The sequence below is a fragment of the Pseudophryne corroboree genome, chromosome 6, assembly GCF_028390025.1.
Source record: "Pseudophryne corroboree isolate aPseCor3 chromosome 6, aPseCor3.hap2, whole genome shotgun sequence".
NCBI classification, from domain to species: Eukaryota; Metazoa; Chordata; class Amphibia; order Anura; family Myobatrachidae; genus Pseudophryne; species Pseudophryne corroboree.
The window spans coordinates 487,293,296-487,437,474 of record NC_086449.1 but is presented as its reverse complement, the minus strand read 5'-3'; the positions used below and the strand labels follow the sequence as shown (position 1 = coordinate 487,437,474).

At 44.8% G+C, this 144,179-nt stretch overlaps 1 long non-coding RNA gene across 1 annotated transcript; it reads left to right on the top strand.

Moving 5' to 3' along the window:
- The first annotated feature begins 64,479 nt into the window (after positions 1–64,479).
- Positions 64,480–110,105, top strand: LOC134935386 (uncharacterized). The gene is made up of 2 exons (XR_010180103.1): positions 64,480–64,701; positions 108,260–110,105. It is a non-coding gene; the product is annotated as an uncharacterized LOC134935386 (long non-coding RNA).
- The last annotated feature ends 34,074 nt before the right edge of the window (positions 110,106–144,179 follow it).

Below are 144,179 nucleotides of genomic sequence, written 5' to 3'. Positions count from 1 at the left end.
AGATGTTACTGGCCCTGGAGTCTGCTCGACGTATCTCCGAATTGGGGTCCTTATGTAAAAGTCCGAACTTGGTCTTTTGCGAGGACAGAGAGGAGCTCCAGACTAGACAGCAGTTCCTGCCGAAGGTTGTCTTGTTTCATCTGAATCAACCTATTATGGTTCCTCCAGAGGCATTGGATGCTGTGCGTGCCTTGAAGATCTCTGTCAATCGCACAGCTCGGGTCAGAAAAATTGATTCCTTGTTCGTGCTCTATGATGTTACCCTGCTTCAAAGCAGTCCATTGCTCGTTGGATTTGGCTTACTATCCAACAGGCCTATGTGTCTGCAGCCTTACCTGTTCTTAAGTCTCTGAAGGCCTACTCTACAAGATCGGTGGGCTCTTCCTGGGTGACTGCCTGTGGAGTCTCGGCCTTGCAACTATGCTGAGCTGCTACCTGGTCTGGGAAGAACACCTTTGAAGTTCTACAAGTTTGATACCCTGGCAAAGAGTATACCTAGTTTGGGCAGGTGGTGCTGCCGCAGTCTCCGCACGTTCCTGCCTGTTCTGTAAGCTTTGGGATGTCTCCACCGTACTAGTTTCCCCAATTTCCCTTATGGATGCCAGAGAAAATAGGATTTTAATACCTACTGGTAAATCCTTTTCTCGTAGTCCATAAAGGATATTGGTCGCCTGCCTCAGGGTGGTGACTTTTTCTGCAGGTTCTTGCTCTATAGTTACCTGTTCAGCTGTTATCAGCCGTTGCTGGTTGCTATGTTTGTGGTGTGCTGGTGTGTAAATCTCACCACCCTTTGTTCTCATATTCCTTCTCTCATATATGTCCTTTCTCCTTCAGGCACATTTTTACCTATAACTGCCTGTGGGAGGGGGCATAGAGGGGAGGAGCCAAGAGGCTCTATTATGGCTCCAGACCTTGTGGCAATGAATGCTACTTAGTGGGGGGAAAAACAAAAAGCACTGAAGACCAATTTGTAAAGAAACATTCTACAATAGAACCTCAAAGTGCATAGCAGTCATCATTCTACAATCATTTGACCCTATTGTCCTCCTACTTCTTTATCCCAGGTTAAGAATTCTGACATACCTCATCTAGTCCCACACCATACCAATTGTAGCTAAACAAGGCTACAACTCTAGACAGGGATGATTTGCCATGCTACCAAATGTTACATTTCTGCTCCTTTCTACAAAGTGTTTATATGGTTCAGCGAGATTGGCTCTGGTGTTCTAGCAATAGACACTTGCTGGTCACCTATGCTTTGTACATTGGGTGGGTTTGTGAAAATGTATTCAATGATTAATGCTCAGACTCCTAAACAAACAAAACAAATATTTAAAATGGTGACAATGTGTTTATGCATTTGTGTCTGCAGACACATGAAATTGTAAGCAAAGGACTATAAAAGGGAGTATGCATAAAATATTGTTCATTTCACAAAACAATGTTACTAGAGCATGTTCTACATTATTAGTAGACTGAAAACTGCAGCCTGAAACCCTACACTTATTTGACAGTTTCCTTTGGTGATTGTGTACAGCTCAGCTGTCGCTGGCACAAGTGGCTTGTGCTTTACTTGGCTACTGATACACCTCACTAGCCCAACATTACTTTAAAGCATATGACTGTATAAGTGAATTGTAACAAGGGTTGACAAAATACTACAAATGTCAGACAACTACATGAGCTAATGAATTTATGGGGGTGTGGTTCAATAGATCTACAGTAAAAAGATAGACAGTAGGTTGACCCCAAATGGTTAATTGGATCAAAAGGTTGACATGGAAAAGGTAGACTTATATAATGGGTCGACATAAAAATTAAAACTTGTGTATTTTGTATATTGCACCATATCGGAGACAAATTAGTGGAAAGTGGAAATGTGTACCTTCTCTCGCCACGATTCGGGCAAGGTTAATATTACCAATCGTAGTCCACATCGATGGTAAATGATGTAACAGTTGAAAAATGCAAAACATTTTTTCTTGGTAATTGTCATGTTGACCTTTTGAACATGTCAACCATTTGGGGTTGACCTATTTACTATCTTTTTAATGTAGATCTTTGAACCGGATACCAAATTTTTGGTATTCATTTACATCAACAGGACTCGAGTAGGGCACCAGTAGTAAATATTTTGGTGCATTGTGATTTCAGGAATTTGCCAAGTTCTCAAGACCATTTGGATGATTTTTTTGGTTCATGATTCTGAGTGCTACTCATTGAACTGTTACTCTCTGGGTTTTTGCTGTGCAATAACGGTCAGATTCTATTAAGACTTAGGTACCTTTTTTGCATAAAATTATGCAGGAACCATAGTTTCTGGATAATCTTGTGTATTCCTGCCATGTACAGATGTAGCCAGACTCATACTGGCTGCATGTATTCGCACCTGCGATCCATAGACATTACATTGTGCGCTAGCTGGTGCAAATAGTTACAGCCCAACGTACAAAGTCGTACCTGTGATGCATGCCTGGCTACATCTGTACTAACAGCCTAATGCAGGAGACTTCACAGAAATTTACTGCAAAAGGCTAATTAGAACTGTAGCCCACAGTCTCAATTATTAATGGGGGCTATGGTTTGGGCCCGTAGGTTCATGCCCTCCTTGGATGGCATAAGCCGCTTTAAACCTATGGAGGCAATTTTAAAGGAGAGGTGGGGTGTGTAAAGCCGCGGCCGGTTCCTGTATCTGACACTGCATATATGTGTCTTTTTATTGTCCTTTAAATAAGTTTGGTGATGCAGGTAATGAAAGATCTCACAGGCCCGTTGTCATGACAACATTGTAGCCTACAGCAGTAATATCTTTTCAGAATTTTCTTCTGAAACCACACTCATGATTTACCAGATTTTTACTTTAACCACGTAGTGTACTAAATGTATTAAAAAACAAAGAGAATTGCTGAAAACTACAAGATAGGACATCACTTTATTTTTTTATTTTTTTAAAGATATTATTGAGGATGGTGCAAAAAACAAAGAGGATAGTTGTACAATCATAGAAACGGCAATATATGATGACGTACAAGAAAACTTAATTGTCATATTTCAAACATGGGTCTTTTTACTAAGCCTTGTACAGAGATAAAGTACCAGCCGATCAGCTTCTAACTAATTTCTCATACGTCCTAGAGGATGCTGGGGACCACATGAAGACCATGGGGTATAGGCGGTGCTGCAGGAGCCATGGGCACTCTTAAGACTTTTCAATGGGTGTGAACTGGCTCCTCCTTCTATGCCCCTCCTCCAGACCTCAGTTTTAGAAATGTGCCCAGGCAGACTGGATGCACTCTGAGGAGCTCTACTGAGTTTCTCTGAAAAGACTTATGTTAGGTTTTTTATTTTCAGGGAGATCTGCTGGCAACAGACTCCCTGCTTCGTGGGACTGAGGGGGCAGAAGCAGAACCAACTTCCTAAAGAGTTTCATGGCTCTGCTTCTGACTGACAGGACACCATTAGCTCCTGAAGGATACTGAACGCTAGCCCTGTCTAGATTCTCACTCCCACAGCACGCCGTCACCCCCCTCGCAGAGCCAGAAGTCAGAAGACAGGTGAGAAGAATGAACTTCTATCAAGTAAGTGACGGCTGAGGTATGGCGCGGCTGGCGGGAACGCAGCGCGCCATTGCTGCCCACACACACAGGCAGTGCAGGGCGCAGGGGGGCGCACTGGGCAGCAAAAATATACCTCAAAACTGGCTAAAAGGGGGCATAAGGTGCCGCTGGCACAGCCCTACCCCCGCCAGTATAAATATTACAATGATTACTGAGTGTAAGGATGCGACATTTGGGGGGGCGGAGCTTCTTCCTCAGGCAGCCAGCACACTGCTCAGCACCATTTTCTCTCTCTCCTCAGGCTGCAGAGAACACGCTGGTCCTCTCCTCCACTTCTGACAAGTACAGGGTGATATTTGGGGGGGCACAAGGCGTTGTGGTGCTTTATAGTATGATTATCTGTATAAAAGCGCTATTTGGCTGTGGGCATTCTGTGTTCACACTCATTACATACTGGCGCTGGGATTGTGAACTGGCTGCTCCTATACTGTGTCCCTCTGACAGATTTTACTGTGGGTCTGTCCGCAAATAAGTCCCAGTGTGTCTGTGAGTGTGCTGTACACGTGTGAGGCATGTCTGAGGCAGGGAGTTCCTCCCCGGAGGAAGCCATTTTAGGGACACAGAGTTCTAATGTGGTGGCGCTGCCGGCACACCAAGAGCCTGCATGGGTGAAAGATATACGTGACAGTATGCATCTGATTAACCAAAGATTAGATAAGTCTGAATCTAAGGCCGCATGCTGGAGAAAATCTGTGGAAGATGTGATTTTTCAGGATTCTGTTATTCCTTATGTAGGCGGCCCCTCTGAGTCACATAAGAGACCATTTGCGAATGTTGTAAACACTGATACCGACACGGACTCTGATTCTTGTGTCGACGATAGTGACTCCATAGAGATAGATCATAAATTGGCGAAAAGTATACAATATATGATTGTGGTTATAAGGGACGTGTTGGAGGTTACAGAAACCACTCCTGTACCTCAGGAGAAGGCTTATTTTTATAAGGAAAAGAAATCCAAAGTCACGTTCCCTCCTTCCCACGAACTAATTGCTCGCTTTGAAGGGATGTGGGTGAATCCTGATAAGAAATTTCGTATTCCCAAAAGGATTCAGATAGCTTACCCTTTCCCGGCTGAGGACAGGAAAAAATGGGAATCACCCCCTGTGTTAGACATTGCACTTTCCAGGTTGACAAAGAAGATAATTATCCCTGCACCTGGCACGGCTTCACTTAAGGAGCCGGCAGACCGTAACATGGAAACGACATTGAAATCCATTTATGTAGCCAATGGTACACTGCTCAGGCCCACTATTGCCTGCACGTGGGTGAGTCGCGCTATTGAAAAATGGTCAGAAAGCGTGTCATCAGAAATTGACACGATTGATAAAGATGAGATACTCCTTAAGCTAGGGAATATCAAGGACGCTGCCGCCTACATGCTGGAAGCAATGAAGGATATTGGACTCTTGAGTTCACAAGCCGCTACCATGGCAGTATCGGCTAGGCGGGCATTTTGGATTCGCCAGTGGAACGTGGATGCAGATTCCAAAAGAAACATGGAGGCTCTCCCATATAAAGGTGAGGCCTTATTTGGCGATGGCCTGGATGCATTAGTCTCGGCAGCTACCGCAGGTAAGTCAACATTTTTGCCTTTCTGCGCCTGCACCGGCAAAAAAGACATATCACCCGCACATGCAGTCCTTTTGGCCCAATAAAAACATAAAGACGAGAAGTTCCCCCTTCTTTGCAGGTAGGGGAAGGGGAAAGGGAAAGAAGTCTGCAGCGGCTTCCGGTTCCCAAGAGCAGAAGTCTACCCCTACTTCTGCCAAATCTTCAGCATGACGCTGGAGCTCCCTTGCGGGAGGCCGCTCGGGTGGGGGCACGTCTCAAACTGTTCAGCCAAGGTTGGATTCTGTCTGGCCTGGATCCCTGGGTATTGCAAATAGTATCCCAGGGATACAAGCTGGAGTTTCAAGACGTTCCCCCATGCCGATTTTTCAAATCGACCTTGCCAGTTTCTCCGCCAGAGAGAGAAGCAGTAACAGCGGCAATCCAAAAATTATGTCAGGACCAGGTCATAGTCCTGGTACCATTGTCACAACAAGGGCAGGGTTTTTATTCAAGCCTCTTTGTTGTTCCGAAGCCGGACGGCTCGGTCAGACCGATCCTAAACCTAAAAGATCTGAATTGCTACCTGAAAAGGTTCAAGTTCAAGATGGAATCACTTCGGGCGGTGATTTCCAGTCTGGAGGAGGGGGACTACTTGGTGTCGGTGGACATAAAGGATGCTTACCTGCATGTTCCCATTTATCCTCCTCACCAGGCTTATATGAGATTCGTGGTTCAGGTTTGCCATTACCAATTCCAGACGTTACCGTTTGGTCTCTCCACAGCTCCGAGGGTATTCACCAAGGTGATGACGGAGATGATGGTCCTCCTTCATCAGAAAGGAGTCAATATAATTCCTTATCTGGACGATCTCCCGATAAAAGTGAGATCCAGGGAGCAGTTGTTACAAAACATCTCACTCTCTCTGTCAATACTCCAACAACACGGGTGGATCATAAATTATCCAAAGTCACAGTTGGAACCGACGACAAGGCTGTCTTTCCTCGGGATGATTCTGGACACAGAAGTTCAGAGAGTATTTTTGCCGTTGGAAAAGGCTTTGGAAATACAGAAAATGGTAAAACAGACACTGAAACCATCCTGTGTGTCGATCCATCAGTGCATTCGGTTGTTGGGGAAGATGGTGGCGGCCTACGAGGCCATACAGTTTGGCAGGTTCCATGCCAGAGTATTCCAGTGGGACCTGTTGGACAAGTGGTTGGAGTCACACCTGCACATGCACCGAAAGATAATCCTGTCGTCAAAAACCAGGATTTCGCTCCTGTGGTGGTTACACAGCTCTCACCTACTAGAGGGACGCAGGTTTGGGATTCAGGACTGGGTCCTGGTAACCACGGATGCAAGTCTCCGAGGCTGGGGAGCAGTCACTCAGGGAGAAAACTTCCAAGGACTTCACATCAGGAAGCCTGCCTTCACATAAACGTGCAGGAGCTCAGAGCCATTTACAACGGCCTTCAACAAGCGGTACATCTTCTTCAAGATCGTCCCGTGCAGATCCAGGCGGACAATGTTACAGCAGTCGCGTACATAAACAGGCAGGGCAGAACGAAAAGCAGAGCGGCAATGGCAGAGGTGACAAAAATCCTCCGCTAGGCAGAAAAACATCTACAAGCTCTGTCGGCAATATTCATTCCGGGAGTAGACAACTGGGAAGCAGACTTCCTCAGCAGACACGATCTCCATCCAGGAGAGTGGGCCTCCACCAAGAAGTCTTCACAGAGGTGACAAGTCATTGGGGAGTTCCTCAAGTAGACATGATGGCATCGCGCCTCAACAAAAAGCTTCAGAGATACTGTTCCAGGTTGAGAGACCCTCAAGCAGTAGCAGTGGATGCGCTAGTGACCCAGTGGGCTTTCCTGTCAGTGTATGTCTTCCCTCCACTTCCGCTGATCCCAAAGGTACTCGGGATCATAAGAAAAACCAGGGTTTGAGCAATCTTCATTGCCCCAGACTGGCCAAGGAGGGCTTGGTACCCAGATCTTCAGCAGTTGCTCATAGAAGATCCTCGGCCTCTTCCTCCTCGCGAGCAGCTGCTGCAGCGGGGGCCGTGCGTGTCAAGACTTACCGTGGCTACGTTTGACGGCATGGCTGTTGAGCGCCAGATCCTAGCCAGGAAGGGTATTCCCAAGGAAGTCATCCCCACTCTTATTCAGGCCAGAAAGGGAGTAACGGCGAAACATTACCACCGTATTTGGAGAAAATATGTGTCTTGGTGTGAATCCAAGAAAGCTCCTACGGAAGAGTTTCACTTAGGACGTTCCCTCCATTTTCTACAGGCTGGTGTGGAAGCAGGCCTCCGATTGGGATCAATCAAGGTCCAGATTTCGGCCTTGTCAGTGTTCTTACAAAAACAATTGGCCTCTCTTCCAGAGGTTCAGACTTTCATGAAAGGGGTTCTGCACATCCAGCATCCATTCGTGCCTCCAGTGGCACCATGTTACCTTAACGTGGTGTTGCAGTTTCTTCAATCGGATTGGTTTGAGCCTCTACAAGAGATAGAGTTGAAGTTTCTCACTTGGAAAGTGGTGATGCTTTTGGCTTTGGCATCGGCAAGACGGGTGTCTGAATTGGGGGCCTTGTCTCACAAGAGCCCTTACCTGATCTTCCATGAAGATAGGGCAGAGTTGAGAACTCGACAACATTTTCTTCCTAAGGTGGTTTTATCTTTCCACATAAACCAACCTATTGTAGTGCCAGTAGTTACTGACACATTCACTGAATCAAAGTCTCTAGATGTGGTTAGAGCTTTGAAAATCTATGTTGCTAGAACAACTCGTATACGGAAAACAGAGGCCCTGTTTGTCCTGTATGCTCACAACAAAATTGGGTGTCCTGCTTCCAAGCAGACTATTGCACGTTGGATCAGAAATACGATTCAGCAAGCTCATACTATGGCTGGATTGCCGTTACCGACATCGGTAAAGGCCCACTCCACTAGGAAGGTGGGCTCATCCTGGGCGGCTGCCCAGGGGGTCTCGGCATTACAACTGTGCCGAGCAGCTACTTGGTCAGGGTCAAACACATTTGCAAAGTTCTACAAGTTTGACACCTTGGCCGATGAGGACCTAAAGTTTGGTCAATCGGTGCTGCAGGGTCATCCGCACTCTCCCGCCTGTACTGGAGCTTTGGTATAAACCCCATGGTCTTGATGTGGTCCCCAGCATCATCTAGGACGTATGAGAAAACAGGATTTTAATACCTACCGGTAAATCCTTTTCTCCTAGTCCATAGAGGATGCTTGGCGCCCCGTCCCAGTGCGTACTTTACCTGCAGTTTAGTTATTAGAATTACACAAGTTGTGTATCTTAGTTCAGCATGTTGCTGCAATTAGTTCATGCCTGTTGGCGTGTGTTATGTTGAATGCCATGTGTTCGGCATGGTTGAGGGTGTTAGTTGGTATGCATCTCACCACTAGTATTAAAGTAAGTCCTTCCCTCGAAATGTCCGTCTCCCTGGGCACAGTTCCTATAACTGAGGTCTGGAGGAGGGGCATAGGGGGAGGAGCCAGTCCACACCCATTGAAAAGTCTTAAGCGTGCCCATGGCTCCTGCGGAACCGCCTATACCCCATCGTCTTGATGTGGTCCCCAGCATCCTCTACGGACTAGGAGAAAAGGATTTACCGGTCAGTATTAAAATCCTGTTTTTTTCCAACACAGCCTTTGACATGGCAGCTAGAAGCTGATTGGCTGATACTTTGTCTCTATCCACTTTATCTCCATCCAAGGCTTAGTATATAGACACCTTAGTCTGTAATATGGCAGTTAGGAGCTGATTGGCTGGTACTTTATCTCTGTTCACTTTATCACTCTAAGGGGGGAATTCAATTAGCCGCAGGCTAATTGATCCCATGGGGATCTTCAGTTAACTCCTGCTGGCAGCACGTATCAGGGAATGTGCTTATACTCATAGGGGTGCCGGTTTTTATGCACATGGCGCCGGAGAAGCACATTAAAGTGGGAAGTATAGACCAGCGGCACCATATAACTGTTCACCTTAAGGCTGCATGGTGCAGCGGGGATTATAGAGAAAGTGATCTAAGGTTACTATTGGCAGCTCTATTTATTATAAGGGCATTTATCACACCAGCTAAGGAAAGAGAGATCTAAGAGTCTCATTTGCAGTATGACATTTATTTATAATACAATGGGATTGTTTACTATAATTCCAAAATATATTTGAAGGTGATATAAATTATAAGTGTTGTCATCAGAATTTATAATAACTAATAAAGTTGAAGACTACACTATATATTTTCTAAGATGGACTCTACAGAAAGAATAATTGATTTATTAGCACTGTAATTTACATACGCTGTGCCAACTACACTATTTCTGTATCCGGAAATAAAAAAGTGTTTCTGTTGGCATGGGGGGGGGGGGGGGGGGGGGGGAATTCTAAATTGATCGCAGCAGGATTTTTTTTTTAGCAATTGGGCAATACCATGTGCACTGCAGGGGAGGCAGATATAACATGTGCAGAAAGAGTTAGATTTGGACGGGTTATTTTGTTTCTGTGCAGGGTAAATACTGGCTGCTTTATTTTTACACTGCAAATTAGATTGCAGATTGAACACACCCCACCCACATCTAACTCTCTCTGCACATGTTATATCTGCCCCCCCTGCAGTGCACATGGGGGTAATTCCAAGTTGATCGCAGCAGGAATTTTTTTTAGCAGTTGGGCAAAACCATGTGCACTGCAGGGGAGGCAGATTTAACATGTGCAGAGAGAGTTAGATTTGGGTGTGGTGTGTTCAATCTGCAATCTAAATTGCAGTGTAAAAATAAAACAGCCAGTATTTACCCTGCACAGAAACAAAATAACCCACCCAAATCTAACTCTCTCTGCACATGTTAAATCTGCCTCTGCTGCAGTGCACATGGTTTTGCCCAACTGCTAAAAAATTTCCTGCTGCGATCAACTTGGAATTACCCCCATGGTTTTGCCAAATTGCTAACAAAAATCCTGCTGCGATCAACTTGGAATTACCCCCAGTATTCCTATTGAGGATCATAAAATTAACATAGAAGACGTTTTTAACAACCTCTGAATAAAGGATAACGAGTGAGGTTATGCGTTTAACATACCGACCGCTGGGATACTGGCTTTCTCAATACTGACACCGGAATCCCGATCGGGGTATAATGCCGCTGCCGAAATACCGGCGACGCAGTTGTTCTCCCTAAGCGGGTGTTCATGACATCCAAAGAAGGAGAATAGAACCTGTGGCAAGTGAAGCATTCCCGCAAGGGGCCTTCATGCGCTCACCCTACTGCCGGCATTCTGACGGACGGGATTATGCTGTCAGTATAGTGACAGCTATATCGTACGCCGGGATCCCATACCGATCCCCTAGTGAGGTGTGAATACTTCAATATTAGAAACAAATGTAACCATGATATAACTGCCTGGCTAAAAATAAGATTGCTACATTTTTGTTGTTACCTAAAGTATCTAAGTCTGATACAACAAATAACAAAGTGAGGAAGAACTACACATATATACATATTTTATTAACAGAAGGCAAGTAATAAGACATTGGTCACGGTGATAACATAAAAATAAGGGGGGGGGGGGTGCTATTAACCTTTATTATACCTTTGAATAATAGGAACAGTTGGCTGCAGTCATTGGTTTGCACAATTTTTAAATACATTTTTTTCTCTTTATTCACGCTATACGTGTTAATATTTCACAGTGTTTCAAAATTGAACAACGATTTTAAAGTATGCCAATAATTTTTTTTTTTTAAGGAGCAGTAAGATCTTTAGTGCACCTATGCAAGTACTTACCTTCATCTTGTGTTTGTGATCTTAGTGGAATAGTGGGTAGCACTTCATAAGGGATGTAGTTACAATGCCGCCAGACGGGATCCCGGTGGTTGAAATGCTGCCGCTGGAATCCCGGATGACTACATAATGCCGGCATCAAAAATCCGATGGACCTCAGGATCCTGACGTCAAAATACCAACGCTCAGAATCCCTGCCCTTCTTCCAGTGGGACGCCCTTGCATCCTGCTGCGGGGGCGGTGAGTTTGGGGGGGTGGTGATGTAGGTTTAGGCCAGGGCCGTTTCTTGGGGCAGGCGAGCAGTGCAACCGCACTGGGCACCCGCCGCGGCACTAACTGTGGCTCCCTGCTTCCCCCTCCTATTTCTCCCAGAGTAACCCGCTCGGGGGGGCGGAGTTTCACGGAATGACGCGGTTGCGTTGTTACGTCACGACGCAACCCCGTCACTCCGCGAAACTCCCCCCCCCCCCCCGAGCGGAGTAAGTTAGGAAGAGGGAAAGGCCGGCGCGAGGAGCGACTGGTGAGGCGGGCCGAAGAGCGGTAATCGCCTCTGTAAGTATTCTCTCTCTCTCTCTCTCTCTCTCTCAATGTGTAAAATGGGGACTCTTGCCTGCCGTAGTGTGGGGATTTAATGTATCAAGGGCCTTGCGGTGTGTGGCATAATATGGTGCAGGGGGCATTACTGTGTGGGGCTTAATATGGTAGAATTTTTTTTTCCTTTGGTGGTCGTGATCTGTTGGAGCAGGGTCAAAAAGTGGATTGTGAGGTAGTCTTTTCAGACGAGGCCATGCCCATTTAAATGATGCCACACCCATTTAGATGAGGCCACACACCCTTGCCGGGTGCGCACGCAAGTTGTTGTTTTTTATCTAGGGGTGTGTGTGTGTGGGGGGGGGGGGGCACATTTTTTTATGTCATGGGGGGCGCATTTTTAAATCTTGCACTGGGAGCCAAATTGGCTAGAAACAGCACTGGTTTAGGCATTAGAATGGGGGGTTAGGTTGCAGGGACAGGAAGGGTATGGTTAACGGGTGGTTTTCAGTATGCCGACTGACAGGATCCCGGTGCACAGTATACTGGTGCCGGAATCCCGACAGCCGGCATACCGACACTTATTCTCCCTCGTGGGGGTCCACGACCCACCTGGAGGGAGAATAAAATAGCGTGGCGTGCGTAGCGTGCCACCGTGCCCGTAGCGTGGCGAGCCCACAAGGGGCTCATTTGCGCTCGCCACACTGTCGGTAAGCCGGCAGTCGGCCTCCCGGCGCCGGTATGCTGGTCGCCGGGAGCCCGACTGCAGGCATACCATACTGAACCCATGGTTAACAACCCGGGAGGGGATTTAGGCACTTGGAAGGGGAGGTTTAGGGTTAAGCACTATCGGGGAGGTTTAGGGTTAGGCACCCACAAGGGAGGGACAGGGTTAGGGTAGGGGCCAGGGTAGAGTTAGGGCACTTTTGAAGGAGCTGTCGGGATTCTGATGGCCGGGATGCCGCTGTCCGGAATCTGACTGCCAACATCCCGTCCATTGGGATATCATACTGAATCCCCTCAGAATCATTTAATAGGGACTTATACAGATGGAGCCGTGCTAATCAACACACACTGTCACACATGCCCACTCACTGCAACAGATTCCCACTCACCCTGCACTGTAACACATTGCCACTCACCCCTCACTGTAACACATGCCCACTCACTGTCACACATTACCACTCACCCCACAGTGTCTCACATACCCACTCACCTTTCACTTGCCCACATACCCATTCACCCCACACTGTCGCACATTCCCACTCATCTTTCACCGTCATACATACCCACTCACCGTAACACATTCCCACTTACCCGCACTGTAACACATACACACTCATTACCAGAGAACCCATTACAACCACACACAAATAAAGTTATGTATATCACTATGTGCCATTAGTATCCCCTCCCCCCTCCCCTCTGCCCGTCTATGCTGCATCCAGGTGTCTGTTCGCCTCCCCTCCAATGTGCAGGCACATATACTCCAACCAGCAGCAGGTATTTACTATAGCTGCTGGCTTTTAGTTTCAGTGATGGGGAGAGGGGGTGGCATGGGTTAAAAGATTCCTCTCACCTTGGCCAGCTGGACAGTACAGCACTTTAAGAGCTCCTCCTTCTCCTGCACTGCAGCCTACTTCCAGACACAGTGAGCGCAGTCCCAGCCCCATCAATGTAACAACAGCGGTGTTTGCGCTGAGTCCCGGCCGGCTCCTCTCTATGTGCATGTGACATCAGGCGCATGTGCGCCATGATGTCACACGCACATGACGGAAGATACAGGAGGAGGAGAAGAACACTGTGACGGGTGAGCGCTGGAGGAGCCAGCACCCGGCAGCTGTCTAATCATTGACAGCTTGCCGGGGCCATTAAAAGCCCAGTGATCATCAATTTTCTGTTTCACCTGCGCCCTCTGCAACTGGCCGGGCCCTAGGCATCTGATTTGGATGCCTTGCGGTAAACCCACGACTGGGACCAATGACAATATTAAACAACAGATGGGTTAGGGGGCAATCTTGTCTCATACCACATATCACGGTGATAGGGGAGCTAAGTTCCCCATCACATTTTTAACTTGAGAAATATAAGAATTTTCCTACATTATGAGAGTTGTCCTTGCAAAAATTGTTTTTCTCTTACGTCCTAGAAGATACTGGGAATCCATTTAGTACCATGGGGTATAGACGGGTCCACTAGGAGTCTTGGGCACTTTAAGAATTTGATAGTGTGCGCTGGCTCCTCCCTCTATGCCCCTCCTACCAGACTCAGTTTAGAAAAAAGAGTTTTCTGCATTTATTTTCTCTATTTGTTATTTTCAGGCAGGACTGAATGGCACCAGCCTGCCTGCTTCATGGGACTTAGGGGGAGGGAACAGCCCAACCTCTTGAAGGGTTAATGGTCCCGTTCCCCACTAACCGGACACTAGCTTCAGAGGGAACTATTCGCACGCCCCACCACGGCAAGCGTACATTCCTGCAGCACACCGCCATCCCTAACAGAGCCAGAAGAAAGAAGAGTGGTGAGTACTAATCCAGCGTCCCGGTTAGTGGGTCGCCGGCCATTATGGCTGCATGATGGTACAGAGACGCACGGCTTCTACAGGGGCGGAGGAGTCTCGAGACTCAGTACACAGTGCGGACCCACCTCTTCTGAGGGAGAGAAATGTGTCTAAGTAAACTACGAGTGTACACAGTACCCAGACTGGCATTACAGACTTAAAAGGCGATTGACTCTATTTTAAGCATAAACATTACCTCAGCCAGTATAAAAAAAGCTGGAAGACCGCTTGCCATTGTAGGGGCGGGGCTTCACTATGAGCGAATCCAGCAGCTCACTAGCGCCATTTTTCTTCTGCAGTGGACACATACGCTGACTGACGGACGCGCAGCTCCTCCAGAGGGACTCCAGATTACCTCAGCGGTACCAGGGAGTTATAGCAGGGGGGGAGTGCTTACTAGTGTACTAAGTTCCCAATCTGGGTACTTAGTCTGAGACCCTGCTAAGCTTGGCATTAGCAGTAAGGGTGCTGTGTGCTGGCTCCAGGCTATCTCTGTGTCGCTCTTGAAGGGCTCTTTGTGGGTTAATTGTGCTTTTAACCTGTTCCTGTGTGTGTGTGCTGTCACTGTCACAGCATGTCAGACAAAGAGTGTTTCTTGTAAGGCACTGTGTTCCTCTTCTCCAGGGGTTTCACTGCAGTGTACTCAATGCAGTGCACCCTCCCAGGCTAGCGGGGCAGAACCAGCTTGGCTGGATTCCATTAGGGGAATGATCTCCAATATTTCCCCTAAATTGTCCCACAATGAGAAAGAGATGCAATACTTAAGACAATCGATGACTGAGTTTCTGAACAGAGACTCAGTACCCAAACCAGCGTCTCAGTCCCCTGCTGTTTGTCCACAAAAGCGTCCTTGGCCCATATCCTGCAGTCTGACTCTGATGATGGAGGGTTGCAATAGGAGAGAAAAGAAGGCTCTGAAAATCTTAATTAGAAGAGGGTATACCCCTTGCAAGGTGAGGGATATATGATATAACAAGAAAATGTGAACAAGTTCTCACAGTATCAGGTAGAGTACAATTCAAAACACCATATGTCAATATAATATATGGGTGATATAGAGTTTTGTGAATGAATTACACAAAGCAGGGTATATAACCATCAGAAGAAACATGAAAAAAACATGAAAAACAGTGTTCACAATATTAACAATTTTTTTACTATAATATGATGCCCTCAATTCTGCCTGTAAATGTGGTATTTATATGTAATTCAGGTGTATAATCCCTAGAGTGGTGACCGCTGATTACCATTCTAGTTACTCATAGTTTAATTATTTGGACCTTCCTAATAAAAACTGTGTTTTGATCAACCCCCGGTTCCATCAATACAGAAACCCTGCACTGGTCAGGGGAAATGGGGGTATGACAATCCAATGTCTACAACCTTTCCAAATATTCTCTGAAATAAAGAGACCAGAACATTTTTAAAAAAATTTCAAATCTTTATTGTTTTCATAGATCTTTGGGAAGGGCAATTTTGTTTTAAAATTATTAATAAAAGTTATGTCTTAAGCATTCTCTATTTTCATACATTATCAACTTTTTTTCTCAAGAGTGCGCCCACACAAGAGCCTTCTTTTCTCTCCTATTGCAAGTCTGCGTACTGTCTGGCTCTGGGTGCACCACCAACTAGGACAGCATACTATAGAAAAAACGGTAATATACGTTTTTTTCTCCCTATTAATAAGGGTAAAACGCTGTCCATTTTTGGTTCTTTTCTCTCAAATTTATGAATTATTATACTTAAATAAATCCTGTGCCAGATCGCCCGTTGTCTTTCTGATGATGGAGGGGTCAGACATGGAGGAGGGGGAGGTGGATGCAGAGGTGGGGGAGGCTACTCTGTCACAGGGAATAGAGGCTCTCATAGAAGCTATTAGAGAAGTTTTGCATATCTCTGATAAGGTAACAGGAGACTGAGGAATCTTTTTTAAATGTAAAAAAGAAATCCTCAGCCACTTTTCCTGTGTCAAAGGAACTAAATACCCTGTTTGAAGAACCGTGGGTTAATCCTGATAGGAAATTTCAAATCCCTAAAAGGTTGATATAATCTTTTCCTTTTCCTCCTGAGGATAGGAAAAAATGGGAAAATCCACCGATAGTGGATGCATCAGTATCCAGGCTGTCACGGAAAATTGTATTGCCTGTTCTTGGTGCAGCCTCCCTAAAAGATACGGCTGATCGTAGAATTGAGAATACACTCAAATCTTTGTATATAGCTGCCGGGGTGGCACAGAGACCCACTATAGCATGTGAGTGAATTACTAAGGCCATCGCAAAATGGTCTGGTTACCTAATTGAGGGGTTAGGTACCTTGCCTAAGGTTGAAATTATTTGACTCCTGCAACATATACAGGACTCTGCAAATTTTATGGTGGAAGCCATAAAAGAAATAGGCTTACTTAATGCACGCACCACTGCTATGGCAGTGTCAGCCCACAAAGTCTTATGGCTACGCCAGTGGACTGCCGACGCAGACTCCAGAAAAGGCATGGAAGGCCTACCCTTCAAAGGAGAGGCCTTATTTGGATGAACTAGACAAATGGATCTCCAAAGCTACTGCGGGTAAGTCCACGTATCTTCCTTTTGCAGCTCCCCAGCCAGTAAGGCTTACTCAGGACTTAATCTACAGTCCTTTCAGACTGCCAAGTTAAAGGGCAAAACCAGATGTTCTTCTACAACCATCAGAGGAGCTAGCAACTGCATCTTCACAAAAACAGAGCTCAAGTTCTGCTCCCTCAAAGCCTTCAGCATGATGGTGGACCGCGATGCCTGGACGACCGGCAGGTGGGAGCCTGGCTAAAAATTTTCAGTCACATCTGGACAACATCATGCCAGGATCCCTTGGTCATAGATCTTATTTCAGGAGCTCCCACCTCACAGATTCTTCTAGTCAGGCTTACCAGTTTCACAGGAAGCAAGAATAACCTTACAGGACACCATTCAAAAACTGGTACAGACTCAGGTCACTGTTCCATTTCCACCTCACCTGCAAAACAGGGAACATTATTCCAACCTGTTTGTAGTATCGAAACCAGATGGTTCGGTAAGACCGATTTTGAACCTCAAGTCGTTGAACCCGTACTTAGGAGTGTTCAAATAAAAGATGGAGTCTCTGAGAGCGGTGATCTCCGGTCTGGAGGAGGGAGAATTCCTAGTGTCTCTGGATATCAAGGATGCGTACCTTCACATTCCGATCTGGCCGCCTCATCAGACTTCTCTACGGTTTGCACTGCAGGACTGTCACTACCAGGCCCTGCCATTTGGTCTCTCCACGGCACTGAGGGTGTTCACCAAGGTGATGGCAGAGATGATGTTTCCACTCCGCAAACAGGGAGTGAACATAATCCCATACCTGGACGATCTTCTGATAAAGGCACCGTCCAGGGAGCGGTTGATGGACAGTATTCGCCTCTCAACTACACTACTCCTGGATCACGGGTGGATTCTGAACTTACCAAAATCTCACTTGGAACCGACGCAGAGACTTTCCTTTCTGGGAATGATACTGGACACGGAATCTCAGAGAGTGTTCCTTCCTGTGGTGATGGCTATGCAAATCTAGTCGATGGTTCGTGCTGTTCTGAAACCAACCCGGATCTCTGTGCATCTGTGGATTCGCCTTCTGGGGAAAATGGTGGCCTCTTACAAGGTGCTTCAGTATGGAAGGTTTGATGCGAGGCCCTTCCAGCTAGATCTATTGGACAAGTGGTCCGGATCACATCTTCACATGCACCAGAGGATCCATCTGTCGCCAGAGCCAGGATCTCCCTTCTGTAGTGGCTACAGATTTCTCACCTCATCGAGTTTCGGAGGTTTGGGATTCAGAATTGGATTCTGCTAACCATGGACGCAAGCCTCAGAGGTTGGGGAGCAGTCACCTAAGGAGTGCAGTTTCAAGGAAAATGATCAAGTCAGGAAGTCGTCCTTCCAAAAAACATCCTGGAACTCAGGGCTATCTTCAACACAGTTTTGCAGGCCTCATCCCTACTTCGGAATCAGGCCATTCAAGTCCAGTCGGACAATGTAACCGCGGTAACGTACATAAACCGACAGGGCGGAACGAATAGCAGAGCAGCAATGTGAGAGGTGTTAAGAATTCTCCTCTGGGTGGAAAAATACGCCGTGGCATTGTGTGCGGTCGTCATTTCGGGAGCAGACAACTGGGAAGCAGACTTCCTCAGCAGACACGACTGGCACCCCGGGTAGTGGAGTCTTCACCTGGAAGTATTCAGGTGCATGACACGTCAGTGGGGATATCCACAAATCAACATGATGGCCTCTCGTTTTAACAAGAAGCTTAGGCGGTATTGTTTCAGGTCGAGAGACCCACAAGCAGAGGCGGTAGACACTCTGAAAACTCTGTTGGTCTACCAGATGGTGTACATGTTTCCTCCACTTCCTCTGATCCCAAGAATTCTAAAAAGAATAAGAAGGGAAAAAGTTCAAGCAATACTCATTGCTCCGGACTGGCCAAGAAGGGCCTGGTACGTGGACCTTCTGGAAATGCTCCTTGAAGATCCGTGGCCTCTGCCTCTTCGCGAGGATCTTCTGCAACAGGGCCTGTTCATCTATCAAAGACTTACCGCGGCTACGTTTAACAGCATGGAGGTTGAATGGCTGATACTAGCCAGGAGAGGGATTCCTGATAAAGTCATCCTGACTATGATTCAAGCCAGGAAATGGGTAATGTCTAAACATTACCACCGTATATGGAAGAAGTATGTTTCTTGGTGTGAGAACAGACAATATTCTGCGGTGGAATTTCATCTGGGACGTCTCCTGCTTTTTCTGCAGTCGCGAGTGGATGTGGGCCTACGCCTAGGTTCCTTTAAAGTCCAGATTTCGGCCTTGTCTTTTTTCTTTCAGAAACAATTGGCTTCTCTCCCTGAGGTCCAAATGTTCTTGAAAGGTGTTCTGCACATCCAGCCTCCCTTTGTGCCTCCTACAGCACCTTGGGACCTCAATTTGGTGCTGCAGTTCCTCCAATCAGACTGGTTTGAACCGTTACAGGAGGTTGACTTAAAGTATCTTACGTGAAAGACCGTCACACTATTGGCCTTGGCCTCAGCGAGACGTGTGTTGGAACTAGCGGCGTTGTCTCACAAGAGTCCCTACTTAATTTTCCATGAGGACAGAGCGGAACTCAGAACTCGTCAGCAATTTCTTCCTAAGGTGGTGTCAGTTTTCACATCAACCAACCTATTGTGGTTCTGGCTGTGACGGCGGATCCTGGGGTCCATCTGGGTCCGGTCGGCTGGCTGTGGCGCTGGGCTGCGGGGAGTGCGGTGCTGTCGGCGGCAGGAGTGACTGCTTCCGGGAGGCAGGAGGGAGGACCTAGTGGCCAAAGCTTCCCTGTGTGTCTGCAGTATGGGGGTGGCCATGTTGGAGACCAAAGTGCAGCACCAATGAGCGTGATGGGTGAGTGACAGCCAATCCTGATCCCCTGCTGCCTATAAGTAGGCTGGGATTTTTGCATTCTGTGCCAGTGCTTTGTTGTAGTTACTCTGTGCCTTAGCTCTGTGCTCCCGTAGCTTGTTCTGTGTATCTCTGGTTAATTGGTCCCATCTGGCTCTCCGAGTCCTCCGCTGACTCTCGTCATACAACGCCTGCCAGCACTTCCGTGTGTGGTCGCAGTCGCCCGCTCTCCCACAGGTGCCTTCGGATTCCCCAGGATCCCCGTGATGGTTCGCCAGTGTCCAGTTTTCACAGTTCTTCATCCACATCTTCAAATCATCCAGCATCCAGTTTTCTCAGTTCTTCATCTTCGCCTTCATACCCTCCAGCAACCAGCCTTCACAGCTCTTCAACCTTGCCATTGCATCATTCTACAAACTCGTTTTCACAATTCTTCAGTCTCGTCCTTATATCAGCCTACGAACATCCTTCACAATTATACAACCTTGGCTTCCTATCACTCAGTGACTCACTTCCCAGCAGTTTCCCAGTCCTGAACTAATTAGCCTCAGCACTCTGCAGTCTCATTCATATCTGTTGTTCTCAATAAATATATATCGTCCTCATTGTTTCCAGCACTCAGGGGCATCTGCTCCTTCGGTTGGACTGAGTCCAACGGATCCACAAACACCACCGGCCCTGACACTTTGAAGGTTTATGTAAAGAGAACAGCTCCTCACAGAAAATCCGACTCGCTGTTTGTTCTCTATGATCCCAATAAAATTGGGTGTCCTGCTTCAAAGCAGTCTATTGCACACTGGATCAAGCTCGCTACCCAGCATGCTTATTCCATGGCAGGATTGCCAGTTCCAAAATCTGTATAGGCCCACTCTACTATGTCGGTGAGTTCTTCTTGGGTGGCTGCCCGGGGTTTCTCGGCTTTACAGCTCTGCCGAGCAGCTACTTGGTCAGGTTCAAACACGGTTGCAAAGTTCTACAAGTTCGATACTTTGGCCTCTGAGGACCTTCAGTTTGGTCAATCAGTTCTGCAGGAACCTCAGCACACTCCCACCCGGTTTGGAAGCTTTGGTACTTCCCCATAGTACTAAATGGATTCCCAGTATCCTCTAGGGCGTAAGAGAAAATAGGATTTTAATTACCTACCTTGAAATCCTTTTCTCGTAGTCCGTAGAGGATACGGGGCGCCCGCCCGGTGCTTCGTTCTTCCTGCACTGTTACTTGGTTAAGTATTCTGGTTTGTTCAGCTGTTGCTGTTCATGTTTCAAGTTTGTTAGCATGGCTTTCCTATTGTTCTGTGTGTGCTGGTTCGTAATCTCACCACTTTTATTATCGATCCTTCTCTCAAAGTATGTCCGTCTCCTCGGGCACAGTTTCCTAGACTGAGTCTGGTAGGAGGGGCATAGAGGGGGAGGAGCCAGTGCACACTATCAAATTCTTAAAGTGCCCAAGGCTCCTAGTGGACCCATCTATACCTCATGGTACTAAATGGATTCCCAGTATCCTCTACGGACTACGAGAAAAGGATTTGCCGGGAGGTAATTAAAATCCTATTTTTATTTTAAATCACATTTTAGTGTTTACCTATTTAATGCTGTTCCCTTAATGGCAATAGATAGGCCAAATCCCTGAGTACTTCCGAGATTAATGATAGATTGTTATTACGTTTTACAGCTGTAATGTTTATATTTGCATGTAAATATATGCTGGTGAAGCAATTATAAGCAATAGACATTGCACAGTTTTTATGCTGCATTACACTGCTGAAAAAACAATAAAGTGTTCTAAGATATTGGGAACAAATTATGTGTATAAAGTAAACTGGCAAAGCATCTGCATTGTACTGTTAATTCCTAGTTACTACATTTCATCACAGACCATTTTATGCCAGCAATGCCGCAGGTGTATTTTATTTATACCTAAAATGGTTTAGTGTCTGTGGCTGACGGCCAGGGTCTGGTTGTAAACCATTATGAAATAACATCTGCCAAACAGAGGATGATTAATCTTCAGTAGCTAGAATACAAATTAGTTTATTGATTTAAATATTCACATGTACATGCCTTCATTTTCTAAGCCTTTACACCCCTGAGCTTGTGACTAGCCAAATGTAGATAAGCTGTGGTTTGCAGTATTTAGAATGAATAGTTACTTAATCAAGGACTAATGCAGACAAAGAAACCTGATTACCTAAGGAACTGTAATTGCTGTTATAAATGTAAGCATATCAAATATTTGCCCAGGAAAAAGCCCCTAAAGTACTTGTATTACATCCAGATATTACTTTCTACTGAGGGTGCAGGAGGGTGGGGGTGGTGGATGGGCAGTAGAAACAGGATGTTTTGACAAGTGCTAAAGTTTGCTGATTTATGGAAAAACAGTACAACATGAATGGTGTTGTCTGTTTCTTTACAGCTATCTTTTAGGTGTCTATTCATGAAGACGTGAAAAGCCCTGTTTTATTGTACACAGAGCTTTTCACTGAACAAAGAAAATAGCAATTACCACATAGGTCACAGGCGCTCCCAATACGTGAGTAGTTTGTTTGTAAATACCCAACTCGATATAACAGTGTTCAGGAGTCACTTACATCACAACATTTAACTCAAACATAGTGTAAAACTGTTATACACAGCAGATATACTGTAGAGAATTATAATGGACTCAGAAAGTGACATGACAAGGGGGATCTTCTGTGCCTATGGCATGCACTCCACAAAAAGTAGGTGTGGCCTTGTAGCAAAGGGCGTAGCCTCAGTGGGAAGAGGGTGACAGGGAGAGGCAGTGGAAGATACCAGGAGAGAGTGACAGGCAAGTGGTGATTGGAGAGGTAGTAAGTGACAGGGAGAGGGTGATGCCTTTGAGAGGCAGAGGGTGACACTAGGGAGAGGGAGACAGTGACAAGGAGAGAATGAAAGGCAGTGGTGACAGGGAGGTATTATTATTATTTATTTATTTATTAACAGTTTCTTATATAGCGCAGCAAATTCCGTTGCGCTTTACAATTTCAAATAACAATAACAAACTGGGTGATAACAAACAGTCATAGAGGAAGGAAGGCCCTGCTCGCAAGCTTACAATCTATAGGGAAATAGGCATGTGTACACAAGGAAAGGTGCTATCTATTGCATAGTTGTTCGCCAGATTGCAAAGGTTCTTGGAGGGCTGTATGATATGGTCATACAGCAATGATGAACCGGGTTTGAGAGGAAGGGAAAGTGAAGAATGAGAAGACATGTGAGGATATGTGTGGACTGTACAGAGTGGATGCAATTTGATAAGAAGGTTTATGAAAGTTATCTGGGCGGTTCTGGAATTTTATATGCTTGCCTAAAGAGGTGAGTTTTCAGGGAACGCTTGAAGGTTTGGAGACTAGAGGAGAGTCTTATTGTGCGTGGTAGGGCATTCCACAGAGAGGGTGCAGCCCGATGAAAGTCCTGCAATCGTGAGTGGGAGCGAGTAATGAGTGTGGATGAGAGACGCAGGTCTTGTGAAGAGCGAAGAGGTCGGGTTGGGAGATATTCTGAGATAAGTGAAGTGATGTACATTGGTGTAGTTTGGGTAATGGCCTTGTGTGTGAGTAAAAGTATTTTATATTGAATGCGGTAGAGTACAGGTAACCAATGGAGGGACTGACAGAGTGGATCTGCAGACGATGAACGTCTAGCGAGGAAGATGAGCCTCGCCGCTGCATTCAGAGTGGATTGTAGTGGTGAGAGTCTCGTTTTGGGAAGACCAGTTAGGAGACTATTGCAATAATCAATGCGGTAGATAATGAGAGCGTGGATTAGAGTTTTAGCAGTGTCTTGTGTAAGGTATGGTCGTATTTTGGATATGTTTTTTAGATGCATGTAACATGATCTTGAGACAGACTGAATGTGGAGAACAAAGGACAGATCAGAGTCAAGGATGACACCTAGGCAGCGAGCTTGTGGGGTAGGGTAGATAGTCGAGTTTTCAACAGTGATAGAGATATCAGGTCGGTACCTACTATTGGCCGGTGGAAATATAATTAACTCTGTCTTTGAAATATTCAGTTTGAGGTGGCGAGATGTCATCCAGGATGAAATGGCAGAAAGGCATTCAGTGACACGGTCCAGTACAGATAGGGACAAGTCAGGGGAGGATAGGTAGATTTGAGTATCATCTGCATACAGATGATACTGAAAACCAAAAGAGCTGATTAGTTTACCAATAGATGAGGTATAGATAGAGAAAAGCAGAGGAAACAAGACTGAGCCTTGCGGTACTCCAACTGAAAGAGGTAGCGAAGAGGAGGTAGATTCAAAGAAGCGAACACTGAAGGAGCGATTAGATAGATAGGATAGGAACCAAGAAAGGGCTGTGTCTTTAAGACCTAGGGATTGTAGTGTTTGTATGAGAAGAGAGTGGTCTACAGTGTCAAATGCAGCAGATAGATCTAGAAGAATAAGTAGTGAGTAGTAGCCTTTAGACTTCGTAGCGACCAAATCATTATCTTTAGTCAGTGCTGTCTCTGTAGAATGTTGGGAACGGAAGCCTGACTGAAGTGGGTCCAACAAAGTGTATGCGTTAAAGTGTGTGAGTCGAGTGTAGGCAAGTCTCTCAAGTAGCTTAGAGAGACAAGGGAGCTGAGAGATCGGGCGGTAGTTTGAGAGAGCATTAGGGTCAGAATTTTGTTTTTTTTAAATGGGAGTAATCACTGCATGCTTGAAGAGTGAAGGAAAAATACCAGTAGAGAGAGAGAGAGAGAGATTACAGATGTTAGTTAAGGTAGAGAGCACCAGAGACAGAGCTTTACTTATTTGTGAGGGTAAAGGATCAAGAGGAGAGGTAGTAGAGAAGCAGGACGAGAAGAGTGATGATACTTCATCACAGGTATGGCACCATGGAGGAAAGTATGGCAGAAAGGGAGAGAAGTACGGCAGCATAGTGGGGACTGGCAGTACGAGGGTGGGGTGGGGTATGGCATAATGGAGGAGAGTATGGCTGTAAGGGGTAGGAGTATGGCAGTAAGGGAAAGAAGTATGGCTGCATGGGAAGTACGGGCAATAAGGGGGAGGTATGGCAGCAAGGGGAGGAAGTATATCAATAAAGGCCAGTACTCACTGGCCGATGCGGGAGAGATGTGTGCTGAGTGGTTCAGCACTCATCTCTCCCGCCGCTCAGCACAGCGCAATGTGTGCTGAGCGTGCGGGGGGAGACGGGGGGGGGGGCACTCATTTCACCCAGCGGGTGAAGTGAGATTGGCACGGCAGGCCAATCTAGCACCTGCGATAGCGATGCGCGGGGCTGCGCATCGCTATCGCTGTGGGGGCTACACACAGAGCTTAGATTTTAAGCAGCGATCGCTCTGTGAGTACCCCCCTTTAGGGAGAGAAGTGTGGCATGGCAGTAGTATGGTTAGCAGCAAGATGGGAGGTGTCTGGAAGCAGGGAAAGGCGGTGTTTGGAAACAAGGAGGGGTACTGTCTGTGGTACTGGTGACAGGAGGGGAAGGATGGTTGTTCTAGAGGCAGGGAAGGAGGGAAGGGGGTGTCTGGAGCCAGGTAGTGGAGGGATGGCTAGTGCCTGGAGGCAGGGTTTGTGGAAGCAGGGGAGAGTTAGGTTGGTGGTGTGGTGTATGTAAGATGGAAGAGGATGGGTTGGAGGCGTGGTGTTCTGTTTGGGGACAGGAGTGGTGAGGAGGTGTCTGTATTGCCAGCCACAAGTCCTTACAGTATATTAGCTAGCACATATGTCATTTAACTGACCTTGTGTATAATGCCTGTGTACTGGTGATGGTACCCTTGGACGAGGGTCCGCACTCTGCTAAGGGGGAGAACTGTGGTTTATGTTGCAGAGCTGGACCTAGAGCTGCAGCTATGGCGGAGACAGAAAGGGTCCTTTGTACTGCTGCTCTGCCTGGTATCATGTGGCTGCAGCAGAATACGGAGACGGGTGGCTCCAGATCCCTGTGCTGGGGAATTTTCCTTGGTGCCGTACAACGCGGTGCATCCCAGTTTGGCATGAGAAGAGAGTTTCACGAGGAGAAGAGTAGACCAATCAGGATCAAGTTCAGCCAGCGAATAAGAAGCTGGAGGACGGAGCTGGGCTGATCATTCATCTATGCCCAGGGGGTGAGCTGACAGGCTGGTGCTAGAGTGTAATGTGCAGCGCACAATAAAATAACACTGCTGAGTGCTGTTACTGACGCCTCCTCTGATTGCAGGAGCAATCCCCTCGGAGACAGGATAGAAGGGGAAAAATGAACAATAAAAATGGTGTCATCCCTTCAGAGGGTGACACCCGGTTGCGGTCCGCACCCCCCACACTCACCTAGTGACGCCACTGAAGTTAGGGGAAAAGGGTTACCATACTCACTTTGCCCCTGTTGGGATTTCAAAGATTGGGATGCTGGGCAAACACACTGAACCCCTAAGAATTTGTGGGTGTTCATGTGTGGTACAAAAAAGAGCAATTTGTGCCAAAAACAAAGGTTATGCCAATTTTCCTATAGCCCCTTTGTCTTCAGCAGTTGTGCTGATCATTGCTCTGTGGGGTAAATTTACTAAGATGGGAGTTCTATTTAACATGGGATGTTGCCCATAGCAAATAATCAGATTCCAGGTATTATCTTCTAGAAGGTGCTAGATGAATGAGAAGTTGAATCTGATTGGTTGCTATGGGCAACATCCCATCTAAAATAATACTCCCATCTTAGTAAATTTACCCCTATGGGTCTGATTCTGATTTGTAAGTAAAGCAAAAAAAAAAAAGGAAGCACAGATGTAGCCATGCTTATCTTTGTTGCGATGCAACATGCTGCGACACAGCTTAATGCAAGACATGCCGCGCTGCGACTATTCACAGCCGCAATCGCTCCATTAATTACTAATGGTATTGATTGAGCAATTGCCGGCTGAGCATAGTCACAGTCTGGCATGCCATGCAGCATGCCGCATTGCAGTAAGATGAGCATGGCTACATCTATAACTTTGTGTATGGGAGAAACCATGTTGCCATGCAAGGAGAGCAAATACATTTATATTTTTCTGTGCAGGGTAAATACCGTCTGCTTTTGCATGTAGCCCACAAATATCAGGTAGCTTTATTTTTACACTGGCATTTAGATTTCAGTTTGGACACACCCCACCCAAATCTAACTCTCTCTGTATATGTTACATCTGCCCTACCTGCAGTGCAATATGGTTTTGCCCGGATGCACAGTTACTTACTTTTTGTTTTTGCTTCCAAATCAGAATCACGCCCTATGTTACTAATGATTATGCAATTGTGTTTCACTGCATGGTAATTTTTTTGTACCAATTCCACATGGTTATCCATTTGTTTGCAACTTATATTCAATCGTAACAGGCATTAAAGCCAATTATCTGAGGGCAAGTTCTTGTTTTCATATTTTTATCCACTGAATTACTGCCCTTCTAGTTGCCCCTCCAATTAATACATGTGGAAAAGGGGTTTGTGTGTCGTTTGAGTTGGGCTGAGGTTTCCCAAAGAAATCTTGGCAGACATTATTAGGAACTATAATCTTGGACAATAGTTCAACAGCTATATATTAACTACACACGTAGGGCGGAATTCAAATGTTTTTATGGCTGGCAGCCACTAGATGGCGTCGAACGGAGCTTATCTAATATAGCAATCGGTTACTGGCGTCTACATTTTAGCTCGCACCCGCGGGGGTGGGCTGGGGTGGCGAGCTGAAATGTGTGAAAAGTGATCCGTTTGGGCGCCCAAATGGCACTTTTCCCAATAGCGCCAATTAGTTTAGTCGGGTTTAGCCAATTTACGTGGCTAAACCCAACACTAATGTGTGCGATCAGCGCAATAGGGGACATCCATTGAATATCGCCCCTTGCAATCCCCAGTCACTTTAGACGGGAGATTGGAGGCGATAACATTTGAATTCTCACCAGAGAATGATGTTTCAGAAATATAATAAAATATGTATATACACATTTTATTAGCTGGCAGGTGATATCCTACCTGTTTTTCCCCACATGCTATGCTACATATTCTCCTGAACTCAGTCATGTTTCAGAAACCACCCAACATACATAGCTGTGACTATTTATCACGATGATCTAAGCTCATGGCTTTACTCATGGTTATTATTCAGGGAGATACTGTAATAAACAGGCAGCATCTAGCCAAATGCCCAGATGGCACTTTCCAAGTGTATATATTTTCCACTGCTTGACATCTCAGACTGAATGCTGATAAAAGCTGCATATATTTCTGATTTGATGAGATTGGAAGAGAACTGCATTCTGGCTCAACTAGAACAAAATATATTAATTGGTAGAAGAGAAGTAAATAGGTAGTGTCACAGCACTTTATTATACAAGACAAGCTATGCACAGGGAGATTATAATCTTATTCCAAGTTATATCAATAACAGTAAATGTGACTTTCTATGATATGTACAGGTATCATGATAAAAATGATCTAAGGCATGGGCCTCAATGAGAGCCTTGAGATCTAGCCAGATCTTGACTGCATGCAGTCAAGATCTGAGCCGGCGATAGCACTGCGCGGGGCCACGCTTCGCTATTGTTAAGGGGTATACACACAGAATGATCAGTGCTTAGTTTGTAAGCAATCTAGACAGATCGCTTAGAAAATAGGCTAATATCACTCCGTGTGCACCCCCCTTTATAATAGTTAATTTTTATATTATCCACACATTGTTTATAAAGATTTCACTTATTTCTAAGACAAATGGCAGAAGGGCTGATGAGCTTGTAGGCCGGTCCTGTCAGGTAGGGAGTCGGGAAGACCGCGTGCAGCGCAGCCTCCGGCTCTCTGCTCTGGCCGCTTCCCTGCCTCCCCTCCCATCTCCATAGAAATGGAGGCGTTCTGCGAGTCCACACGCTCATGACTCACGGCAAGTCCCCGTGTGCTGGTCGTGCACTCCTCCCCCCTGCCCATCTCTATGGAAATGGGGGCGTGCTACAGTCCATGCCCCCTGACTCGTGGCACACCTCCGACTTTAGTGCCTGCGAGCCTTCGTACACGGCACGCATGACCCTGGCATGCACATGCCAGGACCGAATTCGGACCGCAGTCCGTCCCTGGCTCAACCTCTCTCTTTATGGCCCTGTGTATATGTACAGAATGTCTACATGAGTCAGGAGAGATACACATACTTATCCTTTTCTTATAAGATGTTTGTGCTTATTCATACAAAACAGAGGATTATCATTCTAAAGTATGTATCGCTATACACGGTATACTATATAGACTGAGAGTCTTAGGTGCTGGCATTTTGGAGCAATATCTTTTTATGGACTTTACACCAGAAAAAATGTTTGCCATAGTTACTAATGGTGGTATTCGTGTGACTGGCGGGCAGGAGACCGATGGTCACATGACCTCCCCCAGCATCCCGCCCCCTCACTATCCCGACGGTCAGAATGCCGACCAACAGTGACTATTTCCACTCGTGGGTGTCCATGACACCCATAGAGTGGGAATAGAACCCGTGGTGACCGCAGGTCACCACCGAGCCCGCAAGGGGCTTGTGGCACTCGCCCCACCCCGCAAGCCCATTGAGCAGAGTTACAGAGCTTACCGCAATCTATGTGGGTCGCTGGAAGCAAAGTTATCTCTGTGTGAAAACCTCAGGCTATAGTACTCTAGTGCTACACTACAGTATATATAATTGGTGCTATATATATGAGACATTTAGTTTGAAATGCTTAATTAGTGCAATTAGTTAAAAATATATACATCCTGTATTAAGCTGTGTGTATGTGCATGTCACACACTACACAGATGGAGAAGGAGTCTATGTCGGTGTGTGCAGAGCAGCTGCTTCTTCATTGTTTTCTTCTTTTTACAATTTTTATATGTTTTATTATTTATTATTAAATTAGCCCACAAAACATGACTTTATCCTTCAACATACTAATGTATCCTCATGTTTTGAAATGGAATAGGTACAATTTACCACCTGAAATGCTGTCCAACCAGTACGCAATCAAGGTCTCCCTCCCCTTGTAGTAAAAATGGCACTTTGCCACATTCTGATGTTCTGGACAGGAATCACTCTTTAGGACAATGGTGGTCATTCCGAGTTGTTCGATCGCTGCCGATTTTCGCAGTGCAGCGTTTAAGTAAAAAAACAGCAAGCATGTGCATGGTACGCAGCGCGCATGTGCTAAGTAATTTAACACAAAACTTTGTAGATTTGCACAAGCTCGAGCAACGTTTTTTCATCGCTCGAGTGATCGTAGTGTGATTGACAGGAAGTGGGTGTTTCTGGGCGGAAACTGGCCGTTTTCAGGGAGAGTGCTAAAAAACGCAGGCGTGCCAGGTAAAAACGCAGGAGTGGTTGGAGAAACGGGGGAGTGGCTGGCCGAACGCAGGGCGTGTTTGTGACGTCAAACCAGGAACTAAACAGACTGCAGTCATCGCAGTCTAGGAGTAGAATTGGAGCTACTCAGAAACGGCATGACATTTTTCCTGTGCAGTTCTGCTAATCTTTCGGTCGCACTTCTGCTAGGCTAAAATACACTCCCAGAGGGCGGCGGCCTAGCGTTTGCATTGCTGCTAAAAGCAGCTAGCGAACGATCAACTCGGAATGACCACCTATGGACAGATAGGGTTAAGATTCCTGCTTCTTGCTACAGCAAAGGTAATACACACAGCTGCACTACGTGGATATGAGTCATTTATTTATTTATTATCAGTTATTTATATAGCGCACACATATTCCGCAGCGCTTTACAGAGAATATTTGGCCATTCACATCAGTCCCTGCCCCAGTGGAGTTTACAATCTATATTCCCTATCACATGTACATGCACACACATTCACGCTAGGGTTAATTTTGTTGGGAGCCAATTAACCTACCAGTATATTTTTGGATTGTGGGAGGAAGCCAGAGTACCTGGAGGAAACCCACACAAGTACGGGGAGAATATAAAAATTCCACACAGTTAGAGCCATGGTGGGAATTGAACCTATGACCTCAGTGCTGTTAGGCAGTAATGCTAACCATTACATCATCCGTACTGAGTAATGAGTTGTGTGAAGGTACAAAGGTTTGTGGGAACCAGTGGGCAGGACTTCAGATGCCAGTTAAGCTAGGTACACACTAGACAATTATCTGGCAGATAATCTGCCAGATCTAACTGGTTGGAATGAAAATTTGGTACAGGTTGAGTATCCCATATCCAAATATTCCGAAATACAGAATATTCAAAAATACGGATTTTTTTGAGTAAGAGTGAGATAGTGAAACCTTTGTTTTCTGATGGCTCAATGTACACAAACTTTGTTTAATACACAAAGTTATTAAAAATATTGGCTAAAATTACCTTCAGGCTGTGTGTATAAGGTGTATATGAAACATAAATGCATTCTGTGCTTAGACTTGGGTCCCATCGCCATGATATCTTATTATGGTATGCGATTATTCCAAAATACTGAAAAATCTGATATCCAAAATACCTCTGGTCCCAAGCATTTTGGGTAAGAAATACTCAACCTGTAATGGATGAGAGCAAATGACAATTGACCATTTGCTCCCAAACACAGGAAAACAAACAAAACCTGTCGTTCAGACAAATTGGTTAAACACAAATTTCACCAACTTGTATGAAGAACTGTTTTTGTCCGTTTTGCAGTGTTTAGGGTGCAACATGGTATGTGACCACATTGTTGAAATAAAAATCACAGAGGCTCTGCACTCACCATAATAACTAACAATAATAAACAGTAGGGTTTTGGTTCATGTATTGCTCAATGCATTTAAGCTTGCAGCCCCCGACAAGGGAACCCAATTTATTTCAAGACCCCACTCTATTGCTCTTTAGAAGATGTCCAGGGGCAAATTTAAGGGTGAGGGCACCTCTAGGCACAACAGTAACGCCCCTCCCCACACATAATTTTCTAATTTTAATTGATTGGTTATAAGCCCTCTTTTGATGATACATGTTTTTTTTATTATTATGCATACATATTTTACTAAGTGGGACAGCTTACAGGGGCATTATGCGCATGGCTACACTCCATTCACTATGACATATGGTACAGTACAGTGATAATATTTAGCAGTTACTGATACATTTCAGGCATACATGACAGTACCAAAACAAACATCCAAGTGTTGCCCCCCAGTAAGTGCCACCTCTAGGCATGTGCCTCACATGCCTAATAAGAAATTTACTACTAGAGAAGCCTCCTGCATGCATCTGCAATATCCGAGTTCTATGTCTGAGGATGTAACTTCAGATCACCATCTTGACCATCGGTCATGATTTGCAATACTTTCAGACAGCGGTCGTCCTGTGCAAAGCTGAAGCTTACTTAGGCTGGTCATTGGATCCAGACACCCAGGCCTAGTAAGTCTGCGTCGAAGTAGACCCTGGACCCAACACTCCTACAATAATGTGGACAGCATGCATCCATCCTGAAGAATGAAGCCAGTTGCGGCCCCCGCTCTGCTAACCAAATGCGTCTGACAAGGGTCTGCGAGTGATATCAGAAGACCCATTCTCCACATGCTTCACAACCATTGGATTTATATACAAATCATTGAGTTTCTGTATAAATCCGTATTAGGGGGGTAACTCAGAGTGGATCGCAGCAGAAAATTTGTTAGCCGTTGGGTAAAACCATGTGCACTGCAGGGAAGGCAGATATAACATGTGTAGAGAGAGTTAGATTTGGGTGGGGTGTGTTCAAACTGAAATCTAAATTGCAGTGTAAAAATAAAGTAGCCAGTATTTACTCTGCACAGAAACAATATAACTCACCCAAAACTAACTCTCTCTGCAAATGTTATATCTGCCCCCCTGCAGTGCACATGGTTTTGCCCAACTGCTAACAAATTTGCTGCTGCGATCAACTCTGAATTACCCCCAAGGTCCTAAATGTGGCCATTTGCCCATATGCAGCATTGTACACATTATGTAACTAAACCACCTCTATCAGCAGATGTAGGTGGTTATTCAGAGATGAACGCAGATTATTCAGGATGCCCAGCATGTGTGGGGCCGCCTCCTGATGCGTCCGCAATCTAACTGCAGGCACATTGGAACTAGGGTTGAACTCTGGCTGTGCTGCCATGCAGTCGGCGACCATTTTTTTTTCTTGAAGGGGCCACATGTGACATCACACAGCCGCCCCAAAACAGTCCCGTCCAACCCCGTTTTGTACCACCTGCCCAGGCAATGTTTGGTTGCCTCCCCTGCCCGCCCCCCAAATGGCCTGAACTGTCAATCACACTGCGGCTGCATCCTTCAAGGATGTGACCACAGTGTGAAGGGTCGCGCACATTGCCCTGTATAGACTCTATAGCCCACAGTCAGTTTACATTAAGTGCACTCTTTTCCCCACATTAAACATGGATCAATAAAACCAAACTGTATTGGGGGTACTTTAAAATTTAAGGTGTTATAAATAATATATTAGTAAATGTTCTGCTATTTATACTTTCAATTGTAAATATAGTTATAGTTCAATGTATCCTTAAAATTGTTGGCAGAGTGTTGCGGTGTTGGATAGGGATGTTAGTCCACACAGCGGCACTTAACCAGGATGATTGGTTTATTCAGATAACAGATATAACAGCTTGTAGTATATAGAAGATGTTCTGCAGCAGCAGGAACTCACAGTATACATGTGAAGCAGTACAGCGGTAACACAGCGTCTTAGTACACACAGGATCCAGGTGTATACACACAGGGTGTGGCTGCGGGGTAGACAAGGTCACACCCTGAGGAGAGCAGAAGCTGCACATCAGTGCAGTTGTCTCTCCCACGAAGAACTCTCTCAGACTGTGAGGAAGCTAAGCACCTCCTCCTACACTGAGTTGACACTAGGAGGCAAAATACTAGAGCAGTGAAGCTGCCTCTAGTGCTGGGAACAGAGACAGACCACAGAGTGATCCACTGTCAAACACCCCCCCTCGCTCAAGGCTGTCTCCGGTTACATACATTTGCATAACACTTTATCAAAACATTTCTCAATAAAGTTTTCTTCTAACTGAAAACAAATTAATAAAGCATGGTAAGCAAACAGTAAAAGAAATAAACATTTCTCAAAAGTATTCCAGTCCACATTTTGTCATGAACATATTCAGCAAGTGTGATGACAGTCCCTTTGTCAAGATATCAGCAGCATTGCTCTCGCTTGCTAAGTAATCCACATTGACAGAATTGTTCTCCACTAACTCATGGATAAAGTGATGTCTAATGGCAATGTGTTTGGACTGTCCATATTGCTTGGTGCTGGAAGACAAATCAATTTCTCCCTTGTTATCACACGCAATGATGATAGTCTTACTGTGGTGAAGAAGGCTAAGCTCACATAAAGTCTCCTTTATTCATAAAGCTTCTTTTGCAATTTCTCTAAGTGCCATGTACTCTACCTCAGTGATGGATAGGGCAACAGTGGGTTGCTTTCTGCTCACCTAGCTGATGGCTGCGCCTGCCAAAATGAACAAGTATCCCATGTAGGAATGACGGTCATCCTCATCTGATCCCCAGTTGGCATCACAGAATACTTTCAAAGTCATACCTTTTGACTTTGTAAACACCAACTTTAATGAACTTGTACCTTTTAAGTATGTTAAGATTATTTTGACTGCAATCCAGTGTTGCCTCCCAGGGTTAATTGCAAACTGGTTTGCCTGGCTCACTGCATGTGTGATGTCGGGGCGAGTTCCAATACTTGCATACTGTTATGCCAGTATGAACTGTACCTTGTTTTGCTTTCTGTCTTGTGGTTCTGGTGTCTGTCAATGGTTTCTAATTCTAGCATGGACTACACCTGCACCCAGCCCTATTTAACCTGTCAAGATCCAGCATGCTTTTCTGGATCATTAATGTTTCTTGTCAGTCACTAGGATTCTTGTATCTTGTTCTCCTGTTTCCAGTTTGTGTTTGGTGTTCCTGGTTCATGTTGTTCCACAGCCCAGCCTGCAAACCTTGATTACCTGAACAGCCTTACGTTTGGAAGAGATTTTTTCCATTTGCTTAGCTTATTCCAGATATTCTTTTTGTCTACATTCATTTGAAGCATTGGACTCCCTGGCATTTGTACTTTGCATTCTGTACTGTCAAATACCTGCATAATAATTTATCTGCATATCAAGTCTCCTGAACCTTTGCCTTGTTAAGTGTTATTCTGCACCCAAGTTGTCTTCAACACCTTGCCACCTGTATTTTTCAATAAAGCATTTTTTTGGATTCACTTCAAACTTCTGTCACCTGTGATTTTTTTTATACACTCCAGCGAAGTTCCTAACACATACATCAAGCTACCAACAACATTTTGATAAGGAATCTCTCTCATTTACTCTATCTCCTCAATTAACTCTCCATTTAGGAATGCAGAATCAAAGTCTAACTGGTATAACAATAAATCATGAAATGTAGCAATGGCAATGACTAACCTTGAGGTGCTGTACCTTGCGACAGGCGAAAAGATCTCTCCGTAGTCGATCCCTGTTTTTGTGTGTATCCTTTAGCAACAAGGTGGGCTTTATAATGAGCAATAGTCCCATCCAAATTCAGCTTTCTGCAAAAGACCCACTTGTTTTTGATTGTCTTACAGTTATTTGGCCTGTTAACTACAGTTCATGTACTGTTATCATCCAGAGCTGGCAGCTCTGTATCTATTGCTGACTTCCATTCTCTCCAGTCACTATTTGATTTTGCTTCCTGTATATTTTGAGGTTCACAGCAAGCTATATTTGCATGTTCCTCACTGTATCTTTTGGATGAACACCTTTATTGCTCCTCATGGAACTTCTGTTTCCTGATTGGGTATCTGCATTAACTCTTTCAGGTTCAGACACGCTTTCCACTGCCTTTACATCCAGTGATACATATTATTGCTGTGATTCTTGTTGCAGTGATTGGTGCTGTCTCATGGAACACTACATCTCTAAACTGTAGAAGATATTTGTTTGTAATGTCCCAAAGCCTGTATCCTTTGCTTACATCACAGCATAATACATTCCACTGACTTTGGATCTAATTTCCGTCTTTTCTCCTCAGGTATACTGTATGTGAATAAGCTTTACAGCCGAAGACACGGACATGATTGACAGCTGGCTTTTTCCTGGACCACGCCTCCAGTGGGTTTGACCTTTTACAGTTACTGTGGCCATACGGTTTTTAAGGTATACTGCAGTAGACACTGCTTCCGCCCAAAAGCTTTTCTCCAGGCCTGCATCACTCAACATAGTCTGTGCTCTCTCAACAATTGTACGATTTGCACGCTCTTTCACACCATTTTAGCCGTTGGCGTGTAAGCAATTGTTAGTTGATGCTGTATGCCATATTTTTTCAGGAACTACTGTGCTAAAACAGTAAACATGTGAAGCAGTACGGCGGTAAAACAGCGTCTTAGTACACACAAGATCTAGCTGTATACACACAGGGTGCGGGTGGTGGGCAGACAAGGTCACACACTGAGGAGAGCAGAACCTGCAGTTGTCTCTCCCAGGAAGAACTCTCCCAGACTGTGAGGAAGCTAAGCACCTCCTCCTGCACTGAGCTGACACTAGGAGGGAAAACACTAGAGCAGTGAAGCTGCCCCTAGTGCTGGGAACAGAGACAGAACACAGAGTGATCCATTGTCTAACAAAAATGGGGCTACTAAAGCAAAATGTAAAAAAAACTAATAAAGTAAAAATAACAAGAGAAGAAGAAATAATAAAGTGTTCACATAAAAAATAAGTACTGTTATTATTAATAAATAAAAATAGTGTGATGCCCACCAAAGGGGAATCAATAAATCTTCAGTATATATATATATATATATATATATATATATATATATATAGATAAGTAGGTTTGGACTGGCACTCCCACTGTGGAGGAATAGTGGGCCCTGGTGCCCTCTGAAGTAGTTAGGTATATCAAGAAGCAATAAAGCAGTCAGCGGCACTCAGGGTCTTAAAGGATCAAGTGTATTAAAATTCACTCCAAGTTTCCAACGTTTCGGGACGCGCAGGTCCCTTTGTCAAGGTGAGTAACAAAAAAGAAAGAGATAGACATACCTTTATACCCGTGAAGAAGAAAGCCCCAGGTGCTGGTGCGTGCGGCGCCGCCCGATCGTCCCGGCTGTTCCCGGCGTCTTCCGTCGACGTCATCACGCGGCGTCAGTCGGAGCCATGGAGACCGGGTGACGCCGGCGCTCCAGGTGACGTGTAGCAGTAAACAATACTAGAAAAAAGAAGAAAGACCACTCATCAGCAAGTTGGCAAGGCTTGGAGGACATAATTGTCGGGCCCCAGTATTACGGACTAAAACAGTGTAAAAACATGTAGTGTCAGTGTTGCTCCACGGCTGTGTATCAGAATGCATTAAAGCAATATCATAATGGTGCATACGAGCAGTGTAAAGCACGCTGTATATACAGACGTGTAGGTACCTTGATGGTACAGGGTAATGTAGTGACAGGGATAAAATATAGCTCTCATAAGTGTAGATGCAGGGAATAAGGGACGACGTGAGAGGGATGAGGGACAGCTCTGGGGGTAAGGGACTGTGGGCCAAGCCTGCCATGCATGGTGAGTGATGCTAATGGTGAATAGATCGTGAGATGTGGATTAAAGAAGAATAAGTCAAATAAGCAATGACCCAGGGATCAGAGGTAGGGAAATGCCAGGTAGCTGGAAGGGGTCATGCAGAATTAAAGTCACATATGCACCTAAATCTTAAAAGTTAAAAGTTAAGCGGCATGCCACGAGCTAGAGAGGTTAGTGATCCTATGGTAAGCAGAGCTATGAAAGGGGTTCTGGAGCTAGAAGTTCTTGTAAGGATTATTCCACGGTGGATTCTTTCACTTGTGCAGAAACAGATTCCAAGGCATCATTTCATTCAGCCCTTTGGGACTGATGGTGTCAAGTCTGAAAATCCATTTGGCCTCTATGCGCAATAACTTTCTTTCTCTGTCTCCACCCCGCAAGGTTCTAGGCACATGGTCGATCAAGATATGTTTAAAATCATTCATAAAGTGTCCCTTTTCCGCGAAATGCCTCGCGACTGGTTGGTCAGAAGACTTCCCCAGTAATGCCTGTTTTATAGCGGACCGAAGGAGAGCCATCCTTTCTCTGGCTGTCCTAATGGATTTACCAACGTAGTATAGATTGCATGGACATACAATTAAATAGATGATATACGATGACGTGCAAGACAATACATGTTGGATCCTCAGTGTTGTGTCCTTGTGTGGATGTTTAAATGTAGGACCTGTCATCATGTGTCCACACGTGGTACATTTCGGGCACTTATAGCAACCCGGCAATCTAGATAGAAACCCTTTCGGTCGTTGAGTATGTTGTTTGAAACCAGTGACATCGGTGTGGACTATTATGTCCTTAATATTGCGACCCCTGGTGTAACAGGTCATGGGGCGCCGATCCTTGAATACAGGCAGGGACTTGTCAGTGGCAACTATAGGCCACAATGCTCTGGAGGCCCGGGGAATAACGGGACTTACAGTGTTGTACCTAGTCACAAACGGGATGGTATTTTCTTGAGATTTGGTTCTAGTACTCATTAGGCTGTTTCTTGGTAGTTGGAGTACTTCGTTCTTGTGTTGTAGAAGCAGTTTCCGATCATAGCCCCGTTGTACAAATTTGTCAACTAGTTTGTCGAGTTCACCTTCTATGGTTGATCTGTCACTGGTTATCCTGGAAACACGGATCATTTGGGACCTTGGAAGTCCCCTAATGAGGCCCCTTGGATGGTGGCTATTGGCCCTTAAGATGGTGTTTTTGTCCGTTGGTTTAACATACAGACCAGTTGATATTGTAGTGCCAGTAATAGACACACAGACGTCCAAATAGTTGATCCTTTCCTTGCTGGTTTGATAAGTGTACTTGATCGGGGAATCCCGTGCGTTGGCAGTGGTCATCAGGTGTTCGAAGTCGTCTTGCGGTCCTGTCCAAAGGAGAAACAGGTCGTCTATATATCGGGTGTATAGGAGTATATGTTTGGCTATCGTCGGATCCTGAAAGAAGACCGTCTCTTCCTCTTTGAACATGAAAACATTGGCGAACGAAGGGGAGACGTTGCTCCCCATCGCACACCCGGTCCTTTGTCTAAAGAAGTGTCCATCAAACAAGAAATAATTTCTAGTGAGGGTCAATTTGAGTAGTTGAATAAATAGAGAATGATCCAGACCATCCATTTCTTCCGCCTTGAGGAATGCCTCCATCGCTGCCAGGCCCTCTATATGGGGGATGCTCGTGTAAAGGCTATTGACATCTATCACACATAAGAGCGTGTTTGCGGGAACTGATTGGATTGAAGTCAACAGTTGCAGGAAGCTTGTAGTGTCTTTAATAAAGTGTTTCTGTCTCACTATCATAGGTTGGAGAATTTTGTCCAAAAATACTGAGATAGGTTGATAGATAGAGTCTCTAGCCGAGATGATTGGGCGTCCGGGTGGCTGCTCCAAATTCTTGTGTATTTTTGGGACAGTAAAGAACACTGGGACCACCGGAAAGTCCTTGGTGAGAGCTTTCCGCAAGTCCACTCCAATAAGCCCATCGTGGTATGCCTTCCTTAGGATATCATCGAGCTCTTGTTTGTAAATGATGGAGGGGTCGTGAGGTAGTTCCTCATAGACTTCGGTATCCGACAGTTGCCGTTGCGCCTCCGATAGATAGTCGTTCAAGTTGACGATAACAATACCGCCCCCCTTGTCGGCAGGGCGGATAATGATGTCCTTATACGACCCCAGGTCTTTAAGGGCTTTGAATTCTGCTCTGGACAGATTGTAGTTAATCTTGCTGTTGGCTTTCTCATACTTAGAGACAGATTCCTCCATGAGGCATATATAGGTTTTAATGGATGAATTTGTGGATGGAGGATCAAATGATGACATGGATTGAGACCTGATGAACTCTTTTTGTACCGACGGTTGTTGCGAAGGTTGAGGGATGGTAGATTGAGCTTGGAAAAATTCTTGCAATCTGAGTTTTCTAGCAAAGCGATGGGTCTCGATCTGCCACGTGAACTCATCAAATTTAGTGGTGGGTATAAATGAGAGACCCTTTTCCAGTACTGCCACCTCATGTGGCGTTAGGGTCCTGTCCGACAGGTTGTAAATTACCGATTTTTTCTTGTTGAGTACCCTCTGGCGCCTTTTGCATTGCCCGCCCCTACGGGTGGACGTCCTCGCCTGCCTTTTTCTTTTTCGGTTACAGTCGTTGATGGGGTCCCTAAAGGGACTGGAGATGCAACTGAAAGGTCCTCATTTTCTTGTGATATGGTATCATTGTCACTGTTAGACGTGGCGGACTGGAGGCTCTGTGCTTCCCTTCTTTTACGCCAGCTATGCCTGGCTCGTGCATTGTAGGGCTTGTGATCCCCTGGTTCTCCACCCATAAGCCAACGATACACCCGATTCGAATCGTAGTCTTCTTTGACTGTCTGATGTTTATTTCTTTTGAATTTGATGAGGTCCCTGCGGTAAGTCTCGCATTGGACCTGTAGTTTGGTCAACCATTCGTGATGTGTATCGTTCTGCAGGCTGTGCAGGTGTTCTGTTTCCAACAGGTTAATTTTGGCCCGGGTGGTTGCAAGTTCTTTCCCAGCTTCTTCCACCACGAGGAGCATAAGATCCAGACTGCACTTGTTCAGGATCCCTACCCATTTCCTGCAGAAATCTGGGTTGAATCGGCCGATCGTAGGGACGTTGCGGACCCTGAAGCCTCTAGGTATCATCCTCTCCCTGTGATAGTCCGAGAGGGAGATGCCATGCAGGAGGAAGTCGATTTCTCGGCGTTTGAGTTTGAGAAGTTGATGGTAAATGTCCTCGGTCGAGCCTGTTCTCTCAGAATAGTCCAGTTGTTCCTTGAAACGAAGCCGATCAGCATCATCATCTGTAAAGCTATACAGCTCCCCTTGTGTCGAGGGCATGGCTCTGCAACCTAGGTCCCCCTCCAGGTTAGAGCCTGACGACATTTCTGTACCACAGAAAGAGCTCTGATGTTCCTGGTAGGTCAAAGTGCAAAGTGCAAAAGTGAAGGTGCAGCAAGCACGTGAGGATAACTTCACCCTGGCAGTAGGTAAATGTACAGCTGGTCAGCTGAAAGGAAGGGGTGCCACGTCCCAAGATGGCACAGTGTAAAGTACGTTCACACGTCCAAATGTAGACAGATAAGTAGGTTTGGACTGGCACTCCCACTGTGGAGGAATAGTGGGCCCTGGTGCCCTCTGAAGTAGTTAGGTATATCAAGAAGCAATAAAGCAGTCAGCGGCACTCAGGGTCTTAAAGGATCAAGTGTATTAAAATTCACTCCAAGTTTCCAACGTTTCGGGACGCGCAGGTCCCTTTGTCAAGGTGAGTAACAAAAAAGAAAGAGATAGACATACCTTTATACCCGTGAAGAAGAAAGCCCCAGGTGCTGGTGCGTGCGGCGCCGCCCGATCGTCCCGGCTGTTCCCGGCGTCTTCCGTCGACGTCATCACGCGGCGTCAGTCGGAGCCATGGAGACCGGGTGACGCCGGCGCTCCAGGTGACGTGTAGCAGTAAACAATACTAGAAAAAAGAAGAAAGACCACTCATCAGCAAGTTGGCAAGGCTTGGAGGACATAATTGTCGGGCCCCAGTATTACGGACTAAAACAGTGTAAAAACATGTAGTGTCAGTGTTGCTCCACGGCTGTGTATCAGAATGCATTAAAGCAATATCATAATGGTGCATACGAGCAGTGTAAAGCACGCTGTATATACAGACGTGTAGGTACCTTGATGGTACAGGGTAATGTAGTGACAGGGATAAAATATAGCTCTCATAAGTGTAGATGCAGGGAATAAGGGACGACGTGAGAGGGATGAGGGACAGCTCTGGGGGTAAGGGACTGTGGGCCAAGCCTGCCATGCATGGTGAGTGATGCTAATGGTGAATAGATCGTGAGATGTGGATTAAAGAAGAATAAGTCAAATAAGCAATGACCCAGGGATCAGAGGTAGGGAAATGCCAGGTAGCTGGAAGGGGTCATGCAGAATTAAAGTCACATATGCACCTAAATCTTAAAAGTTAAAAGTTAAGCGGCATGCCACGAGCTAGAGAGGTTAGTGATCCTATGGTAAGCAGAGCTATGAAAGGGGTTCTGGAGCTAGAAGTTCTAGTAAGGATTATTCCACGGTGGATTCTTTCACTTGTGCAGAAACAGATTCCAAGGCATCATTTCATTCAGCCCTTTGGGACTGATGGTGTCAAGTCTGAAAATCCATTTGGCCTCTATGCGCAATAACTTTCTTTCTCTGTCTCCACCCCGCAAGGTTCTAGGCACATGGTCGATCAAGATATGTTTAAAATTATTCATAGAGTGTCCCTTTTCCGCGAAATGCCTCGCGACTGGTTGGTCAGAAGACTTCCCCAGTAATGCCTGTTTTATAGCGGACCGATGGAGAGCCATCCTTTCTCTGGCTGTCCTAATGGATTTACCAACGTGGTATAGATTGCATGGACATACAATTAAATAGATGATATACGAGGACGTGCAAGACAATACATGTTGGATCCTCAGTGTTGTGTCCTTGTGTGGATGTTTAAATGTAGGACCTGTCATCATGTGTCCACACGTGGTACATTTCGGGCACTTATAGCAACCCAGCAATCTAGATAGAAACCCTTTCGGTCGTTGAGTATGTTGTTTGAAACCAGTGACATCGGTGTGGACTATTATGTCCTTAATATTGCGACCCCTGGTGTAACAGGTCATGGGGCGCCGATCCTTGAATACAGGCAGGGACTTGTCAGTGGCAACTATAGGCCACAATGCTCTGGAGGCCCGGGGAATAACGGGACTTACAGTGTTGTACCTAGTCACAAACGGGATGGTATTTTCTTGAGATTTGGTTCTAGTACTCATTAGGCTGTTTCTTGGTAGTTGAAGTACTTCGTTCTTGTGTTGTAGAAGCAGTTTCCGATCATAGCCCCGTTGTACAAATTTGTCAACTAGTTTGTCGAGTTCACCTTCTATGGTTGATCTGTCACTGGTTATCCTGGAAACACGGATCATTTGGGACCTTGGAAGTCCCCTAATGAGGCCCCTTGGATGGTGGCTATTGGCACTTAAGATGGTGTTTTGGTCCGTTGGTTTAACATACAGACCAGTTGATATTGTAGTGCCGGTAATAGACACACAGACGTCCAAATAGTTGATCCTTTCCTTGCTGGTTTGATAAGTGTACTTGATCGGGGAATCCCGTGCGTTGGCAGTGGTCATCAGGTGTTCGAAGTCGTCTTGCGGTCCTGTCCAAAGGAGAAACAGGTCGTCTATATATCGGGTGTATAGGAGTATATGTTTGGCTATCGTCGGATCCTGAAAGAAGACCGTCTCTTCCTCTTTGAACATGAAAACATTGGCGAACGAAGGGGAGACGTTGCTCCCCATCGCACACCCGGTCCTTTGTCTAAAGAAGTGTCCATCAAACAAGAAATAATTTCTAGTGAGGGTCAATTTGAGTAGTTGAATAAATAGAGAATGATCTAGACCATCCATTTCTTCCGCCTTGAGGAATGCCTCCATCGCTGCCAGGCCCTCTATATGGGGGATACTCGTGTAAAGGCTATTGACATCTATCACACATAAGAGCGTGTTTGCGGGAACTGATTGGATTGAAGTCAACAGTTGCAGGAAGCTTGTAGTGTCCCGTTTGTGACTAGGTACAACACTGTAAGTCCCGTTATTCCCCGGGCCTCCAGAGCATTGTGGCCTATAGTTGCCACTGACAAGTCCCTGCTTGTATTCAAGGATCGGCGCCCCATGACCTGTTACACCAGGGGTCGCAATATTAAGGACATAATAGTCCACACCAATGTCACTGGTTTCAAACAACATACTCAACGACCGAAAGGGTTTCTATCTAGATTGCCGGGTTGCTATAAGTGCCCGAAATGTACCACGTGTGGACACATGATGACAGGTCCTACATTTAAACATCCACACAAGGACACAACACTGAGGATCCAACATGTATTGTCTTGCACGTCCTCGTATATCATCTATTTAATTGTATGTCCATGCAATCTATACTACGTTGGTAAATCCATTAGGACAGCCAGAGAAAGGATGGCTCTCCATCGGTCCGCTATAAAACAGGCATTACTGGGGAAGTCTTCTGACCAACCAGTCGCGAGGCATTTCGCGGAAAAGGGACACTCTATGAATGATTTTAAACATATCTTGATCGACCATGTGCCTAGAACCTTGCGGGGTGGAGACAGAGAAAGAAAGTTATTGCGCATAGAGGCCAAATGGATTTTCAGACTTGACACATCAGTCCCAAAGGGCTGAATGAAATGATGCCTTGGAATCTGTTTCTGCACAAGTGAAAGGATCCACCGTGGAATAATCCTTACTAGAACTTCTAGCTCCAGAACCCCTTTCATAGCTCTGCTTACCATAGGATCACTAACCTCTCTAGCTCGTGGCATGCCGCTTAACTTTTAACTTTTAAGATTTAGGTGCATATGTGACTTTAATTCTGCATGACCCCTTCCAGCTACCTGGCATTTCCCTACCTCTGATCCCTGGGTCATTGCTTATTTGACTTATTCTTCTTTAATCCACATCTCACGATCTATTCACCATTAGCATCACTCACCATGCATGGCAGGCTTGGCCCACAGTCCCTTACCCCCAGAGCTGTCCCTCATCCCTCTCACGTCGTCCCTTATTCCCTGCATCTACACTTATGAGAGCTATATTTTATCCCTGTCACTACATTACCCTGTACCATCAAGGTACCTACACGTCTGTATATACAGCGTGCTTTACACTGCTCGTATGCACCATTATGATATTGCTTTAATGCATTCTGATACACAGCCGTGGAGCAACACTGACACTACATGTTTTTACACTGTTTTAGTCCATAATACTGGGGCCCGACAATTATGTCCTCCAAGCCTTGCCAACTTGCTGATGAGTGGTCTTTCTTCTTTTTTCTAGTATTGTTTACTGCTACACGTCACCTGGAGCGCCGGCGTCACCCGGTCTCCATGGCTCCGACTGACGCCGCGTGATGACGTCGACGGAAGACGCCGGGAACAGCCGGGACGATCGGGCGGCGCAGCACGCACCAGCACCTGGGGCTTTCTTCTTCACGGGTATAAAGGTATGTCTATCTCTTTCTTTTTTGTTACTCACCTTGACAAAGGGACCTGCGCATCCCGAAACGTTGGAAACTTGGAGTGAATTTTAATACACTTGATCCTTTAAGACCCTGAGTGCCGCTGACTGCTTTATTGCTTCTTGATATATATATATATATAATACTGCTCAAAAAAATAAAGGGAACACTTAAACAACACAATGTAACTCCAAGTCAATCACACTTCTGTGTAATCAAACTGTCCACTTAGGAAGCAACACTGATTGACAATCAATTTCACATGCTGTTGTGCAAATGGAATAGACAACAGGTGGAAATTATAGGCAATTAGCAAGACACCCCCAATAAAAGAGTTGTTCTGCAGGTGGTGACCACAGACCACTTCTCAGCTCCTATGCTTTCTGGCTGATGTTTTGGTCACTTTTGAAAGCTGGCGGTGCTTACACTCTAGTGGTAGCATGAGACGGAGTCTACAACCCACACAAGTGGCTCAGGTAGTGTAGCTCATCCAGGATGGCACTTCAATGCGAGCTGTGGCAAGAAGGTTTGCTGTGTCTGTCAGCGTAGTGTCCAGAGCATGGAGGAGCTACCAGGAGACTGGCCAGTACATCAGGAGACGTGGAGGAGGGCAACAACCCAGCAGCAGGACCGCTACCTCCGCCTTTGTGCAAGGAGGAACAGGAGGAGCACTGCCAGAGCCCTGCAAAATGACCTCCAGCACGCCACAAATGTGCATGTGTCTACTCAAACGATCAGAAACAGACTCCATGAGGGTGGTATGAGGGCCCGACGTCCACAGGTGGGGGTTGTGCTTACAGCCCAACACCGTGCAGGACGTTTGGCATTTGCCAGAGAACACCAAGATTGCCAAATTCGCCACTGGCGCCCTGTGCTCTTCACAGATGAAAACAGGTTCTCACTGAGCACATGTGACAGACGTGACAGAGTCAGGAGACGCCAAGGAGAACGTTCTGCTGCCTGCAACATCCTCCAGCATGACCGGTTTGGCAGTGGGTCAGTAATGGTGTAGGGTGGCATTTCTTTGGGGGCCGCACAGACCTCCATGTACTGGCCAGAGGTAGCCTGACTGCCATTAGGTACCGAGATGAGATCCTCAGACCCCTTGTGAGACCATATGCTGGTGCGGTTGGCCCTGGGTTCCTCCTAATGCAAGACAAAGCTAGACCTCATGTGGCTGGAGTGTGTCAGCAGTTCCTGCAAGACGAAGACATTGATGCTATGGACTGGCCCGCCCGTTCCCCAGACCTGAATCCAATTGAGCACATCTGGGACATCATGTCTCGCTCCATCCACTAACGCCACGTTGCACCACAGACTGTCCAGGAGTTGGCAGATGCTTTAGTCCAGGTCTGGAAGGAGATCCCTCAGGAGACCATCCGCCACCTCATCAGGATCATGTCAAGGCGTTGTAGGGAGGTCATATAGGCACGTGGAGGCCACACACACTACTGAGCCTCATTTTGACTTGTTTTAAGGACATTACATCAAAGTTGGATCACCCTGTAGTGTGTTTTTCCCACTTTAATTTTGAGTGTGACTCCAAATCCAGACCTCCATGGGTTAATAAATTTGATTTCCATTGCTAATGTTTGTGTGATTTTGTAGTCAGCACATTCAACTATGTAAAGATAAAGAACAAAGTATTTAATAAGAATATTTCATTCATTTAGATCTAGGATGTGTTGTTTAAGTGTTCCCTTTATTTTTTTGAGCAGTGTGTATATATAGATAGATAGATAGATAGATAGATAATAGGATTTTGGTACTTACCAGATAAATCCTTTTCTTTGAATCCATAGGGGGCACTGGAGTACTCTTGGGATATGGACGGTTCCACTGGAACTAGGCACTGAACAGTTAAACTTTGACTATACCTCCCCTCCATATCCCAGAGTACCTCATTGTTTTTTACTGAGCCGAACTGGAGCTATAGAGGTTGACAATGGAGAAATACATATAACAAAACTGGACAACAATAAAGTTGACACCAACAAAAAATGACAACTAACAGTTGACACCAACCCGACAGAATTTCTAATTTGAAACAGTCGGTAAGAGTGTGTTACCATAATATTCCCTGCACTTACCACAAGCCAGGTAATAACTGCTCTGGGTGGGCGTCCAGTGCCCCCTATGGATTCAAAGAAAAGGATTTATCTGGTAAGTACCAAAATCCTATTTTCTTTTTCATCCACTAGGGATCACTGGAGTACTCTTGGGACGTACCAAAGTTTCCCCCCGTGGGCGGGAGAGCTATTTGGCACTTGTAACACTAAACGGCCAAAGCTAGATGCTGATGCCGCAAAAGTATCAAACTTATAAAAGCGCACAAACGTGTGCACTGACGACCATGTAGCCACCCGGCAAAGCTGTGTCGTAGAGGCTCCACGACCAACTGCCCATGAAGTTCCAACAGAACATGTGGAATGAGCTGTTACCGATGTAGGCGGCTGTAATCTAGCCTGAAGATAAGCCTGACGTATGGTCAGTTTTATCCATCTGGATAGGGTTTGCTCAGAGGCTGGCCAACCCCTCTTGGCAGCATCATAGAGAACAAACAACGTATCCGTCTTACGAAGTGTAGACGTTCGAGACACAAAAACGCGTAAAGCGCGTACCACATCCAGAGTTTCAGAATGTCCTAATAACACAGGAACTACTATTGGTTGGTTGATGTGAAAAGATGACACTACTTTTGGTAAGAAAGCGGGATTCGTCCGAAGTTCCGCACTGTCATCATGAAACACCAAATATGGTGGCTTGCATGACAAGGCACCCAAATCTGAAACTCGCCTTGCCGAAGCCAAGGCTAGAAGAAAAATTGTTTTCCAAGTGAGAAATTTAATATCCACTTGTTGTAAGGGTTCCAAATGAAAAGACTGTAAGAAATCTAAAACCAGATTCAAGTCCCATGGCGCTGTAGGTGGAATGAATGGAGGCTGTACTCTGAGGACACCCTGCATAAAGGTGTGTACTGATGGCAAAAGAGCCAACCGTCTTTGAAAGTAAATTGACAAAGCAGATATCTGCAATTTTAGTGTGGATAAACGTAGACCTCATCTAATCCCATCTGTAGAAATAACAAAAGACGGGATAACTTGAAAGATGAAGTTGGAAACTTCCTAGCTGCACACCAACCTATATAGGCACGCCAAATTCTATAATAATGAGCTGCCGTAACCGGCTTCCTAGCTCGTAACATGGTTGGAATGACTGATTCTGGAATGCCCTCTCTTCTTAAGAGGGCGGCCTCAACAGCCACCCCGTCAAACGCAGCCGCGCTAAATCGGGGTAAAGAAACGGACCCTGTTGTAACAGGTCCGGACGTAGTGGGAGCGGCCTAGGATCGTCTGCGAGTAATCCGCGAAGATCCGAAAACCAAGCTCTCCGTGGCCAATGAGGCGCCACTAGTATGACTGTGACGAACTCTCTTTTGATCCATTTTAGCAATAGAGGGAGCAGCGGAAACGGTGGAAACAGATATACTAGACTGTATGGCCACCTGACTGTGAGAGCTTCCACCGCCACTGCCTCTGGATCTCTCGTTCTGGATACATACTGGGGCATTTGATGATTGTGGCGAGATGCCATCAAGTACACCTGCGGGTAACCCCACCTCTGGACCAGCATGAGAAATACGTCTGGATTTAGAAAAATCAATAATTGTGGATCCGCTTCCACAAGCCTAGTTGCTCTGTGAGCACCAAAAAGACACTGAGGTACTCTGGGATATGGAGGGGAGGTATAGTCAAAGTTTAACTGTTCAGTGCCTAGTTCCAGTGGAACCGTCCATATCCCAAGAGTACTCCAGTGACCCCTAGTGGATGAAAAAGAAAGATAGATATGGTGGAATCACACTTGTATTAAAATAGGGTCTTAGATGCACTGCCCCATTTCTAAGCAGCCCCCAAAACTGCTCAACAGATCATGAGCAGGTCACATGACTAGTGTCAGGTGATATGTTGGGAGACAGTTACAAGTGGGTGACCAACTGTCAGAGGGAGCTGTGAGGTGACGGTGCTGAAGGAAGGAGCTGTGCTGTCTGTGTGTCTTTGCAGTGCTGATAGGCTACTTTACCATGCAGTGAACGCTTGGACAGTAAAGTAAAGTTATTATCTGCTTCTCTCTATAAAACCTCTGTGGGCCTCTGGTGGCAGTGAGTGATGGAGCAGTGCAGGGCCGGTGAAGCAGTTATGTTCTGGTGACAGTCTGGAGGAGCGGTCCGCTCCAGATTGCATAGAGAGAGACTGAGAGAAGCGGTCCATGTGGTGGAGCCGGACTCACCATATAAGGTGCAAGAGACAAATTACAGCTGTGAGCAACTGGAGAGGTATACTAAGCACACCACTGACACAGTCCCACTGTAACTCAGTGTAGGAGCACTATTAATCCAGCTCAATCACCTTTAACTACCAAGTATCAATAAGTGCACTTATTCCAGAGACTTAAATTAGAACAGCTAGTATAAACACTGCAGTGCATAAAAATAATACGGTGCACCCATGTCATGTCGCAGCACAGGGACAGCGGCAGCCGGCAGTCTTCTTAGGGAGATTATCGCAAACGCTTAGTTTACCACAGTCTGCATTTCTGCCAATAATCATAATTTCAGCAGGAGCTCACTATAACAGCAATTATTCGGTCAATCAGTCTACTGTGTCTTAATAACTTGGATAATTAAGCTATCACTTACGGCCAATAAAAACAGGAGTCTAACGTTAAATTATCTCTTCGTAGATGGCAGAATTAGCAAGAGAGAATATTCCTATGCCACAAAAGGATTACAAATAGTTCTTACAACAGTGTAACTATTAGCTGCAGAAAAGAAAGGAAGGACTTAACGCATTAATAAGTAATAACATTAACAATTATTACTTGAGATATTCTAACTGACATTAGGAAAGGGTACCCAATTGTACTGTATCGCACAGACAGACTTGGGGACAATCGTATAAACTACAGTAAACAGTATAGTATTTGTGCAACACTGAAGTCCATTTTCTGAAGTGATACCATTGTATATATTCACAAAGTTCTACAAATGTTTATATTTATGGTTACATATGGTCAATATGATCTAATGAGTTAAATTTGGGTACCTGCTTATCGATAGAAGAAAGGAGTCAGTAGGAGCAGTTTAATAAAAGAGTTTATTATCTTTTGAGTGAAAAACATTGTCATTATTGGAAACTGATGTATTGTAATCTGTTTTTGTGAACTAATGTTTTGTTCAATTTGCGCAAAAGTTCATTATCATAATTGGTGTTCTAATAAATTGACACTTAGAGGCAAATAAGCAAAAAGAAATAGTTTATTCTGTCACAGTCATCATTCTCACCTCTCTGCAAAGAATTGGACACAGGGAAGTCCTAAGAAAAGGAACAAGGTAACATCAATAATATGTACATGGGTGTCACATTAGTACTGTATGTGCCAGCTATTTCAGCCAAAATATGTATTTATATACAAAGTAACAATTTGCCTAGGTTTGCTGGATATTTATACCCCTTTCAGACATATGCTTAAAACCTGGGGTTTTGCACGTGAACATGTATCGGCCCAGAGGCCTAATTCATACCTGATCACTGTTGTGTGAAATCGCGCAGCGGGCAATTATTGAATGACTGCATATGCATATGAATTGCATTGTGCATGTGCGAGGCCAAACAGCGCTAGAATCATGCAAAAAGTTTTATCGCCAGGCGTACGCAAGTTGATTGACAGGAAGCGGACATTTGGGGGTGGTAACTGCCCGTTTTCTGAGAGTGTCAGGAAAAATGCAGGTGTTCCCAAGCATTTTCAGGGAGGGTGTGTGACGTCAGCTCCGGCCCCAATCAGCCTGTTTGTATCGCACTGTAGGAGTAGGTCCTGGGCTACCCACAGACTGGAAAAATCATTCAATGGTGAGTGAGTTGTGAATGGACTTGCAGATGTCCACTGTCTGTCGAAGTTTTCCTACGGCATACACATGCATTCGCACACTTGCACGTGGGGGGGGGGGGGGGGGTGTTTCACTCTCTATGGGCGGAGGATATTTGATCGCAGCGCTCTGCAAAATTGCAGAGGAGCGATCAGGTCTGAATTAGGCCCTAGGTCCGGCTTATCTCTGACAGTCCCGGGTCCGCAAACCTTACCGCTATTGCAACGCAAACTGGGTCTATGACTCGGCTTATGTTTGAAAGGTGTGAACGGGTCAAGTAACTGTGTACCTGGGCAAAACCATGTTGCACTGCAGGTGGGAACATGTAACGTGCAGAGATTTCAATTTGGGTGGGGCGTAAAAATAAATCCGACATTTGTGGGCTACATGCAAAAGCAGCTAGTATTTAACCTGTACAGAAAAAATAGGATTTTGGTACTTACCAGGTAAATCCTTTTCTTTGAATCCATAGGGGGCACTGGAGTACTCTAGGGATATGGACGGTTCCACAGGAACTAGACACTGAATAAGTTAAAATTTGAGACTACTTCTCCCCTCCATATCCCAGAGTACCTCAGTGTTTTTTTACTGAGCCGAACAGGAGCTATAGAGGTTAATGGAGAATTACATATAACAAACGGACAACAATAAAGTTGACACATAACGTTACTAACAACTATCAGTTGACACCAACCCAATAAACTTGCTAATTTGAACCAGTTGGTGAGAGTGTGTTACCATAAGATCCCCTGAACTTACCACAAGCCAGGAAAACTGCTCTGGGTGGGCGTCCAGTGCCCCCTATGGATTCAAAGAAAAGGATTTACCTGGTAAGTACCAAAATCCTATTTTCTTTTTCATCCACTAGGGGTCACTGGAGTACTCTAGGGATGTACCAAAGTTTCCCCCCTGGGCGGGAGAGCTGTTTGGCACCTGTAACACTAGACGGCCAAAGCTAGATGCTGATGCCACAAAAGTATCAAACTTGTAAAAGCGCACAAACATGTGCACTGAAGACCATGTAGCCGCACTGCAAAAGCTGTGTCGTAGAACTCCACGACCAGCTGCCCATGACATTCCCGGAGAACATGTGGAATGAGCTGTTACTGATGTATGCGGCTGTAACCTAGCATGAAGGTAAGCCTGACGTATGGTCAGTTTTATCCATCTGGATAAGGTCTGCTTAGAAGGTGGCCAACCCATCTTGGCCGCATCATAGAGGATAACAACGTATCTGTCTTAGGAACTGTAGACGTTCGGGATACATAAACGCGTAATGCGCGTACCCCAACCAAAATTCCAGAATCTCCTGTTAACACAGGAACTACTATTGGATGATTGATGTGAAAAGAGGACCCTACTTTTGGTAGGAAAGTGGGATTCATCCAAAGTTCCGCTCTATCATTATGAAACACTAAATACGAGTGCTGGCATGACAAGGCACCCAAATCTGAAACCCGCCCTGCCGAAGCTAAGGCCAGGAGAGAAATTGTTTCCCAAGTGAGAAACTTAATAACCACTTGTTGTAAGGGTTCGAAATAAAAAGACTATAAGCAATCTAAAACCAGATTCAAGTCCCATGGCGCAGTAAGTGGAGTGAAATAAAGGCTGTACTTTGAGGACACCCTGCATAAAGGTGTGTACCGACGGCAATAGAGCCAATCTTCTTTGAAAATAAATTGACAACGCAGATATCTGCACCTTTAGTGTGGATAAACGCCGACCTCCATCTAACTCCATCTGTAGACATAACAAAAAAGATGATGTCGGAACTTCCGAACTTTACACCAACCTATATAGGCACGCCAAATTCTGTAATATTGAGCTGCCGTAACTGGCTTACTGGCATGTAACATGGTTGGTATAACCTATTCTGGAATGCCCTCTCTTTTTAAGAGGGCTGTCTCAACAGCCACTCCGTCAACGCCGCCGCGCTAAATCGGAGAAAAAGAACGGACCCTGTTGTAACAGGTCCGGACGCAGTGGGAGCGGCCAAGGAACGTCCGCGAGTAGACCGCGAAAATACGAAACCAAGCTCTCCGAGGCCAATGAGGCGCCACTAGTATGACTGTGGCGGACTCTCTTTTGATCCGTTTTAGCAACAGAGGGAGCAGCGGAAAACGGTGGAACAGATACACGAGACTGTATGGCCACGTGATTGTGAGAGCATCCACCGCCACTGCCTTTGGATCTCTCGTTCTGGACGCATACTGGGGCGTTTGATAATTGTGGCGAGATGCCATCCGGTCCACTTGCGGGTAACCCCACCTCTGGACCAACATGTGAAACACTTCTGGATTTAATGCACATCCTGGATAAAAAATCCCGACAGCTGAGATAATCCGCCTCCCAGTTGTCCACTCCCGGAATGAATACTGCCGACAAAATCACCTCGGCCCAATTGAGGATTCAAGCTACTTCCCGCATGGCCATGCGGCTTTTCATTCCTCCTTGTTTGTTGATGTATGCGACCGCCGTCGCGTTGTCTGACTGCACCTGAACAGCCTGAGCCTGCAGCATGTGCACTGCTTGTTGTAGCGCATTGTAAATTGGCCGGAGTTCCAGGACATTTATAGACAGCAATCTTTCGTGATCCGCACAGAGACCCTGGAGCTGAAAATTTTGAACTACAGCTCTCCAACCTCTGAGACTCGCGTCCGCCGTGAGAATTATCCAATTCCAGGCGCCGAACCGTTTCCCTGCGGTTAGATTCTGTACCTTGAGCCACCAGAGTAGCGACACTCTGGCCTTTGGAGACAACCTCACCCTGCGGTAAATCTGCAGAAGCGAGCCCGACCATTGTGCGAGCACATCCAGTTAAAAAGGACGTGAGTGAAGTCTTCCGAACTGAAGCGCTTCGAAAGCCGCCACCATTGTGTCTAATAGGCGAATGCACAAATGAACCGAGACTGTGCGTGGCTTAAGCACTAATTGTACCAGATGACGAATGATCTGTTCGGGTAGGTAAATTCTTTGATTTACCGTATCGAGAATCATACCTAGGAATTGAAGTCGATGAGACGGAACCATTCAGGAATTCGCGTAGACCAGTGGTTCTCAAACTCGGTCCTCAGGACCCCACACGGTTCATGTTTTGCAGGTCACCTGTGGATTTTTAAAATGTGACAGTTGGTGATACACAGTGCAGCTGCTGGGTGACATGGAAAACGTGAACCGTGTGGGGTCCTGAGGACCGAGTTTGAGAACCACTGGCGTAGACAATGGTAGGAAAACAGATCCCCCCCCCCCCCCCCCCCACCTGGTCTGTGATCTATTCTCGTCTGGAACGTAGCCAAAGTGGACGTTGTGTGCCACTAGCGAAGCTGAAACGCAAGAACCAACTGCCAACGTCACAGAAGCTGTAGGCAGCAAGAAGTGTAAGGTGGTCTTTATTTAGGGCAAACCTGAACTGGAGTGCCCTGCCACTACAGCCTTGTTACCTCAAACCCTTACCAAAGCAGGGCGAAGCAACAGCCGTACTGCTGTGATAGGTAGTTAAACGCCCAATAATTGCAATTGTCTCTCATTGGAAATTGTTCAGCCTTCGCTGAGAACCTAATGTACTGGCCTGGTGCTATGAGGGCTGGTGGCGAATCGACCGCAACAATTTAGCTGAAAACAGTAAAAAAAAAAAATCCCCCCCCCACAGACAGTACATGCGCCCGCATTTCCCAAAGAGGACCTGTAAGGGTCTGTCTGTGCAGTCGTATTTGTCCGACACACTGTGTGACCGACTCTGCAGCGAATCTGCTTGTTTGATTATGCATTAGACTTAGTGATCATGTACCCCGACCAGTAAGTACACCACGGAAGTAATCTGTGTATAAACCTGCATTACCGTGCATGTGGTTACCAGCAATAGTGAATCTTCCTGTAGAGACATGCTGTCAAAAACAATTAATAAATTAAATTCCTAACAACCCCCCGCTCCCCCAGAGGCTGAGTGTTGTAGGGCAGCAACCTCCTGCAAAGAGCCAGGAAGTAATGTTAAAAATGGTGTCCTACCATGTTTTCTTTTTTTTTAAATATATTACACCTGTTAAACCAGGATCTGAACCAGTGTCCTTGTAATCACAAAGTTCACTGTGGGCGGGAAGCCTAACCACTTGGCTACAGAGCCACCTGTAAAAATAATAAGCAAAGCTGCTGTTTAAACATCAACTCTGGTGATGAAATGGTTGCTGTAGTGACTTGCAATCCAGATGGGACCTGAACCCACAATCCCTGGTTTAGGAGGGCAGTGTCCTATCCATTAGGCCACTGGGGATCTGGGGAGGTGAAGCCTGAACTCACAATGTTTGCAGTGCTCAACAGATACTGTTTAATAAGCACTGTGTGCCGACCAACTGCGTCACTGTAGTCTTGCTTATTGAAAAATAGATTTTTAATGTCAGCATATTATATATATATATATATATATACACACACACACACACACACATATCTATAACAATGTACATACTCAGACCATATAATATATATATATATATATATATATATATATATTTCACATATGCATACATACACATATATATTATATACCCATATACATATATCCAGATATATCCTGATTCAGAGGTATAATAATTTTTAAGAAGTCTGAAACTAAATGTGACCACTCACAGGCTTAAAAAACCTGAGATGTCTGCTGCTTAACCGCAGCTTAGTTAATGGGTCCCGTATCCAGTGTGGTGTGGCTGTAGATTTAAAAGTACCTACAGCACCTTGTATTCCCAGGTGGGTAACCAGGCCCAACACTGCTCAGCTTCCAAGATCAGATGAGATCGGGCGTATCCAATTGTGGAGTGGCTAAGTGAATTAAGCAAAGCTGCTGCAGGTGAGCCTGAACTCACAATGCTTGCAGTGCTCCACAGATACTGTTTTATAATCACCATGTGCTGACCAATTGTATAACACATCTTACTTTACAACAGTGAACAAAGCCAGTATTTGGCTGACCACAGCCATGATTCAGATTTGCAGTCTTTGGGATAATATCATTATAAACAGTTATGATAAGAATAATAGTCTTTGCTGGTGTCTTACTCATTATACAGACAGACAATACAAAAAACAACTTGCGCGAGCAATATGCCTGATTCCAAATTCCCCTTAACACCCCTGCGCCTTCAATGGAGGAGAGATGTAATACAGGAAATTCTGGAAAAACAACAGGAAAAATGGTTAAATATGCAGACTTATAATTATGTAAGCAGATTTAATAAACATACTATGTTGCATTCAAACCTGCACATATATGAGCAGCATGTTTCCTGTTTAACAAAGACTTAATAGCCTATTGTAATACATATGCAGTGCTGCTGTATTCCAGTAAACATACTTTCATTTATCAACAAGAGTTGAATCATGAGATTTTATCCAGTGACCCTGACATTTCTGTGTGCAGGGAACATCACTGTGGCATCAAAGTTACTCACTAGGCTATGGAGCCTGCCTTTTACAAAAACTCTCATTTGTGTGCCCCCTCCCCCCCCCGTGCTCCGTGTATCGTTCTCTATACACGGAGCCGGGCTATGGTGGAAAAGGAGCCGGAAGCGGCATCGAGGGCCGGGGAGCGCACTGCATAGAGCCGTGGAGCGGCCTATGCATAAATCAACGTGGCTGGCGCGGCTCAGAGCGGCAGGGGACACAGCTTAGACAGCGGCGCTGGAAACGGCGGCGGGCCGCTGAAGGCAGTGGCCGGCGGCCAAACACACACAGTATCCCACACAGCGGGGCGGCAGCGTGAGCTGACCGCCCCGTTCAACATACCTGGACCCTGTGGTGAGGGCTATGACGGGCTTCTCTATAAGTTCCGTCCAGCCTTTACTGGAGGTTTTAGACCTGCCCGTGGCAGTGAGGGAGCTCTTTTTAGAGAGGTCCGACACCCACAGCTGCTTCAGCAGCTTCCACTATCCCGAACCCTCGCCTTTCTGGAAGGGGGGAAGGGATGTGGAACATTGAAAAATCAAAAATAAATCCAATAACTGTGGAGAAACTCCACAGGCCTAGTTGCTCGGTGAGCACCGAAAAAACACTGAGGTACTCTGGGATATGGAGGGGAGAAGTAGTCTCAAATTTTAACTTATTCAGTGCCTAGTTCCTGTGGAACCGTCCATATCCCTAGAGTACTCCAGTGACCCCTAGTGGTTGAAAAAGAAAATATAAATGTATTTGCTCCCCTTCCATGGCAATATGGTTGAAAACTCCCCTCTCTGCCGATGCCTGTCTGAGTACACAGTGCATCAGCTTAGTGCTGATGCACTGTGTCTCTCTGCCTGGTCAGCTGCACTGTGCAAGTGCGGGCTCTCGCTACTCATGTGAGACCTCACATGCAGCCCAGAGCTGGCACCCGCCACAGCCAGGGACAGAGCTTTCCCTGCTGAGGACTGGAGATAGGGCATTGACACCTGCAGCTGTCAAAATCTGTAGCTACAGGTATCAAAACAGTCAGTGCTGCTGACCATTCTTACATTACACTTCATATTGCCCCTGTCACTGGGCACACAGCGCCACTGTCATACATTGGGGGCAAGTGGTATTAGCGCTCATAACATGCGCTGATACCACTCCCCCCCCCCCATAACGACCTTTCATACATTTACCTCAATGTAACTTGCTTTTTTTTTTTTTTTTGCTTTACTTCCAAATCAGAATCAATCTCATTGTCAGGTTTATAATTTATTAAAAGTTTTCCTTTAATGCTGTAATACAGTGCTGCTAGTCCTACCCACATACCCACATACTGCAATATGCCTAGGCACTCTAAAAGATATACCATGGGGCCACAATTACAGTTTCCCTATTCACAGCTACAGTATGCGTAGCATTAACTAATGGTGGAATGCTAGCAAATTTCATCATTATGCCTCTAACGAAGCTGTGATAAACAGGGAAACGTGTTAGCTGGACCTCACCCTGAGCTGTTACTTGCATTTGCTGATAACACTCCTGATCATCTGATTCCATTGCCACTGTAAATATATCATCCCGTTTCACAAAAGTCCTATATTTCAACTTATGAAAGAGCTACTGTACCATCTCAGAGGAGCAGCACGGAGCTGCTGGAATTATTCCCCTGGTAAATCATCGCCTTTACAATTTGGACTGTTCATGTAGGCAAGAACTTTGATTTTTTCACTAGTGACTTATACAGTTTTATACAATGTATCTACACGGGATGCAGTTAATATACCGAGCACGGAAAGGGGACTCGCTGCCTCGCAGCTGGGATTCCGGTTGACAGTATGCTGCTGTTGGTATAGTGTCAGCCGGCATCCCATCTACAGGTCTCCCATATGTATTCCATCTACACAACAACCAATCTTATGTCTAAAAATATATGTGCAAACTACTTCAAAGTCTGTCAAAATGACGGATACCAGGGACGGAATATTGAGGGGGGGGGGGGGGGGGGGGGGGTGAGTCGCTGCTCACACAGGAGCTGCAGGGTATCCGGAATTCCTGCTGCTGGGAACCTCAGCTCCTGGCCTGTATGGGGATAGATGAAACCAGCAGCTGGCAGGGGGGATCTGGCCTATGTGGCGTGTGGGAGAAATGAGCACAAGACACCGCCCCTCCAGTATATTTTAAGCAGCTGAGCTGGTTATCTGCCTCCTCCACACCCGCATCATCCCCAGCATCGGCTTCTCCTCCTCCCGGTCACCACACTGCTCCCCTCACACAGGGTCTATTGCCTTCCTGCTGGACTGATTCACCTTCCCCCACCGATAAGTGGATACACGTGTCCCTGGTGCCTCGCTCTGAGCACCGCGGGACCATCTGGTGGTTCCTGCATCTGTTTCATGGTTACTGCTGCTACTTGTTGCTGTGCCCCGGGATGGCAAGTAACCTGGGGTTGCAGCAAACTTGTAAATGGCAGAGGGGGTGCAGAGTATGCAGTATATGGTGTGAGCAACATATGGAGGAGGGGGTTGCCCTGTATATAGGGGACACTATATGGAGAGGTATGGGAGTGCAGTATGTATATAGGGACAGTATATGGTGGGGGGTGCAGAATATGGAAGAGGATGGGAGTGCAGTATATGGTGGGGGGGCAGTGCACATAGTGTGTGTGTGTGTGTGTGTGTGTGTGTGTGTGTGTGTGTGTCCGTGTCCCAAATAGAGCTCCATTGGGTGCCCTCCAGTAGCCGGCAGCACCGCCACAGGTGACTGTATTGAAAAAATCTACATCTCTCTCTCCACTATCCCTATCTGCCCCATCTCTTTCCCCTATCCTTATCTGCCCCAACCTCTCTTTCTCCCCCAGTCCCCATCTGAACCAGTCAGATCAGTATTATTAATATTATCAGCAGCAGGTTAGGAAGCTGTAACATCTCACTGCAGTATCACTTTCAGCTGTGAGTCATTTGGTCCATGTGGTGGACTCTTGTGGCCACCGGTGCAGATAGCAAAGGTGAGAAGCAGCCTTAGCCTTTTATTATATAGGATTGAAGAAGATATGTAAAATTATATTGAAAAAAAATCTGAATCTCTCTCTCTCTCTCTCCACTGTCCTTATCTGCCCCTACCACTCTCTCCCCAGTCCCTATCTACCCCAACCCCTTCCCCATCTCTCTCACCCCAGTCCCTATCTGCTCCAACCCTCCTGCCCTCTCTTTTCTCCCCCAGTCCCTATCTGCCCCTACCCCACACCTGCTGTCCCTATCTACCCCTACCGCTACTCTCACTAGCCCCCTCTCCATATGCAGCAAGTGTGAAACAGTCAGATTAGTATTATTAATATTAGCAGCAGCAGGTTAAGCAGCTGTAACATCTCCCTGCAGTATCACTTTCACCTTCACCTGTGACAGCTTGCTGCACACAAATTAATCATTTGGTCAGTCAGGTGCCCTCTAGTGGCTTCCTGCGCACAAAACAGGTGAGTAGCAGTGTCTGCCTTTTATGATAAATGATGTACAACAATGTTTTGATTTTTTTACTTGTTTTTTAAGCTAGAATCACATGTTTACTATATGCATACATCTATAATACATTATGATTTTGCATCAATAATTTAAAATGTTATGTAATCTCACAGTTTATTTGATTTTTTTTATTACACATCTTGCGCTGTTTCCTTCTTGTTCTGCCCCAAATTATTCAAGCTACGTATAGAAGAATTTTGAGAATAAAATGTAGTTCTAAAATCTATCAATATGGGAAAATATGGTGCTGTGCTTGTTATATTTGGCATTTTGGCAGTCCCCATGGAACATAAGGTGTCTGCTTTGTGATTGAAAATGCCCCTTCAGGGGTGTATTAATGCCCGAGGGGGCCTGTGTTCAGCAGGCTCCCCTCCTTTGAAAAGCACCCCTTGCGATGGCAAGCGTGTCCCTTCTCCTCCGTGGCACCATTTTCCCACTGATATTCAGGCACATGCAAACAAGAGAGCAAACGCTCTGGCACATTGCCATCTTCCCGAATATGTTACTGGGAAGATAGTGTCATGGAGGAGGAGGGACTTGCTTGCTGGCACAAGTTAAGTATGCTTTGGGTGCAGGTGTGTCGAGCAAGGCCTCCCTGGTCCCAGGGTACAGAGTGCACCTCACACCCTGCACCCATTATAAATATGCCTATGTGTCCCCCAAACATACATCCAAGTGGTACTTTATATTTGCAGATAGCCCTCAAAAATTAGTGTTTTTTAAAAAAAGTCTTCACAGAAACCCAGCAAACCGTTAACATATCACTTATCTTTTTTAACTTTCAAGATTCCTTAACAGTGCCAGTGGAATGAATTTTCCATTTGTAACAGAGGGGTCTATTCCTGTAGCCATGTAGCAGTGAAAAGTGTGAGAAGTGAGCCAGTGGAGAAGTTGCCCATGGCAACCAATCAGCTGCTCTGTATAATTTTATAGTATGCAAATTATAAATGTTACTTCAATGCTGATTGGTTGCCATGGTCAACTTCTCTACTGGCTCACTGCTTCATGAATAGACCCCCAAGTAACATTAATGCCTTGAGTTCTATTGGAGTGCTATAAATAAAATTATTATTATTATTATTATTATTACTACTGTACATTAATCACCTCTTCCTCTCAAGCAATCTCAACCATCTGGGAGTAACATAAATATGGCTAACACAGTCAGACCATACCTTTTGTAAGGTTGTCTCCATTTCAACCACACTTCAAGGGCTAGAAGCAGACTAGAAAGTGAGTTGGAATTCTTCTGTCCTCACTTTTGAAGTACAAAGTAACCTGGGTTTAACTTACTCTTGTTATGTCTCACTGTGATCTGGTGTCACCCCAGGTCCCCCCAAAAATGTATTGAACATTTCTCAGTCTGGCTCCCTCATTGCATTGGTTTTACCATAATATATTATTTCTCCGGCAGGATCCACAAGTTATCCACAGGATAACAATGGGATATGATGAAGCGACAGCGAATATGCACCAATCGGTCAAAGCTTTTCCGGCCTCCCAGCATGCAATGGGCCAGTCCATATATCCCCGCCTCTTTGCTCAGGCAAATCAGTTTTTTGTTTGGTGCGGCAGGAGCCAGACCATGGTCAGAGGGCTGCTGGTTCTTAGCAGCCCTAAGCTTTCTTATTTTATTTTTATAGTGTTCCTATTTTTTTTGAGTGATCTTTCTAAACAGCATCTTATACTTACCTTACAAAGAGTTGCTCCAACAACTCTCCGCCGGGTCGCGACAATGCTTACCCATGAGTACAGTGCTGTTTTAATGGGCATCTGTGTCGGATATACTAGCAGGTCCAGCAAACGTTACGAGGCTGTGGCCGGAGCACGGGGAGAAGGTAAGGCATCGATTCCGCTTAGAAGGGGAATATGGACACAGCCGCACTGTTTTGGGAAGGAGACCACCAAACAGTCACTGACGCGGCTGCCACCTCGGGTACACTAGCGCTAGGTCTTAGGGATCAGAGGCTCAAGGATTAGTATGAGGCCGCGATCCCTAGGGTTGATGTCAGCAGTGGGGAGTCAGACGCTCTCCTGGTTGGCCCTCCCCCCAGTTCATGACCAGTTTCCTCCGAGTCTCCCACCATGAACTGTTTCCCGCTTCCGTCTCAGATGCTGTATACGTAGGGGACACAGTCGAAGCATAGGTGGCTGTGGGACTGGTGCGTCCATCCATGTTCACTGAGCATCTGTGTTCACTATAGGTTCATGGAGCGGCAGTATACACTAGTAGCGTCTGGATCCACTCAGCGTTTGCTAATGTATTGATCGGTCCTGGAAGCGAGGTAAGTCTCCTTGTATCCCACTCTACGGAGTACGGGTTATACAGCACTAAAGTTTCTTTCTACCTTTTGAGTCCAAATAGTTAGATAACTGCCTATTGCATATGAGTCTGTATACATTTATTGTTGTTTCTTTCGCATTTGCGTCTGAATACATTAGGTCTGTTTAAACATGATGCAGTAATATGTTCTCCTACATACTTAAAGTGTAGTTGTAGTTGATGATGTGCTCATATTGCTTAATATACTAATGTATAACGTGACTGACTGCTAGTGTGATTGCTGACTTTACTATATTTCTGTCAGTTTGTTTATTCCGATCCTCAATGCTGGTGCTTGGGTAGGGTTGGATTGTATGTCACTTTAAGAAGTTTAAAGTGATTACAGTCACAAATTGTGTAGTACACTGTGGAAGTGTTGATTATTTATCATGTCTAAAAGCGGCAAAGGTGAGGAAGGTACACTCACAGCAACACCAACACTCATATCATGTTTGTCTTGCAAAAATGTGTTATCCTCTCAGGATCTGGTTCAGGATGTTTTATGTGCAAATTGTTTTAGCTTTTATCAGATGCTAATGAAAAATACAAGACAGATTCAGGTACAGATGGATCCACCTTTGGCTATGTTTGCACAGACTTTATCCAGTATAGCTGAACAGATAATTCCTCCAACTCCTCTACCAGGGATAGGCTACACTATTAACCCTTACATACAGCTCCCCACTTATGGTGTATCACTTCCAGCAGCAGCTTCTCAAAAGAAACAAACTGATAAACCAGTGGTAAGTAAATCTTCACCTTCACAGGCTACACATGATTCAGATGAGGATTCATTGGAAGATGAAAGCTCAATTAATTCTACTTCGGCATACGAAGAGGAGGAGGAAGGTCTCAGCTCAGTGGATATAGCTGAGTTAATTAAAGCAATGAAAGCCATTCTATCCTTAGAGGATTCAGCAGAGCCTGTGTTAAAATCCAAGGTTCCTGTTTTTAAACATCCCAAAACAGTTAAGACTGAGTTTCCAGGGTCAGATCAGCTGACAGATATTATGGAAGAGGATTGGGCTATGCCCATTAAGAAGTTTAGAATTCCTAAGAAATTGAATTCCAGTTATCCTCTTCCAACTGGGGATTGTTTAAAAAGGGAGGTGGCTCCTAAAGTAGATATGCATGTAATTCGATTAGTGTGAAAATCTACATTACTTTTGCCTTCAACATCATTAAATAATGTCACGGATAGGAGAGTGGATGGTTTTCTAAAAAACATTTTTTTCCTGTCTGGGGCAGTCATAAGGCCAGCCATGGCTTCAGCTTGGATGGCAAAGGCAGTGGCTGCCTGGGCTGATGCATTGGAGCAGGATTTTTTTATAGCTTCTACAGAGCAAAAATCCCATATAGCTCATATAAAACAGGCTGCAATGTTCCTGGGAGAAGCAGCATTGGATATGGGTACTATTGCCTCCAGGGCATCAGCTTCAACAATAGCTGCTTGCAGAGCAGTTTGGCTACGTATGTGGAAAGCTGATTCAGAATCCAAGAAGGTTTTGGTATCGTTATCTTTTTCTGGAGATATTGTTTTTGGTAAAGAATTGACAGATTTTCTGGAGTCAGAAGAAGACTCCAAGAAGGTAAAGTTTCCTTCCACATACAATTTCAAACCTAACGTTCTGGCTTTTCGGTCCTTTCAGTCTCAAGGAAAAGCTAAAGGAAAAAGTGATGGCAAGCAGGCCCAATACAACAAGTCTGCTAAGACTAAAAAGCATTGGGCTACCAGAGGACCGGTTAGACCAGTGTTTCCCAACCTCGGTCCTCAAGGCACACTAACAGTCCTGGTTTTAGTGATATCCAGGCTTGAACACAGGTGACTTAATTAGTACCTCAGTTATTTTGATTTAACCATCTGTTCTGAAGCCTGGATATCACTAAAACCTACACTGTTGGTGTGCCTTGAGAACCACGGTTGGGAATGCCTGGATTAAACAGATAATAAACCATCAGCCTGATGGTGCAGGCCTCCACCTGGGGGCCCCCAGGGTGGGAGGCCGGCTTCTTCAGTTTGCACAGATCTGGCAGCAGTCTACAACAGATGCCTGGGTGCAGTAAGCGGTATCTCTAGGTTATGCTTTTGCCTTCAAGAAGCACCCCCCTCGAAGGTTTTTTTTGTGCCAGCCCATCTCGGGTAGAGATGAAGGCCAGGGCTTTGTTAGAGGCAGTTCAGAAATTGCTTCACTCAGGAGTAGTCATTCCAGTTCCTCCTGCACAACGGGAACAGTGTTTTTACTCCAACCTGTTTTTAGTTCAGAAGCCAAATGGGTCTTTTCGGCCCATTCTCAATCTCAAAGTACTGAACAACTACATTTGGGTACCTCGGTTTCACATGGAGACGTTATGTTCCATCATTTTGGCCAGAGCCGGCGCTAACCGCTCAGCAGCTCCTGCAAAGCAGGGAGGCGCTGGTCGGAAGAGGCGCTCTCCCTGCTCTGCTGTTGCTGCTGGCTCCTAGTTGCTGCTGCGTCTGTCACACTGTATGACAGACGCAGGCAACGTGAAGTGCGGCTCCGGCTCCCACCCTCCAGCTTCCACCACCTCCTCATGGCCGTGGCTAGGGGGCACGTCACCTGGGCGCCTGATAGGAGAGGGGTCCTTTCCCTATGCAGCAGCCGTCGAGATGAAACTGAACATAAACTACATCTCCCAGCAGCCCTTGCTGTGGGGAGCTGTAGTTTACTTTCAGTTTCATCTTTGCAGTGATCAGCTGAACAGGTTTGAGGGGGCAGAGGTAGGGGACAACAAGTTACCCCAGCCTTTCCCCACCCCCCTCTTCCCCCCACTGCCATTAATCATGCCAGTGCACACTAAACTAAGAAGACACTTAAGGTCCGAAAAGGGGGCGGGGCTAGACGGCACTGTACTACACAGTGCCATGTTGCCAGCAGCATGTGAGAATGGAGGGAATGTGATCAGCAGCATGGCCAAAACAGTGAGTATGACTCAGGGAAGGGCACTGTGTGTGTGTGACTGCTATATGTTTGTACAAATGTTTGCTTGTGTGTGACTGTATGTGAATAGGTGTGTGACTACATAGCTGTATGTGTGCTGGTATGTCACTGTATGTATATGTGTCACTATATATGTACTTACTGTATACAGGTGTGTGATTATATGTATGTGTGCGTGTATGTTTTTAGGTGTGTGACAGCATGTATTTGTATAGGTGTGTGATTTCATGTATGTATCAATGTATGGGTTATTATTGTATACCCCTTTTACACCGCCAGCTAGGAACACGGGTTATTGGACATGAGCGTGCATAACCCATGTTGCTGGTTGATGTAAAAGGGCCCAGTTGGAATAATCCGGGTCGATTGACCTGGTATTCCAACTCCAGGTAGCTTGCAGGGTTGAACACGGCACACTGTGCTGTGCAAACGGGAGCCGGGTCGATGCAACCCGGTTCCTGTTCACAGTGTATGTACAGGCAGCGCTTGGAGATCATGTGATCTCCAAGTGCCGCCCCCGCTGCGTCACAGGCAATGTCACCAACCCGGCAGTATGCCAAGTTGGAATCTGCGGTGGGAAAAGGGCCTGAGGCGGGTCGCACCCGGGAAGCATCCGTGTCAGGCTCCCAGGTACAATCCACCTCAGATGATATAACAGAGGTTTTTTTTTATCTTTATCCGTAGCCCAAATAAATAAAAAATACAAGTAAAAAGAGTGAAAATGCCTAGCTACCCATTTGAACTCGTGGATTTTATACACACATACACACACACACACACACACACACACACACACACACACACACACACACACACACACACACACACACTTAAATGGGGGGGGGGCAACAAGTTAATGGCTTACCCCAGGTGACAATACTCCTGGTTTCGGCCCTGCCCACCTCCCCACTGCACTTTAGGCAGCGGCGCCGGCAGCACTCTCCCGCACAGAGGTGGTGCTCTCCAGCTCAGCAGCGTGAAGCGCGGCTCCGGCTTGGTCCCTCCGGCTCCCTCCCTCCTTCCCGCTGCACTTTAGGCAGTGGCGCCGGCAGCACTCTCCACGGATCTGTGTGCGGTATGTACCACTCACCACCTCTATCTCCCCTCTGGTTTACTTAAGTGTAAGGTTCATTAATAGTTGCACTACTTCTGTGAGCATTCTGTGTGGCACTAGTACTGTGGACATTATGTGTGGCATGACTACTGTGGACGTTGTGTGGCACTAGTACTGTGGGCGTTCTGTGGATCACTACTGCTGTGGGCATTATGTGTGGCACGTCTACTGTGGGTGCTCTGTGGGGCACTACTGCTTTGGCCGCTCTGTGTGGCACGACTACTGTGGGCGCTCATAGTCGTGGGCGCTCAGTGTGGCACGACTACTGTGGGCGCTCAGTGCTGCACGACTACTGTGGGCGCTCTGTGTGGCACGACTACTGTGGGCGCTCTATGTGGCACGACTACTGTGGGCGCTCAGTGCTGCACGACTACTGTGGGCGCTCTGTGTGGCACGACTACTGTGGGCGCTCTATGTGGCACGACTACTGTGGGCGCTCTGTGTGGCACGACTACTGTGGACGCTGTGTGTGGCACGACTACTGTGGGCGTTCTGTGTGGCACTACTGCTGTGGGCATTTTGTGTGACACTACTACTGCGGGTGTTATTTGTATAAGGGACACTACTGTGGGTATTGTGTATAAGGAGCACTACTGTGTATCGTAATGTGAATTGGGTACGCAACTATCGGGTGCAATATGAATCAGGCACTACGTGTGGTATAATGTGAATACGATTGTGATACTGTGTGGCGTAATTTGAATTGGGGATACTATTATGTGGCCACGCCCCTTCCATGTGAGACCACACCCCTTTTGCGAGCACTGTCCCTTTATTCCATATGGGAGGGAGGGCGCAAATTTATTGTTTGCATGAGGGCGCCGGACACCCTAGCACCGGCCCTGATTTTGGCCATGGAACCAGGGGATTATATGGTATCCCTGGATATACAGGATGCTTACCTACATGTTCCTATAGCACTGTCCCATCAGTGCTATCTCAGGTTCACTATCCTCCAACAGCATTTTCAGTTCCAGGCCCTACTTTTTGGGTTAGCCACAGCTCCCAGAGTATTTACCATGGTATTATGGTGATAATGGCATGGCAACTTATCTCCGCCAGCAGGGGATAAGAATTTTTCCATACCTCAGCGATCTTTTAATCCTGGCACAGATGCAGGATTTGCTCTTATGTCATCTGCAACAGAAAACACAAAGAAGGAGAAGCGACCTGTTTCCGGTGCACTGTGTATTTAAAACATAACTTTTAATCAATTATTAAGATAAATAATATTTATTATTTCATCTGACATCTTGCAGATTAATTGTATGCAAAATATCTTGAAAAAAAAACACATATAGCAAAATGGTGCAAGAATTGACAACACTAAAATAGTAAAGAAAAAGAGTAAGTATTATAACATATTTATTAAAAAACAGTTGGGCATCTTTTATTGTGTCTATTTTGTCTGCAACAGCATATTCATGTAGTTCACTAATAAACAATATCACGTTCTTGGTAGTGTTGCAATTCTGTTCCAAATACTGTTTAATACAAATGTTACTCTTTCAGCTTATCCAGAAATTCTGGCACATTGCCCAGAAAAATAACTATATTTTCTATATTGTAGGCTATTAGTCAGTTCCTCATTTGGTGGGGAATATATTCAACTAATTTTACTCTATATATAGAGGTGCTCTACAATATTGTAGACAAATATGTGGGATTTGTGTTGTTGTGATTGATATTACAGTCCCCATTAATTACATCATCACTGATGTTTGTAGACCATGGACCATAATTGATCTTAACATATGCCACATCTATCCATGGACTGCTTCTTATATTATAGCTGTGTGTTTTGATATCATAGGTACTAAAAGACGTATAATCCTGAATTCTTCACATATATAAAAAGGATAAAAATAATCCTTATCCCTGTAATTTACAATGCAATACACAGGAATTATATTGACTGCATTAGCATAAATTGAGGACTGTAGGTGAACTATATATTACGACACTACAAACTTTCATTCCACCACATACATAGTAATATAGATATATGTAATCAGTGGGCCAGTGTCTCGTTTGCCTCGATATAGTCTACTACACCTCAAACGGGTCAGCGATCTGTGTGCATATAGGAGACGAACTCCGTAGCACGGACAGTGTGTGTGACCGCGGCTCGTCAGCACTGCTCTAGATCAGTAATGTACAGTCAGTGTCCTGTCTGTCTCATTCAGGGTGAGCATAGATGGTTATGGGAACCTTAATAAATAAATATATATATATATATATATATATATATTTCTCTAACGTCCTAGTGGATGCTGGAGACTCAGAAAGGACCATGGGGAATAGCGGCTCCGCAGGAGACTGGGCACAAAGTAAAAGCTTTAGGACTAGCTGGTGTGCACTGGCTCCTCCCCCTATGACCCTCCTCCAAGCCTCAGTTAAGATTTTGTGCCCGAACGAGAAGGGTGCAATCTAGGTGGCTCTCCTGAGCTGCTTAGAGTAAAAGTTTAAATAGGTTTTTTTATTTTCAGTGAGACCTGCTGGCAACAGGCTCACTGCATCGAGGGACTAAGGGGAGAAGAAGCAAACTCACCTGCGTGCAGAGTGGATTGGGCTTCTTAGGCTACTGGACATTAGCTCCAGAGGGACGATCACAGGCCCAGCCATGGATGGGTCCCGGAGCCGCGCCGCCGGCCCCCTTACAGAGCCAGAAGAGTGAAGAGGTCCGGAAAATCGGCGGCAGAAGACGTCCTGTCTTCAATAAGGTAGCGCACAGCACCGCAGCTGTGCGCCATTGCTCTCAGCACACTTCACACTCCGGTCACTGAGGGTGCAGGGCGCTTGGGGGGGGGGGGGCGCCCTGGGACGCAATGAAAATACCTTAAATGGCTAAAAATACATCACATATAGCTCCTGGGCTATATGGATGTATTTAACCCCTGCCAGTTTTCCACAAAAAAGCGGGAGAAAGGCAGCCGAAAAAGGGGCGGAGCCTATCTCCTCAGCACACAAGCGCCATTTTTTCCTCACAGCTCCGTTGGAGGAAGGCTCCCTGACTCTCCCCTGCAGTCCTGCACTACAGAAACAGGGTAAAACAAGAGAGGGGGGGCACTAAATTGGCATATTAATATATACAGCAGCTATATTAGGGAAAAACACTTATATAAGGTTATCCCTGTATATATATAGCGCTCTGGTGTGTGCTGGCAAACTCTCCCTCTGTCTCCCCAAAGGGCTAGTTGGGGTCCTGTCCTCTGTCAGAGCATTCCCTGTGTGTGTGCTGTGTGTCGGTACGCTGTGTCGACATGTATGAGGAGGAAAATGGTGTGGAGGCGGAGCAATTGCCTGTGTTAGTGATGTCACCCCCTAGGGAGTCGACACCTGACTGGATGGTCTTATGGAAAGAATTACGTGATAGTGTCGGCACTTTACAAAAGACTGTTGACGACATGAGACAGCTGGCAATTCAGTTAATACCTGTACAGGCGTCTCAAACACCGTCAGGAGCTATAAAACGCCCGTTACCTCAGGTCGATACAGACACTGACACGGACACTGACTCCAGTGTCGACGGTGAGGAAACAAACGTATTTTCCAGTAGGGCCACATGTTACATGATCACGGCAATGAAGGAGGTTTTGAACATTTCTGATACTACAAGTACCACAAAAAAGGGTATTATGTGGGGTGTGAAAAAAACTACCCGTAGTTTTTCCTGAATCAGATGAATTAAATGAGGTGTGTGATGAAGCGTGGGTTTCCCCCGATAAAAAACTGCTAATTTCTAAAAAATTATTGGCATTATACCCTTTCCCGCCAGAGGTTAGGGCGCGTTGGGAAACACCTCCTAGCGTAGATAAGGCGCTCACACGCTTATCAAAACAAGTGGCGTTACCGTCTCCTGATATGGCCGCCCTCAAGGAACCAGCTGATAGGAAGCTGGAAAATATCCTTAAAAGTATATACACACATACTGGTATTATACTGCGACCAGCAATCGCCTCAACCTGGATGTGCAGTGCTGGGGTGGCTTGGTCGGATTCCCTGACTGAAAATATTGATACCCTGGACAGGGACAATATATTATTGACTATAGAGCATTTAAAGGATGCATTTCTATATATGCGAGATGCACAGAGGGATATTTGCACTCTGGCATCAAGAGTAAGTGCGATGTCCATTTCTGCCAGAAGAGGATTATGGACGCGACAGTGGTCAGGGGATGCGGATTCCAAACGGCATATGGAAGTATTGCCGTATAAAGGGGAGGAGTTATTTGGGGTCGGTCTATCGGACCTGGTGGCCACGGCAACGGCTGGAAAATCCACCTTTTTACCCCAAGTCACCTCGCAGCAGAAAAAGATACCGTCTTTTCAGGCTCAGTCCTTTCGTCCCCATAAGGGCAAGCGGGCAAAAGGCCACTCATATCTGCCCCGGGGCAGAGGAAGGGGAAAAAGACTGCAGCAAACAGCCTCTTCCCACGAACAGAAGCCCTCCCCCGCTTCTGCCAAGTCCTCAGCATGACGCTGGGGCCTTACAAGCGGACTCAGGCACGGTGGGGGCCCGTCTCAAGAATTTCAGCGCGCAGTGGGCTCACTCGCAAGTGGACCCCTGGATCCTGCAGGTAGTATCTCAGGGGTACAAATTGGAATTCGAGACATCTCCCCCTCGCCGGTTCCTGAAGTCTGCTTTACCAACGTCTCCCCCCGACAGGGAGGCGGTATTGGAAGCCATTCACAAGCTGTATTCCCAGCAGGTGATAATCATGGTACCCCTCCTACAACAGGGAAAGGGGTATTATTCCACGCTGTTTGTGGTACCGAAGCCGGACGGCTCGGTGAGACCCATTTTAAATCTGAAATCCTTGAACACTTACATAAAAAGGTTCAAGTTCAAGATGGAGTCACTCAGAGCAGTGATAGCGAACCTGGAAGAAGGGGACTTTATGGTGTCTCTGGACATCAAGGATGCTTACCTCCATGTCCCAATTTGCCCTTCTCACCAAGGGTACCTCAGGTTTGTGGTACAGAACTGTCACTATCAGTTTCAGACGCTGCCGTTTGGATTGTCCACGGCACCCCGGGTCTTTACCAAGGTAATGGCCGAAATGATGATTCTTCTTCGAAGAAAAGGCGTCTTAATTATCCCTTACTTGGACGATCTCCTGATAAGGGCAAGGTCCAGAGAACAGTTAGAGGTCGGAGTAGCACTATCTCAAGTAGTACTACGACAGCACGGATGGATTCTAAATATTCCAAAATCGCAGCTGATTCCGACGACACGTCTGCTGTTCCTAGGGATGATTCTGGACACAGTACAGAAAAAGGTGTTTCTCCCGGAGGAGAAAGCCAAGGAGTTATCCGACCTAGTCAGGAACCTCCTAAGACCAGGCCAAGTGTCAGTACATCAATGCACAAGGGTCCTGGGAAAGATGGTGGCTTCTTACGAAGCGATTCCATTCGGCAGATTCCACGCAAGAACTTTTCAGTGGGATCTGCTGGACAAATGGTCCGGATCGCATCTTCAAATGCATCAGCGGATAACCCTGTCTCCAAGGACAATGGTGTCTCTCCTGTGGTGGTTACAGAGTGCTCATCTCCTAGAGGGCCGCAGATTCGGCATTCAGGATTGGGTCCTGGTGACCACGGATGCCAGCCTGAGAGGCTGGGGAGCAGTCACACAGGGAAAAAATTTCCAGGGCTTGTGGTCAAGCATGGAAACGTCACTTCACATAAATATCCTGGAACTAAGGGCAATTTACAATGCCCTAAGTCAGGCAAGACCTCTGCTTCAGGGTCAGCCGGTGTTGATCCAGTCGGACAACATCACGGCAGTCGCCCACGTAAACAGACAGGGCGGCACAAGAAGCAGGAGGGCAATGATGGAAGTGACAAGGATTCTTCGCTGGGCGGAGAATCATGTGATAGCACTGTCAGCAGTGTTCATTCCGGGAGTGGACAACTGGGAAGCAGACTTCCTCAGCAGACACGATCTTCACCCGGGGGAGTGGGGACTTCACCCAGAAGTCTTCCACATGATTGTGAACCGTTGGGAAAAACCAAAGGTGGACATGATGGCGTCCCGCCTCAACAAAAAACTGGACAGATATTGCGCCAGGTCAAGGGACCCTCAGGCAATAGCTGTGGACGCTCTGGTAACACCGTGGGTGTACCAGTCAGTGTATGTGTTCCCTCCTCTTCCTCTCATACCAAAAGTACTGAGAATCATAAGAAGGAGAGGAGTAAAGACTATACTCGTGGCTCCGGATTGGCCAAGAAGGACTTGGTACCCGTAAATTCAAGAGATGCTCACGGAAGACCCGTGGCCTCTACCTCTAAGAAAGGACCTGCTCCAGCAGGGACCATGTCTGTTCCAAGACTTACCGCGGCTGCGTTTGACGGCATGGCGGTTGAACGCCGGATCCTGAAGGAAAAAGGCATTCCGGATGAAGTCATCCCTACCCTGATCAAAGCCAGGAAGGATGTAACCATACAACATTATCACCGTATTTGGCGTAAATATGTTGCGTGGTGCGAGGCCAGGAAGGCCCCTATAGAGGAATTTCAACTGGGTCGTTTCCTGCATTTCCTGCAAACAGGACTGTCTATGGGCCTCAAATTAGGGTCCATTAAGGTTCAAATTTCGGCCCTGTCAATATTCTTCCAAAAAGAACTGGCTTCTGTTCCTGAAGTTCAGACGTTTATCAAGGGAGTACTGCATATACAGCCTCCTTTTGTGCCTCCAGTGGCACCTTGGGATCTCAATGTAGTTTTGGGATTCCTAAAATCACATTGGTTTGAACCACTCACCACTGTGGACTTAAAATATCTCACATGGAAAGTGGTAATGCTGTTAGCCCTGGCTTCAGCCAGGCGTGTCTCAGAATTGGCGGCTTTATCCTATAAAAGCCCTTACCTAATTTTTCATACGGACAGGGCAGAATTGAGTCCTCAATTTCTACCTAAGGTGGTTTCAGCATTTCACTTAAACCAGCCTATTGTGGTGCCTGCGGCTACTAGGGACTTGGAGGATTCCAAGTAGCTGGACGTAGTCAGGGCCCTGAAAATATATGTTTCCAGGACGGCTGGAGTCAGGAAATCTGATTCGCTGTTTATCCTGTATGCACCCAACAAGCTGGGTGCTCCTGCATCTAAGCAGACGATTGCTCGTTGGATTTGTAGTACAATTCAGCTTGCACATTCTGTGGCAGGCCTGCCACAGCCAAAATCTGTAAAAGCCCATTCCACACGGAAAGTGGGCTCATCTTGGGCGGCTGCCCGAGGTGTCTCGGCTTTACAACTTTGCCGAGCAGCTACTTGGTCAGGGGCAAACACGTTTGCTAAATTCTACAAATTTGATACCCTGGCTGAGGAGGACTTGGAGTTCTCTCATTCGGTACTGCAGAGTCATCCGCACTCTCCCGCCCGTTTGGGAGCTTTGGTATAATCCCCATGGTCCTTTCGGAGTCCCCAGCATCCACTAGGACGTTAGAGAAAATAAGAATTTACTTACCGATAATTCTATTTCTCATAGTCCGTAGTGGATGCTGGGCGCCCATCCCAAGTGCGGATTGTCTGCATTACTTGTACATAGTTATTGTTACAAAAATCGGGTTATTGTTGTTGTGAGCCATCTTTTCAGAGGCTCCTTCTGTTATCATGCTGTTAACTGGGTTCAGATCACAAGTTGTACGGTGTGATTGGTGTGGCTGGTATGAGTCTTACCCGGGATTCAAAATCCTTCCTTATTGTGTACGCTCGTCCGGGCACAGTATCCTAACTGAGGCTTGGAGGAGGGTCATAGGGGGAGGAGCCAGTGCACACCAGCTAGTCCTAAAGCTTTTACTTTGTGCCCAGTCTCCTGCGGAGCCGCTATTCCCCATGGTCCTTTCGGAGTCCCCAGCATCCACTACGGACTATGAGAAATAGAATTATCGGTAAGTAAATTCTTATTATATATATATAAAACGGAATAATATGTTATGGGAACCTTAATATACACTGCTCAAAAAAATGAAGGGAACACTTAAACAACACATCCTAGATCTGTATAAATGAAATATTCTTATTAAATACTTTGTTCTTTACATAGTTGAATGTGCTGACAACAAAATCACACAAAAATGATCAATGGAAATCAAATTTATTAACCCATGGAGGTCTGGATTTGGAGTCACACTCAAAATTAAAGTGGAAAAACACACTACAGGCTGATCCAACTTTGATGTAATGTCCTTAAAACAAGTCAAAATGAGGCTCAGTAGTGTGTGTGTGGCCTCCACGTGCCTGTATGACCTCCCTACAATGCCTGGGCATGCTCCTGGTGAGGTGGCGGATGGTCTCCTGAGGGATCTCCTCCCAGACCTGGACTAAAGCATCCGCCAACTCCTGGACAGTCTGTGGTGCAACGTGGCGTTGGTGGATGGAGCGAGACATGATGTCCCAGATGTGCTCAATTGGATTCAGGTCTGGGGAACGGGCGGGCCAGTCCATGGCATCAATGCCTTCGTCTTGCAGGAACTGCTGACACACTCCAGCCACATGAGGTCTAGCATTGTCTTGCATTACGAGGAACCCAGGGCCAACTGCACCAGCATATGGTCTCACAAGGGGCCTGAGGATCTCATCTTGGTACCTAATGGCAGTCAGGCTACCTCTGGCGAGCACATGGAGGGCTTTGCAGCCCCCCAAAGAAATGCCACCCCACACCATTACTGACCCACTGCCAAACTGGTCATGCTGGAGGATGTTGCAGGCAGCAGAACGTTCTCCTTGGCGTCTCCAGACTCTGTCACGTCTGTCACATGTGCTCAGTGAGAACCTGCTTTCATATGTGAAGAGCACAGGGTGCCAGTGGCGAATTTGGCAATCTTGGTGTTCTCTGGCAAATGCCAAACGTCCTGCACGGTGTTGGGCTGTAAGCACAACCCCCACCTGTGGACGTCGGGCCCTCATACCACCCTCATGGAGTCTGTTTCTGATCGTTGAGTAGACACATGCACATTTGTGGCTTGCTGGAGGTCATTTTGCAGGGCTCCGGCAGTGCTCCTCCTTGCACAAAGGCGGAGGTAGCGGTCCTGCTGCTGAGTTGTTGCCCTCCTACGGCCTCCTCCACGTCTCCTGATGTACTGGCCTGTCTCCTGGTAGCGCTTCCATGCTCTGGACACTACGCTGACAGACACAGCAAACCTTCTTGCCACAGTTCGCATTGATGTGCCATCCTGGATGAGCTGCACTACCTGAGCCACTTGTGTGGGTTGTAGACTCCGTCTCATGCTACCACTAGAGTGAAAGCACCGCCAGCTTTCAAAAGTGACCAAAACATCAGCCAGAAAGCATAGGAGCTGAGAAGTGGTCTGTGGTCACCACCTGCAGAACAACTCCTTTATTGGGGGCGTCTTGCTAATTGCCTATAATTTCCACCTGTTGTCTATTCCATTTGCACAACAGCATGTGAAATTGATTGTCAATCAGTGTTGCTTCCTAAGTGGACAGTTTGATTTCACAGAAGTGTGATTGACTTGGCGTTACATTGTGTTGTTTAAGTGTTCCCTTTATTTTTTTGAGCAGTATATATATATATATATATTTATATATAAAATCAGTGGGCCAGTTTCTCGTTTGCCTCAATGTGCTCTGCTACGCTCCAAACAGGTCAGTGGTCTGTGTGCATATAGGGGAAGAGCTCTGTGGCACGGACAGTGTGTGTGACAGCGGCTCGTCAGCACTGCTATTAATCAATATTATACATTCAGTGTGCCGTTTGGTGATGGGTTTGATGGTGTCAACATTCGACATGGTGGAGTATGCACAATTCCACTCGAGGCCACTGCAGCATCTGATTCTTGCCAAATGGAATGGGTTGCATCAGACGATAAAAACACAGACCATGTCTCTTACGATAGAAGTAAGAAGGTCATTAGCCTGGTGGCTACAGACATCCCATCTGGACAAGGGGAGACCCTTTTGGATATCAGATTGTGAAATTCTGACAACAGACGCCAGTCTCCAGGGCTGTGGAGCAGTGTCAGGAAGGTTGTGTTTTCAGTGGCAATGGACCTGGGAAGAAAGTTGCCTGCCAATAAACATATTGGAACTTCGGGCCATATACATGGCACTGATTCAGGCAAAGGACATTCTTCGGGGAAAACAGTCCAGATCTGCTCGGACAATGCGACGGCAGTAGCGTACCTCAACCATCAGGGAGGAACTCGCAGCGATGAAGTAGGTAAGTCACATACTAAAGTGGGCAGAACTTCACCATCCACCCTTGTCCGCAGTGTTCATTCCGGGAGTCCTAAACTGGGAAGCGGACTTTCTCAGTCAAAACGCCATTCAGGCAAGCGAATGGTCTCTACACCAGACTCTAGTAAACAAGTGGGGATTGCCAGGGATAGATCTCATGGCGTCCCATCTGAACAACAAAGTTCTCGCATGCGGGTCAAGAACAAAGGATCCCAGAGCGATCTTTGTGGATGCCCTGTCGGTGAGATGGGACTTTCATCTGGCTTATGTGTTTCCTCCAATCACCCTATTACCCAGGGTAGTGAGAAAGATAAAGCAAGGGAAAGGTGCCGTGATACTAATAGCTCTGGCTTGGCCCAGAAGACATTGGTACACAGATGCAGATCTGTGTACCAATGAGGATGTCGATGGATGTTCCCTTCTGCTCCTTCAACGTCCAGATCTACTGATGCAGGGTCCTTGTTATCACAGACATCTGGATAGAATGTCTTTGACGGCGTGGCTCTTGAAACCTCTATCCTGAAGTCAAGAGGATTCTCACAACAGGTAATTCAAACTATGATCAGAGCAAGGAAACCTTCCTCAGCTCGCATTTATCAGTGAATATGGCAAACCTCTAGGGGGTCATTCTGAGTTGATTGTAGCTGTGCTAAATTTAGCACAGCTATGATCATTCACACTGACATGCAGGGAGGACGTCCAGCACAGGGCTAGTCCGCCCCGCATGTCAGTGCCCCCCCCCTGCAGAAGTGCAAAGGCATTGCACAGCGGTGATGCCTTTGCACTTCAAGAGTAGCTCCCGGCCAGCGCAGCTTTAGCGTGCTGGCCGGGAGCTTCTCATTGCTCCCCGGCCCGCAGCGGATGCGTGTGACATCACGCAGCCGCTGCGACCCACTCCCCATTCAATCCGGCCACACCTGCATTGTCCGGACCGCTGCCACGAAACAGCGGCCAAACGCCTTTGTTCAGCCCCCTCCCGCCCAGCGATCGCCTCTGCCTGTCAATCAGGCAGAGGCGATCGCAGCCCTGCTATGGCCTTCGGCCGTCTGGCATGCGCCGGTGCACTACGGCGCTGGCGCATGCGCAGTAGGGACCCATTCGCTCGGCTGCGACAAAAAGCAGCAAGTGAACGGGTCAGAATGATCCCCTATATTCATTGGTGCAGTGAACAGAAAATGGACCCTAAGGCTTTCAGAGTTTCCAGGGTCTTAGCATTCCTTCAGGCAGGAATGCATAAAGGTTTGAAGGTGGCTTCCTTGAGAGGGTAAGTGGCGACATTGACTGTGTTTTTCCTACAGTGCCTTGGGACTTAAGTCTAGTCCTGAAAGCCCTTCAATTTGCTCCTTTTGAACCACTTAATAAAGTGGATCTTAAATAGTTGACAGCTAATGTTCTTTTTCTACTGGCTATGATGTCAGCTAGAAGAGTATCAGATTTATGGGCATTATCATGTCGTTCCCCATTTCTGATTTTTTTTATCCAGATAAAGCAGTTCTCAGAACTAGATCTGGGTATCTTCCGAAGGTGGTGTCTAAATTCCACCTTAATGAAGAAATTGTAGTCCCGGCTTTCCAGGTACCGAGCCTTTCTGCGGCAGATGCATTGCTGGATGTGGTCCGTGCATTAAGGATCTACGTGGATCGTACCAGTGCCATCAGAAAGACAGATTCTCTCTTCATTCTCTACGGATTTCACAAGAGAGGATGGCCTGCTGATAAGCAGACACTGGCAAGATGGCTTCGGATGACGATTTCAGAATCATATTCTCAGGCTGATCTCCCTGTTAATGTCTCTGCTCACTCTACTCGTAAGATAAGTCCATCCTGGGCAGCACAACATGGTGCTTCAGCAGAACAGATATGTGAGGCAGCCACATGGTCTTCCATTAACACATTCATTAGACATTATGCCTTGGATACCTTTGCCTCTCAAGATGCTGAATTAAGGCAAAGGATTATCCTGTCCAATCAGGAGTGTCCCCACCACTAAATTGCTTTGGGAAATCCCATTGTTATCCTGTGGATAACCTGTGGACCCTGCCGGAGAAATATACGTTATGGTAAGAACTTACCGTTGATAATGGTATTTCTCCTAAGTCCACAGGATCCACAGGGATCCCACCCTGATGCACCTGATTTGAGGATCCTTTTACTCACTAACCTCTTCTTTCTTGTACGGAAGGGTGTGCATGTGTGTTCTTATCGCCTGATTAGGGCTATCTATGATGCTCCTGCCTTGAGCTTTGGAATACAACTGATTTGCCTGAGTAAGGAGGCGGTGATATATGGACGGACCCGTTGCATGCTGGGAGGCCGGAAAAGCTTTGACCGATTGGTGCAAATCCACTGTCGCTTCATCATATCCCATTGTTATCCTGTGGATCCTGTGGACTTAGTAGAAATACCGTTATCAACGGTAAGTTCTTACCATAACTTATATTTTATAATACGATTGATGGCCCATTATCTGACTTATCTAATACTGTTTATTGTGATACAGGCACAAATGTCCATGGATTAGAAAACTACTGTATCACTGGTTTTACTGTAATTCTATTCTAAGTTTAGGGATCATGTTTATCCTAATTGTTCTTTTTCTATACATTCCACCGCAGTTAGTTTTTTAAGCACATTTACAGGTAGACATCATAGGCATTCGTTCTATAATGATTTACTTGGTTAGAACTTAGAATGTACTAGGTAAGTATCAAATTGCACATTGATTTTGGCGGATCAGCCTGATTTTTTACTATGTGGTGTTCAACTCAATGCACAGCTAAACTATCCACTCCACACAGGGGGGTATATTTACTAAGGTCCCGATTTTGTCCGAGTTTTTTTTTCTTTCTAAGTGTCATCTTGGGAATTTACTAAACACAAATATCGGCAGTGTTGGGGCTATTTGTATTTTTTTTCACAAATACGAATGAATAGACCATTGGTCAAACACACCTGTTATTTGATACAACTTGGTAATTTACTAAGAATTCGTATCCACAATCACTGCCGGGAAAGCATAGAATTTGTAAAAAAAAAGCTGTTTTGAAATAGACCTGCTTTTTGGTGGCGTGTTCAGATAGTCATGCACGGATCAGTGAGGTCCGTGCATGCTTATCTGTGGCAAGGGGTCTGAAAGAGTTTAAAAGAAAAAATAAATTGCATGGGGTCCCCCCTCCTAAGCATAACCAGCCTCGGGCTCTTTGAGCCGGTCCTGGTTGTAAAAATACACGGGGGAAAATGACAGGGGGTTCCCCGTATTTAGACAACCAGCACCAGGGTCTTGGGCCGGCTCTGGTTACAAAAATATGGGGGACAAAAGACGTAGGGGCCCCCCAAATTTTTAAAACCAGCACCGGGCTCCACTAGCCGAGAAGATAATGCCACAGCCGGGGGACACTTTAATATAGGTCCCTGCGGCTGTGGCATTACCCCCCCAACTAGTCACCCCTGGCCAGGGTTCCTGGGTGGAGGAGAGGGGACCCCTTAAATCAAGGGGTCTCCCCCTCCAGGCACCCAAGGACCAGGGGTGAAGCCGAGTATGCCCCCCCATCCCTGGGCGGTGGTTGGAGGGCTGATAGCCTTTGTTCGTGTAAAAAAAGAATATTGTCTTTTGTTGTACAACTACAAGTCCCAGCAAGCCTCCCCTGCTTGCTGGTACTTGGAGAACCACAAGTACCAGCATGCGGGGAAATAACGGGCCCACTGGTACCTGTAGTTCTACAACAAAAGAAATACCCAAATAAAAACAATACATGCACACCGTGACAGTATAACTTACATGCACACTTACACACTCACACATACTTACCTAGTGTCCCACGGAGCCCCTCGATCCCCTTGTCAATTAGAATACAATTAGAAACCTAAAACAAAAGAATGTAAAGATGGCGCTTTAGTTCAAAGGTGCTGCAGTCCACCAGCCAGAATGGTCAACTAAATCCCAAAAAAGTCACAGTTTGTACAGTCAAATTTTGCTGTGGTGCGCTCCCTGGGTTACTAGGGCAATATTCGATCTTCAGAAGGAAAGTGTTAGGCTCTGATGAGGATATTCTTTGTTCGGCAAAGGTTCCCCACTCCAATTCACATGGTTTTACCCAAAAGATGAGAGAGAGAGCAATATAGTGAAGTATAGTCAGACTCAATTCTGCTCACATTAATTAGATTATTCAAACAAATGGAATCCCACTGAATTGGCGGACCCACGTACCAGATTTTGTGGGGTGTCAGTTGTGCCCACCCAAATACGCCTGTAGTATTGCTACCACTGCTTTCTAGTAGATCTCCTCCGAGATTCTTCACCAATTCACCACTCCATTTTGAGTTATGTCCTGCTCAGGTGTGATCCTTATCACGTACGGCGCTACTTACTGCGGGTCAGTGATTGTGGATAAGAGAAGGGAGATTCAGCAACTCCTAAAGCCACGTACTGCAGCTGTAGTATGTGGCTTTAGGAGTTGCTGAGTCTCCCTTCTCTTATCCGCAATCACTGACTATACTTCACTATATTGCTCTCTCTCTCATCTTTTGGGTAAAACCATGTGAATTTGAGTGGGGAACCTTTGCCGAACAAAGAATATCCTCATCAGAGCCTAACACTATCCTTCTGAAGATCGAATATTGCCCTAGTAACCCAGGGAGCGCACCACAGCAAAATTTGACTGTACAAACAATTAGAAACCTGGAAAAAAAAGCCCAAAATACTCACCTATTTTCCAGTGATGATCAGTCCTCTTCATTCCATGTAGAATTCACAGGGTTAAAAAAACAAACCGAAAAAAAACCCTGGTCCAACGCACTAAAGGGGTTCCATGTTTACACATGAAACCCCTTTTCCCGAATGCTGGGACCCCCCGTGACTGCTGTCCCTGGGGATCCCGCCAGCCAATCAGGGAGCGCCACATCATAGCGCTCTACTGATTGGGTGTGTGCTCCTGTCCTGTCAATCAGGCGGAGCACAGTGGCTAGAATGGAGCTTAGAGCAGCTCCATTCTGGCCTATGATGGGAACTTTGTGGTCTGCGGTTAACCGCAAAGTTAATTGAGTGACCCCAATTAACCTTGCAGTTAACCGCAGACCACAAAGTTATTTGCTTGCAGTTATTTGTTGCCATTATGCGAGAACTTGCAGATAGCATTTTCTGGACAGATAGGAGCCATGATGTAGGGCATCGGTACAAGACTGTTGTGTTACGGGACTTTCTGAGATCAGATGGGAGTCTGCTTGGTGGGACCTGAGTCCAGACAAGATCCCTAATGCACCAACTCCTCCATCTTCCAGTCTTCCTTTAGTATCGGACACCAAAGCATAACACTGAGCCAGCCAAAAGAAGTAGACACTCAAAGGGTGATGTATCAAGTCTTTGAGAGAGAAAAAGTGGCGTAGTTGTCCAAAGCAACCAATCACTTTTTCACTGTCAGTGATTCATTTGGGCAACTTCTTTACTTTATCTTTCTCCAAAGTTGATACCCCTTAGTATCTTAAAGGAGAAAACCACCACCAGGACTGATGCAGCTAACACCGGCACAGACACGGCGGTATGACTTTATGTGTTTGATTTAATTGGCATTCTAGGCACCCACATGGTGCTAATGGCAGCTTCAGTCCTGTACTGGTTGGGTGTCTCAGGGTGATGTTTGTGCATATTACACCTCAGCATATTTTATATTAATTTTCCTATTCAAAATGTGTGTGGATTGTTATATTTACTTATGCTTTTCACATACAGTATGGTGGCACAGTGATTAGCATTGCTGTCTAACAGTGCTGGGATCTTGGGTCTGATAACAAAAGAGTTTGTATGTTCCCACAATGTCTGAGTTGGCTTCCTAAGGTTGCTTCAGTTTTTAGATTATTGCCATTCTCCTGATAGAACTCCTAGCACTTTACATTATTGCTGAGTGTTCACTCAGATGCCATTCCAGTGTGGTTATTAGTAAATGGGAAGCGGCATTTAACAAAGGTTGGAGTAGAACCCTTGAAAATCCTGTATTTGCCCCAGTGATTAATCCTTTTGTATTATATAGCTCAATTGACACAGAAAAAGAAAGACCCTTAGTTGGTGCACTCGTTAAAGAAAAGTCTAAAGTAATATTGCTGTATAATATTTATACAGTAATACTACTTTAGACTTTTCATTAACGAGTGTACCAACTAAAGGTCTTTCTTTTTCTGTGTCAATTGACTTATCATTAGTGTGCTACTGTACCCTTGGTGCACTGCCAATGAGTTATTGCGCACAATACCAGCGATTGGAGTACTTTAGTTGGGTATTATCTAAATTCTACCAATTTTGTATGTAATAAAACTGTTTTCAGTGCAGAAACACACATGTATTATAAGTATTATATAGCTCTACTGTTTTGTTTCCACCTGTGATATCCTACTTTTATCTCTGATGGTAGTAAAGTATATAGTAAATGGGTTGTTTTGGCAGTGAAAGCAACATAGTGTAATTATTATATCATAACAGTGCAATTATTTCCCTATTATGAGATATCAAATTTTTATGTTTAGTTTAAAACGATGAGGAAACTAATGCAGGTAGTCGTTTATTCATTGTGGGCTTTATTAATCACTATTATGACAATGAGCTGTTTCTATGGAAAGTTGAAACTTGTCCACCAGAACTATAGTTATGTTGGCTGAGAAATGAGAGCTCTACCTATGGGAGGCCTTTCAAGTCTGAAAGAGAATGTGGATCATTGGGAAAAGATTTTGTTTTCGCTTATTGGCAGGAAGCCTAAAGATCTGAAACTGTTGCCAAGATTATTTTTTTAATGAGAAATTCACTGATAAATAAATGGAACAAGTACAAGTATAAATAGAAACATGGAGATATTGTACAATTTTTAGAAACAAAACAAAAAGCAGAAGGAGAACATATGGTGCATAATAATATACAGTGAAATGTTGCCATTCTGTAAACAACACCGATACACAAACACTGGCACCATCTTGTATACAATAAGCAATTAAGGCAATTAGTCTCCTTCAAATAAACAACCTGGTTAATTTACATTGCTATAAATTAAAGAAGTTGGTTTTGATTAATTCATCTGTGGCAAACATTAATTACACCAGAAAGCCACAGAATGCAATGCTTTCCAAAATGGTGAATAGTAATGTACAGAAGAAAATGAAACAGTATTTTAATATGATACATTTGCCAATGTTGTATTGCAGTGGTTCTCAAACTCGGTCCTCAGGACCCCACACAGTGCGTCTTTTGCAGGTAACCCAGCAAGTGCACAGGTGTATTAATTACTCACTGACACATTTTAAAAGGTCCACAGGTGGAGCTAATTATTTCACTTGCAAAGACCTGCAAAACATGCACTGTGTGGGGTCCTGAGGACCGAGTTTGAGAACCTGTGTTGTATTGTAAATGAAAGTTTGCTGTCAGTATTATGATGGCGGTCACAGAAAATAATTAGAAATGGTGTTCATCATTTTATCAGACTTTAGAAGAGTTAATGGCTTCATTATTCATTGGTGTACAACAAACAGTAAAAGTATTCAAAGCAGATGCTCTGTTTCTTTGACTTCATGGATTCTTTTGGAGACTCCAGCCACCAGATTGACAATGCGTTTATGGAAAAGTGAAATGTTGTGAAAGGAAAATAATTATGTCTGCCAGCAGTGGTTGTCACGATAGAGAACAGAAATGAAATGTACTAAAATAAATCCATTTATTAGGCTTTGTTTTATGATTTAATAGCTTTAATATTATGTTAATGTATGATGGACCACAAAAAAAGTTACATCAATAAAATATTTTTCTTAGTTACTTACTGTTATGGCAATTGTTGCTGATTAATAAATGGTAATCAGGGATGTAGAGACTGAATAAAAGTTTGTTGTGCCAATGCAATTTCACTCTTGAGTGTCCACCTCAACACTCACTAACAATACGAAGAACAAGAAAGTTTGAGAAATTCATAAATAGGCTTAAAAATAATAATAATAATAATAATAATAATAATAATAATAATAAAAATAAAAAATACAAAATATGAATGGTGTAGAAATACATGCCTTATATGTAGTTTCATTCATACCTTTGGCAGTTTCTAATTTGTGTGAAGGTGATAACATAGAACATAGTAAACAGTAGAAAAAAACAATATACATACAAATAAAAATGAAAAAATATCTAAAATTAAAAAACAATAAGTAAATATAAAACAGAAAATCAAATTAAAATAAATTATAAAATAGTAAATAGATAAAGGACATGATTAATATCAACGACAAACATAAAAATGTTTGAATATTTTTTGTACATTCCTTTTATATAATATGTATATATTATAATATATAACAAGATTTGACACAGCAAGCACAAGTCCTTTTTTATCCAAGGCAAAGGGTTGCTATAGATGCCTGGGTTGTAAGACATGTAGTGGTATGCAAATTGGATCTACGTTTACAGCGTCATCCACCGGTAAAACCTATGATATAAGGCATGTGGTTACATGCACAACAACCCATATTTTATACCTAATCACCTGTCCATGCCAATTACAATATGTTGGAAAAACGGTATGGACAGCGAGAGAGAGAATCACCATGCATAGATCCGCTATCAAAGAGGCTTTTTCAAACAAAACGTCAGATCAACCTGTGGCTAGACATTATGCCGAGCTAAAACATTCATTACAGGATCTATGTTTCCAGATCATAGAACATGTGTCACGGTCCGGCGGGAGACTGTGCAGGGGTGCCGGCTCTTACCTGTCCGGTCTCTTTGGAGAGGTCCCGCTGGCGGAGGTGCGGGCTGCTGGCGCCGGACAGGGTGTGCTGGGAGGACAGGCAGGGGCACTGTTTGGCAGCTCAGCAGACTGGCAGCATGTTCCTCCGGCAGGGGTTAGCAGTGCTGCTGTGGAGCCAGGGCTTCTGTGAACAGGCTGGGCTGTGTTCCCAGTGGCCATCTTGGATGTGGGCAAAAAGCCTGTCTTGCCCACACTTCACCAATTTATCACTTTCCTGTGACCAATTAGCTCTGAGCAGCTGTTATAAGACAGGAAGACCTGGAGGAGGGAAATTGTCAGTGCAACGTCTTTCACAGTATCTGTGAAGCTAGTTCTCTGTGCTCCTGCAGCGTCTCCAGTGTCAGGTTCTTGTTACAGCAAATTACCCAAGCCTCCTGATATAGCCTTAAGCAGACTGCCGACTCTGTTCCCGTGTCCTACCCAGCTACCTGTTCAGGAGGCTGCAGTAACCAGCCTTCTGAATTCCTCCTTTAAAGTACTGGGTCATGGTTCCGGTATCCTCAGCCACCCGCTAACCTACAGTAGTATTTCTATTCAACTGTCTTTGGCGAACTCTGTTAAACTACTCCAAGTAATAAATGCGCAAGACCTTCATCTGTCCCGCTCGTTTGTTATTCAGAGATTCAAGTGCACCAGAATCATCTTCCCCAAATCCGGATCCACAAGAATCCTCAGACGTGACATCATGTTCCTAAATCCCTGAGAGGAGGGGACCGTGCCGGAAAGCTGTTGCGGATAGAGGCCAAATGGATTAATAAATTCCATTCCATTAATACTAATGGAGTTAACGAGAATCTTTTATGGAATATTTTCTAATTGGTCTCTCACCCTTTGACTATTGTCTGTGCCCCCTCCTTGGTACCCGCACAAATACGCGCAGCGAGCACATCAATATATGGTAACATACGCATTTACACAGACATGCCACAGTGATAGATTCGACACATATTTCATACAGCACATAATTTGAACATATTAAGCGCCAGACATCATAAAGTTTCAAATTATATAATGGAGTAACGTCATGTATGTGTATCATTGGAACGAAGCAAGATGGACATGTCGTGTTTGGTATTAAAGCAACCAGATTAATGTGTATATCAATTTGATGCCTGTTATTAAGTTGTAACTCATTGCTATGAGTAGTTATGATTGAATGTAGAAATATAAAGCCACAATTCTGATGAGAACAAAAGGATCCCATTCAAAGTATGTGATAGACAGGAAACTCAGGCCAGCCCTTTTGATGTCTTCAAGGCTTGCATATGAACTGAGCAGTGACTCATCATGAATGAGAAAGTTCCCTCCCCTAGACTAGTCTGTGCACTCCCCCAAACTACATAGTATATAGCTGATTGCAGACACAAGAGCTGGCTGTTCTCTTTGTCCCAGATGATGATGGAGATGCTGTCTGTTCAGTGGATGCATGATTTTACACAGAGAGAGAGAGTGATATGGAATGGAGACTTTATTTAAGAAAAATATGGTAATTGTATCGCTGGCCACAGGGGCGGATCCAGAAGAAAATGATAGGGGGGGGGGCACCATGGAAGGGGCAAGTACATTTGAAGTGGCGCTTCTTATACAATGCCCACAGTTGTAGCGCTCATTATGCAATGTCCACTGTACTGGTAGTGCCCCTTATATAGACCCCATAGTAGTGGTGCCCCTTATGCAATGCCCGTATTGCCCCCAGTAATAATGTTGCCTGTAGTAATGCCCCCAGTCATTTAGCGCCCTAGTAGTTATGCCCCCAGTGGTAATGCCCCTGCAGTTATGACCCCAGTAGTTTACCCCCACCCCCTTTAGTTTAGCCTCCCAGTAGTAATGCCCCCAGTAGTTTGCCTGCTTGTAGTTTAGCCTCCCAGTGGTAATGCCCCCAGTAGTTTGCCTGCTTGTAGTTTAGCCCCTGTAGTTATGCCCCCCTTGTAGTTTAGCCCCCAGTAGTAATGCCCCCAGTAGTTTGGACCCTGTAGTTATCCCCCAGTAGTTTGGCCCCTGTAGTTATGTCCCCAGTAGTTTGGCCCCCCCTGTAGTATAGCCCCCAAGTAGTAATGCCCCTGTAGTTAAGCCGCAAGTAGTAATGCCCCTGTAGTTACGCCGCCAGTAGTAATGCCCTCCTGTAGTATGCCCCCAGTAGTTAGCCTCTTTGTAGTTGGCCCCCAGTAATAATGTCCCCCCGTAGTTTGCCCCCAGTAGATGCCCCCCAGTAATAATGTCCCCCAGTAGTTTGACCCCAGTAGATGCCCCCCAGTAATAATGTCCTCCAGTAGTTTGCCCCCAGTAGTAATGCCCCCTAGGAGTTTGCCCCCAATAGATGACCCCCCAGTAGTAATGCCCCCAGTAGATGCCCCCCCAGTTATAATGCCCCCAGTAAAAATGTCCCCCAGTAGCTGCCCCCAGTAGTAATGCCCCCAATAGATGACCCCCCAGTAGTAATGCCTCAGTAGATGCCCCCCAGTAATAATGCCACCAGTAGTTTGCCCCCAATAGTAATGCCCCCCCAGTAGTAATGCCCCTTGTTGATGCCCCCCAGTAGTAATGTCCCCCCATAGTTTGCCCCCAGTAGATGCCCCCGCTGCACTAAGGAAGAAAAAAACATCCCCGTTCCAGCTTCCAGACCGCTGCAGTCCTCCTCTTGGTGTCCGCTCCTCAGTCAGTGCTATGAGAGAGACATCATGACTGATGTCTCTCCCATAGCGCACGCCGCACAGTAACAGTGCCGGAAGCCAGAGCTCAGTACTGAGCTCCTGCCTCCGGCTGCCGCTGTGCAGGGAGACGGGCGCCCGCTAGTAACACAATCTCAGCAGACGCCCGTCATCTCCCTGTGCGGCGCCGGCGCCGGGAGGGGAAGGGGGACGGAGGCCACATATGACAGGGGGGCATGGGCCCGAGTGCCCCCCCCTGGATCTGCCACTGGCTGGCCATGTATGTATTTGAATTAGTTTGTATTAACTGCTTACTGTGTAAATTGTAACCATGTAACTATATATGTATACTGTACATTGTGATATATTGAATACATATCCTTTTAATAACAAATATATATATCAATGAGCTTTGGAACTCAGATAATGTGTGGGTTTATTGTTTTCTCTTATGGGATGCAGTGTTTTGCGATGTATAGCGCACATTCATAGCACATGGCAATAAGATGCGCAGGCGTCTACAGTATATATTAGAGCGGGCATTTTAAATATTTGTTAGAAAGCAATTTGGCATTTACAAAACATATATATACACACACATACTGTGCACATATATACAGGTTGAGTATCCCATATCCAAATATTCCGAAATACGGAATATTCCAAAATACGGATTTTTTTTAGTGAGAGTGAGATAGTAAAATTTTGTTTTCTGATGGCTCAATGTACACAAACTTTGTTTAATGCACTAAGTTATTAAAAATATTGGCTAAAATGACCTTCAGGCTGTGTGTATAAGGTGTATATGAAACATAAATGCATTCTGTGCATAGACTTGGTTGCTAGCGCCATGCTATCCCATTATGGTATGCAATTATTCCAAAATACGGAATAATCCGATATCCAAAATACTTCTGGTCCCAAGCATTTTGGATAGGGGATACTCAACCTGTATATCAGCGGCGGTAATGAAGTAAATACATAGGCAGAGCAATATGCCAATGTTTTGCTGTTTTATTCCATTGTCATCAGGGTATAAAATATAATATAAACTTCTCACCTTATATCCACTAACTCCCCATGTGCAACCAGCGGTATCCAGGAAACTTTATCAGACATCCACAGATGACACTAGGACCCTGCAACACCTATACAATCAAAAATACACAACAATAAACAAAACCCTTCGCCACTAAAGCATTCTATTTCGCACTAAGGGGCAAATTCAGTATGAATCGCAAGTAGCGATTCGTATGGAATTTTTGCTGAGGGGCCGCGGGCGCATGTGCAGCAGTCCCTACTGCGCATGCGCCCACATTTTCTGCGGGGGTCCACAGAAAATATGATCGCCTCTGCCTGTCAATCGGTCGCGGGCGGGAGGGGGGCGGCAACGCTCCGTTTTCTGGGTGGAGACAGAGCGTTGCGGGGGTGTGCCATTCCAAACGGTGGGCTGGTACAAGGGAACGGGGGCATGTTGGGGGTGCGTCCACAGTGGTGGACGGGGCTCCCACTGACCATGCCCACCGGGAACATCTGAATGGCCGGAGTGCTCACTTTTGCCACGCCCACAGGTCCAAGCCACACGCCAGCCTTCTCCAACGGTTTTCTTCTCCAGCTGTCAGAACAAAGGCGTCTCTCGCTCCCGCGCTTGTGACTGCCCCGCACGGTGTGAGTACCGCAGCAGTGGGGTCTATGGGGGTGGGAGGGGAGGAGGGGTAATCGGCTCCTTATTAGATTTGGGGTTGCTGCTAAAATAGGAAATGTAAAACTTTGATGGCGTTGGGAGAGAGGGAGGAGAGACTCACAGGCCAGTGTTGGACTGGGGCATGAAGGGCCCAACAATGCACTGTTTAGAATACACTATAGTCCTGTGCAGTATAACCAGTGGCGCCGAGAGAGGAGGGGAGAGGGTACAAATTACCTGGGCCCAGGACTGATAGAGGGGCCCAGTGGGGGCCCAGCTCCATGTATCCTTTGATTGGGCCATGCCCCCTTAAAAGTCCCTGGGCCTAGCCAGGCTCTCTGCTGCCCTGGCTGGGAGGCATGTCATGCTCCTGTGAGTTCGTGCTTATAATGTGCTAGACATGCCCCCAAAGAGGAGTGGCCATGCCCTCAGCATGCTGTAGTCACACCCCCTCCAATGAAGGCAAGGGGCCCCAGGAAGTTGTTGTACCATGGCCCAGGATTTCTCTTGGCAGCCCTGAGTATAACTTAACATATGTATAATTATAGTACACAGTTTGGATCCTGATCCACTAGTGGGGCCCTCCAGGTGTTCCCCCTATAACAGGGATGGCCATTGATGATTCCTGATATACTAATTATTTCCTATTATGTCAGTAGGCACAGAAGACATGGTACAGAATAATCCTTTATGAAATTTACTTGTGTAAGTATGAGTCTATATCTGCTCATTAAATAACAGCAAGGTAGTATTTGACTAGCTAGTAACCCATATGTTGCCGAGTCTCTAGCCTTATTTGCAGTCTCTTATTATTCCTGCTTGTTATCTTCCCCAGGGTCATGGTCAATTGGCTATTGACCCACAGGTGTGCAATAAGTGTCCCTCCAGCTGTTGTAGAACTACACATCCCAGCATGCTCTGCGACAGTTTTAGCATGGCCAAATAGGAAAAGTGTGGCAAGGCATTCTGGGATGTTTAACTACAGTACAACAGCTGGAGGGCCACTTATTGCTCACATCTGCATTAAACCATTTGTAGCTGGGTTCTTAGTTATTGTAAACATTTTTGTAAATCTGTGGTCTATTTCATATAGTGTCTTATTTTGCGGTATTCCCAGATTGAGGGGTATGATTACTAAAGGTCGATTTTCATAGATTTCAAATTGCACACATTTACTAAAGGTGCATACACACTTAGCAATACAGGTTGAGTATCCCATATCCAAATATCCGAAAATACGGAATATTCCGAAATACGGACTTTTTTGAGCGAGAGTGAGATAGTGAAACCTTTGTTTTTTGATGGCTCAATGTACACAAACTTTGTTTAATACACACAGTTATTAAAAATATTGTATTAAATGACCTTCAGACTGTGTATATAAGGTGTATATGAAACATAAATGAATTGTGTGAATGTAGATACACTTTGTTTAATGCACAAAGTTATAAAAAATATTGGCTAAAATTACCTTCAGGCTGTGTGTATAAGATGTATATGAAACATAAATGCATTCTGTGCTTAGATTTAGGTCCCATTGCCATGATATCTCATTATGGTATGCAATTATTCCAAAATACGGAAAAATCCCATATCCAAAATACCTCTGGTCCCAAGCATTTTGGATAAGGGATACTCAACCTGTATAGTAAACTATCCCTCTCATTTTCCCCCTCCTAAGCAAAATAGATTACTATATCGCTCAGTGTGTATACAGCTGATGATGGCTGATACGCGGCTTTGCAGATCGTTAACGGCCCTCAGTGTCGGCCGTACATGCAGCTTAATTTGGACTCATTGTCTAAAGCTGCATGTACAGCCTGGCAGCGACATGACATGACGTTACTGTGCGATATCCCCAGCAATATCGCACAGTGCATATGCCCGACGTCGGAGCATATCGCCTTGTGTGTACCCACCTCTACACGTAAGAATATCAAAAATCATCTTTTAGTAAAAGTGTTTCAGCCCCCGAAACCCACCGTCAATAGAGATCAATTTTCATCTGTTTTGAATTAAGAAAATAAATATTGATAAAATCTGACCTTTAGTAAATAAACCCCTTGGAGTCTGTTGTATATTCTGATAATATGCAGAGGGAGATGATACTTGATTTAAGTCTAGAATAGATGGGCTAAAGTAGACATAGTTGTATTACTTGGATTAGAAAAATCCCAAATCAAAGTCCCAAATTGAGGTCCAGGGAGCATTGGCCCTCATTCCGAGTTGATCGCTCGCTAGCTGCTTTTAGCAGCAGTGCACACGCTAGGCTGCCGCCCTCTGGGAGTGTATCTTAGCTTAGCAGAAGTGCTCGTAAAAATATTCATGCAGTTTCTGAGCAGCTCCAAACCTACTCCTAGCTTGCGATCACCTCACTCAGTTTAGTTCCTACTTTGACGTCACAAACATGCCCTGCGTTCGGCCAGCCACTCCCCCGTTTCCCCAGGCACGCCTGCGTTTTTACCTGTCACGCCTGTGTTTTTTTAGCACACTCCCTGAAAACGGCCAGTTACCACCCAGAAACCCACTTCCTGTCAATCACTCACCGATCAACAGAGCGACAGAAAAGCGTAGCTCGGCGCAGTTTAGCTGTTTTTTTACCCGATCGCTTTGCTGCGAAAATCGGCAGCGAGCGATCAACTCGGAATGAGGGCCATAGAATCTTCAAGCAGTAAATCAATCTAGTGCCTTCTTTCTAGATGTGTGCCAAATAATCATCCTATGAAAATCTTTAATCCCCTTGCCAGGGAAACCATACTGGTGTAATAAATAACACCTTTTTTACAATGCCCTGTGAAAAATATATCCACTGCTAGCTATAGATATCATGCTAAAATCAGTGAGAAACAATTCCAAAGCGCTAATCGCATATTAGTAAGCACATATTTCTCTATTTTTATAACATACATGGATTAGCATTTTAAATACTCCTTCAATAGAATTCCTGCTAGGGTGTTTCAGCTGGGCAACCCACCTTGCTCGCTAATATGCACCCTGCTCTTATGGAGGTGCCTCTGCGTCACCCTGATCTCACACTGACCTTGGTGGGACTGCGCTCCCTCGCCTCCCACTGTGCTGCTGCCTTGTGTTCAGGGGATGCAGGGGCTGGGGCTCTTCTCCCTCACCCATGGGCTGGGAAAGGTTAGGGATGAACACTTCACCTCTGGGTGAATTAATACCATGTGCATGTGCATGGCCTCCTCACAGTGCAGGGAGAGCTTGGGGACAACCCAGCATCTACGAGTGATGGAAAGGGGAGCATGCCATCTGCCAACACCCGCTCCCTGAGTGGCCATGCCAAAATTCAGACACACACGTGCCTTCAACATTCCCTCTAGAATAGTCAGCACCCTGCCCTAACAAAACCTTAGAATGAGATCAATTCAATATATATTCTGTATAAAGCCTAAAAATAAGAATATATGATAAGCATTGCATGCGTGGCAGAAAGAGAATATTTTAATATGGCAGTTGGTTAGTATTGAAAAATAGGGACATTTCCTATGAATTGCAGCACCCTGGGATTGTCCTTCTGCATATACGTACAGTGCACAGGCTATTATGTAACAATGGAGGAGGAGCTATAATGCATAGCAAAGACTTGTCAGTTTCTAAACTAGAAGAATGGTACTTTCTGATTGGTTACTATGGATTGCAGCATTTGTATGGGTAATAATTAGCAGGTTTCAATAAATGCCTCTGATTTATACAGTTATGAGTTAAAGAGATTGCTATATTCCAACACCTACACATGTACAACAGTAACTTCAATGGCCATATAAGAACTAACGTTTTTCCACTACATAACTCCTTCATCCTGTCTAAGGCATGCATGGGATCTCCAGACTTCTTTTTTAAAAAGTTGTACAGTATTTTATCCATGTGTCGTCCATTGGTCCAGTGTAGTTGTTGGCAAACTGATGCTCCCTGACTTGCAAGAAACTACAAGTTCAACCATTATCTGAGGATTTAGCTGCACACAGATGTTATTGGTTGTCCACATTTTATAGAAGCGAAGTGAACCAACTAAATAGGCCATCTCACTGCAAACCGTATGTTGTGTGCACCCTGTTTATACTCGTGTGTATATATAGTTATTTGTATCAAACTGAAAAATTCCCCACCAGCCCTCCCCCCCAAGATGGCCACAAATAGGTTGATCTGCTGCCTAGTCTAAACTAATGTTTGGTCAAATGGCGGATGATCAAACAAGAACTGGTTGCTTCTCTCTTGGGTCATGCATCTGGATCACTTCTAGTACATTATATTATATATGCGTAGTTGGAAAATGACCACTCACAAAGGCCTATATTATGTCATCCCAATCAAATGTCCCAATTTTAGCTAATAAACTTTGATTTCAGACAGTTGCAAGTCATCTGCTGCAATGTGTGAGGTTTGTTTAATCTCACCAGGATTGATTCAGGAGTTGCCAAAGTAGTCATTGAATATTAATAGGCATTTAAAACAAAAAGTGTTATTGCATCCAGATATACAATATTGTATATAAGATCTCTGCAGTTAAAATCTTTCCTAGGGCACCAAATTGGTCAGGGTCACCCCTGGAATGTAGAGTATGTAAATATAAAATTATTTTCTGTAGCATCATCAGTGCTGTCCATAATGTGACAAACACACAATGCATTCTGAGCAGTTTCCTCATTCTAGCAACTTATTCATTATATCATGAAATTCTGTGATCCCTCATGTCCCATGTAGAGTCTTAATTTACATGAATGGCTTATCACGCGCTTGCTCGGAGGGCCCAGCTATAGGGTCAGATGCTGTGCCCTGTTGCCCCCCCAGATTCCTCTTATCCTAACCTGTGCAACTTTTGTCTTCTGCTACTGGCATGTCGTGACATCCTCCTCGGCTGTTCCAATGCTGCTCCGTGAGCACCATTTTGGACTGACATCATTCAGACAACTTGCTAACTTTGAAAAGGTAGATGCCGACCACATGACTGGTCAGACCAATCAGAGGCAAGGGTGTCCTATTTAATTTCTCAGATTCTGGCAATAAAGTGCCAGTACAACATCTCTCCTAGAGGCATTAGTACTTTTGGATCCTGGTTTCTTTGTGTTTCTTAGTGAATCCTGTTATCCTGCTGGCCTCTCCTGGTAAATCTGCACTGTAAAATTCTGATATCTTTTTGGGTAATCCTGCTAACCCTGCACTGTGCAATCCTGATGTTTTGCTGGGGAATTCTGATATCTTGCTGGGCAATTCTGCTAATCCTGCACTATGCAATCCTGATATCTTGCTGGGCAATCCTGATATCATCCTGGGCAGACAACTGTCGTTTTTACACATGAGGTGGCCTAACATTCCAGTCACCACAGCTATGCCTAGAGCCTCGACCTGAATCCCAATCCTCCTAGTGCCATGATAAGGCTCATCTTATGAGTTTTTGTGCCACAATAGTACATACTTTCCAACTGAAATAATTTTTTGTAGAAGTTTAAAGGTCTTTTTCTTTGTATTAGCTTTTTTTTTTTTTTTGTAATCTTATTCCCATCATGTCCTATATGCTAGTCTGTCACTTTATAAGTAATGTTTTCTGATCAAGCTAGAATTCAGCTTCTGCAGCTTTTTTCCATGCCAAGTTCTGTTGTGTTTCATATGCAGGACCGTATGTACTAAATGGAAAATGCGGTAAAAAAAACATGTTTTCAGGGTTTTTCCCACTTGTCCATATGTATGAAGTCCGCCAATGCAGAGCTGGCATTACCCTTATAGAAGTCTATGGGCTTCATTCCACATCCTTACTATGAGGGATCCAATCACACATGCACAAAGTGACTCCCGGGGGCCAAAACCCAGAAGTGGAGTGTCCGGCGCTGATCGCAAAGGACAGCTGTTACTAGTCGCACATGTTAGTACACATGCGACTAGTATCAATAAGGTAAGTGGCGGGATGTACCGCCTGCCCACAGACTCAGTCACACACACATATACAAGTGTTGCATACAAAATTCATCAGCACAGTTTCCTAGCGCATCCTAGTAATATTGCGTTGCAACTTAGACGCACTTTTACCAAAAAAAGCAGAGTTGCACAGGACCTGTCAGCTCATCTCCCACTGCCTGGCATATTGGGGCTAGATATTTGTGGACACATCTGTAGTGGTTTGGAGTGGTGTCAAATTAAGAGCTGTAGGTGGACAGTACCGATATGGTAGAGCTACAGTACACTCAAGGCCAGATCAAGGTCGTTCTGCACCCTAGGCAAAGCGTCAGCCTAGCGCCCCCTAATCTGCAAACCCCACCACCAGGGGAGATGCAGGTGGCCACTAGGTGGGTGGTGGTGAATTGTGTCATTATACATATACAGAGAAAAGAGACAACACTCAAGGACTTTTAAAGTGAAAAAGTATATTCAAAACAAAGTCACAGGGCGGGATGTACTAATATTCGTGGCCGAAGTAGTGAATTATCGTGATTTTTTCGGGCTAGTTCCGCTGCACAAATCCAGAAAATTCCGTCCCATGTATCATTTTTTTCATTCGCAATCAGTTATTGTGAAAACTCACCCTCCCCGCGATACAGGTGCGGTGTCCCGGTAATTCGTACGGCGCATGTGCAAGGCTGCACGAGCTTTCTGACATGCGCAGTTGTGTTTCCGGGATGCAGTGCTTTCCGGACATGCGCAGTCGTGTTTCCTGGACGCCGAGGGTCTTGGCGCCATTGCATGGAGAGTACTGCGCAGACAGGTGAGTCTGGTCTATACTTTTCTTTCAGGGTTGCCAATAGCATCGTAATGCTGCCAGTGGGCTATGGGGATGCAGGAGTACGGATCAGCGGTTCATAATGACGCCCCAGTTGTTATTGCTTATGGGACGGGTGGTCTGGTAAATTAGCTGGCTTCTGCTTGTTCTTGTACCTTCTGCCTAGTCCACACGGTTTATCTACTATTGTTTTATTTTTGCCATATATATGTGTGTGGTGTGTGTGTTGTTTATTTTCTTATGTATGTGTATGTGTGTTTTTTTCTTTTCTTTTTTTTACAGGTACCCTAGGATTCTACTGGACAAGGGGACCGATGTGCTCCGTGTCAACATAGGATGAGTATGTGTGTGTGTAAGTGTGCATGTATGTGAATTAAAGTTATACTGTCACGGTGTGTGTGTTCTGTTTTTTTTTGGGGTATTTTTTTGTAGTAGAACTACAGGTACCAGCGGGCCCATTTCCCCCTTGTGGTTCTCCAAGTACCAGCTTGCGGGGGAGGCTTGCTGGGACTTGTAGTTCTGCTACAAAAAATAATATTCTTTTATTTGACACAAGGTTATCAGCCCCCCATCCGCAGCCCTTGGATGGGGGGGACAGCCTCGGGCTTCACCCCTGGCCCTTGGGTGGCTGGAGGGGGACCCCTTGATTTAAGGGGTCCCCACTCCTCCAGGGTACCCCGGCCAGGGATGACTAGTTAGTGATTTAATGCCACGGCCGCAGGGACCAATATAAAAGTGTCCCCCGACTGTGGCATTATCTCTCTGACTAGTGGAGCCTGGTGCTGGTTCAAAAAATACGGGGGACCCCTACGCTTTTTGTCCCCCGTATTTTTTGCACCAGGACCAGGCGCAGAACCCGGTGCTGGTTGTTAAAATACGGGGGATCCCCTGCCATTTTTCCCCCGTATTTTTACAAATCAAAGAGCCCGAGGCTGGTTATACTTAGGAGGGGGGACCCCACACAATTTTTTTCAGGATTTTAAACACTTTCAACACCCCTTCCCACTGATAAACATGCACGGATCTCACTGATCCGTGCATGCCTATCAGAATACGGAAAAAAAAACAGGTCTATTTGAAATCTTTTTTTTTTTACGATTTGTACTTTTTCCCAGCAGTGTTTGGCTATTGGGGGTAATTCCAAGTTGATCGCAGCAGGAAATGTTTTAGCAGTTGGGCAAAACCATGTGCACTGCAGGGGGGGCAGATATAACATGTGCAGAGAGAGATAGATTTGGGTGTGGTGAGTTCAATCTGCAATCTAAAATGTAGTGTAAAAATAAAGCAGCCAGTATTTACCTTGCACAGAAACAAAATAACCCACCCAAATCTAACTCTCTCTGCAAATGTTATATCTGCCTCCCCTGCAGTGTACATGGTTTTGCCCAATTGCTATCAAAAATCCTGCTGCGATCAACTTGGAATTACCCCCATGGTTTTGCCCAACTGCTAAAAAATTTCCTGCTGCGATCAACTTGGAATTACCCCCATTGCTGGCAGTGATTGAGAATACAAATTTTTAGTAAATGACCGAGTTCTATAATATATAATATATATATATATATATATATAATATATATATCATAATATCAGGCGTGTTTGACCGACGGTGTATTCATTCATATTTTTTTTTATCTCAGCCCTCAAAAAAAATACGAATGCCCTCATCACTGCTGAGATTTGAGTTTAGTAAATTCCCGAGATGACACTGAAATATATATTTTTTAAATCATCCAAAATCATGAGCATAGTAAATACACCCCCAGGTGTGCTGGTTCATGTGGACTTTCTACATATTTTTATATGTAAATATTTAGAAATTTGTTACCGTGCATCCGATTATTCATGACTTATCTTTATATATATATATATATATATATACATACTTACCTCTCTGTGTTGTGCAAACCAATTTTAATAAGTTTCTTAGGAATCCGGTATCAGCTGTTAAGTTTGAATATGGTGCTGCACTCCAATCTCCTGCGTCTGAATAGCCCAACAAGCGCTGTTGTGATATATCTTAATATGTCATCATGTTTTTTGGGAGTTTTTTTTTGTTTTTATGTGTATTTTTTTTATGTGTGTGTATATATGTGTGTATATATATATATATATATATATGCCATACTAGTGATTCGTTGCACCCTATGGGCGGTCTTCACACTGTCGTAAGTGGCTATTTGTGACCCCTGTAGTTGTGCCCCCATTAGTTGTGACCCCTCTAGCTGTGCCCCCAGTAGTTGTGCCCGAGAAGCGCCACATACACACACTTTTCTCTATCGTCCTAGTGGATGCTGGGGTTCCTGAAAGGACCATGGGGAATAGCGGCTCCGCAGGAGACAGGGCACAAAAAGTAAAGCTTTAGGATCAGGTGGTGTGCACTGGCTCCTCCCCCCATGACCCTCCTCCAAGCCAGTTAGATTTTTGTGCCCGGCCGAGAAGGGTGCAATCTAGGTGGCTCTCCTAAAGAGCTGCTTAGGAAAGTTTAGCTTAGGTTTTTTATTTTACAGTGAGTCCTGCTGGCAACAGGATCACTGCAACGAGGGACTTAGGGGAGAAGAAGTGAACTCACCTGCGTGCAGGATGGATTGGCTTCTTGGCTACTGGACATCAGCTCCAGAGGGACGATCACAGGTACAGCCTGGATGGTCACCGGAGCCTTGCCGCCGGCCCCCTTGCAGATGCTGAAGTAAGAAGAGGTCCAGAATCGGCGGCAGAAGACTCCTCAGTCTTCTAAAGGTAGCGCACAGCACTGCAGCTGTGCGCCATTTTCCTCTCAGCACACTTCACACGGCAGTCACTGAGGGTGCAGGGCGCTGGGAGGGGGGCGCCCTGGGAGGCAAATGAATACCTATTTTGGCTAAAAATACCTCACATATAGCCTCCGGAGGCTATATGGAGATATTTAACCCCTGCCAGAATCCGTTAAGAGCGGGAGACGAGGCCGCCGAAAAAGGGGCGGGGCCTATCTCCTCAGCACACAGCGCCATTTTCCCTCACAGAAAGGCTGGAGGGAAGGCTCCCAGGCTCTCCCCTGCACTGCACTACAGAAACAGGGTTAAAACAGAGAGGGGGGGCACTAATTTGGCGATATGCTTATATATATATTAAGATGCTATAAGGGAAAACACTTATATAAGGTTGTCCCTATATAATTATAGCGTTTTTGGTGTGTGCTGGCAAACTCTCCCTCTGTCTCTCCAAAGGGCTAGTGGGTCCTGTCCTCTATCAGAGCATTCCCTGTGTGTGTGCTGTGTGTCGGTACGTGTGTGTCGACAGGTAGGAGGACGATGTTGGTGAGGAGGCGGAGCAATTGCCTGTAATGGTGATGTCACTCTCTAGGGAGTCGACACCGGAATGGATGGCTTATTTAGGAAATTACGTGATAATGTCAACACGCTGCAAGGTCGGTTGACGACATGAGACGGCCGACAAACAATTAGTACGGTCCAGACGTCTCAAAAACACCGTCAAGGGTTTTAAAACGCCCGTTTACTTTAGTCGGTCGACACAGACACAGACAGGGACACTGAATCCAGTGTCGACGGTGAATAAACAAACGTATTCCTTATTAGGGCCACACGTTAAAGGCAATGAAGGAGGTGTTACGTATTTCTGATACTACAAGTACCACAAAAGAGGGTATTATGTGGGATGTGAAAAAACTACCATAGTTTTTCCTGAATCAGATAAATTAAATAAAGTGTGTGATGATGCGTGGGTTCCCCCCGATAGAAAATTATGGGCGGTATACCCTTTCCCGCCAGAAGTTAGGGCGCGTTGGGAAACACCCTTTAAGGTGGATAAGGCGCTCACACGCTTATCAAAACAAGTGGCGGTACCGTCTATAGATAGGGCCGTCCTCAAGGACCAGCTGACAAGGCTGGAAAATATAATAAAAAGTATATACACACATACTGGTGTTATACTGCGGCCAGCGATCGCCTCAGCCTGGATGTGCAGAGCTAGGGTGGCTTGGTCGGATTCCCTGACTAAAAATATTGATACCCTTGACAGGGACAGTATTTTATTGACTATAGAGCATTTCTATATATGCGAGATGCACAGAGGGATATTTGCACTCTGGCATCATGAATAAACGCGATGTCCATAACTGCCAGAAGATGTTATGGACACGACAGTGGTCAGGTGATGCAGATTCCAAACGGCACAGTATGGCCGTATACAGGAAGAGGACTTGTTTGGGGTCGGTCCATCGGACCTGGTGGTCACGGCAACTGCTGGAAAATCCACCGTTTTTTACCCTAAGTCACATCTCTGCAGAAAAAGACACCGTCTTTTCAGCCTCAGTCCTCTCGTCCCTATAAGATCATATCTGCCCAGGGATAGAGGAAAGGGAAGAAGACTGCAGCAGGCAGCCCATTCCCAGGAACAGAAGCGTTCCACCGCGTCTGACAAGTTCTCAGCATGGCGCTGAGACCGTACAGGACCCCTGGATCCTACAAGTAGTATCCCGGGGGTACAGATGGGAATGTCGAGACGTTTCCCCTTCGCAGGCTCCTGAAGTCTGCTTTACCAAGTCTCCCTCCGACAAGGAGGTAGTATGGGAAAAAATTCACAAGCTGTATTCCCAGCAGGTGATAATTAAATTACCCCTCCTACTACAGAAAAGGGGTATTATTCCACACTATATTGTGGTACTGAAGCCAGAAGGCTAGGTGAGACTTATTCTAAAAATTTTTTTTTGAACACTTACAAAGGTTCAAATTAAGATGAAGTCACTCAGAGCAGTGATAACGAACCAGGAATAAGGGGACTATATAGTGTCCCGGGACATCAGGGATGCTTACCTCTATGTCCCAAATTTGCCCTTCTCACTAAGGGTACCTCAGGTTCATGGTGCAGAACTGTCACTATCAGTTTCAGACGCTGCCGTTTGGATTGTCCACGGCACCCTGGGGTCTTTACCAAGGTAATGGCCGAATTGATGATTCTTCTTCGAAGAAAAGGCGTCTTAATTATCCCTTACTTGGACGATCTCCTGATAGGGGCATAGTCCAGGGAACAGTTGGAGGTCGGAGTAGCACTATCTCGGATACTGCTACAATCAGCACGGGTGGATTCTAAATATTCCAAAATCGCAGCTGATCCCGACGACACGTCTGCTGTGCCTAGGGATGATTCTGGACACAGTCCAGAAAAAGGTGTTTCTCCCGGAAGAGAAAGCCAGGGAGTTATCCGAGCAAGTCAGGAACCTCCTAAAAACAGTGCATCATTGCACAAGGGTCCTGGTAAAAATGGTGGCTTCCTACGAAGCAATTCCATTCGGCAGATTTCACGTAAGAACTTTTCAGTGGGATCTGCTGGACAAATGGTCCGGATCGCATCTTCAGATGCATCAGCGGATAACCCAATATCCAAGGACAAGGGTGTCTCTCCTGTGGTGGTTATAGAGTGCTCATCTTCTAGAGGGCAGCAGATTCGGCATTCAGGATTGGATGCTGGTAACCACGGAGCCCAGCCTGAGAGGCTGGGGAGCAGTCACACAAGGAAAAAATTTCCAGGGAGTGTGATCAAGTATGGAGACTTTTCTCCACATAAATATACTGGAGCTAAGGGTAAATTTATAATGCTCTAAGCTTAGCAAGACCTCTGCTTCAAGGTCAGCCGGTATTGATCCAGTGGGAAAAACATCACGGCAGTCGCCCACGTAAACAGACAGGGCGACACAAGAAGCAGGAGGGCAATGGCAGAAACTGCAAGGACTTTTCGCTGGGCGGAAAATCATGTGATAACACTGTCAGCAGTTTTTCATCCCGGGAATGGAAACTGGGAAGCAGACTTCCTCAGCACGACCTCCACCCGGGAGAGTGGAAACTTCATTGAGAAGTTTTTTCCACATGATTGTAAACCGTTGGGAAATACCAAAGGTGGACATGATGGCGTCCCGTCTGAACAAAAAACGGGACAGGTATTGCGCCAGGTCAAGAGACCCTCAGGCAATAGATGTGGACGTTCTGGTAACACCGTGGGTGTACCAGTCGGTGTATGTGTTCCCTCCTCTGCTTCTCATACCTAAGGTGCTGAGAATTATAAGACGTAGAGGAGTAAGAACTATACTCATGGCTCCGGATTGGCCAAGAAGGACTTGGTACCCGGAACTTCAAGAGATGCTTACAGAGGTCTTATGGCCTCTGCCGCTAAGAAGGGACTTGCTTCAGCAAGTACCATGTCTGTTCCAAGACTTACCGCAGCTGCGTTTGTCGGCATGGCGATGGAAAGCCGGATCCTAAGGGAAAAAAGGCATTCCGGAAGAGGTCATTCCTACCCTGGTCAAAGCCAGAAAGGAGGTGACCGCACAACATTATCACCACGTGTGGCGAAAATATGTTGCGTGGTGTGAGGCCAGGAAGGCCCCACAAAGAAATTTCAACTCGGTCGTTTCCTGCATTTCCTGCAAACAGGAGTGTCTATGGGCCTCAAATTGGGGTCCATTAAGGTTCAAATTCGGCCCTGTAAATTTTCTTCCAGAAAGAATTGGCTTCAGTTCCTGAAGTCCAGAAGTTTGTCAAGGGAGTATTGCATATACAAACCCCTTTTTTGTGCCTCCAGTGGCACTGTGGGATCTCAACGTAGTTCTGGGATTCCTCAAATCACATTGGTTTAAAACCAGTCAAATATGTGGATTTGAAGCATCTCACATAAAAAGTGACCATGCTCTTGGCCCTGGCCTGGACCAGGCGAGTGTCAAATTGTAAATAATATATATTAGGCGCTAAGTTTGTACTATCAAATTTAAATAGTAATTGCAGCTCACACAAGGAGGATCTGGAAGTCCTCCTGAACAAAGGGAACTGTCCCTATACACAAATTTAAAACGTATGAGCGCACAAATATTCAAAAGTGGTTAATTAGGCTGCTGATTTGGTAAATAAAATATATTTTTATTAAAAGAACAGCAAACTAAATAAACATTCATAGATATAAAAACATCATGCTGGAAATCGCAGAATAATTAGTATCATACTTATAATCACTGCATGAAATTCAATAGATACCCCCGCATTAGCCAATTGGACTTATAATTAATTTAAAGCATGCATGCTTAATTGGTTAGCTGGTTAGTTAGTTGGACCAGTAATCAGTCCCAGTATACAGTCCTGGTTGTTAGTAACTGTTAATCCCTCCAGGGATTTTGTTATATTGATGTTAATAATTAGTTTGGTTAGATAGACAGAAATGTCCCTGGGTATATATGTCAACACAGTCCTTTTAAGATAGTGAAACTTTCTTCTGGTGATATTTCTGTGCCAGTTTATTCCATATAATGTAATATTGAGAGATTTACATAACCACTTAGTAACCCGTCGTGGCACTCATAGGGGCACTGCTTACCCTCCACTCTGCGGCGGTATTGGTGTCCACGATTGGGTTGAGGCACTGTATAGCTGGAAAGTTTCCTATCTGGCTGAGGCGGTGACACGCTGCCTGCGTGTAGCTGGGAGCGCTTGGCCGCGTGTCGCGGCTTCCGGGTTGTGCAAAGCTTCCGGCTTACGATGCGCTCCAGCTGCGTTCCACTTGACGTCGTTAGGGTCACCTGACGCGTTTCTCCGCCTTTTGTGGGTGGCGGTTTCTTCAGAGGTTTTTAGAGGTCTAGATGTGCGGTCACTATTTATCCCCCTCAGGGATATTCCTCATTGGTTGCAATTAAGATCGTTATTAATAGCATCTGTATCGTCCTTCTCAGGGATACCCTGATTTTACCAGCCATATCCAATTAACTAAACCACTATTATGTATATATAAGATACGATTAGATTTCCTCTTTTTAAAAAGACAGAATTAGTATAAAAATAAATATAAACATATACATAAAAATTTATTATTATTATCACTCATGACCACAATGAGATGTTCTAATGTGCAAATAGCATTCAATTATGTATATACGTATATACTTAATTAGATTCAATAATGAATATTCTATTATCTTTTTTATTTATTTATTTCATTATGTGTATATATGGAACACTAATTGGAGAAAGATATATGTAATTTTTAACCTAGTTGGTTAATAAAATAGATAATTCTTTTTTATTAGTTTAGTATCTAAAATATAGACCCATATATAGGGAGAAGTAAACACATAATATTAATATAAACAGACACATAAAAAATGCTCAGAATACTGAAACTCCATAATAAAATAGAATATATATTTTTCCGATAGGATTCTTCTATATAGAGCAATATACATATAAATATGGAGTCATAAGAAGAGAGAGAAGGGAGGAAGAGACGGAGGAAGAGAGCAGGAGAGATATAATATATTCATATATGTAAACCTGTGGAAAAGAAATATATAGAGATCTCTTTGTCTCGCTCTAGGCAAGAATTTTACACTAACTTAATAATATTATACTACAGGTATATATTATATCCAGAGATGTTTTGCCATATCTAACGACTTTATTTTATTGTTTTACATATAGAATCAATTTTGAAACATCAATGTCTAAAGTATGCAATATAAGGGCTATATTGCGGATGGTAGTTCTTACTGATGAAATTATTTATCCTAATGTATGTGTTCCCAGAATTCTAAGGAATATACATCACATAAGGAATATAACTAGAAAAAGGGAGAGAAGAAGAAATGAAGAAAAAGTGAAGAAGAAAGGGGAGAGGGGGGGATTTATTAACCCCTCATGTTACATGTTGTTAAGTTCTATATTTTCATTCAGACCCTGTGGTTCTAAAGTCTTTAAGCGAAAGATCCAATATGCTTCTCTCCTGCATAGGGCATTGAATCTGTCGCCTCCCCTTTCTGTTTGACCGACCTGTTCAAGAGCTTTTAAACGAATATTAGAAATATTCCCCTGCTGACAATAATTCGTATGCCTAGAGACGCTATGTGTATTGCTTTTATTCATAATATTCCGTCTATGTTCAAGGAATCGTGTTTTTAATTTTCTAATGGTACGACCTACGTATTGGTATCCACAGCCACACTCAATAAGATAGACTACATATGTAGATTCACAATTTAGGAAGCCCTCTATCTCAAAGGATTCTCCCGTTACCCTAGATCCAAATGTCTTACTGCGCAAGTTGACATTCGAGCAAGTAAGACACCTGGTCCTGGCACACCTGAAGAATCCCCTGGGTTTCTCCCGTAATTCGTCTAGAGAATTAGTATTCAGTGTCCCCAATAACTCGTTGTTCCTATGAATTTTTTTCTTTTTTTTATTTTTCTTTTTATCAGGATTAAACATACTAGGTGCTAATTTTATCTGTAGTGTCTCTGATTTTTTATATACTGTTCTAATATTTTTACCTATTACAGGTTCCAACAGAGGATCTATCAACAAGAGTGGGGTGTTTTTCTTTATTATTTGTTTTATCTTAGTGGCATGTGTATTATATTGTGTTACAAATATACATTTTTCTTTATAGATATCTCCCTTGTACACATTTTGATGTTGTTGCTTTTTGCGCGATTTTTTTGTGAGAAGATTATTCCTATCTTGTTTTTCTACGTCCTTAAGTGCTTTCTGAAGGATATAATCTGGGTAACCCTGTTGTTCAAAGGAGGAATGTACTTTCATTACCTGTTCTTGATATCTATAATCCCTTGAGCAATTTCTCTTCACTCTTAGAAATTGACTCTTTGGGATGTTATCTCGCCAGGCTTTAAGGTGGCTGCTGCTATATTTCAAAAAGTTGTTAGTATCTACCGATTTAAAGTAAGTCTCTGTATGGATGTTCTCGCCATCAGACAGTAGGGCAATATCCAGGAATGTGATATGGTGAGGATCGCATGTGTGAGTAAATTTTAATCCATAAGTGTTCGTGTTCAGATGTGATACAAATGATGTAACAGAATTTAGATCCCCATCCCAAATAAAGAATAAATCATCTATATACCTGCCATAGAGGACCAGGCTCCCCCCGAGGTCTGCCCCCCAAATGAGTTCCTTTTCAAGGGCCCCCATATAGAGGTTAGCATAACTCGGGGCGAACCTAGCCCCCATGGCGGTCCCCCGTGTCTGTAAATAATATTTGTGATTGAACGTAAAATAATTGTGCTCCAATATGAATTTTATGGATGTCACCACCAGGGCCTTCAGATAGTCATCAACCGATTCATCTTTTTTCAAGACATCGGCTATGACTTCTAATCCTTTCTCATGTGGTATATTAGAGTATAGAGATTCTACATCACATGTAAGGAATTTATATGAGTTTTTCCACCTGATAGTTTTTACCATATTTAGAAATTGCGTGGTATCCTTAATATATGATTTTAATTGTACAACATAGTCCTGGAGGTGAGCATCCACAAAGTGCGACAAATTAGAAGTGATTGATCCTATACCTGAAATTATTGGACGCCCCGGGGGTGAAGTTAGTGACTTGTGCAATTTGGGCAAATGATAATAAACCGGAGTGATGGGATATGGTGTAAACAAAAATTGCCAAGTGTCCCTGGATATTGCCCCCCTGTCCAATGCTTCATCCAACATGATCTTTAGCTCACCTTGAAATCTTTCCGTGGGATTAGAAGGCAAGACCTTATAAAAGAGGGTATTATTCTTATATCTTAAAAGGACTGTGTTGACATATATACCCAGGGACATTTCTGTCTATCTAACCAAACTAATTATTAACATCAATATAACAAAATCCCTGGAGGGATTAACAGTTACTAACAACCAGGACTGTATACTGGGACTGATTACTGGTCCAACTAACTAACCAGCTAACCAATTAAGCATGCATGCTTTAAATTAATTATAAGTCCAATTGGCTAATGCGGGGGTATCTATTGAATTTCATGCAGTGATTATAAGTATGATACTAATTATTCTGCGATTTCCAGCATGATGTTTTTATATCTATGAATGTTTATTTAGTTTGCTGTTCTTTTAATAAAAATATATTTTATTTACCAAATCAGCAGCCTAATTAACCACTTTTGAATATTTGTGCGCTCATACGTTTTAAATGAGTGTCAAATTGGTGGTTTTTTCTCAAAAAAAGCCCATATCTGTTTGTCCATTCGGACAGGGCAGAGCTGCGGACTCGTCCCCAGTTCTCTCCCTAAGGTGGTGTCAGTGTTTCACCTGAACCAGCTTATTGTGGTGCCTTGCACCTACTAGGGACTTGGAGGACTCCAAGTTGCTAGGAGTTGTCAGGGCCCTGAAAATATGTTCCAGGACAGCTGGAGTCAGAAAATCTGACTCGCTGTTTATACTGTATGCACCCAACAAGTTGGGTGCGCCTGCTTCTAAGCAGGCGATTGCTCGTTGGATTTGTAACACAATTCAACTTGCACATTCTGAGGCAGGCCTGCCACAGTCTAAATCGGTTAAGGCCCATTCCACAAGGAAGGTGGGCTCATCTTGGGCGGCTGCCCGAGAGGTCTCGGCATTACAACTCTGCCGAGCAGCTACGTGGTCAGGGGAGAACACGTTTGTAAAATTCTACAAATTTGATATCCTGGCAAAAGAGGACCTGGAGTTCTCTCATTCGGTGCTGCAGAGTCATCCGCACTCTCCCGCCCGTTTGGGAGCTTTGGTATAATCCCCATGGTCCTTTCAGGAACCCCAGCATCCACTAGGACGATAGAGAAAATAAGAATTTACTTACCGATAATTCTATTTCTCGGAGTCCGTAGTGGATGCTGGGCGCCCATCCCAAGTGCGGATTATCTGCAATACTTGTACATAGTTACAAAAATCGGGTTATTATTGTTGTGAGCCATCTTTTCAGAGGCTCCGCTGTTATCATACTGTTAACTGGGTTTAGATCACAAGTGGTACGGTGTGATTGGTGTGGCTGGTATGAGTCTTACCCGGGATTCAAAATTCCTCCCTTATTGTGTACGCTCGTCCGGGCACAGTACCTAACTGGCTTGGAGGAGGGTCATGGGGGGAGGAGCCAGTGCACACCACCTGATCCTAAAGCTTTACTTTTTGTGCCCTGTCTCCTGCGGAGCCGCTATTCCCCATGGTCCTTTCAGGAACCCCAGCATCCACTACGGACTCCGAGAAATAGAATTATCGGTAAGTAAATTCTTATTTTCTAAAATTAATCATATTTGTTTTATTTGCAAAAGGATTAAAAATTTGTATTTAAGTTGGATTCGTATAGTTCATTTGTATGTTTTTTTTTATGTATTTTGATGTAGATTGTTGTACTGTTGATTTTTGGTGTAATGAATTGTGGTGCATCCAGAGGATCAATGTGTGCCCTCCTACTTTCTGGGTAGTATTGTGTTTGAGGAGTGGGACTGGAAACTCATTTTTTTAATACATTTTCTTAATTGGGTCTTTCGGTTTAAATGTGGCAAACCATTTTTGTGTCTTTATTACAAACATTGTTATTGTGTTGTTGCAGTGATTTTGTTTTTTTCTTTTCCCATTTTTAGAAAATGTCACTTTATGTTAAAAATGACTGATACTCCGAGTAATGATGAGGACATATCCAATAAATCTACTGAATATGACCCATCTTACAGGATGAGGAGTCTGAATTGGATAAAAAGAAAGCAACACCAAAAAGGGCTCCACGTTTCACATATATCGAAAACGAGGCACTTATTGATGGTGTCCTGACAAATTATAAAATTCTTTTTGGGAAACTCGGTGGCCAGCAATATTGTTTTGAAAGGAAAGAAAAAATTTGGAAAAAAATTTCCCAATTAGTTTCCTCTGTTGGAAAGGTTCCTCGTTCTGCATATGTTTGCAAGAAACGTTATTCAGATTGCAAAATTGTGGTGAAAAAAAAAATGTCAATGATGCATCTTCATGCCAAAAAAACTGGAGGAGGTTCTTGTTTAAAAATCGACATGTGCCCATGGGAGCAAAGGTTATCTGAAAAGTTGTCTTTAAATGCTGTAAGGGGGATTGAAGAATCTAATGACACGGAAGCGCCAGTATCTCCACCAAAAGCATTCGGTAATTGTTTTTACATAAAGATAGATAGATAGATAGATAGATAGATAGATAGATAGATAGATAGATAGATAGAATAGTTTGTTCAAGGAAAAAATAGGCCGGCACTCCAACAAACCATGTAAAATATAATGCCCAGGTGCCAGTAATTAAATTTCAACGTAGAGCGTAAAAAGATACGCCCATTGGCATATCTATAATAGGTGCAGTGTGTGGGATGCACATGGGCCCCAGGGTTCAGGGGGGCCCACCGCACACACAATGCAACCATTTTTTTAATACTTAACTTTATGGAGTCCCTCGTCGGATACATCCCTTCTCGCCAGTGCATGCGCAGCAATACCTGCATTCATTGCCTCACATGCTGAGAGCCGCCCAGCACAGGACAAGGCCACCCAGCATGTGTGGCGCTGCCTCATGATGCGTACGCTGTGCAGTCAGGCGGTCCGCCGCCATTTTTTTAATCATACCGGCTATGTGTGATGTCACGCAGCTGCCTGTCGAAGTTGAAAAATATCTCAGTACACACATCACGTACAAACTACACACAGATGGCCTCCGTGCGTGTACTTGTTCTGCGGTGCGTGCGCATGTTCGCTCCCGCGATCCCGCGCATTAGCGCGTGGTATGGGTATTTACGGTAGAGTTTGTGAACGCATGGAAAAGCCATCAAAACACATTACATATTTAATCCAAATAGTGCACAATGTACACATAGTCTCCATGCACCACATCAGCAAGTTACAACAGTTTAAATGGTATCAGAACAAAGGGATTAACCTTTACAGGATAGGAGGGTACAGAACAAGATTATAAGGTCGTGTTTGGTATCCAGCTGTAGGGTATTTTAAGGGCAATATTCCGGTGTTGGTTTGCAGAAGATCGCACTTTCCTGCGAATAGTTATGCACAGGAGCAGAATATAAATATAAACTGTATTTACTGTACATTTAGTATGCGGCGGGAACCCAGAGGAGACCACCCACAAGTGCATCTGGAACAGACATCGCCCACCTATTCAAACCAACCAATGACCTCTCCTGTACTATAAATGACCATCCCTGTGTCCAATGGACAAAGAGATTACAGTATCCATTGTGTTAAGTTTTGGAAGATTGTATAAATGAGCCAGCTGCATGCCTGGTCACACACAGACTCTAAAGGTCATCTACCCAGATGACTGAGGACCAGACTGGGAAGCGCAGCGAAAACCAAACAAGTATGTACCATAGCCATTATTCTATTGTATTGTTTATATTGTTAACCCTTGCAAGTAAAGAACCGTTGGTGGGTTAGACCCCAACCTAGTTTTGAATTACAATTGGTGTCGTGTTCCATTTCCTTGCTAAGGTTTAAAGTGTATTTCCAGCCACTCGGGCTGCTGCATTGTGCTAACAGCATATAGGCCTGTGTACGCAAACTGTGTAGTCTCTACACCCTTTCGGCGTACATATGCAGAGTGCGTACACTGTACGACCTTGTGTACGTAAGGTTTGTAATTAATATAAAGGTGAAAGATTAATTACTGCGGCCGCAGCGGCTCAATATTAAAGTGTATCAAGTGTGTTTAAGGTATATGCTTTTTAGTCCTGTAAGTAAACCAGCGTTTACAACTGGGAGCATCGTCTGGTTTCCACATACTCACAGCCTAACAGGTCATAGCAGACTTAGTGGGGTATTCAATTATCCGCAAATTCGCGGCAATTTTTCACCCGAAAATTTTTCGCGGCAATCGGCCGAAAATTGCCACGAAAACGCTCCGTTTTTCGACCTATTCAATTCCGACCGGGTTTCACGTGAAAATTCTTGCAGTGATAAGGGCAGGTGAAAATGGGGAAATCAGCCTGTACCCCAAAAAATGCTAAACTAACATAGGAAAACAGAAGAGAAGTGTGTTAGAGATCACATTAGAGAGTTTTTGGGGACTTAAATTGTGTGAAATGGCGGTTATATGCATTTTTTTTAAAATGCAAAAAAATTATAGAAAGCAAGTTTTTTTGAGCAAAATAAATGCTCTCATTAAATTTGGGGTACATGAAAATGGGTATAAGTATATATTTGGGTCATTTTAGGGTACTTAAAAAAAAAGTGGAAACAGACCGATTTCTCACATCTGCAAGCCTAAAAAACACCTGTCCCACTCATAAAGCACCCCAATATACCTGTCCCATACCTTGAACCCCAATTTCCATCACTTTTTACTTTTTCACCCCAAAAATGACATGTCATTATTGGCCAATTAAAAATAATTAAAAACTTCAACGTGCCTAATTAGTCATTAAGGGGGGTGTCCCAGGAGTTCTGTACCATATCCAAACATTTTTATCTTAAAATAGTGACTTTTCCCAACTTTTCATCTGCTTCAGAGAAGCTGAAGTGAAATTAGTGAAAAAATGATCACCGATAAATTTTCCAGGATAATTGAATAGGCTGTAATTGCGTTTCACGTGAAAAGTCCGTTTTTGCACCCGAAAACCGGACTTTTCACGTGAAAAGTCCGTTATCACTGCTAATTGAATATGGCCCTTAATCTATCAGCAAAGGGCGGACAAGTTACCCTATGTAACCTTTTCTTGGTCGATGGATACGCTGAAAACCCTACTTGTGTGCTGATTAGATGGCGTCTGCTCTGTCTAGTCTGCAGAGGTGCTGGTAGAACCCGTAAAACACACAGGAAAAAAGTTATTTAAAAATCTGTGAATTTTTTTTGGCACCAAAAACGTACAGAAAAGGGCACCGATACTTTGCATACCCTCTCACATTGTTGCAAAACAAAGTTCAAATAAGTCATATTGTGTTTGATTCAGATTGGATTGTTTATCTGTTAAGTAGATTTAAAAGTACACTTAAAAGGTGCTGCATAGCCTTGATATAGTTTTTTTTTTTTAAACTCAGGCCTAAAATAACTTCTAGTGCTTGTATAATTTGTGATTTCTGTGTGACAAAGGAAGCCGCATGGTCTGTCCTCCATTTTGGACTAACCACATGGCCTGGCCACCATCTTGTGTAAACCTCATGGATGTGGAAGGGGGAGGAGCAGTGGCCATTTTAGGAAGGTCACTTTCTAAATAGCTGATTTTCAGTCTACTCAGAACAATCAATTTCCTTTGTCACATCAAGCACCATTTATGAGTTACCAATGCATTTATTTAACCCATGCCATAGTCAATTACAAATAGTTTCAATTGGGCCTAGTGAGAGAGAAATGGTGAGATAAATGCTTGGCTTGGTGTAAGAAATTGCACACAAAAAAATAAATAAAAAAATACTTTTTTTCTCTCCTTCTTCTTTCCCAGGATTTAGTTAACTCTCTATTTACTAGGGAAGATAGCCATTGAAATGAAAATTAACCTGTGTAACTTTTTTTTGGCAGTAAAAAGCAAATAGCTTTGATATACAAATAAGCGGTAAGGTGTCACATAGAAGGCTAGTGAATGATACATATATATAATATTATTATAATTATGTGTATATTTGTATCAGTGTATGTTCTGCAAGATAGCTATCCAATCTGAATCATATCATTTAAATTATAGATTATTGCAGTCATGATAGATCTGTGTGAAATCGGATTCATTTGTTGCTATATAGGTAAATTTGAAATAAATGTATTTAAGGGAGTAATTATAGACATGAAATGAAGTTCTGGCCTAGTTGTTAAAAAACCCCCAAAATACTAAAAACTGGGTGTTGTGTTAAGTGAGCGATTATAGTTAGTATTGCTCACATTTATAGAGACTGTGTGGTTTGTTGAATTGCGTACACACATTGGTACACGTGGTACGGAATGTGAGGACAGCGTACAAAAACGTGCACGTGGCTCAAAGGCCGCACACGTGGCATAGGGGTACGCACGGTTGCGTAATTACGCAAGCTTGCGTAGGATTGTGTGCGCATAATAAAACCACATGATAGTTCATTTAGTTAAGAGGTGGGACAGTGGCCATGCTACAATAGCACAAAACTATCCAGTTTCTAAAAAAGGTTACTCTAAATTTAGTTTAAAAACTGTAAGCACCTCTGGGGGTAAAGCTGCCAATCAGAACAAGTGAAAATTTTCTGTACAGAAAAACAAAGCGTATTTGAGTGAGTGAAAGCGGAGTGAGTGGAGCTGAACCCAGGAACTGAAGTGGTCTAAGTGGCTGGAGTGGTAACACTGGGTTAGTAGAGGCCTGGTGGCGTAGGGTTCGCTACCTTGCGTGATTAGAACTAAGTGGTCTTAGTGATCTGAAGTGGTCTAAGTGTCCCATACAACTAAGTGATCTGGAGTGGTCTAGGTCAGGTGGTCTACAGCAATCCTAGGGCATATAGATAACTAGTATCTATAGGCTTTGCGATTGCATCACATGTCCGTTTGTTCTACACAGCACAACGTGATACCATTGTGTCATATGCGCTGTGGAAAAGCATACGCAGACGTGATTGTATAGACAAAGGGGTTTTTCTTTGATAACGTCTGGAAATCTCCCTGGTGGGCTTTCACTGGAAAGTGTGAAGGATAGTTATCTAATTTCTCTATTTTTCACCCTACCAAAAATTCCAGTAGAAAGATACCGAAAAGGAATTTTTCGCTGCCTCTCTCAGGAAAATATTCCAACAGAACCTCCACCGAAAGAAATTACGGTGGTTGTAAGGTCTAATAGGAGCCCTAAGTTGGGTACATCGCCTTCGCTGTCGACAGTGTATGGTAGTATCGGCCAATGTGGGCGAGAGTGGGTGGAAGCGCTCAGAGAACTTTCACCGTCACCTTATATTGAGTATTTTGGTGTTTGTGGGAAAAGGCCCACAATTATGGGAGCCAGTTGCTCAACTAAGGGACGTTTGGTAGCCAGGGTTCAGGTTGAAGAGCCGCGGCCGAGAGGGTCAGCGAGGTTTATTATGTGTGGAAAATATGGTCCACACGCTGAAGTTTATTGTGACGAATGGGTATGTATGACTGACAAAGATAGGGTACCATTCCCTAGGGTGGGCAGCTTTGAGCCAGAGGTATTACAGAACTTAAGGATAAGGATATGTCTGATAAAATCCAGAAAACAAAGGATTAGACATACAGATTGTTTAAATTTATGGCAGCAAGAGGGGGAGATGCAAAGGGAACAAACTCGTAAAGCAGGTTCCAAACCTATCAGGAATGAGGACACAAACACACTATTATCGACACAGGTCGAGAGGGAAAAGATTGCTACAGTCAATGGTATATCTATGAATGATAGTATAATGCAAGAGAAATGTATTAACCCTAATTTTTGCAAGACATATCCTGTTTTGAAGTCTTTTCAAGGTTATAGGTCACAGGAAAATGAAGGATCCAGCCAAATCTCCGCACTCATTCAGGCAGTCGCCTTGCTGGAAACTCAGGTGGGGCCTGCCCATCCAATTAGAGCAGTCACAGTATTCCCCACTGAAAGAACTGGTGAGGTCACAGCTACCGGTAAGTGTGAGACGGGTCATTGCACAGAGACAACAACACCTTACAGCAAACAGATTAGGAACGGAATGGTAGGATTACATCCTGTCTTGGAAATAGTAACTCCTAATGGGGGAACCGATAGTCAGGGAGTAATCCTCACCAGGAATAATGCAATGTATTGCCCGTGGTCCAGAGCTGAGCTGCGGTCAATCATTTCAGAATTCCCGGATCCCCGGAAGCATTTAGCCAGATGTCAAAAGTTTATCAGAGATCTGGGTAATGCTCTTGAAGCAGCTAATAAAGATTGGTGGATACTTTTAAAAGCATACCTACCCCCTAATATTGACACCCAAAAATTTATCACTGATTGTAGGTTAGAGTCGGCTAGTCCTATGACTGACGGAAACAATCAGGAGATTATAGAACAAATTAATAGGCAACTAGAGTTGTGTTTCCCCATTACTGTTAAGTGGAGAAGAATTTTCTCCATAAAACAGAGGGAAAACGAAATGGCATCTGAATATTTTCATCGGGCCCTGCAAATAATGGATAGATACATTGGGATATCAGATACAGGGAACTATGCGAATTACAGGGAGGTGGCTGTCTCTGTGCTAATGGATGGACTCAATAAGGCAGTAAGGGACAGGGTACAAACATTTTTGCCTAATTGGAGAGGGGCCACAGTAGCTTGTCTTAGAGAGTGCGCAATTGAACATCATAAGAATATTGCTAGGCGCAGAAAACAACAGGAGGAGAAGCTGATGACAATAAGTCCACAGGCTCTGGCAGCAAAGCCTCATCAGCCTAAACCCCAAAACCCTGGTAGTAAGAAAAGACCGAGTATATGTTACATTTGTAAAAAGAAAGGGCATTTTGCCAGAGACTGTAGGAGTAGTAGAACACATAGTCAATATAGACCCCTAGACAGAGAACACAAGCCACATTATTAAACACATAGACGGGATCAAGGGACATATAGTAAGGAATCACGAGCCATATAGAAAACACAGATTCGGTTGATGGGAAGAACAGAATAAATGCAACTTTACCCTTTGACAGAACTTGCTGGGGTTAAGAGGAGGCCTCTAAACTTTTGCTTCTTTATCTAGCAGAAATGGCCCCTGATTAACTTAACAGGAGTTTTGTTAGAGATGGTATACACATAGCGTGCTCCCGCCCAGGAAGCACAAAGTATGTTGGATACCCACAAAGACTAATGTTGCATTTCACTGTTCTAGATGCATGTCCATCACAGGTAGAGAATATTATCTCACAGATACCGGGTTCCCTATGAACTTAGGATGGACAGGACACTGGATTGATGGCTGGGATAGTCCCAGTAGATATATGACACATAGAATTTTTTTTAGGGGTATAGACAGTAGAGAATCTTCCCCATAGTGCCCAATCCAGTTGTCAAATTTTATAAAATCCTCTTTGCCTCTATAAACTTACCTGTTACTAACTTCTATGTGATTTTTCTTCAAAGTTTCCTCCTCATCTCTTACGTTCGCCAACAGGAGGGTACAATACATGGACCCGATCACAGTTCAAATGCCACATGCTTACTCGGTCCTTCAGAGCTCTGCCCAAATCCAGTATATCTCACCAGCATAAGAACATAAGGACACCAGTATTAATGCAGTGTGCCTGGTCATGCACAAAGGGTGGAGTATGAGAATACTGGTGAAGTTAGACTGTGCACAGACACCGATATGCATGATGGTGTGACAGCCTGTTGGTGAATGCCAAACCTGACATTTTCTTTATTTTATTTACTATTTTTTTCCCCCTCTCTCCTCTCATCCAGAGACGGTTTACTTCACACAACTAATAACACACGATAGTAAATTAAAATGAAAAATTTGTGTTCCCTACAGGAAGAGGCAGTCTGGAGGACAAAGGGGTATGGCCAGGAGTCCTCAGGACTGTGGACAGGTGGACACGGTAAGCCAGTAGCTCCCAGAGCGTATCTTCCAAGTTTAGCTGAGGTGGCACATGGTCTGACTCATCTAGGCAAAGAGGTTATGTGCAGGCTGATGAGAGCCTACTGGTGTGCGCCAGGATTCTATTCTCATGCAGGTAAGAGAGCAATGACACGTTTTACTTGCTTGAGGAAGAATATTGGAAAGACAATACCAACAGTGCCATCCCATACCCCTCGTACAGACGGACCATTTCAGGTAATACAAATCGATTTCATACAGTTACCACCCTGTAGGAATTTGAAATATGTGTTAGTTTGTATTGATGTATTTTCCAACTGGGTAGAAGCATTCTCTGCTGCCACAAATACTGCTACGTTCACTGCAAAGAAAATTGTGCAGGAATTTGTGTGTAGATATGGTATCCCTAGAATGATTGAAAGTGACAGGGGTACCCATTTTACAGGTGAAGTCTTTCAGGTCATGTGCAAACTGATAGGAAGCTGAGCAAATTAATGGCTGAAACTGGATTGTTGTGGCCAGAAGCTTTGCCACTAGTGTTGTACAGCATCAGAACCACTCCCAGGTCTCCACTTAACTTATCACCCTTTGAAATTCTTTTTGGTCGACAACCTCATGTAATGATAGACCCCCAGGATGATTTGAAATGTAATAATGAAGTGACTGTGAAATATTTGGTTGGGATGAGCCAGCAGCTGAGAAATCAACAAAGAAATTTAAAGCTGGTGATTCCTGACCTACCGAACAGTAATTGTCATGACATTGAGCCTGGGGATTATGTGATGATTCGAAATTTCTTACGCTCAGGTTACCTCATAGACAGGTGGGAAGGACCATATCAATCCATAACCAGCACGACAGCATTGAAGGTCGCCGAAAGAGAGACTTGGGTCCACTCGTCCCACTGCAAGAAGGTCACTGACCCGGAGAGAACTCGTGACAAAGTAGTTTGGTAACTGTGCGTTCAAAGTGAACTGTGTGTTCAAAGAGCAAGGCAAAGAGACACTAGAGTGTTTGTTCCGGGAAAGTTGAGAGGCAGGACTGTTGAAGGGCATCTGAGCACAGAGAGCAACAAGATTTAGAATGGTTGTCGCACCATTTTCTTTTTTCACCTCCCCTGCATTTTCCTTTCTTTTCTCCTTCTTACTTTCCTTCTTTACCCTAACGAAATGGATCGATCACAAGAGACTGCGTTTCGGGTTCTGTTAGTAATTCTGTTTTTTGTTCAGGACAGTTTTGTTTTGGTGAGGGTCCCAGAGAGGTCGAGCAGGGATCTGGAATGGGTTCTGATGGTGAGTAAGAATTTGTAGGATCTCAGGAGCAGCACATCACTCGAGTAAAGGCTGGTATCAGTAAGTGCTCTGGTAGTCATGGAGCTCGGAGGCACTGTGAAGGGATATTGTCTGCTGAACTTGTACGCCAAATTGCCAGCAGTGGGAGGTATTTTCGGTATAGGTATACCCGTGGAAGCAAGACCATGTGGGTTGGAAAAGTATCGTCAGGGTATTGTGCTCATATCATCCAGCCCGATACTTGTACTGAGCAGATGGGAGAACTAGGGATTGGATTCTTTACTTGGAAAATTTGTAATATGGTGATGTCATATTTTGTCCCCTATGTTCTCCCAGATGATGCCTATTTCATATGTGGGAGGAAGGCGTACAAGTGGCTTGCCCCGAGCTCAGAGGTATTGTGTTATATTGGGAGAGTACTACCGGAGGTCATGACCATAACCCATGATAAAATGAAAGACGTTCACGCAGTGCTCAGGCTCCTTATACTCATACTCACTACGAACACATCATCAAGAGACACCTCATAGATAGGACAGAGCACGCAGCCTCTGATTTGATCCACGAATCTACCAGGATTCAGTTCCTTCTCGCATTAGATATCACCCGTACTGCCAGACGAACTATAAATTATAGGTATATCCATGCGCTAGCGAACTTGATAGATAATATCACTGAGATGTATGATGACACCTTCAGGTACACAGGAAGGGAGTTACAAGCCTACAAGAAGGAACTGATTCAGCACAGGATGGTCCTTAATTATGTCACAGCTGTGACAGGTGGGTACTGTGTTACTCTGGCAACTCAATATGGTGTGAAGTGCTGTACATATATAACGAACAGCACTGACGACCCAACGGAGATCATCGATCAAAAGATGGACGATTTCTTGCAGTTGAAGTGGGAGTTCAGGAGGAAGCACAACCTTACCTTAGCGACTGTGAGTAATGAACTGACCGGCTGAGTCTCATGGTTGAACTTACGCAAATGGTTCTCAGGTTTAGGAGAGTGGGCTCAAAATGTCATTACAAGTGTGGGGAAGTTTCTCCTTTGTATCCTGGGAGTCATCATAATTATTGGTTTGATATTCAGGTGTGTTCAAATTCTAACGCGGCGCAAGCACGTCACAAATTTAATGAGTCTAAGGAGCGAGGGCGCTGTTATAGCAGCAGATTTAATTTACGACCCATCCATAGAGACAGTGTTATGATAAGGATTGCAAATGAATTTCATGACCTGTTTCTTTCACCCGTTTTTCTTTTGTCTCCCCCTCTGCCCAGATACATCCAACCGGAAAACACGTCAGCCCTACCCAAAATGTTTATGCGAATGTATTTTTATATATGTGTCTTATCTTCATCTCTGCAACCTCCAGTTAATGGCACACATAGTCGACAGGTGATATCCACATATACTAGCACTCACATATTTTTCCCCCCTCAATGTATCATCAACTAAATGTGCACCCCATTTATTGGAACAAGAAGCCAAAAAGAGCTCGGTAATGTTTGTTGGCCCATTTACAGACCCTTAATACGGGATGAGAAGGATTTAATGTATACTTCGCAATACCTTGAAGCTTATTTAGAACATCTACGGCACGATGATACATGCCCCTCAGACATGGATTCATACATACATGCTTTTACTATCCCACTAGGTCATACATTTCCCACCTACAACTCTCCCCCGACCATCGTCTGTAGATATTGTATAGATATTTTTCTGTTTATTGATTAGGTAGTGGCAGTTATTGGTGACTGCCAAAGGGTGGACTGTTGAAGTAAAAAATATCGCAGTACACACATCACGTACACACTACACACAGATGGCCTCCGTGCATGTACTTGTTCTGCCGTGCGTGCGCATGTTCGCAATTTGCGCATGGTCGCTCCCGCAGTCCAGCGCATTAGCGCGTGGTATGGGTATTTACGGTAGAGTTTGTGAACGCATGGAAAAGCCATCAAAACACAATACATATTTAATCCAAATAGTGCACAATGTACACATAGTCTCCCTGCACCGCACCAGCAAGTTACAACAGTTTAAATGGTATCAGAACAAAGGGATTCACCTTTACAGGGTAGGAGGGTATAGAACAAGGTTATAAAGTGGTGTTTGGTATCCAGCTGTAGGGTATTTTAAGGGCAATATTCCGGTGTTGGTTTGCAGAAGATCGCACTTTCCTGCGAATAGTTATGCACAGGTGCAGAATATAAATATAAACTTTATTTACTGTACATTTAGTATGCGGCGGGAACCCAGAGGAAACCACCCACAAGTGCATCTGGAACAGACATCGCCCACCTATTCAAACCAACCAATGACCTCTCCTGTACTATAAATGACCATCCCTGTGTCCAGTGGACAAAGATATTACAGTATCCATTGTGTTAAGTTTTGGAAGATTGTATAAATGAGCCAGCTGCATGCCTGGTCACACACAGACTCTAAAGGTCATCTACCCAGATGACTGAGGACCAGACTGGGAAGCGCAGCGAAAACCAAACAAGTATGTACCATTGACTGTAGCCATTATTCTATTGTATTGTATTGTTTATATTGTTACCCCCTACAAGTAAAGAACCGTTGGTGGGTTAGACCCCAACATAGTTTTGAATTACAATTGGTGTCATATTCCATTTCCTTGCTAAGGTTTAAAGTGTATTTACAGTCACTCGGGCTGCTGCATTGTGCTAACAGCGTATAGGCCTGTGTACGCAAACTGTGTAGTCCCTACGCCCTTTCGGCGTACATACGCAGAGTGCGTACACTGTGCGACCTTGTGTACGTAAAGTTTGTAATTAATATAAAGGTGAAAGATTAATTACTGCTGCCGCAGTGGCTCAATATTAAAGTGTATCAAGTGTGTTTAAGGTATATGCTTTTTAGCCCTGTAAGTAAACCAGCATTTATAGCCCAAATAAAGTTCCCGGCACGCCCCCATACGGCCTACCACGCTCACTAAATGCCATGATGCTGCCCCCCGATTGCCTGCCATTGTTACGCACGCATACTGCGGCCAGTGCGTGTGTGTGCTGACCTGCCGATTGCGGCCATTCAGCTGCGTTCAGCTCTGAATCGGCCCCTTTGTTTACAATATAATTTCTCATTGAAAGCCTTGAGTGACGAACATCCTTTCTACCTATGTATACACGCTAGCTGGCATGTTAGGAATTGTATAGAACACTGAGGCCAATTTCACATATTTTCTGACTGCCCCTGCATAAGGGGTCTGGTGGGGATATTTAATTGTATTTGTATACACATATATACACACATACATAGATTTGTATGCTCCTTATTGTGTTCCATCCCCTCATCTGTAAGTTCATCACTGACCACCCCCCTTCCTCCATATGTACTGTATTGTGCCCCAGTACCTGTGTTTTCTCTATAATGCTTTTTTACAAGTGCAATCCACCATTGGACTGTGAGATCGGTACTGTCTGTGGTCCCGCAGAAACCCCCATGTGTTACTTACCTAAAAGTTGTTTCTACCCTCTTATTGGTATGGTTCCTCTTATAGGCGGCAGCAGCATTACAGCAACACTGCCGGATGTAGACATGTAGTCATGCTGCTGGAGAGCCGGGATCCAGGGGCCTGGAGGAAGTGTATCTGGGCTATGAGGTGCAGCCGTGGGGCACCCCTTGGGAGCCATAGTTACATCCACCTCCTATGACATGATGTTACATGTGTCAGCACGGAGGAAGTGCTGAGACACTATGGGGTGTATTCAATACCTGTCTGATCCTTTCTGACTTAAAGGATCCGACAGGTCAGTATTCAATGAGCGACCAAATCTGACTGTCTGATTTGGCAACTCCCGAGAGCCACTTGTCACCTTTCCACGCTCCATCCCCGCTGGTCTCCTCACCCATCCACGCTCCATCCCAACAGCCACTCCTCACCCGTCCACGCTCCGTCCCCGCTCGTCTCCTCAGCCGCCCATGCACCATCCATGCTCTGTCCTCGCTCCTCTCCTCACATGGTCCCATCCCCTCCTACCTGTCCCCACTGACCTGTCCCCGCTCCCCCGTCTCACCAAAAAATGTCGGATTGACATTGTCGGAACCAGGACCAAAACCTCTAGGTTTGGCTGCGTTCCCGACAATACACACGTGGATTCAGACAATCCATGTGGTTTCCGACAAGTTGGGAATTCCCGACTTTTCAGAAAAAATGGGCCGACATTGAATAGGTCGGAACCCTTTCCAACCTACACCTGTTGTAAACTGCTATGTTTTCGACAAGACTGCAGTTTCCGACAGGTATTGAATACACCTCTATGTGGTACAGCCTGATAGCGGCAGCAGCAGCCAGTGCCATGTAAAAGGAGGAGGCCAGATACAGATACAGATTTTTGCTAGATTAATTCAGTAGCTCCCTCCAGAGGCCGGTGCCCTTAGGTAGACTCCTACAGTTATCCAATGGTAGAGAGTGAGGACAGTACAATCACAGAGACTATATAGTTGGTTAGTCCATGAAGGGATAGTGAGGTCTTCTCACCCGCTTGACTAGGTTTACCCAATGATTTGCTACTAAGCAATTTGAATTGCTTAGTAGCAATACCATACCCCTAGTATGTCGTTTGACTTTGTGTAGCTGTCCCGTGCATCACAGAGAATGGCCCATTAACATATAGTATACTGTATATCCCTGTAATTTACACTGCATTTCCTGTCATTGACCTATACTGTAATCTGCATTACTCCATAGCATCACTTAGCTTTTGTAATAGCTAGCAAAGATAATGTGGTAACTCTGATCACATACATCTACGTGACTCCCCATTCTGCTGTTCCGATCTGCTGATCGATGGACATCAATCATCGGCGACAGAGGCGCTTTAAGAGAGGAGGGGGCCCATGTGTATGCTCTGATCGGGCCCCCTCCTCTCCAGAGGTGCAGTAGATTGGAAAATGCCTTCAGCAGCCACTTTCCCAGTCCTCGACTCGCAGATCTCAATTTTTTTTGGGTGTAATTGGAGAATTGAGGATTTCTAAAATGTGGCATTTCCTCAATTCTCCAATCCAGGCATCTGGAGAATGGGAAATATGCCCCAATTCTCCCTTAATGTATGGGCCCTATAAACCGATGACATTCCGGTATCTTATTGAACCATCCATTGCAATTACAATGAACGTAAATGAAGCACGTAACATCATCAGCATGCTACTACTGCTCCATCCACAGATGCAAGTGCAAGTCGGTGTGGGGTCATCTGAGACAATTACTTTCATCCTCATTCCAATTTACAATACAATAATAGCATTTTGTAACACCAGAGAGTGAGGTGGCTTTTATGGATAATGTTATGAGCAGCAGCATACATTTTACTTATATTATACCGATGGTTTCCAACTTTTCCATTTTGTGACACCCCTCAAAAAACTGTCTTTTGTATTATTTGCTCTTGTCAGCCTAGCAATGCCCTGGTGGATCTGGACGCTAGTGGGACTGATGCAGAGTGAGTACTATGCTAGTTTGCATAGCGTATCTTGCATATTGCTCTGTGCTTGCTCAGAAGCGAAGTGCTAGACTTAAGCTCTAGTCCTGTAGAGGAGTGGTAATATATTTCTGGTATATATGGATATTTATCAAATCTGTATGTTTTCTGTAGACGCTCTTTCTTATAGTTGTCAAGTTTGGTGATTCTTTGATTCTTATGTTCCCGGGGTATATTCTAGGGTTGGTTCATTAGTGGGATTTGCTTGCATAAAACTGGGCGGACGACTGTGGTTTCTATGCCTGAGGTGGAGTAGTCTTGAGTATAGGACTGGATACTGGATAGGATTTGGAACCCACAGAATCAGGGCTGAAAGAGACTGCGTAAAGTAGAGATGAGCGGCGGGCACTTTACGTGTTTTGTGTTTTGGTTTTGGATCTGGATCCTCGCTCGTATTTTGGATCTGGATAGGTTTGGCCAAAATCACCCTTTCAGTTTTTGGTTTTGGTTTTGGATCTGGATGAATTTTGAAAAAAAAAAAAAAAAAAAAGCAAAAATCACAGAATCTGGGGGTAATTTTGATCCTACGGTGTTATTAACCTCAATAACATTCATTTCCACTCATTTCCAGTATATTCTGAACACCTCACACCTCACAATATTGTTTTTAGGCCAAAAGGTTGCACGAGGTGGCTGTATGACTAAGCTAAGCGACACAAGTGGGCGGCACAAACACCTGGCCCATCTAGGAGTGGCACTGCAGTGGCAGACAGGATGGCACTTAAAAAAACTAGTCCCCAAACAGCACATCATGCAAAGAAGTAAAAGAGGTGCAATAAGGTAGCTGGATGACTAAGCTAAGTGACACAAGTGTGCAGCACACACACCTGGCCCATCTAGGCGGGATATCCAATTATCCCCGTTAAAACATCGGGTCCGAAAAACGGCCGTTTTCAGACGTTTTTAGGACTTTTTTTTTACAGGCTATCCAGATGGATTGCCTGTAAAAAAAAAAAAAACCTTTCTCCCGAAAAACACACAGGTTTAGTGAAAACTGTGTGTTTTCGTGTGAAACAGCCACGTTTTCGGATGAAAACAGGGCTGTTTCTGGGGATACTGCTTCGCCTGCCGGAGGCAGGTGAAACAAAATCCCTGATAAGCCGCGACACGTGCCAGCTTAACGGGGCTAATTAGATAGCCCCCGGCGGGACAATTAGCCCCGGTAAAAAACGGGTCTAATATGATATCCCTCTAGGAGTGGCACTGCAGTGGCAGACAGGATGGCACTTAAAAAAACTAGACCCCAAACAGCACATCATGCAAAGAAGTAAAAGAGGTGCAATGAGGTAGCTGTATGACTAAGCTAAGCGACACAAGTGTGCAGCACAAACAACTGGCCCATCTAGGAGTAGCACTGCAGTGGCAGACAGGATGGCACTTAAAAAAACTAGTCCCCAAACAGCACATCATGCAAAGAAGTAAAAGAGGTGCAATAAGGTAGCTGGATGACTAAGCTAAGTGACACAAGTGTGCAGCACACACACCTGGCCCATCTAGGCGGGATATCCAATTATCCCCGTTAAAACATCGGGTCTGAAAAACGTCTGTTTTCAGCCGTTTTTAGGACTTTTTTCCAATGTTTCACCGATTTTATTTTTACAGGCTATCCAGATGGATTGCATGTAAAAAAAAAAGCCTTTCTCCTGAAAAACACACAGGTTCAGTGAAACCTGTGTGTTTTCGTGTGAAACAGCCCCGCATTCGGATGAAAACATGGCTGTTTCTGGGGATTCTGCTTCGCCTGCCGGAGGCAGGTGAAACAAAATCCCTGATAAGCTGCGGCACGTGCCGGCTTATCGGGGCTAATTAGATAGCCCCCGGTGGGACAATTATCCGGTAAAAAAACGGGGCTAATTGGATATCCCCCTAGGAGTGGCACTGCAGTGGCAGACAGGATGGCACTTAAAAAAAAACTAGTCCCCAAACAGCACATCATGCAAAGAAGTAAATGAGGTGCAATGAGGTAGCTGGATGGCTAAGCAAAGCAACAGAAGTGTGCGGCACAAACACCTGGCCCATCTAGGAGTGGCACTGCAGTGGCAGACATGATGGCACTTAAAAAAACTAGGCCCCAAACAGCACATCATGCAAAGAAGTAAAAGAGGTGCAATGAGGTAGCTGTATGACTATGCTAAGCGACACAAGTGTGTGGCACAAACACCTGGCCCATCTAGTAGTTTCACTGCATTCCCACTGCACTAATGGTGGATACAGGATGCACGTCTAATGCCAACATAACTGTCAAGGCCTCAGTTATCCGCTTTGCAACAGGATGACTGCTGTCATATTTCGTCTTCCTTGCAAAAGACTGTTCGACAGTCATTTGCTTAGTTGAAGTAGTACAAGTGGTTTTCCGACTTTCCCTCTGGGATGACGATCGACTCCAAGCAGCAACAACAGCAGCGGCAGCAGCAGCAGTAGCAGTAGAGGAAGTGGTTCTTGATCTTTCCCTATTTTATTCTCCAAATTTTGTTCTCCATTATTTTTCTGGAGTTATATAACAAAATACACACAGGAGAGTGTACTTCTACACCACACAGGGCAAACCCTGTAAAAATTATTTGGATTAAATATTAATAACCCCTTTATTTGGAGTAAATAATATACAGCACATACAGCACCATTGAACTTATATGGCAGCACCACTGGACTGGACTTATACGGCAGTACCACTGGACTTATACGGCAGCATCACTGAACTTATACGGCAGTACCACTGGACATATACGGCAGTATCACTGGACATATACGGCAGTACCACTGGACTGGATTTATACGGCAGTATCACTGGGCTTATATGGTAGTGTTACTGTATTTATACGGCAGTACCTCTGGATTTATACAGCAGTACCACTGGACTTATACGGCAGTATCAATGGAATTATATGGCAGTACCACTGGACTTATATGGCGGTACCACTGGACTATATTTATACGGCAGTACCACTGGATTTATACGGCAATTCCACTGGACATATATGGCAGTACCACTGGACTTATACGGCAGTACCACTGGACTGGATTTATACGGCAGTACCACTGGTTTTATATGCCAGTACCACTGGACATATATGGCAGTACCACTGGACTTATATGGCAGTACCACTGTACATATATGGCAGTATCACTGGACTTATATGGCAGTACCACTGGACTGGATTTTTACAGCAGTACCACTGGACATATACAGCAGTATCACTGGACATATACAGCAGTACCACTGGACTTATACGGCATTACCACTGGACTGGATTTATACGGCAGTACCACTGGATTTATACGGCATTACCACTGGACATATATGGCAGTATCACTGGATATATATGGCAGTATCACTGGAATGATATGGCAGTACCACTTTACTAGATTTATACGGCAGTACCACTGGATTTATATGGCAGTACCACTGGACATATACGGCAGTATCACTGGACTTATACGGCAGTACCACTGAACTTATACGGCAGTATCACTGGACTTATACGGCAGTATCACTGGACTTATATGGCAGTACCACTGGACTTATACAGCAGCACAGGGACACCATAACTGGACTGATGCAGGACAACACAGCAACACTGCAATGGACTGGACTTATACAGCAGCACTGGACATATGGCAGCAGAGGACACAACCACTGTGACTGGACTGATGCAGCACAAGACACCACCGCTGAACTGATGCAGCACAACACAGCACCACTGGACTGGACTTATACAGCAGCACTGGACATATGGCAGAAGAGGACATCACCACTGTGACTGGACTGATGCAGCACATGGACACCACCACCGGACTGATGAAGCACAACATAGCACCACTGGACTGGACATATACAGCAGCACTGAACATATGGCAGCAGAGAACACCACCACTGTGACTGGACTGATGCAGCACAAGATACCACCACTGGACTGATGCAGCACAAGACAGCACTTGGAATGACACACATAAGACAGAGCAGGTCACCACACCACTTTCCTGCACAGACAGACACTGAGGAGAGAGACACATCCTCTCGCTACATTCTCTAGGACTGGTGTGAAAATGGCGGTGACGAGCGACTCCTCATATGGAATCCAAAACCCGCGAGAATCAGACAGCGGGATGATGACGTTTTGCCTCATTCTGGTTTCTGAGTCAGGCAGGAAAACCCGAGCCCGACTCGGATCCGGGCTCAGGACCCGCTCATCTCTAGTAAGCACCGAGCTGGTTCGCAGGACTGGCACTAGCTAAATGTACTCTACTGTTGAATAGGATCTAGATAACTTCTGATACTGAACTGGACTGAATAGGGTGAATGCAAGTTTGGGACAGGTTGGTAGCGTTAAATGCCGGACTGGGACCGGTTAGTAGTGTAAATGCCGGGTTGGGACTGGCTAATAGACAAGATACCGGGCTGGGACCGGTTAGCAGTGTACATGTTGGTCTGGGATCGGACAATAGCATAGATGTCAACCTGGGACTGGCTAATAGCACAGATGCCGGGCTGAGACCAGTTAGTAGCGTAGGTGCCAGGATGGATCTGGCTAGTAGCACTGATACCAGACTGAGACAGGTTAGTAGCATAGATGCCAGACTGGAACCAGCTAACAGCACAGATACTGGGCTGGGACCAGTTAGTAGTGCAGATGCCCCTCTGGGATCGGCTAATAGCATAGATGTTGGCCAGGTACCGGCTAATCGCACACATACCGGGCTGGGACCAATTAGTAACGTTGGTGCTAGGATCGGTCTGATGAATAGCAATGATACTAATCTGGGCCCAGTTAATAGCATAGATCACGATCTAGGACTGGCAATTAGCACAGATACTGGGCTGGGACCAGTTAGTAGTGCAGATGCCTGTCTGGGATCAGCTGATGGCATAGATGTTGGCCAGGGACCGGCTAATCGCACACATACCGAGCTGGGATCAGTAAGTAACATTGGTGTTAGGATCAGTCTGGCTAATAGCAATGATACCAAACTGGGCCCAGTTAGTAGCATAGATACCAATATAGGACTGGCTAATAGCATAGATACTGTGCTGGGATCAGTTAGTAGTGCAGATTCCTGTCTGGGATCGGCTGATAGCATAGATGTTGACCTGGGATCGGCTAATAGCACTGATACCAGACTGAGACAGGTTAGTATCGGATAAAGGGGGAGCCATAGTTGTCCAAAACATCAGTGACTATATATCAGAATTGGACCGCCAATTGGCAGACACTAATACCTATTGTAAATTAATGTCTGACCCTACCCTCACCTTTAAAAAGGAATTAGACAACATCTCACAACAAGCCATTGAAGATGTTTTTTTGTCGCAATCATTGAGCGGGGCTCTTACGACAGAATTCCCTGTTGTTCCAATTCTCTATTCTGTGCCAAAAAATCATAAAGATAGCCAATCCCCCCCTGGACAACCCATAATCTCTGCCAGAGGATCACTTTATCAGAAAATATACATTTATTTGGACTATCATCTTCAGCCTTGTATTCAAGCCATCGATCATTGTCTAAAGGACACTACTGCATTGCTTAATTAATTGTCTACGATTGATCATGTTCCCACAAACTGTCTGTTGGCAACAATTGATGTAAAAAATCTTTATACTTGTATTCCACATGCAGAAGGACTTAAATCTGTTGGTATACTGATCAGAGATAATCCTTGTTATAATGGACCTGACAGCAATTTATTTCTTAATTTATTACAGCTCACATTACACATAATTATTTTCTCTTTAATAATCCATTTTTTTACAGCTAGCAGGTTGCTCAATGGATAGTAACCTATCACCCTCATTTGCTAACAGTTTCATGCTGCTAATTGAGGACGAGTTGTTCTTCCAATGTGATGAAATTAGATCAAATGTATTACTATACTTAAGATACATAGACAATCTGCTACTGATGTGGACAGGGCCACGGGAGAAGTTGGAACTATTATTAGATACCCATAATCAATCATCCTCCCCGGTCACGTTCACTTATACCATAGACGACCTAAGCGTCAACTTTTTGGAGGGTGGTCTTCAGTATGCCGAATGTCGGGATCCCGGCGCACAGTATACCGGCGCCGGGATCCCGACACCCGGCATACCGACAGCTATTCTCCCTCGTGGGGGTCCACGACCCCCCTGGAGGGAGAATAAAATAGCGTGGTGCGCGTAGCGCGCCACCGTGCCCGCAAGGGGCTCCTTTGCGCTCGCCACACTGTCGGTATGCCGGCAGTTGGGCTCCCGGCGCCGGTATGCTGGTCGCCGGGAGCCCGGCCGCCGGCATACCATACTACATCCCTTTTTGGATGTACAGATTTGAATTTGTGAACACAAATTGTCACCAATTTATACACAAAAATCACAGATAGAAACAATATCTTGCAAGCATCTAGCCATCATCCCACTTCTTTACGAAAGGAACTCCCATAATATCAGATGTTAAGACTCAAATGCATCATTAGCGATGAGACACAACTGGAAGCAGTATGTGACAATATGATTACAAAATTTGTAGAGAGAGGGTACAATCTGCCAGAGCTTATTTCTACCAAAAAGAAGGCACTGACTATCCAACGTAGTACCACCTTAATCTCCAAGATCAAGAACACAACTACGGATAGACTTATTTGGGTAAACCAATTTAATAACCACAGCACTGCTATTAACAAAATTACCAAAAAAATCTTGCCTATTATTCAAACAGACAAAAAATTAGGCACCTTATCAAATACACGTATTATGCCAGCTTATCGCCGGGGGAAGAATCTACACGATTTTGTTGTAAAAACCAATATTCAGACATCCACTAAAGGCCACACTAACACATTTCTTAATTCACAAAGCCCAGGTTGTTTAAAATGCTTGGGCTGCACTACGTGCAGTCACATGCTGACAGGAGACACTTTCTGCCATCCGTTCACAGGAAAAAAGTTTAAAATTTGCCACGGGTTACTTGCACAACATGCTATGTAGTTTATCTACTTAGCTGCCCGTGTGGCCTCCACTATGTGGGGAAAACTGACTGTACGTTTAAAGAACGGATGGCCGGCCATAAAACTTCCATTAGAGCAGCCCTGTCCTCAGGCCATAGTGATCAACCAATAGCTAGGCATTTTCTGAATGCCAATTCTGTGGCTGTTTTGCAACACCGAATAATTGACCACATTCCCCCCCTGAAGAGGAGTGGGGATCGTGGTCTCCTGCTACTTAGAGCTGAGGCAAAGTGGATCTTTTTATTAAACACTTTATCCCCCGGGGGTTAAATGAACAAGAAGGCTTTTCAGCATTCATTTAATCAACACTTTTGTGTTATCCATATATTATATTTTACATTACCTTTCTATAAAATATTCTTAACATTTTTTGGCAGCTCAATATCGGTATATCTACATGTCTCTTTTCAGGGTTTTTCATGATTTGTTCTACTAGGGGGCACTAAATTAGGTCTTTTCCACATACTAACAGGCATGGCAGGGAGTCTATTATGAATTAAAACTGTTATAAGTATCCCCAGCATACAATATTTGTTGTTGCAATGTTAAATGTAACATTTGTTGTTGCCTGTTTGTGTTAGCAGTTAATTTCCAGCACTTTATGCACTTTCCAGGTGTTTTTTTCATGTGCTCCAGTCCCTGCAGTCCGTGATGCTGAAGCCAGTGCTTCGTGATGACGTCATTCAGTACAGAGCGGGACGCGGTGGGCTGCTGGCGCCATGGACTTCAGGACGGAGGTATTTAGGTGAGTAACACACTGTACTTTTTATATCCTGACGAAAATGTTATGACAACATTAAAACGTTGATACACATCAGACCTCCAGTCTGTCTTTCTTTCAAGGTGTGAGTGCCACCGTACCAAGCAATCTATATTACTGGACACAGCGCAGCTGTTACCATCGGAGGGCACTGGCGTTTCATTGTTATTTATTTCTCATTCTGGGACATTGGAATGCTGTGGACTATTTTTTGTATATATGTATCTCTCTCTCTCTCTCTCTCTCTCTATCTTTATCTCTCTCTCTATATATATATATATAACCCACAATATACGCTTTTTCCCAGTGTTTTTTATACACATATTTGTTTACATATTTGTAACTTTGCATTACATGTATATTATTGTATACCAGAACAGGTGCAATGAGAAATATGTGTTTGTGTGTTAGCAAACTTAGAGTGTTTGTGTGTTAGCAAACTTAGACTGTAAGCTACTATGGGGCAGGGACTCGTATAGATGACTTGAGTTCTCTGTACACCACTGCATTTATGTTTGTATGATATAAAGTAACAGTAATAATAAATATGCATGTACAGTATATAAGGAACATATTATCGTGCCTCTATTTTCTTTTTTCAGGTGGATCTTCTCCAAAATTGAATTGTGAGGTCAGCATTCAAGCAAACAACTTCTTTGAAATCATCTTTACTACATAGCATATACTGAAGATAGAATGCAAGAGTTGTTGACCCAATACAGGTAATTAATATTATTATTAATTACTGATAATTCTCAGGCTAGACTTGAGCTCTAGACCTGTAGAGGCGCGGTAATATGTTCCTGGTATATATGGATATTTATCAAATCTGTATGTTTTCTGTAGACTCTCTTTCTTATAGTTGTCAAGTTTGGTGATTCTTTGATTCTTATGTTCCCGGGGTAGATTCTAGGGTTGGTTCATTAGTGGGATTTGCGTGCAGAAAACTGTGCGGACAACTGTGTTTTCTACGCATGAGGTAGAGTAGTCTTGAGTATAGGACTGGATACTGGATAGGAGTTGGAACCCACAGAATCAGGGCTGAAAGAGACTGCGTAAACCTCAGCTGGTTTGCAGGACTGGCACTAGCTAAGTGTACTCTATTGCTGAATAGGATAGGATAGGATAGAATAGGATCTAGACAAATTCTGATACTGAACTGGACTGACTAGGGTGAATGCCAGTCTGGGACAGGTTGGTAGCGTTTAATGCTGGACTGGGACCAGTTAGTAGCGTAGATACCAATATAGGACTGGCTAATAGCATAGACACTGGGCTGGGACCAGTTAATAGTGCAGATGCCTGTCTGGGATTGGCTGATAGCGTAGATGTTGGCCTGGGACTGGCTAATAGCACTGATACCAGACTGAGACAGGTTAGTAGCATAGATGCCGGGCTGGAACCAGCTAATAGCACAGACACTGGGCTGGGACCAGTTAGTAGTGTACATGCCGGTCTGTGATCCATTAATAGTATAGATGTCAGTCTGGGATCGGCTAATAGCACAGATGCCGGGCTGAGACCAGTTAGTAGCAAAGGTGCCAGGATGGGTCTGGCTAGTAGCACTGATACCAGACTAAAAGAGGTTAGTAGCATAGATGCCAGACTGGAACCAGCTAATAGCACAAATACAGGCCTGGCACCAGTTAGTAGTGAAGATGCCTGTCTGGGATCGGCTGATAGTATAGATGTTAGCCAGGGACCGGCTAATAGCACAGATCCCAGGCTGAGACCAGTTAGTAGAGTAGGTGCCAGGATGGGTCTCACTAGTAGCACTGATAGCAGACTGGGCCCAGTTAATAGCATAGATACTGATCAGGAACTGGCTAATAGCACAGATACGGGGCTGGGACCAGTTTGTAGTGCAGATGCCTGTCTGGTATCAGCTGATAGCATAGATGTTGGCCTGCACTTGCCAACCTTGTCTGCTTCCATTCTGCAATTCCAGAGATGCAAGATAAAAATGTGCAGAAAATGTATTATATATGGAAACATGATGCAGCATTTTTGGTGTGCATAGGCAGTATGCCAAAAAAACCCCCAAAACATAATGTACCTCCAACTCTAAATAAGACCATATATATATATTTTTCAATATTTTAAAGATGCTAGACAACTGTTTTTAAATATCTTTGCTTTATGATTTTTTTCCCCATCTGGTATTTTACTAGATCCATCAGTGCCAGATTGTTTGTTGTTTGAAGAGGATTTGTGGGGGAAATTTGGGACTAAAATCCTTTCCTGTTAATGTCTATAGAACTTTTATTAACATTAGTTATTAATAAATTACGGTTCGATTTACTCACAATGATATTTTAAAAATTGACGTTATTTTTAGAATTAGTGCTAGTGTGTATGAAGCCAAGACCAGATATACAGATGGAGCTGCGGTCATCTGAGGTGACTCCATCGCAGGTGTGCACTCCCAGCGTGACTAGGCGATCCATCCTCCTATTCACGCCGGGAGTGCACAGAGACGCTCCCATTGTAAGCATCTCTGTGCGGGCGCGTGGCGGAGATGCTCTTCATTCAAGTAAATGGGGCGCGTCTCAGTCGCGCCCGGCCGGACGGGCACGCTCTCTGTGGGTGTGCCTAGTCACAGACGGAACCACGACTGTTTAAAGTTTATAATAGTACTTCTAGATCACTCAGCTTAGATGAAACATTAACTATGAATTATACTGTTAACGTACTAATTGTAGATTTAAGTTTTTTTTTTAAAGGAGAATATATTTTATGCACAATAATTAAATTAGCACATCTACGATCAGTTTCTCTGACATGTGGGGGGACGCCCAGTACAGGGCTTACCTCCCCCTGCACGGGTGCAAGAGCATCGCATGGTGGCGATGCTTTTACACCCGCCAAGTAGCTCCCTATCATGCAGCGGTCCGGACACGCCTGCGTTGTCTGTACTGCACCCCACCAATGGCGTTCTAATGCAGTTGGCACGCCCCCTCCCTCCCTGCGACCACCTCTGCCAGTCAATCAGGCAGAGGCGATCGCAGCCCTGAGATGCTTTCGCATTTCACTGGGTCTCACGGGGTGCACGGGTGCACTCCAGCAAGGGCTTCAGGCTGTGATCACTATTGTACCAGCGATCAGGTCTGAATTAGATCCTAAGACGGCCCTCCCATTGGAATATTGGGGCAGATGTATTAACCTGGAGAAGGCATAAGGAAGTGATAAACCAGTGATATGTGCAAGGTGATAAAGGCACCAGCCAATCAGCTCCAGTATGTAAATTATCAGTTAGGATCAGATTGGCTGGTGCCTTTATCACCTTGCACATATCACTGGTTTATCATTTCCTTATGCCTTCTCCAGGTTAATACATCTGGCCCATTGTTTCTTCTTGTTTTAAACAGGACCATTATGATGCTAGTGCAGCAGCTGCTCCAGCCCCCAGCCAATGGTACTGGTCCTGCTGCCTGGATGGATAATGCACAAGTGGCATGCCCATCTGTCCCTGTCTCTCCTCCTATTAATGGAACGAGCTGCTGCTAGTAGTGAGTCTGTGCCAGTAGGGATTGAGACGCCATAATATTATAATGTCTCATCCATGAAAAACTGAACTCAAGGAGCATTATATTATATTGTTCAGTATAACCTTGTTTAAAGTTTATAATAGTACTTCTAGATCACTCAGCTTAGATGAAAAATTAACTATGAAATATACTTATATTGTTAACATAATAATTGTATATTTTTTATATATATATTTTTTTTTTTAAAGGAGAAGACAATGTGGTCTATTCATGAAGCAGTGAAAACTGTGAAGAAGTGAGCCAGTGGAGAAGAACCAATTAGCATTGAAGTAACATTTATAATTTGCATACTATAAAATCATAAGGAGCAGCTGATTGGTTGCCATGGGCAACTTCTCCACTGGCTCACTTCTCCACTCTTTTCACTGCTTCATGAATAGACCCCTATATATTTTACGTATGCCTAATAATTAAATTATATAAACCTACTGACAGTATTGACTTGTTTCTACTTTTCAATGGTCATTTAAGAAAACCGGGATGCTAAATATTTTTCCAACAAGAGAAAAGATGGTAAAAAAACTAAGTTATTAAAAAAAGTGGCACTAGATGGAGCAATTGCTTCACAAAGAATTTCAATAACGTTTAGCAACACGTAGACCGCTTTTAGAAGAGACTTCTTTCCATCATGTTGCAATGCTCACTATACACTAGCTTTTGCAATTAAGCCTCTGTGTGTGTTCCCGTAGGCAAATGATTAGACTCTAAATGCAGCGAAACAATAAACAGGGCATTGATTTTTAGTTCATGTCTGTTAAGGTGATGCCACTGAGAGCACTTTTCCTTTCAAGTTAAATATTACTGTAAAATACAAGTCTGACTATTGTTTAAAATGACTCAATTGAGAACAAAGAAAATATGTATGCAAATTGAAACCAATTTTACTATAAATATTATGCCATTGAATGCAATGTTATATAAAGCTGTCTGCAATACAGCAGCAATATATAGAACCAGATATTATAAGAATTTGACACATACATTACAAATAATTATTGTGTTTTAGTCATTCTCTTTTTGTAAATCCCTAACTCGTACTCTATAATGAAAGCTCCAATAATAACACATGCATATCTAAGTACAGTGTGAATACATGAGCATGATTAGCAATAATCACAACATGGTGTCTGGTTATTGCCTTAAACTATCTACATTACAACACAGCATGAAGCATATCATAAACGGCTTCAGAATACAGATGAACTAGTCCCAATAGGACACATTTGGATCACAATAATATAATTCCTCATTCAGGTTATTATATCATGCGCAGCAGCTGCAGATCTACATGAGTTAAAGTGTAAAATAATACTTATTCTATATGATATTTATTAGTGTTAGGTAAAGACACCAGTACTTTTATTATTGGCTTTATCTGATTTGTTGGCTGTCATGCTGTAAGTGTAGGATCCACCCACCAAACTCTCACTAAAATGCCTTTACTTTTGAGTTTGAATCAATAAGTACTGTACATTACACATTTTTCAAAGAATTACTGAAGTGGCTCTATGCAGTTATCTATTTACAGATAAAGAACAAATTATAACTTAATTGTACAATCACATTGCCAGCTCCATAGTAAAGATGACATTGCATTTATAGTAATAGATTTATTTTCTTTTGCCTCAGTCACCTCCTCCACATTATATTATTTTTCATTGGGATATTGTTACTTCTCTCCAAATTACCTCCCTTGTCTGTGACGGGTTTCGATTGCTCTGGCCACCCTTTGTTATACCTTAATCCATTACTAAAATTGTGCCTGATACAGAGATGAACACAGAACACATCGCTGCTGCGTCTTTGGACAAAGCAGTGATGTGTACATATGCTAGTGCTGCAAGGAGGCGTCTGTAGGAAATATACATCTCCAACCACCATCTGCGACCGGACTGCTGCATCCAAAGATGCAGCATTAGATTACAATCACAACTATCGGTCCTGATGTTGTCAGCATGTCATCTGAGCTAGCTCAGTCTTACTCAGACTAACCATCGAAACTGTTCAACTGGGGTCAGGAAATCTGCGTTGGAAGATGCAGACCCTAGCCGTGGCACTCAGAGCCATAGCTAGACTTTTTGGTGCCCTGTGCCAGAGAGAGAATTGGCAGCTCTCCTCCCCCCCTTTTTTTCCAATAAGGACATAAGGCGCACGTGTTGTGGGAAAGGAGCATGACAAAAGAGAGCCCATGCTATGATGCCCCTTCACGCACGTACGCACGCACGCACGTACGCACGCACGCACGCACGCACACACGCACGCACGCACGCACACACACACACACACACACACATATATATATAAATATATACATTACCCTTTATTAAATAACACATTTCAATAATCTGCCATAACCACGATTCAAAACTATAACCTGTTGAATTCTAATCAAACACCCTACTCATTGAACTATTAGATCCCGCATAAAAAACTATGAACACTATACGAAGCTACTTGTACTTTGTAAAAAATAATCATCATTGCAATGGAGCAGATCTATGTATCGTGCAGCCACAAATTCAATTTCTTGCATCCACACACTACATAGATCTGCTCAGCTGCAATGCTGATCACCGCTTCACAAAGTACAAGGTAAGCGTCAAAAAATTTAAATGATCTATCTTAGAATTAACTACTTTTCTATGCAAGAGCAGATAGCTCAATGAATAGATTGTCTGACTGCAATGCCACCAACAATGGGTTCGAATCCTGGGTATGTCAGCATCTTGAAATGTAATAAAGGACAGTGTGACTGAATAACATAAATCTCAAGTTGAGTTCATGAATGTTGTATACAATAGGTATTAGTGACAGAAGGGGTCAGGGTAGGAGATAGGGGAGGTCAGGAGATGCTGGGCTTCAAAAAGAGGGCAAGCCGCAAGTGAAAGTAATTAAATCAGATAATTTTCAAGTGCTGCCAACAGCACCCCCTACATTGCATACCAGTAATTTTCTATAAACAAGCCATTGTCAACTAGGTTACACTATGGGAGTCATTCCGAGTTGATCGCATGTAGCAACTTTTTGCTGCTCATGCGATCAACCTGACACTGCCTATGGGGGAGTGTATTTTAGCATAGCAGGGCTGCGATCGCATGTGCAGCCCTGCTATGTTAAAAAAGTTTAGAGCAAAACAAGACTAGCCCTGCAGCTACTTACCAGTGTGACGGATCTAGCGATGAAGGTCCCGGCTGTGACGTCAGACATTCGCCCTCCAAACGCCTGGACATGCCTGCGTTTGACTTACCATGCCCGGAAAATGGTAAGTAGATGCCCCGATCCTCCTTCCCGCCCCGATCCTCCTTCCCGCTGTCAATATTCTGATCCCCTATGTGCAGTAAGGGACCATCCACCACCCACTGACATACTGCAGATATGGCAGCAGAGTTGAAGGACCGTCTCCAACTGAAACTTTGCTGCCTTGCCATAAACATGTCACGCTAGATGACTTGTAGAAATAGATGGTGCATGTTGTTAATGCTTCCATTCAATAAGATGATAATAGCGTTGGACGATTAAATGCAGTTCTGAAGAAAAGACTGACCTGGAGAAGGAAGCATTCCATCTTTGGCAACAAGCACATTCCCTGCCACCATTCAGGGCCAAAATAGTGCCAGTCTACACCTACACACCTAGCAATTTCCAGCAATTATTTAAAATAATCTCCATGTCTCTTCCATACCCTTTCTTAAAAATATGGCAACATATTTTAGCAGCTCAGGGGATGCATTTCACTTTCTCCGGTCTCAGCATTATTCTTCCTATCATTAGTACCACCTGTGTAGTAGCCCAGATCTTCATTCACTATCCTCTTAGTTGTACTGACAGTAATTCCCAACCTTACACTTTTCTTTTACGTCCTAGGGGATACTGGGAATCTATTTAGTACCATGATGTATAGACAAGTCCACTAGGAGCCATGGGCACTATAGAAGTTTGATTGTGTGTGCTGGCTCCAGCCTCTATGCCCCTCCTAACGGACTCGGTTTAGAAAATGTGCCCGGAGGAGCAGGTCACGTCTCTGGAAGCTCCTGAAGAGTTTTCTACATTTATTTTTAAAGTTTGTTATTTTCAGGCAGGACTGGATGGCACCAGCCTGTCTGCTTCGTGGGACTTAGAGGGGGAAGGGGGAGGACCGGCCCAACCCCACTAAGGTTTAATGGTCTCATTCCCCGCTAACAGGACGCTAGCTACTGAGGGAAATATTCGCAAGCCCCAGCACTGCGAGCGTACATTCCCGCAGCACGCCGCCACCCCTAACAGAGCCAGAAGAATGAAGAGTGGTGAGTACTAAGCCGGCATCCCGGTTAGCGGGTCGCTGGCCATTCTGAAGGCATGAGGGTATGGAAACGCATGGCTTCTATACGGGGCGGACTGAGTCTCTTGACTAAGTATACTGTAGTGTACACAGTACCCAGACTGGCACTACAGCCAAACAAGGGGAATGTCACCATTTTATGCACGCCACTGAAGGAGCGGGGCTTCACTATGAGCGGATCCAGCAGCTCACAAGCACCATTTTCCCTACTGCAGCTGACACAGATGCTGACTGACAGGGACACACAGCTTCTACGAAAAGCCTCCAGTCTACCTCAGCGGTACCAGGGGGTTATAGCAGTGATTTACTAGTGTACAAAGTCCCTAATCTAGGTACTTAGTCTGTGACCCGGCTAAGCTTGGCATTAGCGATAAGGGTGCCGTGTGCTGGTTCCATACTCTCTCTGTGTCACTCTGGAAGGGCTCTTTGTGGGTAAATTGTGCTTTTAACCTTTTCCTGTGTGTGTGTGTGTGTGTGTGTGTGCTGTCATTACTGCAGTATGTCAGGCAAAGAGTGTGTTTCATGTAAGGCACAGTGTTCCTCTTCTCCAGGGGTTCACTAGTGTGGACTCAGTGTAGTATCCCTTCCCAGGCTAGTGGGGCAGAACCAGCATGGCTGTACTCCATTAGGGGAATGATTTCCACCATTTCTACCAAATTATCTCTTAATGAGAAAGAGACGTAATACTTAAGGCAGTCTATGGATGAGTTTATGAAAAAGGACTCAGTACCCAGACCAGCGTCTCAGTCCTCTACCATTTGTCCGCAAAAACCTACTTTGGCCCATATCCTGCATTCTGACTCTGATAATGAAGGGTCAGAAATGGAGGAAGGTAAGGTGGACACAGAGGTAGGGGAGGGTACTCTGTCACAGGCTGTAGAGGCTCTCATAGATGCTATCAGAGAAATTTTAAATATCCCTGATAAGGTGACAGAGGAGAGTGAGGAATCTTACTTTAATATTAAGAAAAAATCCTCAGCCACTTTTCCTGTGTCAAAGGAACTAAATACTCTATTTGAAGAAACGTGGTTTAATCCAGATATGAAATTTCAAATTCCTAGGCGGTTATCATCTTTTCCTTTTCCTCCTAAGGATAGGAAAAAATGGGAAAATCCACCAATAGTGGATGCGTCAGTGTCCAGGCTCTCACGGAAAATTGTATTACCTGTCCATGGTGCAGCCTCCCTAAAAGATGTGGCTGTTAGTAAGATTGAGACTACACTCAAATCTTTGTATACTGCTGCCGGGGTGGCCCAGAGACCCAGTATAGTATGTTGGTGGATTACAAGAGCCATTGCTAAATGGTCAGGTAATTTAATTGAGGGGTTAGACACCTAACCTTAAGAGGAATTGTTTTGCTTCTGCAACAAATACAAGACTCTGCAAACTTTATGGTGGAAGCCATAAAAGAAGTAGGTTTGCTTAATGCACACACTACAGCCATGGTTGTGTCGGCACGCAGAGGTTTATGGCTACATCGGTGGACTGCTGATGCAGACTCCAGGAAAGGAGTGGAAGACGTACCTTTCACAGGAGAGGCCATATTTGGAGATGAACTAGACAAATGGATCTCCCGAGCTACTGTGGGTAAGTCCACACACCTACCTTCTGCAGCTCCACCAGCTAGGAAGGCCTACTCAAGACCTAATCTACAGTCCTTTCAGACTGCCAAGTTTAGGGGCAAGGCCAGAGGTGGTTCTGCTGCTGCAAGAGGTGCTAGAGGTAAACCATGCAGACCAGAGACTGCTAGTTCACAGGAATAGGGCTCAGGCTCTGCATCCTCAAAACCTTCTGCATGACAGTGGACCGAGATGCCTGGAAGACATGCGGGTGGGATCCCGGATAAAATTCTTCAGTCACATGTGGACAGGATTGTGCCAGGATCCCTGGGTCATAAACCTTATATCCCTGGGCTACATACTGGAGTTCCAGGAGCTCCCACCTCACAGATTCTTCAAATCAGGCTTTCCAGTTTCACAAGAGGTGAGAGTAAACTCACACAATGCCATTCAAAAATTGTTACAGACCCAGGTCATTGTTCCAGTTCCACCTCATCTACAAAACAAGGGTTACTATTTCAGCTTGTTTGAAGTACAGAAACCAGACGGTTCAGTAAGACTGATTCTGAACCTCAAGTCATTGAACCCGTACTTACGAGTGTTCAAATTCAAAATGGCGTAATTGAAAGCGGTAATCTCAGGTCTGGAGGAGGGGGAATTCCCCGTGTCTCTGGGAGTCAAGGATGCGTACCTTCACATTCCGATCTGGCCGCCTCATCAGGCTTATCTACGGTTTACATTGCAGGACTGCCACTACCAGTTTCAGGCCCTGCCATTTGGTCTCTCCACGGCACAGAGGGTGTTCACCAAAGTGATGGCAGAGATAATGATGTTGCTCCGCAGACAGGGAGTGAACATAGTTCCGTACTTGGACGATCTTCTGATAATTACTCCGTCAAGGGAACAGCTGTTGGAGAACATTGCCCTCTCAACCAGACTACTCCTGGATTATGGGTGGATTCTGAACCTGACAAAATCTCACCTAGAACCAATGCAGAGACTTCAGTTCCTGGGAATGATAATGGATATAGGGTCTCAGAAAATATTCCTTCCCTTGGAAAAGGCCATGGTAATCCAGTCAATGGTTCGGTCCGTCTTGAAGCCAACCTGAATTTCAGTGCATCTCTGCATACGCCTTCTGGGGAAAATGGTGGCTTCTTATGGTTTCAAGCAAGGACAGATGGTCCGGATCGCATTTTCACATGCAGCAGAGGATAAATCTTTCACCAAAAGCCAGGATCTCCCTCTTGTGGTGGCTACAAACTTCTCACCTAGTCGAGGGTCGGAGGTTTGGGATTCAGAATTGGATTCTGCAAACCACAGACGCAAGCCTCAGAGGTTGGGGAGCAGTCACCTAGGGGGTGCAGTTTCAGGGAAGATGGTCAAGTCAGGAAATTACCCTTCCAATAAACATCCTGGAACTCGGGGCTATCTACAACACCTGTCTGCAGGCCTCATCTCTTCTTCAGAATCAGGCCATTCAGGTCCAGTCAGACAATGTGACGGTGGTGACGTACATAAACCGACAGGGTGGAACGAAAAGCAAAGCCGCAATGTCGGAGGTGTTAAGAATTCTCCTCTGGGCGGAAAAAGAGGCTGTGGCATTGTTGGCAATCTTCATTCCGGGAGTCAACAACTAAGAAGCAGACTTCCTCAGCAGACATGATCTGCACCCGGGGGAATGGGGCCTCCACCTGGAAGTGTACCGGTGGTTAACACGTCAGTGGGGATATCCAGAAATCAACATGATGCCCTCTTGACTCAACAAAAAGCTCAAGCGACAGTGGTCCAGGTCGAGGGACTCACAGGCAGTAGCTGTAGACACCCTGACAACTCCGTGGGTTTGCCAGCTGGTGTATTTGTTTCCTCCCATTCCTGTGATCCCAAGAATTATAAAAAGGGAAAAGGTTCAAGCAGTCCTCATTGCTCCAGACTGGCCATGAAGGGCCTAGTATGCGGATCCTCTCGAGATGCTGATCGAAGATTCATGGCCTCTGCCTCTGCCCGGTGCTTTGTTCTTTCTACACGGTTACTTGGTTCAGTAATGTTGATTGGTTCAGCTGTTGACGTCCCGGTTTGCAAGTTCGGTTAGCATGGCTTTCTTCTTTTTTTGGTTATGCTGGTTTGAATTCTCACCACTTTCCTTTTCTATATCCTTCTCTCAAAGTATGTCTGTCTCCTCGGGCACAGTTTTCTAGGCTGAGTCTTATAGGAGGGGCATAGAGGGAGGAGCCAGCACACACAATCAAACTTCTATAGTGCCCATAGCTCCTAGTGGACTCGTCTATACCTCATGGTACGAAATGGATTCCCAGTATCCCCCGTGGACTACCGATAAAGAATTTATCAGTAGGTAATTAAAAACCTATTTTTTTTCTAGCTTGAGTATGCCAGTGGGGAGTCTACGAAGCATGGCACCCACTTTTCTTGTTCACTGTGCCATGCTGACCCTGGGCAATAATATTCCTGGCTTATGACTTTGGATATCTGATCACTTCCTGAACCCATACTGTAGGAAAGGAAAACACGCCCAGGAAACCCCATGTGGCCTACTTTCTGGGGTTTCCTTTAAGTGAGAGCTTTTATGGGTCTGGGAGATCCATAACAATCTAACAATGTTTGTATGTGGAGAACCAGGTGAGAGTAGAGGGCTTAGGAGATAAATATTAGCAAACAAATACTGGACTGAAGAAACCGAGGAGCGAGTAGATAGAATATGTCCAACACACTGCAATGGCTGCAGAGAAGGGAATAGCAATTATACCTACCACTACAGCATCCTGTAAAAAGGCACAAGGGTAGATGTATTAAAGCCTGGGTACCTGAGGAGAGGAGAGCCCTTGAGGGGAGTTCGACTGATGGTGCTCTGGTTGGTGTCATGGACCCAGTGTATTATGCGAAAGGTCCTCTCCACGAAGGGAACCTAGACACTACAGTGACCAAAGAGGGCAGGAACCAGCGGGAGTGACTAGGGAGCAGCCTGCGACATGAACAGCACCTGGAGCCGGTGAGTGACTGCTCAAAGGAGGCCATAGAAGTCTGGGATTGGAGCCAAACGGCACCACTGTCTGTGGGGTAAGCAAGTGGGGAACAGGGGAGTCAAACAGCTGCCAGTACTAGTCAGCCTCGCCCCAGCACCTAACTTCTGTTATCCCAGAGAGAGACTTAACAGCCTAAGGAAACCTAAGGAAGTTGAGATGCAGGCAATATTCCCTACCCACATAGTGCCCCGAGAGACTTATTCACCTCATTAAGGGGTAGCTCATCATTAGCCCTAAAGCACTGCTGAACGGAGTACTGACACTAATTGTAGATAGCCAGCGACTGTTAGCCAGTACTAGCCTGTTAGCATGCTGCAGCCATCATCTGGCTGCCAGAGAGGGACACTCTTGAGTTTCACTAAGTGTAGCAGCTACACAGCCCAGCACCCAGTGGTAAGTTACTGAGATACCTGTATATGCACGGTGCGAAGAGAGACTCTTGTCACGTCAGAACCAAGGAGAGACTTGTTTCAATCAAGGAAGACAGTTCAGCTCAGTGCTACAGCACAGCTAACTTGTTAACCAGAAGAACTGTATAGCTTTTATCCTTCTATGCTTGAATTGCTCTCATTTACTCACTGTTTGAACTGCTTTAACTTGCTTCTGTCACCACTAAGGATTGAGATTGCATTACTGCTATAGAGGGTTATTCAGGTTTGTTAGCAAACAAAAATAGTAAGCAATAGGGCAAAACCATGTTGCACTGCAACTGGGGCAGATGTAACATGTGCAGAGAGATTTAGATTTGGGTGGGTTATATTTGTCCAGTGCATAGTAAATACTGTATGCTTTATTTCTACACTGCAATTTAGATTTCAGTTTGAACACCCCCCCCCCCACCGAAATCTAACAATCTCAGCACATTACATCTGCCCCACATGCAGTGCAACACAGTTTTGCCAAATTGCTAACTTCTTTAGTCTGTAACAAAACTGAATAAGACCCGTAGCCCACTGTTTGAACGGGATGCAGTCACTTTACCTCCAATCATAATCCCGACGGACTATATACCGACACCCATTGACC